The sequence below is a fragment of the Sebastes umbrosus genome, chromosome 13 (assembly GCF_015220745.1).
Source record: "Sebastes umbrosus isolate fSebUmb1 chromosome 13, fSebUmb1.pri, whole genome shotgun sequence".
Lineage (NCBI taxonomy): Eukaryota > Metazoa > Chordata > Actinopteri > Perciformes > Sebastidae > Sebastes > Sebastes umbrosus.
In genome coordinates, this window is record NC_051281.1 from 26384076 (window position 1) to 26528254 (window position 144179).

Genomic DNA, 144179 nt, shown 5'->3' on the forward strand with positions numbered 1-144179 from the left:
GCTTTCAGCTGGAGTTTACATGAAAGGAATATAAAGTGCCAAAACATATGGCTTTGAAGATAGAGAGCAGAGGAAGTCTTACTGCTCTGTGTTTTTGTTCTAGGAATTTGGGGACCTGAATTGTAGTAGCATTCCATCATTCAATTCAGAGACACACATGGTTTTAAAGGCTGATACCCACATTTTTTCTTTTTTTAGACGTGGTTCTTTTAAAGGAGCAGTGTGTAGAATCTGGCGGTATCTAGTGGTGAGGTTGCATATTGCAACCGACTGAAGCCTCAACTGTGTGCCAAACGTGTAGAAGAAACAAAGAACGTATATTGCTAAGAAGTGACAGTCAATTGTTCGTTCCATTGCAACGTCAGCGCCCAGCAGCAAGGCTACTTTTCCGCCATTTTGGACTGAAAGCGACTACTGGACGCCAGTAAAACATCTACCCACAAAGAGCCGTACAAAAGTAAAACTAAATTAGTTCTATTCTATTGTCATATTTAATGTCTCTACCGAAATGACCTGTGTTGAACAAAAAAATATATAAATATGCATACTATTATGACTATTTACTTACTTTCTTATTTATTTATTTATTTATTTAACTTTTTTTGCCTGGCCTCTTCCCAGAGGAGCATAAAGTGAGCGATGGACATAAATGGAAGTCAGAAAATCCAGATTTTGAGAGCAATATCCAAAATCTATGTCCAATAGACCACAGTGCATGGATGTATAAGAGGTTGTGTCCTGTGCTTTTGCCCTGCCTGTTAGTAAATAGCCTACAGCTACATTAGATTATGTTATGTCATGCTACTAGCACTACTAGCTACTGGCCGTTGTTTGGGAACAGAGACGTTAATACATCCACCATGGTACAGGCTTACAGCATACAGCCCATGGGTGTACTATAAGATAATAATGTTGTAAAGTAATAATGTACATAATGTAATAATGTAAAGTAATGAATTACAGCCAATGTATCCATTATTACAGCCGCATACAGCTCGCAGGAAGCTGCCAGAACCGGATATGTTATATGAGCGTACAGGGCGGTGCAGTCCCGTGGGTCTGATGCATGTTCATTATGCCGAGATAAATAATTCTGGATTCAGCTATAAGTTAATTTCACAACTTATAGGACATAGCGATTTAAATGAGGGCTATTTAAGTGTTCGTACTGGGAAGTTGATTTAACTACAAAAAAATTATCCTCTGATTTACAGACGTCTCTTTATACATCCATGGACTCATTGGCATTTTCATTCCTAAATGGCTGCAGAGCTACTGCAGTGCCATCTAGCGAGAAAAAAATCACAAGAGTTCTGCCTCTTTGCTTCTATACTCTTTGGAAAAACTACAGTGTCTGACGCGAAAAGGCGAATGGCCATATCTAGAGCCAGTTTCTGTAAGAGTAGCGTAGGTCATCTGGAGCAGGGCCAGTGCTCAGAGTGTGTGTGTAGGAGAGAAGTGAGTGGTGAAGCAAGAGAGAGAGAGTGGCGGCATCGACTCCAGCCAAAGCAGGAAACTTAACAGTGTTGGTTTGTCTGTTCTGGGCTACTATAGAAACATGGCGGAGTAACATGGTGGACTCCGTGAAGAGGACCCTAAGCTAACGAAAACACAACAGCTCTTATTATCAGGTGATTATACACTAAAGAGAACTTACTTATTAATATTATATTCCATTTCTGCCAATAGATCCCCCTAAATGTTACACACTGATCCTTTAAATGTGACTATTTTCAGGCCAAGAAAAATTAATAAATATATAGATGAGAAAAATAATTTTCCAGACTAGAATTGAATTCCTGGCAGAGGGGAGAAAGATCTTAGGAAAACACCTTTTGGACAATTATGTAGGAATCTTTGATATATAATTCTTTTAAATGAATAAAAACATAAAATAAGGTACCAATACAAATGTCGATGAATAAAAAAAATGGGATAATACAACATTATTTGCTTAGCTAAAACTCAGTGTTTGCTCACACATAATCTGTCACTTGGATTCCTTTGTGGTTGCTCAACAGCTTTGTTGTTAATGGAATTCCATAAATTGGAATCAGCTTCGCTAAATCTGACAAGCAAAACTCTGAAAACACAGGCAGCCAAACATTTACATTCAATAACGTCATGAACACAGTGGGGCCAAGTATAATGGAGATAACTTATCAGTGTCTTTGCTCTCAGTTTGCCTTCCAAGTATTTGTAAACCCTGACACATAAGCATGTGGTTGAAAAGGTCCATTAAGCGTATTTTAAATGCTATAGAGTCCTAATGTAAAGCACGTTCAGTAACTCATTAACTTGGAGAGCTGCAGAAATAAATGTGTAGCTTCAAGTGTTGGCCTAAAGAGAACAATGGAGGATTAATTTACAGTATAATTCCATGTCACTTCACTGGAGTAAACACATTATTCTCTTCACTTGACCTCCTTTTCTCCATTGTATAACACAAAAGCCTGGACTGTAAGCCATATATTTTACATTGCAAGTGTTGGATTGCCTTGACCGCTTTATGTACACACAGGAGACAACAAACTAGAGGCTGGGAAGTGATATTTACAGATCGAAGGTCAGTTTCCCCTGAGACAGAATTCTTGCATGGCTCATAATGTAGGACATGTGAAATGAGATGTACTAATTCTTGTGATTAGCATACAAAAAAAACTATACTACACTGCTGACCCTGAAAATTTGTTTTTAAAATGTACTTTCATAATCTGTGCTTCACTTTTTAGTTTTTTTTAGTTGATTGTATGCCTGCAGTAGTAATCATTATTATAAGGTGAATACAAGAAAACATCATCTTTTTTTCGGTTTTGTCATTTTTAATAGTTATTTACAGAAACCTCTTCAGCTGCCACAGTCTCTTTACTGATTCCACCTTAAATGTCTTTATCCATCGCAGCAGATACAAGCAGAAAAATGAAAGGTGCAAGGATAGGAGGTAGAATGATTCTGCATACTATTAACTCTGAAAATGTCATGTTTATAAACTAAGGGCCCTATTTTAATTATCTATAGTGCATGGTCTAAAGTGCATGGCACAAGTGCATTTAGGGCTTGTCCAACTCCTCTTTTGCTAGTTAAGCGGCGCATAATCTGGACGCAAAGTAAGGCGCAAGGGGGCAAAGGGGTTCTATTTAGTCTCTTAATTAATCATAGGTGTGTTTTGAACATAACAGGAATCAAAGCAATCAAAGTGTCATCTCCCATTCCCTTTAAAAGCCAGGGACGCCTGCACATTTGCAAATTGCTATTTAAAAGGCGGATTCGGCAAATTGGAGAAACGAGACGTTTTCTGCTGAGGAAATGGATGTGCTGATGTATGTGGTGATTGGCCGGTGGACCCTCTGCCTCTGCCGTCTCCCAATCCTCTGACCCATCAACAACTCCATTTGACTGCATATGAGCAAATGCACCAATAACCTATTTAATCGATGCAGGCGGCAAAGGGGAGCAAAATTCATTATATGATAATAAGCACTAGGCTAAATATGATAAACATGTATTATTATGTTATATTCTGAATCATCACCTGCTGCCTGAATTTAGTTTTTTCCTTACCATGAATAAAAACGTTGTTTTTTAGAGAGCTGCTGCGTCCCCGTATGTGTGACACAAGCGTGTTGTGAACCCCCCTTTTAGACGAATCTTACTATCTGAAAGATGCGCCCTTTAAATAGCAGGAAAATACTGCACCAGACTTTAGACCAGGGTTGGTCAAATGCACAATCGCTTTGGGCTGCCTCAAGATAGCAATGCACCAACAAAGCGCCTGACCGCCTCTCATTTTAAGACCAACACGCCCATGGGCGCACAGATGGGGGCAAGCAAAGAGGGCGCTGGGCGTGAGAATGACAACTGCGTCGGTCTGAAACTAGCAATAATAGTTGCGCTGCGCTGTGCGCCACTTTGCGCCGGGTGTAAGATAGGGCCCTTAATATTGAACTTGGGAATTGACAGTGTGCAGAAACCATCTATTATAAATTGGTCAATCCTTCGCACCTTTCAGAAAATGTGACCTCTACTACAACATTCATAGAGAGCTCCCCAATGAAGTATTTTGAGTGGAAATTTGATCAGAGTGGAGTCTAACTCACTGTCCTTTTCGTAAAACCACTTAAATTTCTTCCTCCTCTCCCTAAATAAAAGCATCACACAAATGTGTGCACAGCTTGCTACTGAATAATTAAGTGTCTTATGACATTTTGTGTCATTTCTATGTACAGTAGCTCTAACAACTGGTGTTTCTGTGAGGCAGACGTAAGGTTTCTGATTACAGGTGTCACGACTGAAGGGTTGTTAAAATTCTATAGTGGGCTCGCAATATAGGAGGTGAAAACTGAATCTCTGGGGTATTTCAAAACAACTCTGAACACAGATGGTACATTGTGATTCCAAGCTCACAGTCTTACTGTACAATGCATCATTCATACATCCTGCCAACACTCCGCTGTTCCCCAGCGTTTTTCAGGACTTGTGTGTTTGCTTAGCTCCTATGCTTTTTCCAAGAGTTATTATATTATTCATGACATCTCTGAAAAATGCGCGGGTGGATATAGGCTGAATGTGTCAACCTACACAATGTTCAAAATGTTATACTAACTCTTGTAGCAGTTTGAGCTGTTTTGGAGTTTAAACATCACTGAGAATCTGGCATGGCATTAAGTCCAAAGGTCCACAAAATAAATAGATACAACACAGTAGAAAAATAAGGTTGAGAGCATGTTAGCTATTTACTCATACATCCTAAGGTCACACAATGGGGTCAGTGGACTGGCATGTTGAGCATTAAACATCTAACAAAGTACAGTAACACCCCCTTGAAGCGGCTTGCACAGTCTCTGTAGAGATTTTGGCTTCAAGGGGAGACTACATTTAGAGAGGAGGCTTTGTGCCAGGGAGCTCGGTTGGCAGTGACGAAAGTGAACTTTTGCCCAGTCAAAGTGCTCATTACTAAAAGGCTGTACAGAAAGGAAAAGGACTACTTAACTCCTTGTTTGCACATCATTGCAACCTATAGGCGGTGGCAGTAGTAGAAAGGAAAAAGCAGCTAAACTACACAGGCAGTGTAATTCAGGGCTGTGGGATTTAGAGTCAATTCACCACAACAAGTATGAATTTTTATGAAAATCTGCTTCCTGAATGAAATGAAATGAAAGTAAATTGACCCTATATCCCGCTTTCAGGACACAAATAAGTCTAAATGATCCAGCCCGCTGTAGTCCTATAGAGGTCACCATCAACATTGCACTCATGCCCAGAACCTGCAGAGTAATTAAAGGGAAAGATAGGATAAAAAATTGGATAAAGTGTTCATGTAAGTTAAGTTTTTTTTGCTAGATTTGCACTGTCCACTTTAGGTAGGATGCTCAGAGCTATTTTCTGGCCTCAGGGAGTTTAACACTACACCACCACCACCACCACCACCACAGAGATCTAACATTAGGTGTGCTGGACTGGAATAAACAAAGGTAAGTAGTGATCGTCCACCTATAGCTTTTGGATATTTTACAAACACCATTACGGTAGCTCCTCATGCTTTGTCACCGCTACTCAGAAGCACTGAGGTTTCCGAAGAGGCTCGCTCTGATTGGTCAGAGCTGGAGGGGCGGAGGAATTCCTAGTGGCTGGGTCCAATTTTAAATTTATACAAGCATGTGGATCTCGTTGTACTCATCTCGTCCATCTTCATCAAAGTTGGGAGAGTCCTCGTCGCAATCCAGCTGTGGAAAGACAAATTATCTTAAGTCAGTTTCATTCAAGGCTTCTTGCTCATAGGCCCAAATGAGGCAACTCAGGATGATTGATGCAAGTCAATGGGTTTTTTGAATGGGTTTTCAGTTAGATGCCTGAAATAAGGTCTGTGGTTAACAATTGACGTTTTGTTCTACGACATAAAATACGTCAATAAATATCCCACTCGTAAATTTTGACGCCTTTATGTGTCTTCAAAGAGGCTGTTGCTAACAAGTAGCTAAATGAGACTACTAAACGTCATCCCGCCGACTCGTCCGCCTTTACAGCCTCGTTATGTATACTCGCGCTCATGCAACTGTGGTGTAGTTCGTTTATAGCCTAACGTTAGCTTTTTACTTCTGGCGGTTGCATTTACACTTCAAAAGTCATAAAAGTTGTTTGCCATAGAGCTTATTTTTTGCAATAATCCAAAACCCAATTGTCTTTTTCATGAGGGAACCCAGGGCGATGCTAACTTCCTGTTTGGCCTACAAAAATACGTCATCCCTGGAGCACTCTATTATGAAAGAAATAGTTCGACATTTTGGGAAAACCGCTTATTCGCTTTCTTGCAGAGAGTTGGTTGAATAGGCATAATAACATAATGTTGATTCATATTTGATCAACACTGCTTAGTTTGACCGTTTGGTTCTCATAGACAGCAGCTGGACAGCAGACCTCAGATCAGCTCTTACTGGTTGTTTTCCTCCGGTATGTGAAATCTTGCAGATGCCGTTAGGAGCACCAGAGGACACAGAGGCACATGATTTTTTTCAGGTTACCTGTTTCATGTACTGTCAGGATATAGCAATCATTTTATGAAAATAACTTTTTTTAATCATATTTGCTCCAATCTCGCCTACTTCAGCTTTAAGATCTTTAATGAATACGTTTTATTATATTAGTTTAATCCTTACAAAAACCAAAGCGTAGAAACAATTCACCGTTATACGGGGGGCTATGTGCCGGACTTTTTCCAATCTTTGCGCTAAGCTTCCGTAGCTTCATGTTTAGCATACAGACGTGAGTAGTATCGATCTTCTCATCTAACTCTCGTCAAGAAAGCCCAACTACTTCCTAAAATGTCAGCCTATCCCTTTAATAGAGCAAGCTACAGGTCTTTGTTTTCAAAAAAGTGTGAAGTGTGAACACGAAGTGGACCAGAACTAAAAGGCAACAATGTATCTTTGGTCTGGATTAGATGAAACAAGGTGGGAAAGATTCAGAAATATCTGGTTCAAAATGTGTTTGGTAGAGAGGAACAAAGCGAAGAATAAAAAAAGAAATACATATACTGTGTATAATCTGGTTCATATAAGGGTGAGGGATCTGACATCATGGAGGTCTAATTTTGTTAATTTCCAAGTTTTAACTTCATTTCAAGGTCCTCTGTAGTTTGATTCTACAGTGCCTTGGGTTCATAAGACCTTTGGATGAACACAACACGAACGGTGGTCATGTTAAGAACAAAGCTGTTTATACTAGCTCCTGAAAAAGTTGACATTTTGGAAATGGAAGGTTTTAATCTGACAGTGATGACATGTATGGGTTTAGGGGATCTAACCAAGAAAACATGGAGCCCCGCTTCAGGATGGACCGTGATTCTTTTTGTGGTTAGAAAAAGAAATATTTGCATATCATCTGAAAATATTTGCATAAGAAAGCAGTCGCGGAGCAGAAAAATCATTCATAGTTCATCTGTAGTGATTTCTATAAGAGATGTTGCTGTTAGACAGATGTAAAAACATGCCAACATCCATCTAGTATTAAATTTGCTGTAAAATAAGTATCCAGAGGCTGTATGGGATCAGATTATTTTGGCACAGATTCAAACACATTCCTGGAGCGTCTCCGCTACCCAACCTACCGCCTGGAGCTCACGTTCCTCGAAAATCCTGGAGAGGATGAGGCGGCGCAGTGGCACCGTCATGATGAGGACGAAGGGGAACGCCAGGGAGGCCACGGTAGACTTCACTACCCACAGAGCCACGATGCACGCCAGCTGGATGATGGTGAACATGTTCATACGCCATGTCTTCACCTGAAGCAACACACGTGATGGTTAATGTGTAGAAAACCAATAGACCACAGTAGAGACATACACACACACAGAGGACATATAAAGACACATTAAACACAGTGAATCCAAAACTGTTCCCCAGCATACAGAAAACTCTATGTTTTTGGCTCCATCTACTGGAAAATCCTACTCTGCTTCTACAATGTATTATAAGCCAGCATGTTGGTTGTGCTAGTCTAGTTGTGTCTATGTAATCCTCCCATTTTCCTGCTTTGTTTAATTGAATAGTTGGTTTAGTTTAATGTTTGTTTTTGCTATTTTTTGTGTTGAAGTCCTTGGTTTCATTTATATTCAATGAAAGTTATTACAGTATCATATTTTCATTTATTATGTTAGCCTTGGCCTCCCTGAAGTGGAAGCATTGTATGTTGTTTGCATGATAGGTATATATTCATCATCCCCCCACCCCCCTCACCTCAGCTTAAAGGATAGGTTCACATTTTTTTCCAAATCTTTCTTAAAGGAACAGTGTGTAGGATCTGGCCGGTATCTAGCAGTGAGGTTGCAGATTACATCTTCTCTTGTGTGCCAAGCGTGTAGGATTGCTACGGTGGCTGACGCGACAGAGTTTGGTTTGTCCGTTCTTGGCTACTGTAGGTGCAACATGGCGGATTCCATGGAGAGGGTACCTGCTCCCTATGTAGATATAAATGGCTCATTCTAAGGTAACAAAAACACAATTCTTATTTTCAGATGATTACACACTAAAAGAAAACAACTTATTAATATTATATTCCATTTCTGCCAATAGATTCCCTAAATGTTACTTATTGTTCCTTTAAAACAACAGTAGGTGCCCTTATGAACAATTAAACAGGTTTTGTTTTGGTTTGCTGTGACCATTTCTCCTGTTCATACTGGCATTTAAAAGATCCTTTCAATCATTTCATAATGCCCTTCTAATGTATGGGATGGGGGTCCACTTTGAGGACATTTTGTGTCTCTTTGAAGTTGTTTTTTGTCACTTTGTAGTTTTTTGGTCTTTCCTAGTTATTTTTTGCCTTTGGTTGTTTTGCCCCTTTTTATAGTCATTTTACGTTTCTTTGTAGTCATTTTGTGTCTCTTTTTGGTTGATTTGTGACTCTTTGTAGTCATTTTGTCTCTTCGTAGTTGCTTAGCAACTACCTTGTGTCTCTTTGTAGTTGCTTAGTGCCTCTTTGTAGTCATTTAGTGTCTGTTTCAAGTTGCTTTGTGCCTCGTTAAAGTTGCTTTGTGTCTTTTTGTAGTCATGTTGTCTCATGGTAGTTGCTTTTTGTCTCTTTGTAGAAATGTTGTGTCTCTTTGTGGTTGATTTGTGTCTTTTTGTAGTAATTATGTGCCTCTTTGTAGTTGCTTTGTGTCTCTTTGTAGTAATGTTATCTCTTTGTATTTGCTTAGCATCTCTTTGTAGTCATTTTGTGTCCCTTTGTAGTCATTTTGTGTCCCTTTGTAGTAATTTTGTGTATCTTTGTGGTTGATTTTTGTCTCTTTGTATTCAGTGTGTCTCTTTGTAGTTGCTTAGTGTCTCTTTGTAGTCATTGTGTGTCTCTTTGTAGCTGCTTTGTGTCTTTTTGTAGTCATGTTGTGTCTCTTTGTGTTTTTTTCCCCCCTTTTCATAGTTGTTCTGTGTGTCTTTACAGCTGGTTTGCATCTCTTTGTAGTTCAGGTTTCTGTTAAGAATTTTTGTGTCTCGTTGCTTTTTTGTGTCTCTTTTGGTCAATTTGAGTCTTTTTTTCCTGGTTCTCTCTGAGTGACATTTTGCAAGTGAAGGCCAGGGGCCCAAAGTGCCCCGGTAGGCCCGTTTAGAAAGCCATCCATGTGTATATGAGCGCCTTATCCAGGTTTTTAATCATTCTCTGCTATGTGTGCAGGTGCGTCCTGAGATAGAGTTGCATAGCAGTCAGTCAGTTCAAATATGACGATAAACAATACAATGAGGATCTACATACTGAAATTAAAGTTAACATCTCACACTAGTAATGCAAAGGACACATTAATTGTATTATTCCATTACCGATGATCAGTTGGAGAAGCTAAATCCAACAGTGTGATGAATGCAGCCAGAAAACAAATGTGTTTATCCTCAACTGTTGAGGTAACTCTCTGTTTGGGGTCAAAACTCCAGCAACATTTTCCTTTCTCTATGCATCTTGGAAGTAGATGAAATCCCTACTTTGCTTGTAACTTTCTGTTGGTTAAAGAAATGACAGATTTGTTGGATGTGGAGGAGTCCAAGACTGGCATAGTTGTAAAAAAAAAAAAAAAAACTGGATGCTGTTCATGTATACAGGGATCTGAATAACCAGGTCTCTCTATCAATCCAAGCTAAAAACAAATACTGCAGAAAAAAGGCTGCCTCGACTCGGCTGCAGTTACCACTCTGCTGGGTTTGGCTTCTCCATCTCACCACTAATAATAGAAGACGAGGGCACGTCAACATTCGCATTGCGTGTGTTACCTTGGTGACGTAGATGTGGTCGGGGTGATGCTTGGCGGGCGTGACCATCAGTGTGATGCGTTCATACAGTTGGATGCCTGTGAGAGAGGTGACCCCCATGTACAGGAAGATGCCAAAGAGCACAGCCAGAGGGATGAGGCGGAGCACATCTGTCATCACTATGGACATACCTGATGGGTAAAAAAGGGGTTAAAGGTGAGGTTTAAAAATTATGTTATTGTTTTTGAGACACACATGAACAAGAATCTGCAAACAGCGGAGAGAATTATTCATTCAACGAGGGAACAGCCCTCATGACAAACATACTGTCAATGTTTATTTGAAACATATTCACTGTTCAAGTTGCTTTGGTTGAAACGCTCTTTGGGCTAATCCAAAAAGTCTTATTCCTAAACCCAACAGCATTTCAATCAAACAAAGACTCAACAGTCACGATGAGTCATTACGGTTGTATACTCAAACTGGATCAAACTAATACTTGAGACTACTTTGGGAACCCTACCTTAATTGAAACAAGATATTCTGCTGGCAAAAATAGTACCCGTCGTCAGTGGATGAAAACAGTGTTGCAATGTCAGACATGGCGTTTTGAGCTTAACAATTTTCATTTGGAAAAAATAATGTTTCGGTTCATTTTGAGGACAATTAGTAAACAGAATGTAAAATCGGATGATTCATACTTCACGAATGTCTAGACATGCAGGAGCTGCAGAAGTGCCACCCGTGTTTTCTTTCAAGACAAATAATTGCCTGGAAATTCCTGCACTGTATAATTCTGTACAAAAAAACACACAACCCCCACAGCCAGATAATAAAATAGATTATTACACGGCTTTGTTGAATAATCGATTCTGATCACGGCGTTCTGCTGTCTGTTATTTCTTTATAGCAGACCGTTGCTATGTATAGCAGACCGTTGCTATGTATAACAGACCGTTGCTATGGGCGCAGTTCTGATGTCGGACTCTGGCGATGTTAGTTTTTTGCACTATTTTGTAACAAAAATTCACGAAGGATGGAGACATGGAGACATATTAAATAAACACTTGCGTTGTTGCCATAAATCACCAAGTTGGTCCTCCGTTTCTGAGCTACATCTGACTACTACTTTATGCTTCACATTTTGCATGAGCTCATGCATTAGCAGCGACCGCCATGACGGCGGTGGTTGTCCTTCTGCTTCAGTCAGCTTGGTTCTCAATTGGTTATCGTTCTTTCCCACTTGACTGCTTAATCGTCTGTCCTTGATTCTTGTGTCGTGTGTACTCAGCATAAGCTATGATTGGACAATAGCTGTTACGGGGTGGAGTTTAGTGAATGATTAAGCAGCACCCCACACTCCCATCCTTCCCTTTCCTCTTACCAACAAGGACAGCCACAAGAAGTCCGGTCAGCCTCTGTTCTTTCACCTCCTGGATCATGGGCTTTTCGCCGGGTGCCGTGGCTTTGCTCATGACGGTGAGGGCGTTGACATGAGTGACGGAGCGCACAGTGGCCGCGGTGAGCCACGGCAGGCCGAAAAGAGGACAGATGGCACCCAGAATGACGATGAGCAGAAGATCCAGGTGGAACCCCGAGCCTTTAACCAGGCGACGCTCCTTCTTACTGACTATCAATCTGATAGATTGGAGGGAAAATTAGAGGTAAAACTAGTAAAAAAAAAAGCATACCACACTATTACAAAACATTACCACGGTAGATAATCATACTGTACGTACGAAGTGATCTGAGTTTCCATGAAAATGAGGATGAAGACAAGAATGGCCGGTACAATAGAAGCTCCCATCATCCAGGGGGGAAAGTGTTGCTTGTGACCAAAGGGACTGATGAACCAGCCTCTCTTGTCAGGGGAGGTGACTGAGAAGCCCGACGGCACATTGAGTTTCTGAAAGTAAATAAAAATAATTTAAAGTTCCGAGAAAAGGACCTGATTTGTTGGAACTGTAATAAAAATGCACTTCAACTGTAGAGTTACCTGTGTGTAAGTGTCAGTAATGGAGTAATCCAACAACACTGAAACTAAAATTGAGATGGGGATGCCAAAGTCACCGATGATTCTTCTGGCCTGGGGATATTGAGAAACCAAACACCAATCAAATCAAGTCAACATTCAGCACACTTCTTATTACATACAAATGTACAGGAATGAGTCCTTAACCCCGGAAATGAGTTAGCATTTTTGCACATCCTGTTCTCTTGTCTGGAAGTCAATGTTTTTTTTTAATGGGTTTTTAGTTAGATGCCTGAAATGAGGTCTGTGGTTAACACAAGCTGAAGAGATTTTAACGTTTTGTTTTATGATATATAATATATCAATAAATACCCCAATCGTGAAATTTTGAAGCCTTAATGTGTCTTAAAAAAAGCGGTTGCTAACAAGTGGCTAAAATGAGGCTACTAAACGTCATCACGCTGACTCGTCCGCCGTTACAGCCTCGTTGTCATGCGACCGTGGTGTAGTTTGTTTATAGCCTAACGTTAGCTTTTTGCTTCTGGCTATTGCATTCACGCTTCAAAAAATCCTAAACGTGGTGTTCATTTGTGGAGATTATCTTACGGAACAAAACGTGTAAGTATCATAAATGTTTGTTTGCCACAGAGCTTATTTTCTACAATAATCCAAAACCCATAATTACAGATATCTGCAACGTCATTTCACAGAGTGAAAACTCTAATTCAAGATATCTGTAATTACATTTTGACTAGGCAGAATGTAAGTTAAAGATATCTCCAAATGAGATATCTCTAATCAAAATTAATTTCAAGATATCTATAACTTAATAGTAGATATTTACAATTAAATTATGACTATCCATAGCTCGAGTTTGAGATATCTGCAACATAATTTTGACTAGTCAAAAATCCAATTCAAGATATCTGTAACGTCATTCTGACGAGTTAAAATTAAATTTAAGATATCTAAAAAGGACAATATAGATATCTTCAATTGAGGGAAATTAAAGACAGAATTGGAATTATAACTAGTCAGAATTAAACTGTAGTTATATATATATATAGTCATAATTTAGTTGCAGATATTAGATTCTTGACTAGGCAAAGTGACGTTGCAGATATCTCTAATGAATATCCTGTCTAGCTAATAGATGTTAAAACGGCTTGCAGTACATGACATCCATTGTTTGAATTGAATGTTTTTAAGAGACTCAGTAAAGCAGGGTACCTTGCCACCTAAAAACCGACTGTTTCGGAATTTCCTGAGGAAGAAAGCAACAAAGAAAGTGCCAATCATGAGGACCATAGACAGAAGAGCAGTGTTGGGCTGGCTGAGGAGGGTGTCATCAACTTGTTGATGCCCATAAGCTGGGCTGAAGTCACTGGGGTACATTGACATCAGAGGATGTTCCTTAAACACCTGGAAACAAGAAGAGAGTCTCAGTTTATCCTCTCTTGGTTGTTTGCAGTGGCTTTCTGCAGATATGACAAGGGAAGGATTCAACCTAATAACCTACCAACCTAAATAAGTATTGTGTTATTAGTCATAATAAATGAATCGTTATGGGGAAATATGCATAAAAGCGTGTCTTTTCCTGTCCAAATTCTTATCGAACTCGATGTGCAGTGCGATGTCTGGGGTTGTTACCTTGAAGAGCTTAGAGAAAGTCTCATAGATGAAGATAAGGGAGATGAGGAAAGCAAAAATCTCCTGGGTAAAAGGTGAGATGTAGCGAACCAGGAAGCTGCCCTCCGCTGCCACCATCACCAGGACAATGAAGATGAGCCAGAAACCGATCCACACGCGACCGGTCAGGTACTCCACGTCGTGGGTCTGACAGAACTGAGTGAAGAGACACAGACATGTTAGCTCCATGTTCAGGGAAAACAACGTGTGTGCGATGTGTGCTATAGCATAGATAGAAAACATTGGCTTCGTCCGAAAATCACATACTATGCACTACATACTAAACAGGTGTACTATCGTGCAACATACTTTTGTGTGAATAAACAGTGGTGTGTATCTTTTCGGATGCACTGAGCAGTAATTAACGTCGTCACTTCCTGAGAGCCTCCTTGCCGGTTGGAGACGTGTAACCATGGTAACCCGTGCCAACCTCATGTGACCAAAACTACGGTTTGTGAGAATCAAAGTCTGAATTAATTTAAAATATATATTATGTTAAGCTAAGTGAAATCTTACACTTACAGTTAAATTGAAGCATTATTGACGTTACAGAGCCGTCCGTCAACGTCTGTTATGAACATTGTCATCGCTACCACATTGCATTGTGGGATATTTATGCCGCCGCAGTGTCCAGTGTTCCATACTGTAATATTTCACTGGAAATAACATGCAATTTGCCTAATATTGGTTTCATACTAAGGTGTCAGACATACTACAAAATCTATATATATCACATACTGTTTTATAGCATGTTAGTATGGAATTTCGGACGCAACCGTTAGATGTGACACGTTCTAATGACTTGCTATTCCGGGATGGAACCATATGGCGGCCATCTTACATAGGTCATAGGTGGCAATTGTAAACAATACCCAGGATGGCAGACGATTATCCCATTAGCTATGACGTAATGTCGCATGTATTGTTTTATATCTATGTGTGGCAGTTACTGCATTTACTCTGTTTTTAGTACCTTGTAGTAGGCTTCTTCAAACACCAGTAAGGGTCCTGAGAAGCCGATGATGAGGAGGGGCTGACCACCAAGCAGCGAGAATATAACTCCAAGAGTTGCAGTTGACACAATGAGCTCAGTCACTCCCATCATGCCCTCTGTTTTTTCTCCTGTATGTGAAAAAACAGCCAGAAACACATCTTCAGAGCACAAGGTAGCAAAAATGACATAGAATCCAAATATCTTGTTTCTTGTAGTTTCAGTTTACCCAGCAGGCCTCCAAAGGTAATAGTGGGCGACAGTGCAGCAAAATAGATGAAGATGACGGCGGCGATGCACTGCATGTCCACGGCATCTTTTAAGTCGCTGACATAATGTGGGTAGCGGCGGCGGATGTCGTGGATCAGGCCTCCGAAAGGGATCCCTGAGCGCTTTAACGGGTCCACCTCCTGGTCTCCCTCCTCCTCCTCCTCTGGACTCACCTCTAGGGGGGTGATACAGGCTCCATTACATAAAGAAACCACTACTGATCATCATCATCACACATACACTGTCCTGCTACCCGAAATACTCACTAGAGCAACAAATGTGTATCAATCCGCGGCAGAAAATAGTCCCCAACAAATTTACTCCTGATTAAGTGATATTTCATAAAAACTAGTGCCCAGCAGTTTTAGGAAATTACTGAGCGTTTTTAGAAAATATATTTGTGACTTGTTTTTGTGATATTTACCTCTTTAGTTGGAAGGGTTGGGGCTGACACAGTTGGGAATTTGGAAAGTATTGAGAGATGGACTAATGAATTGTTGGATTATTTCTTTTCATAGGGTTTAAGAAAAATATAGAATAATGCCATCCTTGTGATTGGAAAATGCCTAACTTTGGCACCCCCGAGTGGTTGTATTGAAAAAGAAAAAGAAAAAGAGAATATGAATTTTGTATCTATAATATATCTCAAACACTTTAGTTATTCATGTTATTATTTATATTGATGCACCAAATGTATATGGTAAAAAATACTGATTGGACCTTTAAACAGGTGGACGGCAGCTTTAAAGCATTAATCATATTATTACGAGTTTTAAAAGTTATGTTATTCCTGATAATATACAACCACTGTAAATGTCTTACTTTTGAATGAAAAAGCTAATTATTAATTAACTCATCTCAAGACCCTTTAACTAGGGCTGTCAAAGTTAACATGATAATAATAACAAATTAATGCAAATTCATTTTAACGCCACCAATTTCTTTAACGCGTTAACGCAATCGTTCTTCTGGACGGTGTAGCGTGCTCAGTTTTGAAGCTAGAGTGAAGATACTGCCATCATATGAAATTAGGAATCCTAAGGAATCCATTGGTATAACCAACCGTGTCATACTAGCTCATCGTGAAGAAGGTTAAATAACGCTCCAAACTTGTGCTTAATTTAGGTGAGGAAAAACTGGCATGGCCATTGACCTCTGGCCTCAAGATATGTGAATAAAAATGAGTGAGGGTTTCTGGTTTCTTGTTTTGTGTTGTTAATTGATTTCCAATAATGAATATATACATACATTTGCATAAAGCAAGCATATTTGGCCACTCCCATGTTGATAAGAGTATTAAATATTGGACAAATCTCCCTTTAAGGTACATTTTGAACAGATTAATATGTGCGATTGACTTGTGATTTATCGCGATTAATTATGGGCAATCATGCGATTAAGCGGGATTAAATATTTTCATCCCTAATTTTAACTGATACATAATTTGGATATACAACCAATCTAACCAATAGATCACTAATTTGCAAAACTACTGAAAGGTACAACAGTTTTTCTCTGCTTTTTGTTCTGTTGTTTCGTAGCTGTAAAACGTAACACATCTATGTTCTTAACAATGCAAATGCAGGGAATGGTCTGCACACAATTTAAAAACAGTCTGACTTTCAGGGTCGATCTGTGCTTGCATTGCAGGCCTAACATCGGTTTGTAGAATCAGAGGTGCCTCCCGCGAAACCTAGTAACTGAGGATTTGGCTTGGAAAAGAGGCTCTTGACAGAGTACCTTTGTTGTTCAGCTCTATTCCAGCTATTGATTGATGCCTCTTGAATTCTCTTTCCTTCCTCTTGCGCAGCATCTGCTTCTGGAAGTCAGCCACTGTCTTCAGGAGGTCTTTGCCCTCCACATCTGAGGGTGGAATGACGATGCTGCAGTCCAAGAATTCATTGATACCATTCAGGAGGTCCTGTCTGTCGTCAGCAAAATAGGCCACCTCGTGGAAGTTCTGCAATGAAATACAATTGAATGTCATCACCAGACTGAATTTGATGCAACACAAAGACATCCAAAGGGCTCTTTCATAAATTATTTGGAGGGGGATAATTAGCAGCTTTTTTTGCATGTTTTTCCATTCCTTCTCTCGACTTACTGGCGCCATTTTCTGTCCTCTCTGCAAGAGCTTTGTGATTCAGTGAAAATTGGTAAATAAATAAAAGAAAATAATAAAAAATTAAACAATGATGAGCCTTAGATGTCCACCACATCACTGAATAACAGCACCTACAAACATATGCCCCGGAAGAGCATAATTACTTTTTAATGTCTTCTTATTTTAAAACCATATCCATTCTTAATCAAATTCCTAATGTTTAAGAGTGTATTAATTACATAATTTGTCTGTTTTTTTTGCTTTTTTTGTGCGACTCAATCCTTCAACACTAGTGCATCCCGTTAAAAAAGTAGCTCTGATGTCCTTAGATGACAAAAACATAGTATAAAATACTATATATTAATATTATTTTCCACTTTTACTGAGTTGAATCTTTTAACCAACTTCAGTCCTGATCATAACTACCAATTATTCATTCATTTTCAAAATGCAACCCTTTAAATGCCAGTTTGTTTACATATGGCCATAATACTTTTGTTTTTAATGAAAAAAAGAAAAAAAAAAAAGGGGTTTTTTCCCGTATACTCAGTGCTGGGGTGGATTTTTCCCAGTTTGGTATATGTCAATGATTAGTAACAACATTGATTTTGATGTATTGCATCAAACACTCCAGTGCTCTATACAGCAGCAATGCCCCTAGTGGAAAATGTGCCTCATAGGGCAAACATGAGAAAATGGCTCAATCTGGTGGAAAATAGTAAACACAACATTTTTGAAACCAGGGTTCTACATTGAAAGCCTGATATGACAGAATGCATGGTTTTATGCTGTAATGGTTGTGGTTTTTAATGGGTTTCATGGGGACTTTTTTTTTTCCTTGAGGGTCTGAGTGTCTCTATTTTGGCTACACAGTTTATCACAGACTTGACGTTGGACTTGAAGCTGAAGTTGAACAACCAAAATAATAATAAACATAAAGCCAAAAATGTCCCTAGTGAGGCATAAGGGTTAATCATCAGATTGAAATATGGTTTTACATCTTTAAAGTTGTGTGTATCTACCTTGTCAGACATGAGAGTGGAGAAGGAGCGTCCAATCTCATGATAGTCCACGTTGGACTGACTGGGACCAAGCAGGACGAAAATAAAGCGAACAGGGACGGGGACCTCCAGCACGGACTCCAGAAGGACTGCCTCGTTCAACCTGACAAAAGCCATGGCTGGTTGCTCCAGAAACTCAACACAGCCTGACAGGAAACGACAAGAAACCACAACAAGTTTAGTCATTTCAGACATTTCACACCTCTGAACAAAGCGTGATTTATGCTACGCGGACACGGATGGGCAGAACAATTGGATATCTTAGATGAGCTTTGAGAATGTCTGTTTGCCACGAGGAGACGGACACTTAAGGGGTTACATATTTTGGTAACAGAATCTGTGATTGTTCTTCAGCTATTAGTGCATTCATCACCTGTTTATTCTACAATATCTCAACATAAGTTATGAAATTAATTACACTTATATTAGGCAGACCTTAGGCAACAAATAGACATAACCAATAGACATACACAATATAGAGGAGGAGAAGACACAGATACACCCCCACCCCTCCTTTTTTTTGTATGTATGTATTTGTATGTACAGTATGTGTATGTGTGTGAGTGTTGATGTGTGTAAGATATGTATATATGTATCTATGTTTGCATGTGTATGCATGCATGGACTATGTATGCATATGTGGACATGTGTATGTCAATAGATGTATGTGTGTATATGTGCACGTGTGGAAATGCTTATGTACATGTATGTATGTATGTGAGTATGTACATTATGTATGTATTTTTTTCTCCTTTTTTCATTGTTCTATCTTACTCTGCTGTTCTGTATGCACCACTGGGTGTATAAAATACAAGAAAAAAAGTTGCAAATATATACTGCACATATTGTGGATATATAAATCATAGTAATTTGCAATAAAAGTATAAATATATACTGTATATATACCAATCAGCCATAACATTATGACAGCATGGACACCCTGACCGGTCTGCGGTTACGCAGCCCCATACGCAACAAACTGCGATGCACTGTGTGTTCCGACACCTTTCTAATGGAACCAGCATTAACTTTTTCAGAAATTTGAGCTCCAGTAGCTCTTCTATTGGATCGGACAACACGGGCCAGCCTTCGCTCCCCACGTGCATCAATGAGCCTCGGGTCTGACCCTGTCGCCGGTTCACCGGTTTTCCTTCCTTGGACCACTTTTGGTAGGTCCTTACCACTGCAGACCGGGAACATCCCACAAGAGCTGCAGTTCTGGAGATGCTCTGACCCAGTCGTCTAGCCATCACTATTTGGCCCTTTGTCAAAGTCGCTCACATCCTTACGCATGCCCATTTGTTCTGCTTCCATCACAAAGTTCAAAATTCAAAATGTTCATTTGCTGTCTAATATATCCCCCCCAATGCCAGGTGTCATTGTTACGAGATAATCAATGTTATTTACTTTACCTGTCAGTGGTCTTAATGTTATTGCTGATCGGTGTTTATATATATATATCTATATCTGAACATAAATGGATCTGCAAAATGAGTCTCCTCCTCATTGAAATCTATTTGTAGTGCTAATTTGCTGCTAAATCAAGAAATCATGCAGCTTAACTGCAAAAGCTTTCCAGGTCCTCAGGGGGCGTAGCAAAGCAGCTGCAGAGATGTTGACTTTACATTAACAGCAGTGTAACACTGCAGTACAAACTAAAGACAAAAACTGATGTATGACATGATTATGGTGTTAAACTGATGTAATTTAATTCTTTTATTTTTGTATTTGAAGCGCAGCTTGATGGAGAATTCACGACAAGCCGATTCATCTCTTAGCTGCTTCTAAAAACGGAAGAAAAGAAAAGACATAATTCCTCGAACCGATCTACTTTGTCGGAACTCACGGAGCTTACCAACTAAAACAATGACAGCTTCGGCATCTTTGGGAATCTTGGCGAGGAGTTTCATCGATCTGGCTGCAGCTGGATGGCTCTCAGGAGGCAGAGGGTGGAGAGATTTCTTGGAGGAAGAATAGAACCGAGATTATCCACACTGTTGCGCCGACCAACGTCATGTGACACCATAACATAGCATGGGACCAATAATGTGAACTTATTGTGGGAACAGCAACGTATGTGAGGATAATAATATTCTAATGGCCCTGCAGAATTCGTTTTGAACCGCACAACTGGATGACTGGTTCTTTTTGTTTGAACAAAATGTTTTTAATAGGCTGTCTTAAATTTGCCAACAGTTTAAGCCACGGGGAGCATTAAGTTTTCACAGTTAATGCATCAAGAAGCTTTAACTAGAAGCACCTGTAAGCTGACTAAGAACATAATTCAACACATGTGGCACAGAGAGGCTTGCTTTCTCCAACTTCAAGTACTACCTACTATGACTTCTGACCTCATGGAGGGGCGTTTCAAAGAACAATGCGAGAGCCACGGGCCTCACATCAGGAATTTAGTGTAATCACGCTTAAATCTGTGCTTACTGCCGGTTCTTGGAACGTAACACAAACCATGACCGAGAACAAGACAGCTCAACGTGGCTTTTATCTCCGTCCATTTAGATAGCTGAGTTCAATTATCCTTGTGGATTCTTGTCAAAACTAGTTAATCGCTTACTTTGGCTTTTGTAAATCGTATTTGCTGTGCTGTCTGCCTCACAGTCTATCATAACCCAGATCTCATATCTAACAGATATCTCTGTCACAAAGACTAAAGGTGTGAAGAATAAGGTTTTGCTTTAGGGTGAAGCACAAACAAATGTCGAGTAGAAAAAGATAAAGAAAACTTACAAACAGGCTGACAAACACGTCTTGTTTTGGGTCGTATACCGGCCCTTTGCTATCCAGGTGCTCCTCCTGCTCTTCAGCCACCAGTGGCAGATTGCTGTCCGGGACGTTGTTGTGATTGAAGGCTCCATGAAGACTGCTGGATGATTGGTGGCGGTGAAAACGATGTTTCAGATCACTCGGATGGCTGTGGAAAGAAAGAAAATAAAATAAAAAAAGAAACATGAGTAAGATCTAAATGCTAACATCAGCATACTAATATGCACACAGTGACAATGTTAACACGTTGGTGATTAGCATTGTTTACCAGGTTCGCCATCTTAGTTTTAGTTAGTGGGTTGGCATGCTAACTAGGGTTGTCAAAGTTAACGTGATAATAATGCGTTTTAATAATAATAATGCAATTTCTTTTAACACATTACATGCAATTTTTAATTAATCTCTTAAAAACCACCGCCGGTCTCGGATGCTATTCCATCTTGGATCTGGAGGTTGTAACAAGCTCAGTTGTAAATTGAAGATACTGGCATCATATGAAACCAGAAAAACCTAAGGAATCCATTGTTACCAACCATGTCATACTAGCTTATCGCCAAGGAGACTAAATCACGCTCTAAACTTGCGCTAAATTTTGGCGAGAAAAACTGGCATGGCCATTTTCAAAGGGGTCCCTTGACCTCTGACCTCTAGATATGTGAATGTAAATGGGTTCTATGGGTAACCCCGAGTCTCCCCTTTACAGACATGCCCACTTTATGATAATCACATGCAGTTTGGGGCAAGTCATAGTCAAGTCAGCACACTGACACACTGACAGCTGTTGTTGCCTGTTGGGCTGCAGTTTGCCATGTTATGATTTGAGCATATTTTTTTATGCTAAATGCAGTACCTGTGAGGGTTTCTGGACAATATCTGTCATTGTTTTTTGCTGTTAATTGGTTTCCAATAATAAACATATTAATGTATTTGCATAAGCAAGCATATTTGCCCACTTTCATGTTGATAAGAGTATTAAATAAATGGCAAATCTCCCTTTAAGGTACATATTGAACGGATGAAAAATGTGTGATTAGATAGATGTACTCATTATGATTATAATATGATAGTGCAGTCTTTGCTTGTAAAAAAGGGGGGTCATTATTATGACGTATTTTAATTACGAGGGCTGCAGGATCATTTGGATTCTAATGACAAGCACAGCTGTGATTCTTGTTCACCTAATCTACCCTCTGTTCATTCGACATGTTGTAGAGCTTTGCCTCAATGCAGCTCATAAATTTTGAAAAGTGAACTGCAAAAATCCTTCCAAATCTAAACCACCTTTCAATTAAAGCGAATTAGAAAGCTCGTACGAGAAAATCTGAGTTGTCAAAGGCATTTTTCAAAACGTGATATTTGCATTAGGACATCAACATAATAGCCGGAGACTAATCTGTGTAGCATGTTTCTCTTACAAAGAAGTATTTTGTGTTGTCACACCAGCAAAGATTTTAAACAATGGTTCATTACATCACTGCTCAGTCCAGCGGTGACATCACCTCATTAGTCCCACACGGTCCACTAAGAAGGCGCCCGAATTGGACACAACAGCACCTCAAGACAAAAGAACGAGGTGTGACACTGAAGTGAATTGTGCTTCGGGACGTTTCCAGAGGATCTTTAAAGTGGTCTGAGTAAGTGATGAGCTAAATTTTAGCAGCACTTCGATGGGTTTCTTTCCACGTCATAAATCTCTTTATATATCTGTGATTGGTGTTGACTCTAATGACAGCAGTTCTTTCTCCCTTGTGGAAGCAGCCGGTGACATGTTGGGACATTATGTAGAAAAGGCTGTGAAAGATGGAATGAACCAATGATGGCCTGCTATTAAGAATGTCCCCTGGCCATCTTCATTTGTGAACATCTGTTGTGTCGCGTTGTGTGTGCAAAATCCATCCTGTGCACGTCAGGTTTGGTAAATGGACTTGCGTTTATGAAGCGCTTTTCTAGTCTTCCGACCACTCAAAGCGCTTTACACTACATGTCAGCATTCACCCATTCACACACCCATTCACACACTGATGGTGCCAACTTTGCCCATCAGGATCTAATCTAAATACTCATTCACACACCGATGGCTAAGCCTTCGGGAGCAATTTGGGATTAAGTGTTAAGGACACCTCGACATGTGACCGGAGGAGCCTTCCTCCGACCTTCCAATTGGTGGACGACCTGCTGTACCCTCTGAGCCACAGCCGTTTGGTCACCACAATGTTAGACTTTTGAAGTGCGATCAAACCAATGCATTGTCCATGCAAGATAGCTGATCCACCCCAGGCTGTACCATTCTGGCTTAACAGAAGGGGAGCAGTGACAGAGAACACTGGACCAGTGGCCTAATTGAGCTGTGTACAGAGACATAAAGACAAGATGAGTTCCTTTGAAAACTAAAACAGGTATGAGTGAAAGTTTATTCTTGACCTCGGCAACAGCAGTTGTCGAAACGATCTCACCCCAAGGTCCATTTAGTAGCTGTTCTGGAGCTTTCAATTGTATCACACTAGAAAAGTTGAGAACTTTTAAGCCAACATGGACGAGAAGTCTGAAAAGTGCTCAGAAAAAACATCGACAATTCTATGACAACTGAGATCTCCTAAGGAAGCATGTGTGATACCAATCTCAAAATCAACAGCTATAAAATTAGCTCATAAATAATGATATAATAACAAATAAATGAACCTATTATCAACAGATGTGTGTGTGTGTGTGTGTATATATGACGCATACCTTAATGTGTAATTTAATGTGAGATCACCAAAGTTATTAGGATTCATCGTCTGGCAACTATGCATGTCTGGACCAACTTTTGTGCCAATCCACCTAGTAGATGTTGAAATGTGTCACAGTATATGTGAAAACTTTGATGTCCTTGTGGCGCCAGAGAAAGAGTCAGGGAATCACCAAAATCATTAGGAATCATCTCCTGGGCACCATGAATGCATCTACCACTTTTCATAGTGATCCATCCAATAGTTGTCGAGCCATTTCACTAAAAAACGAAAATGACAACCTTGTGGTGGAGCCAGAGGAAAGGTCAGTGAGCTTCATCTGGGGACCTTGAATGTCTTGCAAATCCATCCGATAGTCAAAGTAATGGGTAACCGGCCGACCAAAAGACACACTTACTGTATAAATGATATGTTTCTGACTATTAGATACTGAATAGCATTTAAAGGGATCCCTCAAGTGACACAAAATACTGTATGAACTGGGGAATGAGCGAGCATGACGACATCACTCGTATTTTTGACCGGCATGGCCTATCTTTCCACTGCTAATTCAATTTGACAGCCGACATTTAGTTCACTTGTTTTTTTGGGTTATGCAACTGTGAAAAAAATCTATAATGCACTATGTGTGTAGCGCACTATTCCATTGGCCATATGTGTGTTAGGTCAGTTTAGCTGACATGTCAATGCAAGTGCCGATCAATAAGTGGGGACCATTTGAGAGAGCTAGAGATGTGGAGATGACATGTCACATGTATGACATCCATATGCTTTATGTGTTTATTTGACAGTGTATGTAGCAGAGTACAGGATGTGATGTAACTATCCCCTCTGGTGTTTGTGAGCACTTATATATGTATAGAAAAATGGTCAGCTGAGAGAATTTGTGTCTTTGAGCTTTTCTAGTGGTCACTAATGCTTTTTTGAATTCAGGTCCTGACACCTGGAAACAAATAGAATTACCACCTTGCAGTTGTATGCCTCCTCCAACCAGTCAAGTTGCAGTTTACATCCACACACAACTCCTGGTACAGGCTCTTGTAATATCACGCATTGACTACTGCAACTCCCTACTGGCAGGCCTCCCTGCATGCACATTCAAACCTGTGCAGATGATCCAGAACGCAGCAGAGTGATTGGTCTTCAACCAACCCGAAACAGCACTCGTCACTCAGCTGTTCATATCCCTCCACTGGCTCCCAGTTGCCACTCGCATCAAATTCAAAACCCTGTTGCTCGCTTACAAAACAGCAACAAAAACGGCTCCCTGAACTCCCTCATCCAGGTCTACATTCCCTCCCACCCACTACGCTGTGCCAATGAAAGGCGCCCGGTACTCCCATCACAACAGGGCCCTAAGTCGCTAGCTAGATTCTTCTCCTCTGTAGTCCCCCGGTGGTGGAATGAGTTACCAAACTCCACTCGATCCGCAGAGTCCCTTTCCACCTTTAGAAAAAGCTACAGACCCAGCTCTTTCATCAACACCTCCGCACCTAATGACATTTTTGCTATTGTTGATGATGATATTGATTAGGATATTCATGTTGATGATGATATTGATGATGTTGTTGATGTTACTAATGATGATGATGACAAAAACAAAAAAACTGCCTCTATCCACCTTGTGCATTGCCTCTGTGCACTGCCTATCGGCAACTGTGTCCGATCAGACTTGAAGCTGTTGTTGGCACTTATTTACATTGTTTCCTCCTATCTGGATCCTTGCTTGTGTTACACGAACTCTCAGACGTACGTCCCTCTGGACAAAAGCGTCTGCTAAATGAAATTCTAAATTGTAGACATCCGTGTCATCTATGTTTTGTGATGTCACAGTGACCTTGACCATTGACCTTTGACCACCAAAATCTAATCAGTTCATTCTCGAGTCCAAGTGGACGTTTTTGCTAAATTTGAAAAAATTCACTCGATGTGTTCCTGAGATATCACAGGATTGGGACAGACGTGAGGTCACAATTACCTTGACCTTTGACCTTTGACCACCAAAATCCAATCACTTCATTCTTGAGTCCAAGTGGACGTTTCTGCCAAATTTGAAGAAATTCCATAGAGGCGTTCCTGAAATGTCACGTTCACAAGAATGGACCGGACGGACGGTCGGACAACCTAAACACATAATGCCTCTGCTGTCGTCAGCACGGAGGCGTAACAAGTTGTGGTGTCCCAGTATAACCATAACCTCTCCAAATCTACTCACATACACTTCTGTTGGTTTAACAACATCACACCCAATAATTTTGGACACCATTGAGCTTGATACCAACATCGGCTGACTGGGCGAGCTGGAAAAAAAAAAACCCTGCTCATGCAGAAACCACAGAGCACCGAAAACCTCAAAGGCTAAAATAACAACTCACCCTGTTGGCGAGAAACCTTTGGAATGAGGACACCTAAATAGCCTGATGGTTAGTCAGTCTCCTCTCATCTTAAATCCTGGGTTTTAAGTCTGTCTCATCTCAAACCAAAACATTTTAGACACATAATGAACCTGGATTAATGAAAGGTAATTGTTAGAAAAGCTGGTTTCAAGCTATATGTGTTCACAAAGCCTCTGTCAGTGTATTTTTCATTCTCTGTGTGTAGTTATGAGCATCAGATTGAAACGCCCTCTCTTTTGTGCATGAAATAGAAGTAAGTCTGACTGAGAAAGAAACCATCTTAACAAAGGCAAAGATCAAAGGGCCAGGATGGCTCACACAATGAAGAATTAAGCTTTTAATGTGAAGGTCTCTGCTGTAAGACCCAGTGCATCCACGGCACGGTCTTAACATGTGTAACTTAGTCAACCCCGGGGAAGTACTGTACACCAGATGATGCGCCAAGTGTTGTTAAATGTCACAATTTGGAAATTCCCTGTTCAGTTCCCCTGAGTTTGCCTTTTTGTAACAACCTCCACTGCAGGATGATGATTAATGAGGAGGAGGAGTAAGAGGGCTAGGATTTTATTCTTCATGCTGCCATACCTACAGTACAACCCATGATCGAAATGTAAACAAAGCTGCATCCACACTACCACACACTGACAGGTCCGTTAATACATGGATAAAGAAACAACTGAAGTCATCTAACTTTGGTATTAAATGGAATGAAATCAAGATATGTTGCCATGGTAACTAAAACCACACACAAGAAACAGAGCTCTCGTTCAGGCTTTCAGGTTAAGCATATAAAAACATGTAAAAGAAGAAAGTGAGTCAAAAATAATGTGTCCACATAAGTGCTTAAAGGATAAGGTGGGGCAATATTATTTAATATTAAAGCGGCAATGGGTACAATTGTAGTAAATATGATTAAAAAAGTTATTTTTATAAAACGGTCACTATATCCTGACATCTAGTAGTGTATGTTTAGCTGTAAAATGAGAAAGTTTGCTCCGGCTGGTGGGCTCTGCTTGGTATTTCCTCAACTGATCTCAACATGGCGGTCGGGTCACAAACGTTCTCATTTTACAGCTAAACAGTACACTACTAGATGTTACTGAAAACATTGGAGGCAAGAAATAAGCATTACAGTAACAAAATATTGATTCATATTTTCTCAGCGCTGCCTAGTTTGACTGTTTGATCGGAGTTTGTGAGTGATTGACAGCTGCTCAGAGACGGCAAGGCTCCAGCTCGGCTCTGATTGGTTGTTTTCCTCCAGTCTGTGAAATCTTGCAGATGCCATTAGGAGCACCGGAGGACACAGAGGCACATGATTTTTTTCAGATTACGTGTCTCGTGCACTACTGTCAGGATATAGTGACCGTTTTATAAACATATTTTTTTTTTATCATATTTGCTCTATTTCTATCCATTGCCGCTTCAAAGGGAGATTTGTCAAGTATTTAATATTCTTATCAACAGAGAGTGGGCAAATATGCTGCTTTATGCAAATGTATGAATATATTTATTATTGGTACTCAGTTAACACTCACAGATGCATTTAGCATAAAACAAAATATGCTCAAATCATAACATGGCAAACTGCAGCCCAACAGGCAACAACAGCTGTCAGTGTGTCAGTGTGCTGATTGACTATGACTTGCCCCAAACTGCATGCGATTATCATAAAGTGGGCAGTAATGGCGACTTGGTTACTGACGGTATTTCCCCGGATTCTCCTATGTTAGTAATGAATAAAAAGTAAAGTTATCAATTGTGCTGAAATTCTTTTACAGCGTTCCTGACACTGATTGGATCAGTGTAGCCTCTTTAACATACTCATGTTCCATTAGTGGAGGCCTGAAGAACCTGATCCCTGCACATACACCTTCATCAATATTCTCAACGACTTTGTATGTAAGCATTTTATAATCCTGCAATACTTCCTAAATAGTCTGCTCTACGACCAGCTTTGTGACCCTGTTTATGAGAATTGTTAGCTTTAGTGAAGAAGAGTGTAAGTCAAAGAGAGCCTAAGTAAGTTGAACTCACTTGATGAGTACTCAGGTACTGTAAAATATTTGTTTAACCGACTCTGTACTGAAACAAATGTTCTCTTCGAGAAAGGTACATTAAATGAGTTGAATATTAAAGTGAGTGTTAGCCTGGTTGCTGCTGACCTGTGTTTGAGAAGCAGAGCCCGGAGAACACTGGGTCTGTCCTCAGCTCTGATCTGATCAGAGATGATCATCGTCTCCACCACCAGATGGGCGATGCCGGGCAGAGAGTTCTGCTCGAGGTCCAGAAGGATGGCACCTACGGAATGAGGGGACATGAAGATAAGGCGACAAATTGGCTGATAATACCAGATCGTTATCCGCATCCAGCGCTCGGCTAAATGTTAACAGTTAGAAAATGTTGCAAGTATACAGATTGTTATTTGAGTCATTTAGCCCAAAAAACCTGGATGAGTTTAGCTTATTTTTGTAAGACTAGTGCTGTGAACATGTGCCTTGCTGCAGGAGCCATTTACCGTGTGTGATGGTACGGCGAAGCTCCAGCAAGCTGCGGAAGGACAGCGAAGCCACATGAGGTTTTCCCCAGCGGTCCGTCTCCTCCTCCACATCCTCCTCAAACTTGATCCAGCGGGCCCGCTCCTTCCAGCGCATTTCATGGTCCTTCACAATCAGCTCGTTCAGCTCCACAAACAACTGAAGATGAAGTAGAGCAGACATATAAGCATTAAAAACTATGAAGATTCCCCCTTTCAGTTTGATCATCTACAGTGCAACTACAATAAGGCTAACACCTATAGGCCTACAGACAATTTTACTTCAGAAAACACAAGCACAACCACAGTTCGGCTGTTCCTATCTTGGATAGTTTTTCTTTTAAACTATAACACAATAAAATACTGATAGGAAAATATATTCAAAGACAGCTAGCATTGGACATTTGATGGGCTGCTTCTAGACACCCGATTGGACGAACGCTTTCCCTCGTGGGCTGCTGCTCCCAGCTTTCAAACCGGAACCAACATGGCGGCTCCTTTGGAAACTTTCTTCTCTTATTTCATAAAAATAGTTCACTGAAATGCGTTTCTGAGAACATTTTATGTGAGAAATAATCCATGCAGTTGCTGAATCTGTTTTCATTTTGGATCGACAACGTTTAGTTTAAAAGTTTCTCTGGAGTTTCCAGAGGAGGGGAGTCGTGTCGGACGCCCGCGATTAGCATAAAGTAACCTAAACCTCAACTTTATGTAAATGAGGAGCGGGCGCCGCCACGCTACCGGAATGCATTGCACGGCTGCTTACATAGACGATGAATGGGAAGCATTAAGTGGTTTGGATCCAGCTTAGAGTGGTTTGGACTGAGAGGATAACCAAATGGTTTGGAGAGACCTTTAGGCACATTTCAAAATAATATTCATTTTTAGCAACACAATATGATACTCATACTGTATGATGTGTTTTTCTGCCATTTTTGCAGTCAAACTGGGGTGAAACATAACATGCAAAATTGTCAGGTCTCAGGTCAATGAGGAGGAATGTGCTTAAACTAAGACTCTACTCCAGGAGTCTTGGACATTATAAGACCTATCTATATATATTTATGGAGTCATACTTATGAACAAGTATGCACTAATCAATATTTCTATATCAACAATGGATCAAGTGACTCTGTGTAGTGAGAGGTGTCGATAAACACAAAAAGGATTATCATCCATCTCTAGTACTCCAAGTGATTTAGCCTCTTTCAGCTCATCGTTTTGGTTTTATGACCCACAACGACTTTTTGGTTAACTCCCACGGCTCTAAGTTTTGTTCTCAGCAGTAGTAGGCAGCTGTTTCAGCACAAAACCATTGACTTACCCTAACGCTACCTGCCTAGCACTACATAGGTTAAACATAGTGGATAGTTTAGCAGCTGAAGAGCCATAAATTTACTCTGAGGCGCTGGCAGAGACCCAATTGACAATCGGTCTGACGACGATTTAGCCTCTGGGGGCATCGGCCAATATTGCAGGGGTTCCGGTGTAGCTAACGGATATCCGGATAACAGACATCCAGGCCACGACTTCCTCTTCCATGCGTCATTGTTTACAGTCCAATTAGCAACTTGAGACGCGAGAAAGGAGTTGGAGTTGAGAGACGTTGTCTACGACCAGATTGTTTCTCTGCATATGAATGAAGATAAATAAAGATAAAAACAATAAAAAGCTAAATCGTTCTCAGATGATAGCCAATTGATAAATTGCATTTCGGCCAATGTGTTCCGCCTCTTTTGCTCTCAACACGATCTGTGTACCTGCATGCAACCAAAGCCTGCTTGAATGTGATTGGTCAATACTACTCAGAACAGAAACCAGAATACTTCAGATAGCAAAATCTTGCTTACTGTTTATGGAGATTAATGGAGACCAAACCAGAGCTACAAGGAGAGTGCATATAGAGTGCTTCAGAGATGACCCATTTTTGTAGGCCAACCAGGAAGTTAGCATCGCCCTGGGTTCCCTCAACAAAAAGCCAATGGGATTTTTCCATTCGGTTTTGGATGTAAGTGTTGTGTTTGTAGATAGTTCCTCTGCCCCCAAGTGGCCAAGAAATGAATACTGCTTCAAAAGATGATGATTAACAATGGAAACTTAATGGTTGTATGGGGGAGTGTGCTGCAAACCTCATGGGTTTTCTTATCTGATGCTCTCTTCTTCTTCTTCTTCAGGCTGTTCAGTGGTGTGGAACTGTTGCTGGCTCGGTTCATCTGACATCGTGACGACTTCTTCACCAGGTGGCGTCTCACCCCGGGGTTGTCCTCAAATCTGTGACCTGAACAGCCACAAGTGTTTTAAGTCAAAATGCAAAAAAGGTCAACATTGCAAAGATATGATGTCTAGATTTTCTGGGGGGTAATTCAGAAACCAACCTAACTAGGTGCATTCTGTAAGCAGGAGTCTGAGATGCTCTTTTTAGGGACTTTGTCCTTTCTAACTCAGAAAATGTGCTCCACGCTGGAAAATCAAAAATCTAATTTGTATGTCTGTTTAAGTTTCCATCTGACAGAAGAACATCCAATAACAGAAGGCGAAAGCTCCATGGGTGAGTGAGAATCTACAGTATGTACGCCATGGGAAACTGTTACAGAGGAGGTGGTTTTGCCCCCAGACATTTGTCAGTTCAAAAAGAGTAATTTCATTTCCAATTTCCTTCACCCACAAATCACATTTTATTGAATTAAGCATAATGAGGAGGTCTTTTCATTACGGTGAGGACCTGGCTATCATTTGCCATGTAAAAACGAGTGGGAAGCTTGTGAGGTCACTTCATTTGGGTAAAGGAACTGGGAAATGACAAGCAAAAAGCTAACCACCTGTGTGGAAATGTGCTTAGAGAGTGGTAAAGGACGTCTTACATGATTTGAGGTAATGATTATAATTTGGCAAAATTGTGTCTAATGAATTATTTTGAGTCCCAGTATGTGTTTTTATACAGAAATGATAAATGGAAGGTATTTGTGTATGACTTGAGAAATACATTTGCGATGGTTAAAGGAAAATACCAGTAGTTGTGTATGTTTTAACTGTAAATCAGGTGTATTTACATTTCTGTCATCTATTCCAAAGCATACCCTGAGTGTTTAGATTGATTTTCCACTTTCCATGCAGCAATTAGGGATTATGGGTAGGTACTGTATTAGGTTATATGGTTAGTTATGACATGGGGTTGGTGTATTAAAGGTCACGGTAAAGATCTGAGGGACAGTTTAGAAACTGACATTTGCACAACTGCTGTCGACCACTCAGACTGGTCAATGGCTGAATATAAGTTCTTACTAAATAAACACTGTCATTTTTAATCTTTTACATGGAGGTAACCAGTGGAGGTGAGAGAGTATTTGTGTGCGTGAAGTGTTCCATTCTGCTGCGTCATGCCTTCCTCGAGGAAACAGAGCGAAATGGAAATCAAGATGAAGTTAGACTCTATTTCGTCTTGTGGAGTCTCCCGAGGGAAAATCTCTAAAGGTTGTCCTTGTATGAACCGCTCCAGCTGATTTGGACAAGTCGATTTTCTCACCACAGGGCAGGGCATGGACGGGGCAAATTAACAATAATATTCAGAGTGAAAAGGACTTAATTTTGTTCCTCTACCTCCTCTTGAGCTGGTGTCTGACCTGGGCTAAGGCCTTCGATCTTAAGCACACAGTGTGTAAGATTTGGTGGCATCTAGTGGTGCGGTTGCAGATTGCAACCAACTGAGTACCCCTCCGCTCACTGGTGGTGGTACCACAATTTCACAAGCGTGTCGGAGAACTACGGTGGCCTTCAGATAACGTAAAAACGTGAAAGTCTCTCTCTAGAGCCAGGGTTTGGTTTGTCCGTTCTGGGCTACTGTAGAAACATGGCGAAGCAACATGGCGGACTCCGTGCCGAGGATCGGCTCCCTATGTAGATATGAAGGACTCATTCTAAGCTAACGAAAAAACAACGATTCTTAGTTTCAGGTGATTATACTATTACAATATTCCATTTCTGCTAATGGATACTAAAGTGTTACACACTGTTCCTTTAAAATACCAAAATACTTGAACCATCTGCAGTAAGTGTGAGCAAGTTTGAGCATTATTGTGAGTCTGTGTGTGTCTCATCATGGCAAAATGTGGTCTTGGAGACCCCTACTGTAGCGGGAACTACCACAGAGATAATTGTAAGTGAGTGATAGCATCACGACTGTGCAGGATGCAGTCACGAAACGTTACAGGTTTGTAGTTGAGATCAAAATAAAGGCCGAGTTCGAAATAGGGTGTGGTCCGAGAAAGGGCACTGGAAGTAGGGGGTTAGGAGGTGGGGAAGGGCCCATTGGGCACCCCGCCCCCACTTTATGTCCCTGGTCTGATTTGCCGTCGTGGCTGGTGTGATCCCATCGCAAGATGGTCTTTAGTTTCCATTATTGCTATAATTCACTAATACCACGAATACTTTTTGAATATCTGAGGAGATTCCTGTGGTATCAACAGCTTTGAACCATTTAGATCAGCATCCCCAGTTCTTGTAGTGCAAGTAAGTTTCATGCATAAATTAGGCAGTTTCCTTATCTCCTTGGCTAACATGCACTTGCTCCAAAATCCACAGCTACACAAATACACTATATAATATGCAAAACTAGATTATCGCAGTTTAAATCTGTGTCTGTCCAATTAGACATTTGTGTGGTATCGTCATAATTAGCGTATGAACTTTTGGCCAAAAACTTGTTTTGTGAGGTCACAGCGACCTTGACCTTTGACCACCGAAATCGAATCAGTTCATGCATGAGTCCAAATTTGAAGAAATTACGGACGGACGACCCGAAAGCATAATAACTCTGTACACATCTGTCGCCGGCGTGGAGGCATAAAAAGAAATTGGAGTGACTTTAGGGAGCTATAATACAGTAGATACAGCCTTTAAAAGGCCACATCAAGTCTGCCCTGAATCCACGCACATTTGTTCTTTAATATTTCTGTCAATAGAGCCTCCTGGCACATTAATAGACTTTGGTTATTATTTTTGATTATTATTTCTTGGAAGACCATTTGGCTTCTCTCTGTGATGGGACTTAACATGTGCAACATGAGAAGACTGGTCTTGACTGTTGACTTGGGTCAATGATAAATTCACACATGTTCTATATTATATTGAGGAAAACAAGTCAGCTTAACTATCCCTGTGTAACCAGCATCTCATTTTGATACTGAATATGATGATCTACGTGCATTTTAGAAATCAAACAAATCCCAGGAATAACCAATTATCTTCAAGACCAAAAATCATAAGGTCATTTATTTATTTGCTTGCCAGGTACGATGCTGTCCACATATCTGATTTTCTTTGTGCTCTTGGCCTCAGTGAAATCCAATTGTTGTACAATACTGATTCGCAACATATTTCTAATCAAATCATCTTAAATCTAGCCTGGGCTGGGATCTGGCTTTACAGAAATGAAAAAGAGACTGAGACACCCAGCTTAGACATTATGTCACAAACTTTTGAATTTAAGGGGTAGTACTTGAAGGAAAGGTTACTATTAGGGCTGTCAATTGATTAAAATATTTAATTGTGATTAATCGCATGATTGTCCATAGTTAATAATGATTTATCGCAAATTAATAAAAAAATTGTATCTGTTCAAAATGTACCTTAAAGGGAGATTTATCAACATGGGAGTGGGCAATTATGCTTGCTTTATGCAAATGTATGTATATATTTATAATTAGAAATCAATTATCAACACAAAGAAATGACACTATTCGTAGCTATTGTCCAGAAACCCTCACAGGTACTGCATTTAGCATACAAAATATGCTCAAATCATAACATGGCAAACTGCAGCCCAACAGGCAACAATAGCTGTCAGTGTGTCAGTGTGCTGACTTGACTATGACTTGCCCCCAAACTGCATGTGATTATCATAAAGTGGGCATGTCTGTAAAGGGGAGACTCGTGGGTACCCATAGAACCCATTTACATTCACATATCTTGAGGTCAGAGGTCAAGAGACCCCTTTGAAAATGGCCATGACAGTTTTTCCTCGCCAAAATTTAGCATAAGTTCAGAACGTTATTTACCATCTTTCGCGTCAAGCTAGTATGACGTGGAACAATGGATTCCTTAGGTTTTTCTTGTTTCATATGATGCCATTATCTTCACTCTGGCTTTAAAACTGAGCCCACTACAACTTAATATCGTAATTTACGTTAATGCGTTAAAGAAGTTAGTGGCATTAAAACAAATTTGCGTTAACGTGTTATTATCTTGTTAACTTTGACAGCCCTCGTGCTACTATAATGCGTAAAGTTGGTGGTTTCCGGGTTGGATTTGGGTGGTTGATTAACGCATATTTTTGCAGGTTGGACGGTGCGGTTTGGCTCTCATAACGGGTCGGGTGGGTACGTGTATGAAAAAGACCCAGACGGAAGTAGCTAACGAGTTAGCCATCTCTCTTCCTTCTCATCTCTGTTCAGAGTTGCACATACGATCGGGGCGACACTGCCAATTGTAAAAAAATCAACGTTTTCTCATGTGACGCAGTTCCAACCATGCTTAGTAGCTTTTCAAAACATCTGCGTATTGACAGTCATAAATAGGGAAGTTCTCTATAATATGAAGACAAAAATATGTCTGTCAACCCTGAAACATGAAAATTAAAAATTAATTAACCTGGTAGAGAGAGATAGAGTGTGGTATTTTTTACTGTTTTTGCCACTTGTTATGGCTCTGTACATTGATAGCTCTTTTTTATTCTGTTTCTGCACTTTGTACAGCCTGGGTCGGATATGTTTTTTTTTTTTTTTAAATGTTAAAATTGAAACAATAAACATTGCTTACTATATTCATTTGCATTTGTTTAAAATTTGTCATTACAGGAAGCTTAAAAAAAAAAAAAAGGTTTTGAATAGGCTGCTGAAAATGTCTGGCTCGTCTACGTTTCAATTGAATTTGTGATTAAATAGTCTTCTGCTAACGTATTTCAGGCTGATCACCTTTTGCATGTGGTGGAACATAGCTTCATCACAGAGCTATGTGCTATGTGTGCCATGTTCAAGACAGGGATAAAAATAGCGGAGCCACACATTGCTGGTCAATGAAATGTCTTTCCGCTCTAGCTGTGGCTCACCCCAAAGCCAAATGGGTGCCACTGGATCAATAGGAAAGCAGGAAACAGCAGCAGTTGAGCACCGTGTCAATTCGTTCGATACCGTGGACCACTTTGCACTGTGTGTTGGCATGAAAGAGCCTTATATTGCCATAAATTAGGCAAGCGGCATGTTGCATAATCAATGGAAATACAGTAAGAGGGCTCCCCGTCCATTGATCATCCATGTAAAAATAGAATAAAATGCTCATTCATGTGAATTTCTCACTGTTATGAATGCATCAGGATTTCTTTCATCGGCGTAACTTTCACTGCTGTCAAATGTGCATGAGTCCATTGAATGGAGATAATTGTAATACTACCCAGCTGGACTTTAGGTGAAGCTTTGCACACAACTTACGGATAGGCTCGGGTGTTGACCCCAGTTGAGTGTGGATTGACTCAAGCAAGTCATAGTCATCAAAATCCAAAACAAACTCTTCAAAGTCGCCTTCCACGTTGGACAGTGAGCTGTAGTGCTCATGTTGGTGCTGCATTGGGATGCCAAAGCCTTTTTGGACACTGCGCCGACGTTCTGGTCCTTGGTGGTCAGTGACAAGCTTCTTTTCAGAGGTCCCATGCCCCTGGTTCTCCTGTCCCTCAGTGTCTGTCATCTCCACGGTCGGTACCTCCTCCTATCCTCCTCTCTCCGAGCGGACACACTGCTCATCCAGGGCTTCCAGCTCTCGAACGCCGTCGCTCGCCCTGGGTCACTGTTCTGATGAGCCTGGGTCTTTGCGGCGACCACTAGCCTACCTCTGTTGTATCGTTCTGGTTGTGCAAAAGAACGTATATGAAACCTTTGCAAACCAGCTCCAAAATCTTTAAAAGACTTGTCGTGTCAGGCAGCCAAGAAGAAAATAGCTTGTGTTCGGCGAGTCGAACTTCTGAAAAGGAAGTTATATGAAGCAAAAAAACGAGCACAAAAAAATATAAAAATCTTGGAAATTTTCAAACAACAACGTGCTAGTCAAAATAATCACCCTTCAGTCCAGAAATAAAAATCACAAGATCCTCAATGTCACTTTTTTTTGCCTTAAATCCAAACAAAATGCTACGTTGGAGCTAAACCCTCAGGCAGAAGCCCCCCCGCTGTATCCACGATGAGAGAGATGCACAAATGGTGACAATGTTCACCTTAGCTGCAACTCCAAAAGGAAGTATTGATAAGGGATGGTCTACTTTGTGAGACCCGCCTGTCAGCTGAATGGTAGTGCCGCCCTTTTTTTAATGATGTCCCCGGCCCATTGATCTCGGTGGCTGTTGGAAAATAAACCATCATAAAGTGGATCGGCGCGGAAGAGTTGGTGCCTTTCGTTTCCATAGCGCCGCCATCACTTTCCAACTATGTGATGTGCAAGAGGGTCAAGTTCCAAAGGTTGCCATCTCCACCCGAATTACATTAAACTGAAAAAGCACACATATATACTCTCTAGAGAGAACTCCCTCAAATACTGCTAGTGTGGAACCTAAATGATGAGAATAACAGAATAACACCTAAGAATCAGCTCCAGGACTCTGCTTAGTGAGATATCATGGTGCTAATTATCAGAGCAAGCTGCACCATTCCTGTCCCTGGGTCTCCATGGAAACCATGCGTTCCCTGAGGTGTCGCGGTCTGACTCGTCTACAACAGGTGCCCCAGTGTGAGCTCAACAGGACCCTCTCTGAGACATGCTCGACATGCTTGGATATTGTGTTTGTATGTGTGGACATATAGTAGGCCTACAAGTGTTAGGATTAGGGCTAATTAATCACGATTAATAGCATTGTTGTCCATAGTGAAACGCAATTAATCGCAAATTAACCGCACATATTTTGTATGTTCAAAATGTAAATTAAAGGAGATTTATCAAGTATTTAATACTCTTATCGACATGGGAGTGGGCAAATATGCTGCTTTTAATCAAATGTGTGTATATATTTATTATTGGAAATCAATTAAGAACACAAAACAATGACAAATATTGTCCAGAAACCCTCACAGGTACTGCATTTAGCATAAATAATATGCTCAAATCATAACATGGCAAACTGCAGCCCAACAGGCAACAACAGCTGTCAGTGTGTCAGTGTGCTGACTTGACTATGACTTGCCCCAAACTGCATGTGATTATCATAAAGTGGGCATGTCTGTAAAGGGGAGACTCGTGGGTACCCATAGAACCCATTTTCATTCACATATCTTGAGGTCAGAGGTCAAGGGACCCCTTTGAAGATGGCCATGACAGTTTTTCCTTGCCAAAATTTAGCATACGTTTAGAACGTTATTTACCATCCTTCGCGACAAGCTAGTATGACATGGACCAATGGATTCCTTAGGTTTTCTAGTTTCATATGATGCCATTATCTTCACTATGGCTTTAAAACTGAGCCCACTACAACTTAAAATTGTTGCGTTACAAAGGGGAGACTCGTGGGTACCCATAGAACCCATTTTCATTCACATATCTTGAGGTCAGAGGTCAAGGGACCCTTTTGAAAATGGCCATGACAGTTTTTCCTCACCAAAATGACACGTTATTATTGCGTTAACTTTGGCATTCCTAGTTTGTATTTTTACTGACTTGTATTTCTTGTCAGTTTATGAAGTAAAATAAAATTATAATGAAATGTTGTATACAAAGTGTGACCATGTTTTCTCTAGACAGAGATTTTTTTATATTCTCAACAAAGCAACAGTCACGACTCATTGGTGAAGCCAGACAAGTTTGCTGAAATGCTTCAAAACAGCTTATAAAACATCCTACTTTAAAAAAATTAATTAAAGGGTTGAACAATTTGTGGAAAATATCTGATTTAGATTTTTCTGAACCTCAGAGGCAAAGTCCTGCCCCTTCCGGTGGACCACCATGGGACCTTATTTCAGAAAAAATAAGGTCAACGTAGTCAACGGCGAGAGACCAATATTTTTTGAATCCTTTTTGAATTGTGCCATAATTTACACATACGATGTTTGTAGTCAAGCACATGGCAGCACGGTTAACGGTGCGTTTCACCCTTTGTGGGATTTTTGAGAAGTACACGTTTCTTTTGGTCTTATTTGTGCAGGTTTAGCCGCCGCGAAGGCAACGCAGTCCCTTCATAAATTCGCCCCAGAGTGTTATTTCTATATTTGACTGAGAGCCCCACTATGACAATGTGATTTTGAAGTTTGAATAAATTCTTCAGTCACAGTTCGTAATAAGACTAAATCCAACTCCCACTTTGACTGGGAACAATGGGAAATCCGATAGCTGGCTTTGACTGACTCTGGGTGCCCCGTTTGCTGTTTGCAGATGGTTCCTAAACAGTCAATGATTACTCTGCTCTGGTAACGCAGGAAAGGCCTGGGGCAGGGTCGCTGCTGAAGGGGAATCGACTGCAGCCTGTGTTGCAGCCATGTTAATTAATGACCTGGACGCTGGGAGTGTTTCTCTGGCAACACAGGCTAATTCCTCCACATCTCTTTCTCTCCTCTTCTCTGGGGTTGCCCTGGATATGTGAGAGATGTGGTACTTTTTTTATAGAGCTGTCAAAAGTTAAAGCCATAAAAACACTAACTATAATTTACTTTATTGAACAATGATTCGGAAGAATAATTGATATTGAAGATTAGTTCTACTAAAATTAAAACAAGGGCTGGCAAAGTTAAGGCAAAATTGTTTTAACGCCCCTAATTTCTTTAACACATTGATTTTTAGATTGTAGCGACCTCAGTTTTAAAGCTAGAGTGAAGATACTGGTATCATAAACTAGAAAAAACCTAAAGGAATCCATTGGTACCAACCATGTCATACTAGCTTGTAGGAAAAACTGGCATGACCTTTTTCAAAGGGGTCCCTTGACCTCTGACCTCTAGATATGTGAATGTAAATGGGTTCTATGGGTACCCACGAGTCTCCCCTTTACAGACATGCCCACTTTATGATAATCACATGCAGTTTGGGGCAAATCATAGTCAAGTCAGCACACTGACACACTGACAGCTGTTGTTGCCTGTTGGGCTGCAGTTTGCCATGTTATGATTTGAGCATATTTTTTATGCTAAATGCAGTACCTGTGAGGGTTTCTGGACAATATTTGTCATTGTTTTGTGTTGTTAATTGACACTCCCATGTTGATAAAAGTATTAAATACTTGAGAAATCTCCCTTTAAATTACATTTCAAACAGATAAAAAAAATGTGCAATTAATTTGCGAATAATTGCGATTAACTATGGTCAATCATGCGATTGATTGCAATTAAATAGATCAAATTGATTGACATCCCCTAATTTTCTAGAGTTACATCTGAAACTTTCATGGTCATTTTCCTCTTTTGGTCACTCTTTTTTTTTACTCTCTTTCTGCTAATTCTAAACATTCAACTCTGTATTTGTTCCCCTGGCAGATCAACAGCTATGGCTTCTCTACCCTGTAATAATATGATTTTTTGGGCAGCCTGTTGGTAACATAAAATAACATGAAATATGCCAGCAATGGCATAATGGCATATTATGTGTGAATCTCTTTTCTTTTGTTTTTTGAAGAGGAGATGAGAATGAGCTGAACGTGTCTGTTATTTTCTGCACTAATTGTGCTACTGATTTCCTCATTGACATCTAACTGCGGTGGCCGTTAGATTGAAATGGGTGGCGATGCATTTGATTTAGGGTCTCATATGTCACGACAATATCTGAATACTCAATGTATACATCAATGTAAAAGAAAATAATAAAAAATCCAGGATTATTCTGCAGTTTTCTCTTTATTATCATGCTGCATACAGTATGTGATTACAGAAACCATGAGTAGATCCTGCAATCTCTCTCATCCTTTGTGTTATTTAGTCGAGAGCTTATTTCTAACAATGTGTGTGTGTGTGTGTGTGTGTGTGTGTGTGTGTGTGTGTGTGTGTGTGTGTGTGTGTGTGTGTGTGTGTGTGCGTGTGTGTGTGTGTGTGTGTGTGTGTGTGTATGTGTGGGTGGGGAGCTGTGTGGGCTGCTTTCATGAGACAGACAGTGTGGGACGCCCACAGTGGAGCCAAGTTACAGGCAGCAGTGAGAAAATGTGTCAGCGGTGAGCACCAGAGCAGCAAGGGAGACAATACAATTGCAACAGGCTTTCCAGGTTGACCACTATTTCAAAAAGGCAGGAATGATAACAACCGCATATTACTGTTCCAATATTGTTTATTTTCATTTTATCATTTTGTTTTGGAGGTTTGCTGCCTGTTTCCCTGCGGCCTGCCTTTTAAACCACTGAATTGTTCCTGCTGCCTCCTCATCTGTGTCTTTGTCTGGGGCCTTCTCCTTCCACCTGCACTCCAAACAGTGACAGCAATTGTGCTGTTTGAAACTGACAACAAATGTCTCCTGCTCTATTAACCCTCATCCTACCAACCTATTTTACATACAAGTACTACCGACCCAAGAATAAACTACTGTAAGAAAAACTATCAGAGCAAAACATTACTTTTTTCTTCTCAAAATATTATTAGGGCTGTCAAAGTTAACATGATAATAACAAATTACGCCACTAATGTCTTTAATGCATTAACACAATCAACCTTCTAGAGGTTATACCGGGCCCAGTTTTAAAGCTAGAGTGAAGATACTGGCATCATATGAAACAAAAAAACCTAAGGATCCATTGGTACCAACCATGTCATAATAGCTTGTTGTGAGGGAGGTTAAATAACGCTAAAATTTTGGCGAGGAAAAACTGTCATGGCCATTTTCAAAGGGGTCCCTTGACCTCTGACCTCAAGATATGTGAATGTAAACGGGTTCTATGGGTACCTATGAGTCTCCCCTTTACGCTGTCCACTTTATGATAATCACATGCAGTTTGGGGCTGTCATAGTCAAGTCAGCACACTGACACACTGACAGCTGTCGTTGCCTGTTGGGCTGCAGTTTGCCATGTTATGATTTGAGCATATTTTTTTATGCTAAATGCAGTACCTGTGAGGGTTTCTGGACAATATTTGTCATTGTTTCGTGTTGTTAATTGATTTCTAATAATACATATATACATACATACATTTGCATAAAGCAGCATATTTGCCCACTCCCATGTTGATAAGAGTATTAAATACTTGATAAATCTCCCTTTAAGGTACATTTTGAACAGATAAAAAAAATGTGCGATTGATTTGCGATTAAATATTTTATTCGATTGACAGCCCAAATATGAACACAATGTCAGGCTGAATAATAATTATCCAGCTATCATGTAGCTTCCTAACAAGTTATGAAGATTCAGGGAAGCCCTCAATTATATCCCCCTTACTTTTCATGTCATCCAGGTCGGCGCTGGCCAACATCTGGGCCTCAGCCTCATCCGTGGGCACCTGCTGGTAGACGGCCGTCTCCAGAGCGGTCATGCTGCCGATGCAGATCCGTTCCCGCAGGTCATAGTTGCTCCGCTGGGCGCCCGTCATACGATGATGGACGGGCTTCCTACGGAACCAGGCGCGGGTCGTGGTTGAACTTGAGGGATCTGATCCTGGAGGAACGCTGACAAAGAACACAGGTAGATTAAAGATTATCAAGTGTTGCTATAATGAGCTCCACATCACATGATATTAGAAAATAATGTTGTACAAAGTGTTGAAATTTAGATGTTAAAATGTTCAAACTGAAATGATTCACACTAAATTCAAATGTTGCTACTGACTGAGATGCTGTGTTGTGTCTCTTGCTTGCATTGCTTCCTCTTCGCCAGTAGAGGGCTTCACAACACAGCAACAGGATCTCCTCACTAACCCTCTGAGTCATCCTCAGCTGTGTTCACTCAAAAAGCAGCAACACAATCTTGCATGGCACAGGCGTGGTGGGGGGTTTCTGTGCTTTTATCCAACCACGCATTAGCAGGAACAAATACCTGAATCACCATTGGGCCCCTGACCTCCAAGCAGCAAAATCCACACATTATTTTATAATTAAAGAAAAAGGAACAATGAATTCTGATGTTTATGCATGTATGATTAATCAGGAGCCATTAGTGAACCATGATAGCCTTAAGAACTCTGTATATGGGTTATTAGTGTTGATTTGTTTGATGCTCACATTCCTACTGAAACATTTACGCTGCTAATGTAAAGTTAACATGTGTATATCTGAGCCTGCACATGCAGTAAGAGCAGAAACAACTCTGTGCTCTTGTGCTGCACCTGCTGTGTTAAACATGTTTAATAGATACATTTGATGCAGGGGGTCAATTTTGAATTCAAACTCTGAATTTTAATTAAATCATCTTCAATCCAGCTTTGGTATCCTACGGTAAAGCAGTCCATCAGGCATATTAAACTGCAGGTAACCATAGCAACGTACTTCTGTGTAATGGACGTTTCATTCTACATAACCAGTACACAGTCCCCAGTGAAATGGACTTACAGTAATGAAAGGATAAACTGACTACACACCTTTTAAAGCTGCATGATTGATATTTCCTTGGGATGTCAATTGATTAAACATATTTAATCGCAATTAATCGCACGATTGTTAATCATGATTAATCCCAAATTAATCACGCAATTTTGATCCTTTCAAAATGTACATTAAATGGAACTTTCAACATGGGAGTTGACAAATATGCTGCTTTATGGAAACGTGTATATATTTATTATTGGAAATCAATTAACAACACAAAACAATGACCGAAATATTGATGTCGTTAATGCGGTAAAGAAATTAGTGGCGTTAAAACGAATTTGCGTTAACGCATTATTATCGCGTAAACTTTGACAGCCCTAATATTTTTTATATCAGCCCATCACAATGGATTGTGTCTAATGTTAAAAGACTTGCTCATAGTGATGAACCCAAAGAGAATTATCACCCAACTCTGCAGTTCACCTCAGCTCGACATGTGTTGTTTAGCATCTTCAAGCTGATTGTTTTAGTTTTATGGCCCACAGCTTCATTTCATCCTCACTGCTCTAGTCAACCTTGTTTTCAGCCACAACAGGCAGCTGTTAACAGCAAAAGAGCTTTGATAAACCCACTCTGCACTATACTGCCCAGCACCAACAGGCAGATACATAAAGTTAACGACTTGCTGATGAACATAAATGGACAGATATTGGCATCTGGCATGGCCATAAGACATGCCCACTTTATGATAATCACATGCAGTTTGGGGCAAGTCATAGTCAAGTCAGCACACGGATAGCTGTTGTTGCCTGTTGGGCTGCAGTTTGCCATGTTATGATTTGAGCATTTCCAATAATAAAGGTATACATACATTTGCATAAAGAAAGCATATTGCTTATATGTTTATAAGAGTATTAAATACTTGACAAATCTCCCTTTAAGGTACATTTTGAACAGATAAAAAATGTTTGATTAAAATGCGATTAATCATGATTAAAGCTGCAGTAGGTAGAAATGGAGCAAATATGGTTAACTAAGCAGCGCTGCTCAAATATGAATTAATATTCTGTTACTGTAATGCCTATTTCTCTCTTCAAATATTTTCAGAATCATCTTGTAGTGTACTGTTGAGCTGTAAAATGAGAAAGTTTGTGGCCTGTCAGCCATGTTGAGATCAGTTGAAGAAATACCAAGCACCGCCCACCAGCCGGAGCACAGCCAATAAGAACGCTCTCTCTCTCTGAAAGGACCTGTGATTGGCCAAAGTCTCCCGTCACAGGCTAGATTGTTTAAAGCCTGAAAACTGATGAGGTGCACAAGTCTAGTTATCTATCAGAACACTTGAATTACAATATGCTGAAAGGTTATTATGGAATTTTTGCCAAATGATGCCAAAAACATTCTGCCTACTGAAGCTTTAATCATGGACATTCATGCGATCAATCGCAATTAAATATTTTCATTGATTGACAGCCCTTGAAAATATTGATAATATAATATCAAAATCCTGTCTTTTAACTGAATCAGTGTCACAGTACCTACATGTAGCACTACTCTAATTATAAGCCCATGCAGGCAACAGTATTCAGTACAAACAAAACAACCTAATAGCCTACCTGTTGCAAGCCGCATCCTCTCCATGCACCTCCTCATTCTGTCCAAGAACAGCAATAACTCCATTATGAATCTCCCCCTTTATCAGAGTGGGTGCGGCTTTCCTCGACAATGGATGCTCTTCGTTTTCCGTGTGGAAGGCAGTGAGCGGTAGGGGTTCCTCCAAGTCCTCTTGGCTCCCCAAACTAAACTGAGAGGAAGAGGAAGATCAGTGAGAGGGGAGGAATATGCCAACATGTGTAACACCTAGTAGCTTGTCACAGAGCTAAGCACTCCTGCACCAGTTACATCTGTTCATGCCTCGGCCATCCCAATAACCGGGATGGGCCTGCATTAATTGTATGAATGTATCTTTCCACCTTTACACTGGAGGTCTCACAGTTCCTCAGTCCTATTTTACCTGTGGTTGGATATCAGGTAGCTCTGTGGGCGTGGCAGCCACCCCCTGTCCGTCCGTCTCAGACTCGGCCTCCTCCTCGTCTACCTCGTGGATGGTGGGTGTGACGTCGGAGGGGGGCAAAGAGGTCTTTTTTTTCTTCCGTTTCTTTTTGCGCCGTCTGTCCGCACTGTGCACCCTCTTGCGTAGACGCTGGGGCAGGGGCAGGTGGGTGGATAAGGGGTGGTGCGTATGGTGAAACGTGTGTCTGTGATCTGTGTTAAACAACATTAAGAATCAAATCAGAAGTACATCATGGTATCAAATGTTGAATCTATTGACATACAGTACAATGTGCCATGCTTTGTCCCCTTGTACTGTATGTGACGTCCAGCTGCACAAAGTATGAGGAAAGAATGTAATTGATTGTTTCTATGAACAGATGGCATATTATTGTTCTATTGAACTTTTAATATGAAACTAAATTGACACTGCAAATGGAAAGTCATTTTCAAATATTGTCACCATTGTCACCGATGCTGTTTGTGATTTTCATGGACAGCATCTCAAGGTGCAGCCGGGGGGAGGCGAGTGTCTGGTTTGGGGCAATTAAATAATTAAAAAAAATAATAAAAATAATAATAATAACAATCCAAATTTAATAATTAATACAATTTAATAATAATAATTTAAAATTATACAGTATATATATATATATATATACAGGGGAGGACACAGCCTGTCATACAATGCTCCTGGACCTATTACTGATTATATTACTGATTCTTCCCCAAACACTGGGAAAAGATGTTTTGCAAGCTGGAATTGAATCTATGCAACAGGAACAAATGCTGATTCCTCAGCCGCCGGCTTTTGATTCAATTACGGAAAAGAAATGGTGCTATTCTCAGAGGAGATGCTCTCTCTCGCCCCCTAATTCCCTATTAAGCACTTGAAAGACACAACACAAACAAAAGCTTTAGACATGTAACTCTGGAGAAATGCACTGTTTAATACACATCAAACGAAAGCAGCTCTATCTAATCTGAGCCACTATTATCTCTAGCCCGAGCATGTGGCATCAATCTGCTAATCTATCTAATCATAATCCGCCAATATACTTACATCCACAGAATCTGTTGCCCTGCTCTAAATCAGATATCTTCATATAATACAAGTCAAACTATGATAGACATGGTCAGGATCAGAATTCATTCATATGTAACACATTTATATTAAACTGGATGACAAAACTATAAACACATAATTAATATGACTAATTTTGGAACAAGACGAAGAGTCTACAGCCATGCCAGCAGAATAAATATCCCACTCGTGAATTCTGAAGCCTTTATGTGTCTTAAAGAGGCGGTTGCAAACAAGTGGCTAAATGAGACTACTAAACGTCTTCATGCTGACTCGTCAGCCGTTACAGGCTCGTTGTGTATACTCACGTTCATGTTACCGTGGTGTAGTTCGTTTATAGCCTAACGTTAGCGTTAATGTTTACTTCTGGAGATTGCATTCACTCTTATACAGCTTATTTTCTACAATAATCCAAAACCCTATGGAAAAATCCCATTGTTTTTTTGTTGAGGGAACCAGGGCGATGCCAACTTCCTGTTTGGCCTATAAAAATACATCTTCCCTCTAGCACTGTGTTCGATGGCAATCCATCCAATAGCTGTGGAGACATTTAATTAAAAAACATAAATGTCAACCTCCTGGTGGTGCTACTGTAGAGGACAACTCAGGGGAGTCAATAGAATTCACCCTTCTGAGACCATGGATATTTTTAGAAAATTCCATGGCCATCCATCTTGTAAATGTAGAGATATTTGACTGGATAAGTGGAAAAGTTGACCTGCTGGTGACACCAGATGAAACTTCAAAAGGACCACAATATTCCTTGAGATTCATCCTCTGGGCACCATGTGTCATTGCACCAAATTACAGGGAATTCCATCGGTGCGGTGTCCGCAGTTATGCGGGCGCTGTACCGGACTGTTGTGGTGAAGAGGGAGCTGAGCCAGAAGGCAAAGCTCTCTATTTACTGGTCCATCTACATTCCAACCCTCACCTATGGTGATGAGCTTTGGGTAGTGACTGAATGAATGAGATCGTGGATACAAGCGGTCAAAATGAGTTTCCTTCGTAGGGTGGCTGGGCTCAGCCTTAGAGATAGGGTGAGGAGCTCAGACATCCGGAGGGAGCTCGGAGTAGAGCCGCTGCTCCTTCGCCTCGAAAGGGGCCAGCTGAGGTGGTTCAGGCATCTGATCATGATGCCTCTTGGACGCCTACCTTTCGAGGTTTTCCGGGCACGGCCAACTGGTAAGACGCCCTGGGGTAGAACCAGAACACGCTGGAGAGATTATATATCTCGTCTTTGACTGGGAACGCCTCGGAGTCCCCAGGGAAGAGCTAGAAAACATAACTGGGGAGACGTCTGGAATTTCCTGCTAAGCCTGCTGACTCCGCAACCCGGCCCCGAATAAGCGGTAGAAAATGGATGGATGGATCCAAGATAAGTTATTCAGATATTTCACTAAAATCCAAAAATGTCAACCTTATGATGGCGCTAGAAGAAAATACAGGGGATCACCAAAGTCAGTAGGATTCATCCTCAAGGGACCATGAATGACGGTAATAAAAGTCATGGCAATCCATCTGATAATTGAGATATCAAATTTCAGTCTGGCCCAAAGTAGTGGGTCGTTCGACATTTCCATCCACTCCACAAGTGACGCTAGATTCTTAATGTAAACCAATGCAGTACTCTGATTAACTTGCTTTCTAACAATAGTGTGGTACGATACTCAGTACTGGATTATGAAACAGTTATTGTGTAATTGCAGGTGTGTGTATATGGTACTTGTACACTGTACATGGTAGCTCTACTTACATTCAAAGTCTTTCTCGGTGTAGTGTCGGCCCATCCTGTCTCCGCTGGTGGAGGCAGAGTCGCTGATGATGTCTCCGAAGCGCTCCACAGACAGTGCTTTCTCCCAGTTCTCTTCCTCCTCTTCTTCCTCCAGTTCCTCCACTGATCCTTCCTCATCTTCCTCCTCCACCTTCACCTGGAGAGGGATGGAGCGAAAGAGAGAACTTTCACTTGAAAAAGAACAGGCAGAAAGGGAACTGTCTCCACACGCTGCATGCAAAGCAGTTCAAATTGTGGATTGTGGATAGCAAATACAACACAACTTTTCATTGTTACTGCTCCAATTTAAGCCAAAACCCACCACCCCAACCCCTGTTTTTGTTTTGTATTTACCATAGGAGAAAGCTAAAATGTGTATTGGAAAATATAATTATGTAGGCACAAAAAAGTACTGCACTGCTGTCAAAAAGTCAAAATAAATTACGTCATAATGTCTTTTCCTAACCACCTTTCCTTGACCTCGATGGAAAACGTCATGAGGTCGAGGAAAGATGTGAAGAAGAATTCATGAGGACTTAGGAAAAGACACCCGTGGTGTTAAGAGGATCCGACTGCACTTACACACTAGGCTCCGTAATTATGATGCGACGGCGGCGGATGTTATTGACGCAGGACTGCCGTGGGGAAACTACATTGTCCCAAAGATGGACTACAAAAGGCGCATGTTCGCCTCGTGCCTTGTTAAATAGCCCTTTCAGTGGCAGGCAGCTTCACCCCGCGGTGTGTGAAGAGTATAGAGCTGTGTATTGGCAAGAATCTGGCGATACGATACGTATCATGATACAGGGGTTACGATACAATATATTGCGATACTGTAAGCATCTAAATTTTGGAAAACTGTCATGATATAAAGAACACCCTGCCATATGCATCAAATCGGAGTAAAACAAGTTCTTTTTATGCAATCAGAAGGGTGGGATCTGCATCAGCATTTATCACAGTCGCTGTAACATCCAACATCATATTACTACTTTGAGAGGGTAAATATACTGAGATGGCGCATCTCTTTGCAAATAAATAAAGTATTGACTGAGTTAATCTTTGCATGTAAACTATTAATTAGGGTTGTAGCCCTGAAAGGGCTATAACCCTATTGAGTTTGTGCTGGTTTATTATTCTTTGTTGTCTTATGCCGCGGCTCAATTTGCCGTGAGCTGGAATGAGCTAGAAAAATGAAACTTGGCACAATAACTGGAAATGATGTGCATGTGCTTCTCAAGAACTATGACCCCAATCGACCACATGGTGGCGCTGTAATTAACGCCCAAACATGCGATTTTGGAAAGGCCACGCCCCGCACACCGTAAGTCCGACAGACTTGAAACTTGACACACATGTGCAGCTCCGTGTGATCTACAATAAAGCCTCTGGGACCACTAAAGTCCGCCTGGCAAAATTTTCCGCCATATTGGATTTTATGAAAAACACATTTTTGACATCTCCTCCTAAACTGTAGGTCTGATTGCTGGCATATTTTCTGCGAATCATTATTGGACCAGGCTCATCAAAAGTTGCATTAAGCTTGTTGATATGTTATTGTGTTGTGAAGATATTGACCAATACATTTTTAAGGGGCGGGCTCAGCACATCAATAGACCTAACTTCACAAGCCTTTGGCCCATCATCTCCAAACTTGCAGCAAATGATCACAAGAGTAGCTGGAACATCTGCTGAAAGTTTCATTCAAATCGACCACTAGGGGGCGCTTTGAGCGGGCGAAAGCTACAACCCGCGTAATGCCGCTTGCGGCTTTAATTAAAAATCAATTTCAATGATTTTGAGAATCGATACAGTATCACGAAACAGAATATGGCGATACTCAATATTTTCGATATTTTCTTACACCCCTTGTGAAGAGAGATATATATCAACATATAATAAAGGATTATCTTACCTAACGTGCATAACCGGTGAAAATATTACTTATTAGGTTGGAATTAAATTAAAAAAGGATAAATATTGAGGTAACTGTTTGAGTTATGGAGAAGGGGTAGGACCATATGTATAGGCTATACTTCTTCCTACTCCTTATCAGACATGTAATATTTATTTATGTTGATCATTTCTTTATTGACAGTTTGCTCTGTGTTTACTGTTCATTTTATTTTTTTATTCTTGTTTTGTTTAATATGTTCGAAATAATTAAATGATTAAAAATAAAGTGAAACTAAATGGTTGTCACTGTCCACTTATATTTATCAACATGAACCCCATTAGTATATGACTGTATCAAGATAATATGCAAGATAAACATATTGTTTGTTTTCATGAACGGCCGAATGGTGCTTTAAATGTTGCGGCCGCAAGGAATTGTGGGATGGCATTATCTCCTTTCCTTTTGGTAAAGGATGCTCCAGTGTATCTAAGGAGATAGTAAAGGAAGCACTGAAGCACCTTTCCTCAACATTTAGAGGATTCAATCAGCTCTCATCACGTCTGCTACTCAGATACTTCCGGGTCATTTCTCTCCGTTAGGAACCTTCCTAAGCAAAAATGACTTTTCGACCACGGCCGTGGTGTCGGCACACCCTCCACTTCATGTGTGGAGGACATTAAATCAATACAACAAAGTGCTAAGCAGCAAAGAACTAATGCACTAGACGGCCCCCGGGGACAGCTGAGGCTGAAGGGAGTGTCCTGCCAGAGCCATTTGGTGCCTCTGATTGGTCAGATCACCGGGACTCTGCCGCTTGCTCCGCCTCAGATTGGTGCTGGCACGGTAAGCACTCTGGCTGCTGCTCTGTGGTCTCCGATTTCTCTGAGCCAGGGCTCCATTACTCCCTAATTACCAGTGGGATGAAGGGACAGGATACGTTTAATGATCTGAGCTACCTATCTACACAAGGCCGAGGCAGATGAGGCCGGACAGAATATAGAAGGGAGAATTTTAAATTGAGTGAGTCTTGTTTTCACTGGACAGCTCCATTGTGCACATTACTTAAGGCGCTCTCTATTCCTGCGACCCAATTCCAGTTTAATTTCAACCTCTACAATCCTCCCCTCCTTACCTTGCTCAAGTGAGCATCGCTCTCTATTTTAGAGGGGTAAGAGTGGGGGACAAGGGATGTTCAGGGGGGGATAAAAAAGTCAGCAGTAGATGTCACATAGACGTGGTGTACATAATCTGAAAGCTGAGGACCTGAATGTTAGTTTGAGATGCAGCTCGTTGTTGTTCTAGTCATAAATGAGAAATAAAATGTAATTAATAAGTGAATTAATCAATTAAAATAAATTATGAAAGTGTATAAGAACATGTTAACATGAGTTTGTGATGGCCATCCCCATGCTCTATTATGTCTCGTAAATTCTTGCAGCAATTTTTGGGTTGATACCATTTGTTACACAGATTTGGTGCTAAATGTAACCATTTTTTACATTACGAGAATTTATAAAAATGATCAATAATCCCTCCAAAATATCACATTAAGACACCAAGACTTTGAAGAACAGCCCAAGAACAAAAGCCATGCTGTGATTTGGTTTCAAAAACGTTTGACATTTGGAGATTTCTGTAAGAATTGCATTATTTGGCGATTGGATGGCGAGCACTTATCTTCTGGAAACTGCTCAGTAACCCCCTTATTGTCAATCTAGCTAGGAAAGCCATCCATCCCCTGAATGCTCTAGGTCTTTAGTTTGTGGCTGTAAAGTTTCATGACGCTGTGATTATCCTAGAGGTCACCACAGGTCATTTTATACAGTGAGGTCAAATTTGGAGAAAAAAAATGGTCTCACTACAATGAAATGGCTCCTATGGGGACTAACATCATCACACATGAATACAGTTGGATCCACAAGAGTCTCAGCTTTACAGTGATACCAAATTTATGCAATTCTAAGACTGTTTAGGGACCTCAGTATGCAGAAATATTCAAATACACCACTTTAGAATAGGTGAAAATAACACATTTATACTGCATAGAAAAACTGCATGTTTTTTGCCCCAAACTGCATGTGATTATCATAAAGTGGGCATGTCTGTAAAGGGGAGACTCCTGGGTACCCATAGAACCCATTTTCATTCACATATCTTGAGGTCAGAGGACAAGAAACCCCTTTAAAAATCACCATGCCAATTTTTCCTCGCAAAAATTTTGCATAACTTTGTAGCGTTATTTAGCCTTCTTTGCGACAAGATAGCATGACGTGATTGGTAGCAATGTATTCATCAGGTTTTCTATGTTATACCAGTATCTTTACTCTAGCCCACAACAACCTTTAAAAGACAGTGGGCCGTCAGAGTATTAAGGAGTTAATGTAATGCATGAGGGAATAATACTCTCAAGCTGTGGCAGATATTACAGTAAAGGGATTTACTGCTTTTGCTCTAGCTCCATTGGTGCAAAATGACTCCAAACTCTTTCATGTCAGCTTTGAAGTGGGTCGGGGTGGAGGGACACAGGAGGAGGGTAACCCTCGGCCAGGTGCTGGAGGCACTATGTGAGTCACATTTGGATGACAGACAATGGAGTACAGTGATTTCAAATATACAGTACGTGTTATTAACAGTAGGCTGCACATGGCGATCAGAGATTGAAGAAGGGGCTCCTATAATTACAATGTTTGGATACACTGAAACTCTGCTTTCATACACAGATGGAGCATTATGATGAGAGATCTGATACAATGGCACCAACAACAACCTAAAGTCACAGTGAAAGGGCGTCTACAGCTGCTGTAATGTAACATATTTGTGGGCGGGATTTAATTATACTAATTTAATTTGTTTAATTTGATCATTTGTGCAAAAATTCAACTGTGCAATACTGTCTTTAATACTGCATTTATACTGTACGTTCAATAAATATTCTTATTTATTTCTTATTTATACCACTCTGGCATTCATATTTATCACACTTAATAGACTTCTCAGCATTTTGTATTTACTTTTTTGCACTGTGGTTATATGCAATATATTGCATGTCTTAATGTAAATATTTGTACATATTTCATATTTTTCTATTGTCATTTTCTTATTATTAATTTTAGTAATTATATTTCTTTACATATATTTTCTGTATATTGTAGCATTATGTACACATTGTAGCATTGTGTACATCATTTTGTTATGTCATGTTACATACACCTTTATTTTTATTTTCTTACATTTCTTATGTTTATACAAGAGCAACTGTAATGCCCCAATTCAGTGCTCTGCTATCTACCCACTAGGTCAGGGGTTCACAAACTTTTTGGGGTCAGGTACCCGTTAAAGGTGAGAATTTTCCAGGGAACCTCATTTTTCTCATTTTACAGCTAAACAATACACTACAAGATGTTTCTGAAAACATTTGAGGTGAGAAATTGGCATTAGTAACAGAATATAAATTCATATTTGATCAGCGCTGCCTAGTTTGCGAGTGACTGACAGCTGCCTCCGTTGAATGAACAGCCAATAGGAACGCTCTCTCTCTTAAATGACCTGTGATTGGCCAAAGTCTCCCGTTGCGAGCTAAATTTTCTAAAGCCTGAAAACAGAGCCAAGACAGGAAGTCTAGTTATCTCTCAGAACAATTAAATTACAATATGCTGAAAGGTTATTATGGAATTTTTGCCCAAAAACATTCTGCCTACTGCAGGTAGGTAGGTTTGGACATATTGACTGCAGTTAGAAAGAAAACTATTTTGTTGTCAAGTTCTTTTCATGTCGCACTATAACAATTAGTTGATTAAGCAATTAGTCGATTGACAGAAAATTAACCTGCAACAATTTTAATAATAGATTAATCGTTAAAAGTCATTTTTAAGCACAATTGCCACAAAGAATCACTGGTTTCAACTTCTCAAACATGAATATTAGCTGGTTTTCTTCATCTGAATGTCTTTGGGTTTTGGACCATTGTTTGGGCAAAACATGGCATTGGATGACACCACCTTGAACTCTTTCTTCTTTTTTTACAGGAACATACAAATAGAGCACAAATGTAAATGACTGTCCCTCCATCTTTTGGTATTATTAGTTAAATACAATTTTCAAAAAGAAGAAAAAAAAGAAAGAAAAGAAAATTATATTAAATAAATAAATAAATAATAAATAAAGTACAGATTGACAGTAATATTAGATTATATGATTAATTCCAAACCACAGATAAACTTTACCTTTAAGTAAAAATGGACATATTAACTGTTAGTGGTCATTTCTGTTTACCTTGGACTCTTTCTGACATCTTGTAATCCAAATGATTAGAGATTAATTGAAGAAAAAAAAAAAAATCAGCAGTCAACACAGTGGATCCTCTGACATATTGTATAAACCCACTGGAGCACAAAGGATTTATATAATCCATTTTCAGTCAGCTGTGTTGCCAACATGGAGATGGAAATCTCCTATTATTAATATTGTTATAATGAATGCTGGAGAAGAGCTCTCGTCTCATCTGGGCCTGTTTACAGTGAGCATTAGCACTGTGGGTCACCGTCTACATCAAACACTATGATATTCTATGCCTAAATACTCAACTACTCTGTGGCTGCTTTGGCCGCTTCTAATCAATTACGAGGACGGGAGGCTTCAATTAAAACAGCGTGATCATCTGAGCCAAGCCACTGTTCACTTTAACCGTTTTACTGCCCAACTTCTACTGCAACATTAATATTTAATATTTAATGGAATGCTGAGCCATAGAGCTGCATTAAAATATTCATCAGCTGCTGACTAATATGGAAGGTGTGTGGGTGTGTGTGTGTGTGTGTGTGTGTGTGTGTGTGTGTGTGTGTGTGTGTGTGTTCTGCACAAATTGATTGGTTGATGCCTTTATTCACAGTGTGAAAGCTCAGAAAAATCAACCTCGTTTCAGAATAAACAGTACGTTGCTTTTTCGCAGCGTAATATTCACGTTCTGTCTGAAAGTACACATGACAAAAACAACTGTTTGAAAAAATATATTGATGTGCGAATTAATTGCAAGAAAAAAACAACAACAAAAAAACGGTGTGTAAAGGCCTTGCAGTATTAAGTAATTAGAAAAATGCCCAGAAAGACAAAGAATTCAACAACAGTGGAACTAGAAGGGCACTGAGAGCGAAGACCTCCACCAAGGCCATTTCCATAAGTGAAAAAAATAGGGCTGTCAATCGATTAAAATATTTAATCGCGATTAATCGTCTGATTGTCCATAGTTAATTGCGATTAAATCAATCACACATTTTTGATCTGTTCAAAATGTACCTTAAAGGGAGATTTGTCAAGTATTTAATTCTCTTATCAACATGGGAGTGGACAAATATGCTTGCTTTATACAAATGTATGTGTATATTTATTATTGGAAATCAATCAACAACACAAAACAATGACAGATATTGTCCAGAAACCCTCACAGGTACTGCATTTAGCATAAAACATATGCTCATATCATAACATGGCAAACTGCAGCCCAACAGGCAACAACAGCTGTCAGTGTGTCAGTGTGCTGACTTGACTATGACTTCTAGTTTCATATGATACCAGTATCTTCACTTTAATTATAAAACTCAGCCCGCTACAACCTAAAAATCGCAAGTTGCATTAATGCGTTAAAGAAATTAGTTGCGTTAAAATAAATTTGCATTAACTAGTTAATTTTGACAGCCCTAAATATGCACTTTTTAATGATACAGCCCAATTTTATAATTTATAGCAAATTATTTTGCAGACGCCCTGACAGAATGCCACGGACCCAACTTTGCGAATCACTGGTAGAGAAGCTCACAACATGTTTGGATACTGTAGAAGTATTTATGAAAAATGGATCAACATAGATTAATAAAATCAAAGGGAGTTGTCTCTATCTTTATGCTGAGCCATATTTCAGTGCCGATGCCTTCAGGCTACTATTGTATGTGGCAATATGTGACTGCATGTCGCTGTATGTTTGTTGTTCTTCAGGCAGATATTGAAGATTTTCGAATAGTACGAGGAGTCAGTTTTTAAAATGTGAAACACTCGCTTATTAAAATTCAGGCTGACAAGAATATGCAATCAGTTTGTTTGCCTCTGCAGATTACGCTGCTTTCTGTTGCTTCCTGCTCTTTTTATTTAGCAGTGTTTAAAACCTCTTCCCACTCCCTTCATCCCTTCATCTCGGGTCTCTTTGATTGAAGGAGCTGGCACACTTCCCAGACAAACAAATCACAACTAAAATAAATAACAGCATCCGTGTTTTGCTTTCCTTTTCAATGCACAGCTGATGTTTATAAGCCATTATTTCAAAATGTTTGCCTTATTAGTAAATGGGATTGTTTTTAAAGTTTTTCCTAAAATATGGTCCAATTAAACACTAAAATATGCCACTACCACAAATATTTTGGTTTCCTCTTCTATTCTTCTAATCTGCCAATATAAAGCAGCAGCAGCAATACAGAGAAGCCACATTCAGCAGAGCAGAGCTTTACAGTTTTCACCATTTAGCTTTAAGGTTGTAAAAATCTTATTCCACATTGTCTGACAGTATTGTATATACCGTATATACTATTGTATATATATTCTACGGCTGTCAAAGTTAACGCGATAATAACACGTAAACGTAATTTTTTTTTAATTTCTAAAAACTAGAGTGAAGATACTGGCATCATATGAAACTAAAAAAACCTAATGAATCCATTGGTACCAACTATGTCATACTAGCTTGTTGTGAAGGACGTTAAATAGGACTTTTTTTGCATATAGCAAGCATATTTGCCCACTCCCATGCTAAAAGTATTAAATACTTGATAAAGCTCCCTTTAGGTACATATCGAACAGATAAAAATTGCGCGATTAATTTGCGATCAATCGCCCTAATAAATTCTATATGTTTGAGCTCTTCATTGAAGCGTGATGTTCACACTCATTAATTAAACACATGTTTATTACAGCTGCATGAATCCATAAAATGAAAATATTGTAGATTTCTTGGCCATCATTTTATACACATTACCCAACATTCATCCTGATATATCTGGTATCTTTGACAACTTTGGGCTCTCCATCCGAATTGAAAATATTAATCTGTGGGTTTGAACAACGTTTGGCTGCACACCAGGAGTTAGTTAAGTGTGTAACAACTGGCCCAGTATTGGATCAGTTAGGCCCTGTTCAGACCTTGTATTAACATGCGTCCTGAGTGATCGGATCACAAGTGGACAGCTTTAAGTACGTCTGATCACACCTGGCATTAGAATCTGTGTCTCCACATACGTCTCCAGTGACCACTTGTGATTCGATCTCACTTCCCTGCTCTATACGCAAATAAACACGTAGTGAACAAATGGCTAATACAGCAGACGTTGTGACGTAAGTGAGCGAGCGGGTGTCAGCTCCGTGCAAAGCACCTGAACAAAAACACCGACAGTTTGATGATAATGCACTCTGCATGCCTAGTCTGATAGTCTGTAGATATATAGCCTATAAATGAGATATATTTTAATAAAATACAGTTGTACCGACAGAATACAGTAGAGCACAGAAGCCGTTCCCATGACGCGAGACAGACAAAAGATTGCATCTGCCTGTCTACCTCTGAATGCGGTCTGAGCGATCAGATCTCAATGCGTCCTCAATGCGTCTTGAGTGCGTTCACACCTGTACTAGAGCTGTCTACTTGATGGGTGATCCGATCACCCAGGACGCATGTTAATACCAGGTCTGAACAGCGCCTTAGGTAGTTTACAGTCAACACGTATTGTTTCAATTAAAGCACATCTTCATCTTAAAACACGCACGTGATGGCCAGAGCCACCAACACCCATGATAGGATCGCTTCAAAAACTGCAGCTGATGTAAGCTGGCAGCAGCTGGTGATGTTTCTGTGGCAACGCACACTCAGCTTGGCCAGATGGGTTTGCTTTAATATCTTCCATACACACATACCCTCACACAAAACCAACTGAAAAGAATAAAAAAAAAGACTATAAGCTGGTCATAGTTCAGAGCGACATCGATCAGCTATAAGACGTAACGGTGCAAAGAAGCTGTTCTGTCTCTCTCTATACATGCTGTGTCTGTGTGTGTTTTAAGTGCACAGGGCACAAGTAATTGAGGGTAGGAAATTGAAGGGTCCACTTATGTAGCCAAGAATTCAGCCTATTATTTCCTTCAAACCGGTGTCACAATATGCTACGCACACTGTGGATGGCACGGTCCCCACTGTGCATAATGACACATCACGTACTTAGTTGGCAGAGATATTTCTCCCTGAGAACACAGGCTAACAGCTACAAAGCATTCAGCTATGCAGGACATGAGCATTTTCCACAGACCCATGTGTGACTCATCCCTGAGTTGAGACGCTGGGGAGAACAATTCAGTCTTGAAGGCATTTCAGTGCTCCTTTCACTCAACATACTCATTATTAGGGGTGTCATGATTCTCCAAATCTAAAATTCTATTAAATTTTCGATTGAAACTAGGGCTGTTAACGCGATAATGTATTCCTTTTCACGCCAATAATTTATTTAATGCATAGAGTGAAGTTACTGGAATCATATGAAAGTAGAAAAATCTAAGGAATCCATTGGTACCAACCATGTTATACTAGCTTGTCGTGAAGGAGGTTAAATAACGCTACAAACTTGCGCTACATTTTGGTGAGGAAAAACTGGCTCGGACATTTTCAAAGGGTTCCCTTGACCTCTGACCTCAAGATATGTGAATGAAAATGGGTTCTATGGGTACCCACGAGTCTCCCCTTTACAGACATGCCCACTTTATGATAATCACATGCAGTTTGGGGCAAGTGATAGTCAAGTCAGCACACTGACACACTGACAGCTGTTGTTGCCTGTTGGGCTGCAGTTTGCCATGTTATGATTTGAGCATTTCCAATAATAAATGTATATATACATTTGCATAAAGCAAGCATATTGCTTATATGTTCATAAGAGTATTAAATACTTGTCAAATCTCCCTTTAAGGTACATTTTGAACAGATAAAAATTGTGTGATTAAAATGCGATTTATTTTTTATGCAAAATGCAGTGTGAGGGGTTCTGGACAATATTTTTCATTCTTTTGTGTTGTTAACTGATTTCCAATAATAAATATTTTGAAAAGAAAATGTGTGATTAATTTGCAATTAATTTGCGATTAATTTGTGACTAATGTTCAATTAACTATGGACTATCATGTGATTTATTACATTAAACCCGATTAAATATTTGAATCGATTGACAGCCATAATTTAAACTTGTTTTTTTTCTGCACTAACGGCTATACCATTGTTAGAGTCTTGAGTCTTGATTCGTAAAGATCAACAGATCATTGGTTTTATGCCCTGACGACTGTCATTAACAAGACATGGTATATCAAGAGTGATATAACCGCCATATATTTTGGGAATGTACCACACTAAGGCCATACGGTCAAATTTTTATGATTAATTTAAAACGTGATAACAATAACATGCCGGTCAATTGGGAACGTACTGTTAAAGGTGCTGAATGTGAGATTGGGAGCATTTCTATTGCCTCCGCACAGCTCTCAACATTTTGACGGCTGAGCCGGTGGCTCGCTGCTAACGGTGCTAACAGCGCTAACAGTGGAAACAACTGCAACAGGGCTGACAGAGCTATCGGTGTTAACCTGAGGGGGTTAAGAAAGAGCGGCGGCCGTGAGCTAGCCAGTGGGGCACGCTCACATGCACTAACATGCACTTGAAGGCAGATTTCTGGCTAAGAAGAAGCTCTCAGACTCTCCAAGAGACACACGGTGGTTCCCCTGGAGATACAAATTACGGCAAGATGCAGTATTTGTAACAAGAAAGTGGCACACAGCAGCAACACACAACCTCTTTAAACATTTAAAAACAACACAAACTGAAAGTTACAAGAAGGCGGAACAAAAACAAGAAGATGAAATACATCCAAGTTTCCTGCACCACCCTCTGTCCAACAAAAGACGTTGCAGGAGAGTTTTTGAGAGAGGTAAAGCATATCCAGGTACAGGTAGCCCCACTATTAGTTTGTTTTTGCCGTGTCTGTCTGTCTACCCTAAATTCCTAAACATCATCATCGCAATCTCATTTCAAATTTGGTTGTTATGTGAGTTTAAAGTTCTTTATAATCATGTGCACAACAATAACAGTGAAGCAAACAATGGTCATTAAATATGCAGGCTATAAAAAAAGGAAAATCATGCAAATGAAAGCAAAATTAGAATCTAAGACATAAAATAATACATAAAAATATAGGGCTAAAATATAAACATGAATAAAATGTAAAATAAAGTAGGGTAATTGACATTTGTGGCAGACAGTAATTGCAAATGAATAAACTGAATGTAAACAGTTACAGGGATGTGGCATGCGATTTGCCTTTAAGTGTAATGATCGGTTTGCTTTTTTTCATAATACCATATACCAATTTAAGAAATAATAAGTATCGGTATGGGTCAAATTGGAACAAAAAGCATCGGTATCATATCGAATTTAAAAAGTCTGGTATCGCCCGTCCCTACCTGCTGCATCAACATGCTTCTAGAACTTATTGCGTGGACTCATTTTGCTGTGGCACTTGCCGTTGCTGGTTTAGCAATATCTGGGAAAACTCAATTTATTATTGTCAATAAATGTCAAGCTAATGTTCAAACATTAGGCAGCGCTTACTTGAGTTCAGACTGTTTTGTTTTTTTTACAGTCAAAAGTGCCATTTGAAAGAACTGAAACAGGCCTTTTCTTTGACATCCATGATACAAACTGTTTCAAAGGGCAGCGCTGGCCTGAGGGTTAGAGAAGAGTTACAGCCAAATGGATAGAGATAGAAATACCAGATCCAGCTGGGAAAATACTGGATCAGGGAAACACGATACGCCACATCTAACAAATATTTTGTTTTTTTCAGCATATACATTCTGGCATTGCTCAATGACCTTTAATAGACGAGCTATTTGGCAGCTGATTGTGTGAAAATGTGGAATTAATGTTTGAGATTTTGCATTTAAGAAATAACACAGGCGCAAAGCATTTTCTCATAGCTATCTGTCAACCGATCTTATTAAGCCTTTTTTTCTCACTCCACTTCTCAATCTCAAGCTTCCAGCCACACTGCCAGCATTAATATCCCTAATAAAAAGGCCACCTACTCCAGCTATAAAGGACTCTTTTTACTGGCTCACTGAGAATCACTCCATTGTACAAGCTGATGTAGGAACGTCGACAGCTGCTACACACTCATTGTCCAGATTTCTCTCCTCAGATTTATTTTTTGTACAGTAGTTTTTCTCCTGCAAAGTCAAACTCTCCTCCACTTCTCAGGAGTCTGCATTTGTATGTCCATTTTTCCATCCTTTAGATGCCAGTCACTTTCCAAAATGAACTATGAACCCTCCATCACTTCCCTTACTTCTATATCCCAAAATGCAAACCAGCAACGCCAGCTAAAAAGGACAAATCATATTATTTTTCTTGCAGTGGTTTTGCATAACCGTAAATGGGAAGTGAATTTTCCATTTAAAAATTCCATCATATTTAACTTTGTGACTCAGGGAGGATGCTGTGACAAGATTTTACACAAAGTTTGCATCCAGCTTTCTTTTCCCATTTGGAATTGTTAACCAACCAGGCTTTGTATTTAGGACTCTCAAGCCAGCCCTCGGAAAACTTGTATTTACCCATTGTGGACGTTCAGTCCAAACTAACTACGTAGAAGGTTGGACGACGTTCCACTGTCAAACATCTTGCACTTGGGGCAGAGCTGTTTTACAGGAGGCGGCTGAATTATGTCTCTACATTGAGTCTAAAGAAAGTCCAATAAAAAATATTTCTTGTTAAATATTTTAAGTAATAGAATCAAATAAAAAAGATTGTAAGAAATTTATCTGATTTATATTATGTTTCATTTTGTAATAAATTCATTTTGGATCAATCATGTGACATGACGTTGTGTCATGCGACGTTAGATACAAGTTCCCTCTCATACAGTGATTCATTTTTACAATTAGGCGATTTCTAAAACGCCCCATTTCATGTAAAGCTTCAACAACTGAGCCCACCAGCCAGCAGCCTACAGAATGTGACGTCACGGACACACAAACAACCACGAGCAACGGAGTAGCAAGCCTAGGTAACCACACAGGAGAGCGGCCGCCGGCACCGGGGCCGTCAGTTAACCCCACAGCAAAGCGACCGCTGGGGCCGTCAGCTAACCCAACAGCAGAGCGACCGCTAGGCCGTCAGTTAACCCCACAGCAGAGCAACCGCTAGGCCGTCAGTTAACCCCACAGCAGAGCAACCGCTGGGGCCGTCAGTTAACCCCACAGCAGAGCAACCGCTAGGCCGTCAGTTAACCCCACAGCAGAGCAACCGCTGGGGCCGTCAGTTAACCCCACAGCAGAGCAACCGCTGGGGCCGTCAGTTAACCCCACAGCAGAGCAACCGCTAGGCCGTCAGTTAACCCCACAGCAGAGCAACCGCTGGGGCCGTCAGTTAACCCCACAGCAGAGCAACCGCTAGGCCGTCAGTTAACCCCACAGCAGAGCAACCGCTGGGGCCGTCAGTTAACCCCACAGCAGAGCGACCGCTAGGCCGTCAGTTAACCCCACAGCAGAGCAACCGCTGGGGCCGTCAGTTAACCCCACTGTCAGTTAATCACTCAGGTGCTTTGGAGAGCTCTCGGGTCTAATTAGGGCAATTCAGATCAAACTGAAAGCTCTTGGCTTTTTCACAAGGTTATGCCATTCAAAGGCCCGGGCTGGATAGGTAACCTCCCGAGAGAGCTGCTGGCCAGAAGGCAACACAATCTCTCCAGCTCAGAACTGACCAGCTCCGGGTTAAACAAAAGAGAAGCTTGAGGTCTGTCTTTGTTTATAACATTTCAGGTTTAAGAAAGTTTGACATTCCAGGTGCACAAGCTTACTTCACATGTTGATGGTTCTCCGAACGGGATGAAGGAATAACTGAGAAAAAGTCATATTTATCACTTCATAACACCAGAGATCAAAGTAATGTACAGTTTTATTTAAAGATGTTTTGGTGTATGTTTAATAAAGTTTCTGTGTTTTAATATCTTCCTCAAAACAAGGTTAAGTTAAAGACACACCTTAAAGTAATTGTTACCTGTTGTAGGTTGATCAACACATCTATCTCTGGGGCATGACCTCCTGTAGCCATGGGGCCCGGCGTGCAGCCAGTGGGTTAAGAATAGCTCTATGACGAGGGCACGGGCCTCCAGAGAAGACGGCTAGTGGGGCTGGAATAAAACTAAAGTGGGTATGGAGTTGCTGTGGAGAGGGGTTGTTACTGGACGAACAGTCCTAAAGGTAAAAGGATGATAAGGGGTGGCAGGGTCAGGTGTGGGTGTGAGAGTCGGGTGGGGTTAGTGCGGTTGGGAGAGGGGAATAAGCCAGAGAGGGAAGGAGGGAAAAGATGGGGTGCAAAGCAGCAGGAACCTGGGGGAGGACGGGGATCAGCCCTTCTCTTTCACGGCTGGGGATCCAGGAAGCCTTTGGGGTGGCATAACCTGCAGGAGAGTGGACAGGAGAGACAAAGTCTGATATTAGGAATTTATGAGCAACTGTTGGACAGTAACCAAGCACACATAATGTACTGCAAACACTGTAAAGGATCACCGCATGCTGAGAAACATACAAAGTGAATCGTTATGTCCCCATAACAAGAGCTGTCAAAGTTAACGAGATAATAACGCGTTAACACAAATCCGTTTTAACACCGCTAATTTCTTTAACGCATTAATGCAATCGATATTTCGGAGGTTGTAGCGGGCTCAAGGTTAAAGCTGGAGTGAAGATCCTGCTATCCTATGAAAATGGAAAACTGAAGGAATCCATTGGTACCATGTCATACTGGCTTGTCACAAAAGAGGCTAAATTATGCTAAATTTTGGCGAGGAAAAACTGGAATGCCCATATTCAAAGGGGTCCCTTGACCTCTGACCTCAAGATATGTGAATGTAAATGGGTTCTATGGGTACCCATGAGTCTCCCCTTTACAGACATGCCCACTTTATGATAATCACATGCAGTTTTTTGTAGTTTTTTCTCCTATTCTAAAAATGGTGTATTTGAATATTTCTGCATACTGGGGTCCCTAAACAGTCTTGGAAGTTGCATGAATTGGGTATCACTGTAAAGCTATGACTCTTTTGGATCCAATGAGCCCAATTGTATTCATGTGTGATGATGTTAGTCCCCATAGTAGCCATTTCATTGTAGTGAGACCATTTTTTGAAATTTGACCTCATTGTATGAAATGACCTGTGATGACCTCTAGGATAATCACAGCCTCATGAAACTTCACAACAACAAATTAGAGACCTAGAGCATATAGAGGATGGAAGGCTTTCCTAGGTAAATTTACAAAAATTTTCATTCACTTATCTTGAGGTCAGAGGTCAAGGGACTCCAGTTAAGAATTTCAGTGTTTCAGATAGCAATTAGCAATTTACTAGCTTCAGATTGACTGATTGTAAAGACGGCTGTTACTGGTGGTGCCCTGAAGATGAAATGAACCTTTCCCTTATCAGATTCCATGTTTGTTTGTTTTTATTTTCAGTAACAGATTGTGCTAGAGGCATTTCTTAACTCCTCTTAATTGTCGCGTATCATTCTAATTTAAGAATCACTGTAGCACACACACACACACATAAACAAACAAGCGAGGGCACCTTGGGGGGGCCGCTTAATTATCCCGATGATTCCAAAATAGACACCGCTGATTATTTGGGTTTTCACATGGAAAACAGGTGCCTCTCATCCATGTAAACGTGCCAGGGATTGTTGGCCTGCAATTATTCAGGGCAGTGTGGGAGAGCCAAGCCAGACCACGGCAGCGTTGCAGTGTTTCCATTCTGCGAGCATTATGCCTCATTTGAATAGGGGATACCAGAATATATTGCTGCACTTATCCTTGATTATAAAGTTAGAACAGTGCATGCAATGACGGGACGAAACAAAAACAACTGAATCAAACAAACATTATGAATATTAGATACTGTGTACGTAAAGAAGTCATGGGAACTGATGGAATACAGCTGATCAATCCATGAATGTGACCCCCTCTGTTTGGAGCTGCTGGTTTTCACAATAAGAGTCTCTACATCTGCCTGCGTTTTATTCAGCTGACTCTTTTGCTCCCTCTGACACATTTACAGCTGGCTCATAGCACACATTACACACAAGGCCCTGCACAAATAGATGTATGAGATCAGTATAGATAATTTAAGGAATTATTGTGCACAATGTGGCATTATTACGCTGAGCTGTATCTCAGAGAACAGCTCAATAAACAGCCTGTACACCCTGCATAGCCATAGACTAATCCGTTCTGAGCAACTCCCACCAGCTCACACCTTCCCCCTAACTACAGTAGTATTTGTGCTGTTTAAAGGTGCTGATTTAAAAAAAACTCAGAGCATATCTATTGCATTCATACCGATCTCAACATGGCGACAGCACTAACAGTGCAAACAACAGCAACAGAGCTGACGGTGCTAATAAACAGAGCGCTATTTTCACCTCAATGTTGTGCTAAATTCCAACCGTCAAACATTCTAAATATTATCCTTTTACTTTGTTATCGTCATCTGTGGTGGTTATTTATATAAAAACACAAAATTCAAATGATTAGGAAATAAATGATTTTATTTTTATTGATAAAAAAATATATTGGAAGAAGTAGTTCTAATGATATATTATAAGCTGTTTAGAAGTAAACAGGTCATATTTCTCTCTCTGTTATCTATGTTATATTGCTGTAAAAACATCTCATTCAAACAACTGGATTTATTAAAGTTTCTCACCAAAAACTACATTTCACAAGATGACATTTAATAATTGTGCAGCCCAAGGTGAGCGCTACGCTTCCGAGGCGATGCCGTTGGTCGGGACGGCGTTATCAGCTGTAACCGCCATATGAGAGCAGTGCAGAGCGGCAGTGAGCTAGCCAGTGGGGCACGCTCACATGCACTAAAAGACACATACAGATTACAACAGAGGGAGACTTCATTCTCTGCTCAGGTAAACATTACTCCTCTATATCTTTACAAAGCAAATACTTGTTTACTGCTAAGCTGATGCTCTGGAGATTGAATAGTAGGGATGCATTGATTGCAAAATTCTGGGCCGATACCGATGTTTTTGTTTATTTAGTTTTTGCTGTTATTGATTTCCCTTTTGTTCCAGGGAAACAAAAACCTCTTCATTGTAAAAAAAAATAACTGAGCTGTTTTAAAGCCATTCAGCATTTCATTACACCGTCTTTGATAGAGAACCTTTAAATATGCTATGGGGAAATACACCCACATACACATGTTCCTTCATACCTTCCATTGTGTGTGAAGGGTCAGTGTGTCATCCTGATTGGCCACCAGGGTGTAGTGACCAGAGCTGACCCAGCTCCTGCCCAACACCACCCAACTCACTGCTACAGTAATATCAAGTGACCCACCCCCCTTCATACCAGTTGGGTAATCAGAGAGCTCTGAATGGATCTCGCTTTGAGTGTGCGAACGGGAGGCCAACATACAGAAGTGACAGACATTGATAGTGTTGTGGTGGGGGGGCAGGGGGGGGCAAGAGCAGCTGAAGAATGCCAACAGACACACAAAAAAAGGGAAAACAAAACCTGGTGAATGACAGGGCTACAATACAAATGAGGAGGCTGACTCAGGACAAACCCCCTTCAAATAATCAGCCACATACTGTATTCCACAGCAGAAAAGAAATACTGTCCCAAATGCTCAGTCATAAGAACGAGAGGGCAGCACACTCACCACCTGATCCACAGTTTCCCACACCAACAAACACTGAACACTAAAGATGTTGCTGATAAAGGCATAGCTATGGCATACAAATATTAAATAAATAATGACTATAAATTTTACTTAAGGAAAAAAATGAGTGAGTGTACAAAAACAAAGAACAAAAATATTACATGTGCAGACACAGTGATTACATAACTGATGGCTAAATAATGTGTTTTTTATTCTTGTGATTATTACACTTGAATGCAACCAGTTTCCAAGAAGTAAGAAAGCCAGAAAGATGTGTTTATGGTCAGACGCCAGACATTTGATCTTATCAGAAACTTATGATAAAATAAAAATAATGAAAAAAGACAGATCTTAGTCGCTTATTCAACTAATTGGATGTTTTGGTCTCAGTTGACTCTGATTTCTTCAGTCAATTAGTAATTTTTGATGTTTCTTTCATGCTGAATGACTATGTGTGGGAAACACTGCTTAGGTTTCTAATTGCTTCACAAAACAATATTTTTTCGGGCTATGTAAGTACTGAAACAAAAGGGGAATAAATAACAGCAAAAACTAAATAAACAAAAACATCTGTATCGGCTATCGGCCTAATTATTACTTTAAACATCGGTATCGGCCCAGAATTTTGCAATCGGTGCATCCCCACTGATTACACGTTTCGGGTTGTTAATCACTAAATGTATTATCTGGGAATTATTGTGGCGCCGAAGAAACCAGAGTGATTAACTTTGATCAAAAACTGAACAAGAATGACTCTTGGCATCGGCGCAGAGACATCTTGCAGAGTTTCACAGTGCATAATGACAAACATGGACAGGACTTCACACTCGGTGAAGAGGGAGAGTGTAAGATCACAAATCGCTGCAGACCACAGTTAAACCACACATATCAGCCTGCAGCACCACTAACAGTACTTAACGTAGCCTTGCATATATGCACAGCTTTTATCAACTAAACAGGCAGCACTGCCAAAAGCGCCATCTGTGCAAACACAATGCAATCATGTTGGCCAGAAAGCCTGAACAGAGGCCACCAGCAACAGTCGTCATCCGCAGGTCTTTGCCCGGTAACAACCACTCCCCCGACTCCAGGCCAGATCAAGCCACTCCAGACACAGCCGGGCCCCTGAGCTATTTCTACGATGTCTAGATCTTTATTGAGAGACAAGAGGGCAGCAAACTCAGAGTCAGTGTGGCATAGTTCTACACTTCAAATTTCATCCATTTAGTAAGACAACAGAGTAGATTTGATGGTACTCAGACCAAAGATTTGTCATTTATCAACTTCAACTCTTTCTAATCAGTCCCACCTTTCTACCACACCCACAACGTTATTCTGTCCCTCCAGGAATTAGCGATGTTACGATTGCAACCAGTCACGCAAATGCAACCAATCCCTGTGATTTTTGCTCGACCTTGCAATTTTGTCCAATCACCACCACTTTTCTGCAAATTTGACAGATCATAGCAGTCCCCCACGCCCACGTCACCAATCTCACTTCCTCCTTCTTTCTGGTTGTGTACACACACGCTAAACACGCGATTTAATAGAGAGCTATCAGGGGTCTAAAGTTAATGTTCACCTGCCCGACATATACAAAGAGTTGCTGTGTGACTGGTTGTACTAATAACAAGACCAGAATCCACGTCTCCAGATTTATCTCAAAGCTGCAGTGGGTAGAAATGGAGCAAATATGATTTTAAAAAAGTTATTTTTATAAAACGGTCACTATATCTTGACAGTAGTACATGAGACAGGTAATATGAAAAAAGTAATGTGCCTCTGTGTCCTCCGGTGCTCCTGACGGCATCTGCAGGATTTCACAAACCGGAGGAAAACAAGCAGTCAGAGCTGATCTGGAGTCAGCCGTCCAGCTGCCGTCTATGAGAGTAGGCTGTCAATCACTCGCAAACTACGATCAAATGGTCAAACTAGGCAGCGCTGATCAAATACGAATCAATATTCTGTTACTGTAATGTCTATTTCTCTCCTCAAATGTTTTCAGAAACATCTTGTAGTGTACTGTTTAGCTGTAACATGAGAAAGTTTGTAACCCCGTAGCCATGTTGAGATCAGTTGAGGATATACCAAGCATCGCCCACCAGCCAGAGCACAGCCAATAGGAACGCTCTCTATCTCTCTCTCTCTGAAATGACCTGTGATTGGATAGATTTTTTAAAGCCTGAAAACAGAGCCATGAGGAGATGCAGAAGTCTAGTTTTCTCTCAGAACACTTGGAATTACAATATACTTTTCAGTATATTGTAATTCCAAGTGTTCCAAGGGTTATTGTGGAATTTTTGCTCAATAATGCAAAAAATATTCTGCCTACTGCCACTTTAATGTGTTTAGGAAATCCTACACACTGTCCCTTTAAGAGCTTGTGTTATGTAAAATGTGTACTATTATTATAGTATGTAGAATGCAGAAAGTTTAAAGATTCTGCATCTTATATAGTTTACCTTTCAGTTTATTCATAATGATAATAACCCTATAGCTGGCAGAGCCTATACTGTAGTTTACTTTTGGAATCCCACTCTCTGCTTCTTCTTCTGACATACAGTAAGTGGTACAATAATCAATACTTGCACTCAATTCTGAGTCTCCTTATTTATAAAACATTGAAGCTGAAAGGTGTCAGGTTACCTACAGCCATCTGAACTAAACTGTTAGAGCTGCTTTAACCACTTCAGTTTGAGCAAATCCAGTGAAGCACCATTATAGTTTCTTCCCCTCCTCAGCAGTTCTGCTGAGTCATTACTATGTGACCTTATACCCACCTCCAGCTGCTGATGGAACTGGAATCTCAGACTAGATCACACACCAGATGATCTATTACAGCTTTTGTTTTAGCAAGAAGACAACGCACTTTCTATAGTAGGCTACAGGAGAAACACTGCAGCACAACACCGACTATACTACTACTGAGCAGTAAGCCACCGCCTCCGGAGCGCACACAATGAGAGAGGACGTCTCACTGCCTCACACAGTGCAGCCCTGCACCTGAAGGCACCACTCCACCTGCAAGGACTATCTCTCCGGCATCGATGCATTATAGGTTGCACATCTAAGTCTGAGCAAAGCACCTCAATTCTACAACGTCAGCCAACAATTGCACACGTGTGTCTTCTTTGTTGCATAGCAGGTAGCCAGCAGGCAGCGACTCAGCATCGTGTTTTGATGTCAGTGGTGCGTGTAGTGTAGTTGCCCACTCACAAGTCGACGCTAACGTTTTGCATTTTGTAACCAGCGTTATGCGTATAGCATCTTACCTGCGGTTTCAGAGGGCAGTCCAGCGGTGGAAAAAAAAGGCTTAGAAGCAGAAAGAGGTGCTGCGGCTAAACACGGCGGAAGCAGTGATACTGGTCCATGATCCGTATAAAAAACAAGAAGCCACTAGTGAAGAAGACACGCCACGCCACGCAGCTTGCTCGATCTGCAGAGGATGCTCAGCATCAGGACCACGTGACTCTCTGGTCTGGAGGACAAGCTGCCAATCTGAAGTCACTGATGGATGGACAACAAGAAACATGCTGTCTCACCAGCTCCTGTCTCACCAGTTCCTGTCTCACCAGTTCCTGTGATGGAAAAAAAAAAAAAAAACATCCTGTAAGTCATTATAATGAGATACTATCTCAAAATAATGACTTAGTATCTCAATTTTTTGACTCACTATCATTATTTTGACTGAGTTTCTCAATATTTCGACTTACTATCTCATTATTTCGACTTATTGTCTCAATATTTTAACTTAGTATCTCAATATTTTAGATTTACTCTCATTATTTTGACTTATAATTTCAATATTTTGACTTAGTATCTCATATTTCGACTTAGTATCCCATTATTTTTTACCTAATATCTCAATATTTTTGATTTAATATCTCATTAGTTTGACTTACTATCATTATTTTTGACTTACTATCTCAATATTACGACTTACTATCTCATTATTTTGACTCACTGTCATTATTTTGACTTACTATCTCATTATTTTGAATTACTATCATTATTTTTGACTTAGTATTTCTATATTTCGACTTACTATCTCAATATTTTGACTAAGTGCCTCAATATTTTGATGTACTATCTCATTATTTTGATTTTGGCCTACCATCACAAGCCCGCTTCCGCAAATATGATGAACGTTTCTCATTATTTTGAGATAGTAAGTCAAAACATTGAGATACAAAGTCAAAATAATGAGATAGTAATTCAAAATATTGAGATACAAAGTCAAAATAATGAGATAGCAATTCAAAAAATTTAGATGCTATGTCAAAAAAAATTGAAAGTAAGTCAAAAATAATTAGATACTAAGTCAAAATAATAAAGTAAATCTTAATATTGAAATACTAAGTCAAAATATTGAGATACTAAGTCAAAATATTGAGATACTAAGTCCAAATAATGATAGTAAGTCAAACTATAAAATGCATTCCTGCTGAAAATGTGTGGGAATGCTGATGGCTGAAATTAATTGCAAAGCATTGCTAAAAAATACGGAACTGAATTGTCAAACTGGCAGAGTTGAAAGCTGAACCGTATGACCCCAAAAAGAGCTGAAATAGGCTACATTGCCAGAAAAGCAGGAAGCTAAACTGTAATATCGTCAATTTTGGAAGTTGAAATTAATCAACTTGTTAGAGTTTTTTGGGTGGAGTGAACCTTTTAAACTGGAAGTTGTGAGACAGAAAGTAGTATTTGGCTAGAATAAACTTTTAGAATTAAGAGTACTTGGATAGAAAGTAGTATTTGGGTGGAACAAACCTTTAAAACTATAAGTGCTTGAACAGAAGGTAGTATTTTGGAAGAATGACCCTTTAAAATATTAAATCGTTGGACAGACAGTAGCGTTTTGGCAGAATGAACAATTTAAAACTATAAGCCGTTAGACAGAAAGTGTTATTTGGTTGGAAAGTAGAAGTAGTAGCAGTAGTAGTAATAGTAGTAGTAGCAGCAGCAGCAGTAGTAGCTAGAACCTTTCAAATTGTAATTGTAAAATTGTAAGTGGTGACATCACTGCGTGATAGATTGTTATGATTTTTCATGGATACATATCTACACCAATGAAGCTGTTTTGCACCCTTAATTTCTGTGTAACTTCTGTGTAAAAGTGTGTGGGTATGTGGCCCATTGTAGTTGGAAATCAGCCCAATTTACTGGGCCAGTACCAGTGTAAAGAATTTTTTGTTGTTTTTAATTGTTTTATTTGAAAGAACCTGTCAAAACATTGTTCATAAACACTTTTCTTTGTTTGTCAGCTCACTTATAATTGCTTTATCATCCTTATTAGAGATGAGTGAAATTTGTTATGTCGTGCTCAATTTCTCTGACATGCTTCATGTAACACTATGACCTGCCCATATTAGCAACCTCAGACCAATCAAAACTATTATTACATGTAAACTAGTGTTGTAGCAACAATGCAAGATCAGTTATTGTGATAGGCTGTAATATTTTTAAGGGCTATGATGCTCCAACCTTATCTGGCCCATTTTACCTGACTCCACCCTACAAGTACAAATGCTATGGTGCGCATGAAGAGTATGTTAATATATACAGACTTACCAGGCTATCCACTTCTTTTTCTACTGCTACTAAGTATACACACACACACACACACACACACACACACACACACACAAACACACAAACAAACACACAAACAAACTAAACAAAAACAGGATTGACATGTGACAGTAAAAAAAAACATACAGAAATAAATGTTTAAATAAATATGGATAATACATTTCTAATTCCAACCAAAGTTCCAGCTTTGGCTGAATTGTGAAAACAATAACACATGAAATGAAAAGCAAGAAAAAAAGGCACAAACTGAAGACTGTGAACTTTAAAAGAGAAAAAAAATGACTTCATCCCACGCAGTATTACAGCATTATTATTCAGGCTTCAGACGAGTGTCCACAGGGTGGCAGTAACGCTTCAGATATGAAGTGCAGAGACAGATAGACACACCAGGCTGGATTATCAACCATGCAAAACCGGAAACCGCTTTGAGGCCCCAGACCCCCAGTGGGGTTATTGTGGTCGTTTGGGTCTACATGAAACCTTCATTATTACCTAATATTATACCTCGAGAGAGGACAGAGGTCTTGTGTCAAATCCAGTTGGGATGTGGTCTCATAGTTAAAGCAGCAGTGGGTAGAATTGGAGCAAATATGATTAATAAAAGTTATTTTAATAAAACGGTCACTATATCCTGATAGTAGTGCATGAGACAGGTAATGTGAAAAAAAATCATGTGTCTGTGTGTCCTCCGGTGCTCCTAATGGCATCTGCAAGATTTCACAGGCCGGAGGAAAACAACCAATCAGAGCTGAGCTGGAGCCTTGCCATCTCTGACTCCGATCAAATGGTCAAACTAGGCAACGCTGATCAAATATGAATCAATATTCTGTTACTGTAATGCCTATATCTCTCCTCAAATGGTTTCAGAAACATGTTTCAGAAGCTGTAAAAATTAGAAAGTTTGTGACTTGGCAGCCATGTTGAGATCAGTTGAAGAAATACCAAGTACCGCCCACCAGCCAGAGCAAACTTTCAAGATGTTTCTGAAAAATTTTACGTGAAAAATAGCATAAAATTGGTAAAACTTATGCTCTAGAATTTCTGTTCTGTTCTGTTCTCACTATACTGAGAGTTCAACAGGCTGCACTTGCAGATGTTGCGGTGAATTCATTAATATCCTGCGGGCCGGCCAGCTTTGGCTGTATCTGTGGCTGAATTTCGTTGCTCCTAAAGGCCAATTCATACTCACCATGATGGTCCGCATGTCTGCGATGGTCTGTGTGACGTAAATGTTGTCATCCTGTGACCACACAGACTATACGCATAGCAAGCGCACCGACTGTGCCTGATCCAGTTGTTCCACACTCCAGTCCAGCTGGAGTAGAGCTGGTTTACCAAGAGGAAGAGGAAGTATAATAATAGGTAGATGACAAAATGCCAAAAAACACAAAGAAGACAATACCAAAATGGATGCTTGCTTTGATGAGAGGTTGTGTGAGGAGATCTGCAGTCTTTCATGTTCTTTTATTAGCATAAGTAAATACTAATATTGTAGAAGTTAAAAGAAAGTAGAGACAAACAATTTGTATCTTTGACTACGCAAAGGCGTGTCTCTTTTATTTCAGCACAGCCAACACACACTGGTACTAACATGGATGTAGAAAGAGAACAAGATACAGCGGGCTCCCGTTCATTCACATGAAAGTTGCTCTGTGGTGCATGAAGCAAAAAAAAAGAAGCTTTTTCTGCATCCATTGGGCCCATAGGGCAGGCGCAGTAGCGTTTCCTTTAACTCCGCCTCCCAGCCATCGCTCCAGCCTCCATCTGGGTCTCATTCACATGAACCGAGGAAGGGAATTAACTCTGGATTCAGTTATTAGCGCATTTTGCAACTTTTAGGACCGAATTATTTAAATAAGGGCTATTCAAGCGGTCATTCTGGGAAGTTGATTCACCTTAAAAAATATTCTCTGCTGATTTAGGACCCATCTCTTTCCCGATGTAAGTCTGTGGGGAAAAGTCTTTTTGGGCCCAATGGCGTCACGTGACAGACACGGTTACACAGTGACGCTTTTAAAGGCCTGTGTGTCAATGTGAAGGAACAACAACACAGAAAAGGCACATAACATAACTGCTTGTGTTGAACCACAGGTTATGGTGAATTATGTCCTTAGAGTTTGCTGGAAAGAGGGACGTCTGGGATACCCTGCTTAGCCTGCTGCCCCCCCGACCCGGCCACAGATAAACCGATGAGAATGGATGGATGGAGCCCGGAAATTAGATTTTTTTTTTTCCAAATATTATCCCCTCCCCCAGCTCCGTCATTATTTTTTTACCGACAGTGGCCCTGATACTCTGCCATAGTTGCAGGAATGTAATAAACCTGTCTACATACCTGCCTGAGCACTCACTGTGCGTCACTGGAGTCATCCACAACCTGCTAGTTTGACAGCTGTGAGTACCAACAGTAGCCATGTTGGTTGTTGTTTGTCTTCATAATGATAATTTGGGGGGAGTGGCTCTGGAGGGAGGCCTGAAAGGACGGCCTGACAGTGTTTGGGTTTTCCCAAGCTTTAAAACCATTATTAATGCAGACTGCTACACAGATACACTCTAATCCTTTCACCCACATTCAGTCCGATTAGAGCGACCTGCCAACCACTCACAGCACGAAGGTTAAGACAGTGGCTGTTGGAGAAAAGGTGAAGGATACGTATGTACAACATATAAAAATCGGAACACTACTTCCTTGTTGGTGCCAAAAAAGTAGGTCACATGAGGATCTGCATCTTGAAAAGCATCTGTAAAGAGAGATATATCAACAGTGAAGAACACACCGTTCCTCCTGGGAAGGTGGAAACATGGAGAGACATCACATCAGATCACTTTTTTCCATTGTGGGAGTCTCACTCATCTTGAGTTTTTTTTAAATAATCCTTTCTCCACACTTTTCTTTGTTATGCTTTCCTCTCGTTTCACAGTTTACAGCTGGAGAAAAGGCACAACGCACATTTTCCTCAAACCTCAGTCTTCCTTAATGTCGTCCTCGCTTCATGCTCCCCTCGATAAAACGTCTTTTTTCGCGTGCATGCCTTCAGACGCACATGTCCACAAGGCAATTGTCTGTGATCAGAAGATGAGTCTTGAGCCCTGGAGCCATGTCCTGCATCTTCACCTGCTCAAAGTCAAAGTGGCCCTGCCCAGAATCTTGGACCCCTGTGGAGGACTGACAGCTGGACTGAAAGCTGGACTGACAGCTGGACTGACAGCTGGACTGACAGCTGGACTGCAGCAGGCTGGAGCCCCCCGTGGAGTACACTCCTGAATCTCCGCTGCCGCCGCTGTCCTGGCGACTGTGTCTAACACTGGAAACATAAAGGGGAAGGTGCACTTATTCATTCACTTGCTGACAAAAAAACGACACTACACGACCACAGATATGTGAACACTGTGAGGTGAAACACTGGCTGAGTCATTGAAAGCCACGTAAAACAGAAAAACCTTGAAAATGCGATGAGTCGTTTCTTATTAAATGCACTTAAGTGCTTTGTAAACATGAACGTACACATTAACATTAACTGACCTGCTGTCTGGCTCCAGGTCTGATGGGGGCGCCAGCAGCGCCTCAGGAGGAAGGATGTGGATTTCCAGGACCGGTGGCTCTGGACAGATGGTCACCGTACCACACAACAACTCGGAGTCTGAATCCGGGGTGAGGAGGCGAGGAATGTCAGACCCAGGTGAGTCAAAAAGATACTGGAGGGAGGACCAGGGTGAGGACGGAGGAAGAGCAGGGAAGAGAGATAGACATGATTAAAATAAACTTTAGTGAGATTCATTTTAAAAATGTTAACGCAACAAAAAATATGCTCACTTGTAAACAACAGTGTGGATAGTCAGTTGCTATATCTATAGACTAGCTCTCTATAGGCTAGCTATATGTTCTTCCACCAACACCAAAAAAGCCTTCCTGTGCTACATTTAATTCAATTGGCCAAATTTACAGTAAAAACCCATGTTCTCAAAAAACTATTTTCCATTTTAAATGTCAGAGATGAAAACAAACTAGATTTACGGTCTGCAAGTAAAACTGTGGCGTGCTGTGGCTGCATACCTGGAAGGGTGTAGGCAGCTGGACGGAGGGGTAGAACGTCGCCTTAATGGTCTTGTAGCACCGGTAGGAGATGAAGAGTGAGAGCAGCACGACCACGAAGCAGATCACCAGAGAGAGCACGAAGTACCCAAAGATCTCATACCACGGAACGATACCTGTTAAAGTGACACACGTACGTAGATTACATCATATTCGAGTATAGTTGCATTTTGTGTCTGTTATCACCTACATCCACTCACACAGGTATATACAAACAGACATGAATGTGTTATGCCCAGTCCACACTACACGACTTCAGCCCTGATGTCCCACTCGCCGACAGTTTTTTGAGCTCCCTGACAAAAAAAACCCAGATCAGGGGGAAAATCCAAGTTGGCTCGGCGCTCGCAAAATCAGCGCTCAAGTGCCATGTGTGAGCTGTTCAAAGACGCAAGCCTAGTTGCCTCTCAGACACATTGTCTGGGGATGTACAGCCAATGAAAGTGCGAGACACGGGTTGAGGTGAAACAGAAATCTGGGGGAGGAGAGGTTGCCCGTAACAATAGGAACTTACTGCATGTGCTGCATTAGTAACATGGACCAAAGTTGTTGTTGCACCTAGGGTGTTGGATGTTCGCATGACTAAACATAACCCATAATTTGATGACTGATCTAGATAGGGGGAAATAGTGACGACGTGTGGAAAGAGGCTATTATGTGAACATGTGTGCCAACGATAATATCAACAAGCACGACTACGCCCGTCACTTCTTGCGTGTTTTCGTGACAAAACGTAGTTTGGAGACCTCATCGGGGAATCCTCCCGGTGAAAGATCTTGTAGTGTGTGACTTCCTGCTGCCGGTCAGTCATGTAATGTGAAAACCAAAACGACTTCAAGACTACCGATTACAGTACAGCGATTTGTGGCTGTCGCTTCATCCTCTTTCTGGTGACTGGAAAGGAAACTTCACTGCCCAGTGACCACAAATGGTTAGAGCTTCACTTTCATTCACAAAACCCTGATTACATACAGAAGCATGTGTTGGTCCTGCTGTAAAGTTGATCCCTGGTACTTTACCCATTACCACTGCTATGATTGTTCAGGGTCCAACAGCCATGTAACGGCAAGAATGCATCACTCTATGATCGCCTAATCTGACACAGTGACCATCTTGAAAGACAAAGATATTGTGTACTCTGATTGGTGAAGGTTGGGGCCTTGTAGAAAAAGAGCAGGTGAGGGTATAGGGCTGGATGGCATGCTGCTATCATTATGATAACATTAACAGGAATATCTTTCTAATATCAATATGTACCACAATATGTACGCACAATTACATACAGTAATCAAACTTATTTATGTATACATGACTCGGTACAGACCAGTCTACTGCAGCCCACCACTTTCTGAGATATTCACAGTCACAGGCAGATTCTTGAGGCAGTTACCTTCGGTCTCCATGCACAGGGGTGAGGTGAAGCTGCTGTTCTTGTGGTAGAAGTCATAGCGTGACTGGACGCTCACACAGTACCAAGTCCAGGCCTTCAGGTTTGGCAAATTCACCGTGTTGGCGTCGGTATTCAACGTCTTAGTTGTTGAGACCTGAAGGACAGATGGGAGAGATGAGAACTTTATTTCATTTCATTTATTCATGAGCCAGCACACTACAGTCAAACCCCAAGTTTGGATCTGTGATGGGATGTCTGTGAGGATGTGGTGGAAATGAAAGCACAGATGTCATTCAACCACAGGGGTGATACGGTAACACAAAATTGACCTTTTGGCACATTTTTGGGACAACAGGGAAAACACAGAAAATGCAGAAAATAACTTTTTCCATTTATTTTGAAAATTATAAACATTGAACAGTTGTTACTTTAACAGTACTCGGCAACTGCACTCAAATACTGGCATTTTGTCAATAAAATACAAACAAATAAAAAAAAATTACAGAAACGTCTCTAATGTTAATGTCTGTTATGTAAATGTATCCCCCCCCGGGGATCAATAAAGTATTTGTAATTCTGTAACGCTCCATCATCAGACTCTGACCAGTTGATCATTCCTGAACTGAAGTGTAGCTTGTGCTCGTTACAGGGCAGGCACAACGGACTGACTGGAATAGACATGTGAAACACTTTGACCGCATGCTTTAATTCGGTATTGTCTACGATCGAGTGCGGTCACATATGCAGCGATAAACACTATCATTAGTGGGAGGCTGCCTGAACGCTGTGGAGTGAAGAACTCGCCGTCCACTCTGTTTTTGTTTCGCTCTGCTAATCGACACATTCGGGTGATGCAGTCATAAATGAAATGTTTCAAGTGTATCCACAGATATACCCAAATTCAGTTGAACAGTGTCGGCATACAGTTTGTACATATTGTTGTCCAATGAGCTTGATTAACCCGGCGAAACGGGCTAAACCACCTAGCAGGACAAAACTTTCCAAGTAAAACTCGCACTCCAGAATTTCTGTTCCGTCTGTGCGTGTAGTAGATATAAACAACTGTTTGGTCACAGGGCGTACCGAAAGGATGTCGCATACCGAACCGGAAGTCCTGTACCAAACGTTTAATACGAATACAGATACTATTACATCCGTATTCAATCACATCATTAAGATTCACTAACTGATGAATAATAATCATTTCTACGCCATTATTAAAGAAAAATTAAGATGGTATGCAGCTCATTGCATTAAATCACCCACTTCTATGCATTCAATTTTCTGTTTTTTTACCCCTAAACAATATATTGACGAGGCTACACTAACTGTCCTAGTCTAGCCGGTGCTTTCCAACACAAACTGACTCATGTCCATTAGAGTCATTTTATAGCTGTGGTGCATTAGTGTGACCACAAATGTGATGACGGCCAGATCTTTTGACAATGATGATAGTTTGCTGAGATTAATGCTTTGTACTTTGAAGCACATTAACAACAGATCAGGATGACAATCAACAATCAGTCAGCTATGCAGACGAGGCAAGACGCACTGAGAGTATGTCAACGGGACTTTGGTTTTCACTTTGATCCTCATTCAAATATCTGTGCCTGTAAAGCCAATAACAGCCAGCAAAGACACCCCAGGCAAAAAAACTGGTCAATTTTGAGATTTTTGACTATTTTGCATCCCTAACATGTCTTCTTTCAGACTAGTGGAAATAAAACATCCAAAATACACATTTAGGTATTTATTTTACTACACTTAGTCTATTTGAGTCTGTAGATTTCTCCTAAATTCACCAAAACTTAATATTAGATAATGCCTCATTTATATATTTAAACATTTCAGAAAACTTGGCAAAGGATTTGGTGGCATCTAGTGGCGTGGTTGCAGATTGCAACCAACTGAATAACCCTCCTCGCACTCCTCCCTTCTCAAGACTGCGGTAATGTGAGCCGCGGAGTCCAAAACTGTGGTAACGCCGATCGCCTTGCTCAGAGGCCATCCGGGCGGTACCACGGTTTGGCACTCTGCGACTCACGCTACCGCAGTTTCACAAGTTTGTCGTAGAACTACGGTGGCCTTCAGGTAACGGAAAACGCAAAAGTCTCTCTCTCCAGAGCCAGTGTTTGGTTTGTCCGTTCTGGGCTACTGTAGAGTTTCAGGTGATTATACACTATAGAAACTAAAGATGCACTAACTCTCTAAAGGCCTTTAAAAATAATCTATACTTTTAAAATATGAAGGAATTTGGGGCTGATGTTTCAAATTAAATGTTTCATAATGCAGAACTAGACATAATTCATAGTTATAATTTAAAGTATGCAGCCATATCCATTTATTCACGCTTAGGAAAAAAACATCCACTTCCAATTTAAAAGATGGAAGAAGTAGTTTCATTATGTTCATCATAATATATATTTAGCATTGTACTTAATTTTTTTTATTTGGCATGACCTTTTCCCCTCTTGTGTTCCCTGTTTATTTCTAAATTAATGATTTTTTTTTATTTTATTTTAACCAGTATTCTTATTTTTGAAGGAATAATGTGTATTTATCTTTATAAAATAAAAAATAAATAAAATAAAAGCTACATGGCATGATGGCTTACTGTGGTAACTCAATGCAAAAACAAAAGGACAGAAATGAGCAGTTTAAGTCTTCAACTGATAACCATTTTTTTTGTTATAATATACTGTGCATTAAACTCTCTGCAGCACATGCAATTTTAAAGCACACAATGTTCTCCAGTAACCTGCGTCTTCCTCAAGGCGTCAAACCAGTTTAAAGCAGACCTGCTGGCTGCTTTATATAAAGGCAGCTGAACGGAAATCATGGTAACAAACAAGAGCTCACATGCTCTTTCTCACGTGAGATTCACCTGCTTTGTAGCACAGACAGGAAACACCTCTGCTAGCTGTATAGGGCACGAGTCGAAACCAATAAACCAACATTCCTCTGAACATGCAGAACAGAAACCAGGTGCTCTGCTAGGGCTGATTGTGAGTATATGGCTTGATTATGTGGCTGCTGCAGTCTCAGGGGTTTAACCAGGTGACTTTAGGGACTGAAGAGAAAATGGGAAGTGTGAACAGAGGAAACTGTTGGGTATTTTCTCTCCGGCTGTAACAAGTCTGTGTGGATCTGTCTATCTGTATGAGCGTTATCACATAACAAAAGGCTTCTAATACGATCAGCAACAGGGGAATAGATGTTAAAGAGGCCTGCTATAAAAAGGCTGCTCAAGCCCACAAGTTGAAATCTGAGGAAAATTTGATTCACATTCTGCATGGAGTATAAAAGTTAGTTCAAAGCTATATAGTACACAAGGGCCTAGTGTTTGTCAGAGGGATGAAGGATGAGTTGTAGGGATGTGTTTCCTACCTGTGTGCCTACAGAGCGTTCCCAGTAGAGGATGCGGTAGTACAGCTCGCGATGATGTTCCTTCATGGAGACGTTGGTGCTGGTCATAGGGTCAGAGATGGTAACCTCCAGCCCACTTCCAGCAGGAGAAAGTTCCACTTTGGTTGGAGGACCCACAGCAGCTAGCAGGAGCAGGAGAGAGGAATGGATAGATTAGGGCCTATTTGAGGACTTTAATTTTGAAACCAAGTATTTAATAATAAAAAAACAAAATTTAAATAAACTGTACTCATGTAAAATCTAACTACAGAAATGCAGTTTCACAACATCATCACATAATCAAGACTACAACTGAAACTAATACTTTACTGACGAATTAATTAGTCGATCCTGAGAAAATGAATGAACTACTATTTTTTGTTAATCGATCAACAGTCTGAGTGAGTCTCCAAGCAAAAATGACAAACATTTGTTGGATCGAGTTTCTCAAATGAGAGATTTGCCGCTTTTCTTTTTCTTATCTGACAGTTAACTGAATATATTTGGGTTTTGAACAGTAGGTCAGACATCAACTCGTTCAAAGTTAGTTCAACTATTGGGGTTAAGTGTCTTGCTCAAGGACACATCGACATGTGACCCCGGAGCAGCCGGGAATGGGACCACCTACCTTCCGATTGGTGGATAACCTGCTCTACCCTCTGAGCCACAGCCGCCCACTGAAATGAGGCAGCGCAAAGCCAGTTATTGGTTTTTGGTGGAAAATTGGTCTCAAAAGTTACACTGAGATCAGATGTCTGATAAAACACGTCTGTTGCTTTTGTCCACAAGAGAAAAAACTAAATACTTGCAGCAAATGTGCAGCGATAATGGAATAACGGTGGAAACATTCCATGTGTTTACAACGGGAACATCAGTAGATTATTGTGTGGTCCTTATCCACAGTTGCTTTATATTGTAGGCTGATAAACCTTCTCGTCCCTGCAGCCATGTGAAGGCAGGACACATATGTTTAAATCTACAGCCTCTGATTGGAGAAGTGCTGCTCCAGAGCACAGTGCCTTTATACACAGCCATCTACTGTGTTTACATTGGTTAAACACACAGACTGGTTGGTTATAACTTGGTATTCTGCCTGGATGACCGTTGGCATCCTTTCCAACGTTTCTGGCAAAAAGTGGTGTTTCATGATTGATTCAGATGCATGGTGCCGTGTGTTAACATCCTGCTGCTCTGCACCATCAGGACAAGAATAGGAGTTCCTGGTGAAGCCTTTCACCATGTATTGTTTGTTTTTGTCATGCTTCACTGCGATTGGCTAAGTTGTTTCACAGCCATGAGACCAGTGATGGGACCAGCTTAGAGTCTATTAATAAATCACCATACCTTCTGATCTATATTCCACTTCACCAAGCCCTTTTGCACGTAGCACCTTTGCACCTACATGATCCAAAACAATAGGGGAATTTGGAGACGCCCACATAGTATGTTCGCCCAAGATCTACTATTGTGTGGGTTGCTGCATTGTGCACATTAAAAAATTAAATATATTTAGAATCAATTTTGAGAATAAATCTATCCAAGCTTCTCTATAGCAGTGTACTGTGAGCAGTATGAGGTTTAACCTGTTCCTCCAGCTGTGTCTGCCTTTGTGATTTTCTAAACTGTGTTCAATCATGTTGGAATTGTTTACTTCTGCTTCTGCTTCTGCTTCTGCTTCTGGCAAGACCTTGACTGTACTCTACACAGTGGTTTTGATAGTTCAGAGCTGCATTACTCGAAAACAAAACGCAAAGGTTACTTTTCCTAACAGCGTCGCTCACAGCTCCATCAACGTCATTTTGCGGTTGAACACTCTTTTGTTCAGTTGACTGTCAAAGCGCGTTTGTCTTGTTTTTGATGGTTTGTGGTCCCCACCTGAGATCACATGCGTTGTAGACGGCAGCTGCTCACAGGCTATGATATAATGCTATTGGAGCAACCTGGCACCATCATTTACGTCAACTAAAGGTGCTGGTTTTTGCCATGACAGGATCTGATTGTTATTAGAAGTGTGTAACACCATGGAAAGAGTCTCTCTCAAGGAGAAGTCTGGTTGTGAAATCTGGCGAGGTGAAGTGTTGCTGGTAGACAACGGTGGAATACATCCATGATGTATACGTGAGTGTCTGTTGTTTTGGAGGACAGAGAGCGTAGCTTAGAGTTATACAAAAGATTTTCAATGTGAAGGCAGACTTCTCCTTGAGAGGGACTTGGACACAATAACAAACAGACCAAATCAAGAGAAAGTTCCAAAAAACCTTGTATTTCTCTGTACGGTTCTTTCCATAATGCTGTCAGACTCGTATACTAACAATTTGAGCCTGTCAGTGGCAAAAACAAGAACTTTTAGTAACGTAACGTTACATTGATGCTGCTCACTGCCCTCGCAGTTTGTTTCGTGGTTGCTGGTTACAGCGCTCTCCCTAAATACTGGACCAGTTTTAAAAGTTGCATTAGTCACTCTGACATAAACACATGGGAAAATAAAGTCCAGGTTGAAAAAAACTGAAGTGACCCTTTAAGTAACTGCCAAAACATTTAGACAGAGGGATTCTCTCCCTCATCCGCATCCCCCTCTTGCCCTCCCTCCACTCCTCTTCCATCTCATCCATCTCTCTCTCACCCTCTTTATCAGGGCAGAATTCCTTGTGCGCCCAGTCGGAGAGACGCCTGTTCACGTTGGCTTGTACACGAATCACGTAGATGCCCAGGAAGTACAGGTTCAGCCCTGTAAGGTCACATGACCTATGTGACGTCTTCTCACACACCGTTTGCCAGATTGGAGTCCTTTTCGTAAACTTCAGCTTGTACTTCCTGAGGGGACGAGAAACAAAAAATGTAAGTCATTAATCATCGTAACTGACAATACTGATCGTCTTGAACTGGAAAAAAAAAGAAGGAAATATGAAGTAGTTTAAGAAATCTGGAGCCGTTTGAGTTAGCCTGGGATGTAGGGATGTCACAGTGAAGACATTTTCCCACCGGTTAATAAACTGTATGTAAGTTTTTATATGTAGAAACGCTTTTGAATTGTTTTTTATTGCACACACACACACACACTCACCGACTGTGACAGATCTGTCCTCCATATTGCAATTGCCTCATTAACTTTATGGTTCCCCTATAGCCTTGGGTTTAAATTTGAAATATTGCTAAATAGGCATTTTGCTTTTTGCTTTGACATCAAATCCTCCGCCATCATCTTGTCTGTCAACTCTCTCTCATCCCGTGTGTGAAATCTGACTCCTGCTACTCTGTGCTGGGACTTCCTACGGAGCAGACACTTTCACATTTAATTTTCTGCATCCGTCGTCCGACTATGTATTGATAACACGGCGCTGATACGCTAAAATTAACTAAATGGGTTTTATTTCAATAAAAAAAAAGTGAAACGGTGGGGGCGCTGGGCAAGTAATGTAATCTGTGTATGCCTGACCATATTTATGTCTGAAACATTGCACAAGAGAAAGACACCTCATTTGGTCATCACATCTGAACAAATTTTGAAATTGCACACTCATCCACACTGCAGTTTGTACTTCAGTTTGTTATGCTCAACTCCCCAAGCATGAGGAACTGCTGGCTGTAATCCAACTTTATCTCTTTTTTGCCAGTAAAGACTTGCAGTTGTTTCCTGTTGATTTGAATTGAAATTTCCCTACAAACAAACCACTTTGCTCTTCTCCCGGAGGACAGCTGGGACTCTCAATGCATTAACTTCCACCACCAACGCTCGCTTAAAAGAGGTTTTGTTTCTCACCGGACAGAGATGGACTGTCTTCAACAAACAGAACTCAAGAAAATCAAGTTAAGAGTTTACAATACTGTGTCTGTGAGGCTGTGATGCTCATTGTAAAGAAAATCAAACTGTAAGATGGCTAAATGTCAGAGTGCCTTGTATGGGTTTATTGTATTGGGAGCATTACAGTGTTCAGAGATGTGTAGTTTTACGTACTTTTTTGTTGCAGGCTGAAGGTTTAAAGTGTAAAGAGGTTTTACGTTGTCATTCCAAAAGTTATTACAATCCCCCCTGTGGGAAACACAAATGTCTGTACCAAAGTTCATGGCTTTCCATCCAACAGTTGTTGAAATATTTCACTCTGGACCAAAGTGGTGGACCAGCCGACACAGCTGTTTCTTAAGCCACATCGCTATTGTGGCAAAAATCTCTCCAGGACCTAAATAAACCCTTTCAAAACCTCGTGTTTGTTTTGTAATCTATCATCTTGGTCATAATGGAGAATATAATAAGGAGAATATGTTGAACTCGAACTTTACAGGAAAATCACTTAACTCCAGATTCAAACGTCATCTTGTCGTAACAAATGTGTTGCTGGTTTCTCTTCCTCATGCATGATGTATGTCTGTGTGAGTGAGACTTACGCCAGATATTGTGTGGTGAAGTTGACAGCTTGACTCTCTGCCGAACTCTGGTCCCAATCCCAGCTCAGCATGTAATCGGTGTTCAACGTGATCATGGTCAAGTTGACTGGGGGCGCCAGCTCTGCTCCGACTGAAACAAACAAGGGGAGAACCCACATGACGACACAGGCTATGCAGCAGGCATTGTTATAACGATGTTTAATAATTAAATCCAATAACATTCTAATAATTAATAACATGAATATAGGCTGCAATTACCAATTATTTCCCTTATCTATTTGTCAGCTGATCATTAATTGACCCAAATGTAGCCTACTCAATTTATTATCGTATATGACGAAAAAAAATTCTCACATTTGAGAAGCTTGTTTCAACTCTACATTAATATAACAATGTGGACCTAAAGTGTATTTTTATTTTTTAATCAATTACTAGTATTTGTGTTTAATTAGATTAAACAGAAGGTTGTTATTTTCAAAATTAATGTTAACACTTCATGCTTACGTCGAGAAGTCATTCTTTTTTCTAACTTACTACCTTAACCAAATATGTAAGTTAAATAAGTTTCATTTGAATTAAAAAAAAGAAAAGCATTGGCATTTGAATAGGTTATCATGTTGAAGGCTAAAGCCGGCATTAATCTATGTTTCTTGTTGTCAACAAATCCCATGAAAAGAATGTATCTCTCAATACTTTCTGACTTCCCTACTCTGTCTGTGGCACTCAACCCCAAGCCCTTTGGTTCTTCCTGAAGATAGAAATCAAATATATAGTTTCATTTTTAAGAAAAGGCTCAATAATTTCCTAAAATAGCTGGTCACTGTAGTTTTTAGTAAAGGTTATTCAAACAGGAGGAAATACTGCATTTGATAGGGGTTGTTGTTGTGGGATTAATCCATAATTGGTGCTTGTATTTGGTATTTTGGTATTTGTGGCAGCAGGACAGTGTATGTGGGGTTGAGTCAAAATAAATGACATTGTGTGTGTGTGTGTGTGTGTGTGTGTGTGTGTGTGTGTGTGTGTGTGTGTTCATGGTAATGAAGGAACATGTCACCCAGTGCAACAGTGTGGCTCATTGATGTGTTTTATTAGTTTTTGGACTCTGTCCACCAGCTATCTGTCATTTACACTCGACAAATACCGAGCTACCAGCTAGTTATCTGTCTGAATCTGGCCTGAGGCAGCCATCTAAATCATTTATCTAGACACAGCCAACATAGAAAATGACAGTGGTGTGTCTTCTTTGACAAAACCATCTCAGATTGTGTGTAAATAGTTCAGACATAGTTGAGACAGCGGCATGCAGAGAGCATATTATTAAGGCTTGAGCACCGACCAGGGGAGCAGCGAGGCCCTATTGAAATTGATAGGATTATTCTTCTTCTCCACAATGAAACACATTTTTGAGGAGACGTACAAAAAAAAGCCCCTGGAGGTATATCGTAAACCCAACAGGAAGTCAACCATTTTGAACTGAATGTGCTATTTTTCTGCAATTTTTGTCATTTCCAGGCTCTGTACTTTAACGAATTCCTCCTAGGAATTTCAACAGATTGCCTTCAAATTTGGTCAGTAAAATCTCAAAACCTTTTGCGAGGCTAAATTGCGAAGCTATTCAGTTTTCGTGGAACAATGGCCCTGTTCAGACCTGGTACCGACAGGATACAGTAGAGCACAGAGGCCGTTTCCATGCTGACAAGCGCTTTGATCTGCCCGTCTATCCACATGAGGAGCGCAGAGACCCCGGGTGCAGGCCATCAGTTGAGTAGGCGGTCCTTAATGTGGCCCAGGACACATTCGCATACACACTGCTAAAAGAATGTGGTCATATGTGGTCCAGACCACCTCTGAATGTGGTCTGAAAGATCCAACCTCAATGCGTCCTCAATGCGCCTTGAGTGCGTTCACACCTGTACTTAAGGCTGTCCACTTGTGAGCCGATCACTGAGGATGCATGTTAATACCAGGTCTGAACTGGGCCAATGTTGCGGTGGTGTGGCAGTGAAAAAGGAAGTTGTTGTAACCTTGGCGTACATTGTCCAATCTGCTCCAAAATTCTCATGTGTGACAAGAGTCCCGGCCGGAGGACATCTACATGCCAATTTTGACTCAGTCATAGCGCCACCTACTGGCAACAGAAAGTTACAGGTTGCGTACTTTTATGACCTCCTCCTCACAGATTAATCAGATCCATCTCAAATTTTTCAGAAAAGCCTTAAGACCTTGATGATGCTTTAATGGGAATCTTGTGAGTTTTTGTTGAACAGCGACGCAGCAAATTTCGATGTTTCGCAATGAAAAAAGAAACTGTTTTAACTCGACTTCAGAATCCTGGCCTGAAGACATTTATAACTGCACCACCTACTACAACAGGAAGTAGGCCTTGTGTAACAAACAACATTCGATTTTCATGACTAAATAGCATTAGAAAATTCTCAAAAACTCAGTCTTTCACACCGGCAGATACAGATTCGATAGCACTGAGTGCCATTGGACCTCAGGTTATCAAAGTGTGGCACACACAGTGAAACATAAACCCAGTCAAACTGAAATGAAACAATGACTCTGCTTAAGATAAATCAGGTGATGAGGGGAGAGTAGCTGTACGACTAACAGCTCTATTTCATGGCATAAGGTGATTTCACTGAGATCTTTTGCAACAGAGAACAGCAGTACAAGCACCAAATATAGTTTAACCACACATAAACTTTGATTATATATGTTATGTTAGATATGTTTTTAAAGATACAGCACACTCTCTAGTTTCCCTGAGATACTATTAAAAGGACTGTTTGTAAGAATCAGAAATGCTTGTTAACAGCGACACCAGTGGCCGTTAAGTCAAAGAAAGTCGGCGTCGTGCTCGCGCTTGCTCGCTCTAAATAGACAGGAACGAGCATCGCTCAAAACAGTGAGGCGACACACGTCAGCTAGAACCACAATATCACTCTATATTTCCTATGCTTGGCAGTAATGTTAGCTGGCCAGACGAAGGTCTCTCCGTGAATCAATGCTGATCCTAGTGTTGGCTTTTCCTGCTTCAGCCTCCCGACCGCGGTCGGAGGGAACAGGGAAGACACCGGCACCCGGTCAGAGACGATAACGTTTCTCTCTGCGCGGGCCCGTCACTTCACAAGACACGGGAAACCTCTGTTGGTCTGGAGGAGCTGCAGTATTTATTTCTGCAGAAACGTCCACTGTACATTCACTAGATATTCTCAGAGCTACGAAGTCTTCTGCAGTGTGTAGTGTGCGCGCATGAACGTGAGGTGGAGCGAGCTGAGTGAAGGCAAGCAGGCAGACGAGCAGAGTACAGCAGAGACTCCGGCCCTGGAGACCAAAGCTACGGTCTCCCCCGCGTCCTCCGACCGCGGCCAACACTGTTTGCAAGACGGGCTTCACTAGATACAACTTTGCGGTTTTGGTGCTTCCGTGTAGTTTGTGTTGGAGTCTGAGTCTGAACAGCGTAGCCACGCGCGCGCATACGCGATACGCGATACGCGAGCGCGCATGGGACACCGACCCGGGTGATTTATATGTGTAAGAAGTTATAAACAGGCCCTTTAATTCAAGGAGAAGAGAGCCTTTTCTCTCGTAAAAGTGAATTATAGGATGATGCCATTAAAACATAATGTTTGTTTAGTGTCTATCAGTCACATACTCACACACACTCTCCTGTCAGGCTCTTGAAAGCGGTCAAAATAATATTTCTCCTCAATTAATATCTTTCGGACTGTCTTTTTGAGCTCCTCATCTGTGAGAGCGGTAATTCTTGGCTGCCTGACAGATGATTCAGTCTAGGATGTGTTTCTGCAGTAAAGATGTCGGGAGACGCTTTGACCTTGTATTCACTTGTCAAGAATTTATTTCCTCTGTGACAGCAACACTAGTTACTTCAGGAACTTCTGTAGGTTGCTTAAAAGAACCATTAAAGCAGTAGTTTTTCTGTCTGAACGCAAAAAAAACTACTGAACTAATAAAAACTCTGATACAAAAATGAACAATGTTGAATGTCTATTCAACATTGTTCATTTTTGTATCAGAAAAGTCCTGGAAGTGATGGAAAAAGTAAGAATGGCTCGCTTTAGCCGGCCTACACCCTGTTCAAAACACAGAAACATGCACAACTGAAAATTTATTTTTACACTATGGACAGGAAGCAAACAGAAGCTTGGCCGGAGTTTAAAACTCTATACTTTAAAAAAGGAGAAGAAAGCTTTGGGTGGCTCAATCACAGGATACTGAATAGGGGAAATGGAACAAGCTTCAAAACATGCCTTTCATTGCCAGGTGATCACATTTTCTCTCTACAATAGACTGAACAGCCTTGCTAACTCTTAAAATACATTTGCATTTATTGCGAACACTTTATAAAACAAAATTTAAGGCCCCAATATTTATTTTCTTATCATGACTTATCACAAGCATAGGTCTCTTGGAAGTATAGGTCTGTCAGATGATTGCTGCTGGTTAGCTGGTGCAGGCAGTGTGTTATGATTGAGAGGGATTGTTTTATTCTACTGCACCGGATTACATGGTATGCCATTTTTACCCTGTTTACCCCGTTCTGTCATTCTATTTCCTTCTATAAAGGAAAAGCACAAATGTCACATTATTTCCCCATTCACAACATCTCATACTAAAAGGCAGGACAAGGGTATTCAATATAGGCTCTATACACCTACACAAATATACTATAAACTGTGCTTATCATTGACCTGTTAAAATCTATTATTGCTTGGTATTTTTTCCTCATTCGCCCACCAAGAATGGAGTTGTAACAGTGGTGGTGATAATCTTGCACGCGCGCAAAGCAATTGTTTTGTGTCCCTGCCGGGAGGTTTCTATGTCTGACGGCACCAGAAGGGCTCCTGAGGACTAAGTAGTCTCCATATCTACAGTACATTTGTGCACAGTAATCAGCAGGAATATGTCTGTCTGGCCAACATATGAGGTGCCTCAACATTTAGGAAAATACACTTTTATTGAACATAATAAATGAACATGCATCACTCTGTTGTATCATCAAATAGTGTCAATTTACTTAAATGTAATGACATTTTCAATGATAAAATAACTTATATATATGACATTTCTTTAAGGGAATCCTATCCAAATAATATGTAACGATAATATCTCTGAGGGAATCTGTCCAAATTGTCTTAGAGATGGACAGCTTTTGTGCGTCATGGTGACTGTCGAGCATAAGGCCCGCCTCCAGGAAGAAGAAAACAATCCGTGCATGTGAAATATGTGGAATACTTAATATCTTTGTACTTTATACGTCTTTATACTTTGTGCGTCATGGTGACTGTCGAGCATAAGGCCCGCCTCCAGGAAGAAGAAAACAATCCGTGCATGTGAAATATGTGGAATACTTAATATCTTTGTACTTTATACGTCTACACACGCACACACGATGAGGAGAGGAAAGGTAACATAACCTGCTTAGAGCTAGTGTTAGGAAGTTAAACAGGTCATAATTACCTCTCTATTATCTATTAATAGTGCTCTGAAAACATCTTCAAACAATCGCCCAATACTAATTTGGTGGTGGTGGTGATCACAATAGCTAAAAGTATAAAGGATAAATGGCTGAGCACACAGAGGCGTGTGTGCACTGTCCACATAAGGCGTAAAAACAGCACTTGTTGACTCAGCATGACACATTTTGTTTGAAAAAAACACGTGGGGAAAGATTCTGAACGTGCGACAGAGGAATTGTGCTGCTTAAATGACACAAGTCTGTGCTGCCTAACCGAGTTTAAATAAAGCGCTCCTCCAGTTTCGACGGTCCCGTTCGAATATTCGCTGTTGATTAATAGCCCTAGTATGCTGTCTGTAACGTTACTGTGCGACACTCATGTGACATTACAGGACTATTTTCACTTTGGCTAATGATAATCCTGATAATCCAAAAATGTTTTATTTACTTTGAATGTACAGTTATTTTGCACTAACCACATAACGGTTGTCTGTGTTTGCATTAGGTACATTCTTGAAATGCAATTTGCAATGTGCAAATACTCTTGGCACTTTATTCTATTCTAATTATTTATTTATTCCTTTATTCTTTTATCTCGTCTTGTTTTTATTCTTGTATTCATTGTTTTTATTGCGAATATTTTTAATTTTTAATCTCGTACTTTTATTGTTCTGCACCCCCCCATATGCCACCTACTGTGTTCCCTCTGTCAATGATGATTGTGCAGTATGAATGTGTGTATATGTCTCGGTGGACTGCAGAAACTGAATTGCCCCTCGGGGATAAATAAAGCTCTCTGTATCTGTATCTGTATCTGAATCTGTGATCAGCATCGCTTTCTTCATTGTTGACATCTACCCAGTGCTTGTTGTTCTAATCGTTATGCTGACAGTAACAGGTAAGTATCTCGTTTATATGTTTCACTGACAGGTGTGTGAATTGACATGGACATGAAGCGTGCATGGCACAAAATAAAATTAGGTTATTTTCGAAAGAGATAAGACGGAGCCCTCTCCTCTCCTCAAGTCATTTATTTATTTGTATAAGCTCTCATAAAAAAAGAAATCATTCTGAGTTGGACTACCGGCATTGACAAATAACTGGTGCCAAAATGTCAAAGTGATCAAATTTTGTTTCCACACTCAATATGCAAAAGAACATGTGTGATTCCTGTGCAGCTTAGGAAGCAACTGTCATATCATGCTGTATGGGTATTTCAGCAGCTGGATACCTACCAAGACAAACTAACACATGGATGGATGGATAGAAACGTGTAAGGGAAGAGTTTAATTGCTGTTATTATTACACTGTTGTTATTACTTTTAGCTACGTTTTTTGAAATGTTAACAGCACATTCATCTTGTACATGATCCATAGAAGTTTTTTTTAGTTTTTTTATCTGTACTGTTTGAGTGAACATGCTTTTACTGCTCATATTGTCTAACCCAGTGGTCCTCAAACTTTTTTCACCAAGTACCACCTCAGAAAATATTTGGCTCTCCAAGTACCACCATTATGACCGATGTTAAAATACAGTAGCGTAGGCCTACCCTATTCAGCAATGCACAGTTCATGCAAGAGGCAAATTTATTCCTAATAGGAATATTACTTATTGTTGACCTTTGTCAAAGGGGTAGCACTAGAACTGGCACTTAAACTCTTCCACACAACTCTCATACTACTTTAGGGTCAGCCTCTCACACTAGGCCTGCAGGTTATGAGGAACATCTGCGATGTGCACTAACATTGTTCAATATTGCCATGACGATTTGACTTGCGATAGAGAAACAAATATTGACTAATGGCTAAATGTTGATTCTAGAGCAGCAACAGTAATGTTTACAACAGCAAAGTCACCATATAAACTCCTTAATATCTCACTGGAAACAAATCTAACATGTTAATAAAATAAATCATATTCCTGACGTGAAAAAACTGAGTGAAGTTTATAAAGACTGAAGAACATGAAAAATAGGATTTATGGGTCAGCCCTATTTCTTAATAATTGTTAAAACATATTACAGAGATTCCTCCGCGTACCACTACAGAGAGTTTGAGAACCACTGCTCTAAAATATTCCATTGTAAACCTTTGTCTCTATTAGTAGACATGATAAATATCAATGCGACAGGAGGCACAGATTGAGTACTTTCTGTTTCTCTGAGCATATCAGACCATAAAGAACTTCAACCTTGGCCCTCTGTGTGTTGTATACATGTCAACATGTGTTGTTAGCAGCTAGGTTACTGCTCCGCGGTCTAGCTCAGTTAAACGTATGTATCAACGTGTAGCAGTTACACATCACGTGCTGGATGCGTGATGTCGACAGACAGATAATAACGCAACCAACCCAACTATATGAGACCAGGGGGGCTTTCCTTAATACATTAACATCTACAGTACATTGGCAGAGCAGCTATTACCGTGATGTTAGACCTGTAGCAGCCAGCGGTAGACGTAGTTACCGTTACCGTGGTGGTGGTAGTTAACGCTGATAGCTAACGTTAACAGTGAGAGTCCATACTGAGCAGCGTTAGCGTGCTAGCAGGAGAATAACTCACCGTTGTTGGTTTGGAGGCAGCAGAGGAGAAGGCCGAGGCACAGAGCAGCGGACATGGTGGATATTCTTCGAGGTACTGGCAGTTGTTGATGTTAACGCGTCGTCTCCGTCCTGGCTCGGCTCAGCTCAGCTCCGGTCTCCACACCGGATGTGCAAAGCTACCGGTAAGCTGAGTGTGAAGTAGTGTTTCCGGTTGGACTTTCAAAATAATAGACTAGAACAGAATAGAATAGAATAGAAAGCTTTATTGTCATCTTATTAAATACAACGAGATTCACAGTTGCTTTAAAACTTGACAGGACTAAACGAGGCAGATGAAACATATAACAGGTAAAACACACACAGTTATAAAGCAAATAAAACATGTAAAGTAGATGTAATAAATAAATCTAAACAGAAGTGTTACACTAGAGCAGGGGTGCCCAAACATTTCCCTTGGAGGGCCAAAACTGGAACTCAATGGAGGGCCACGGGCCAAAATTAAACACTTATTGTATTGTATTATTAAGATGCAAAATAGTACTAGGATCCCAAGTTCCCTCAATTGAATATGTTTAACATACAGTAGTTAGCCCCTTATATCCCTTGTGCTGAATACAATTGGGCTCATTTATGCAATTTATGCATTTCCAAGACTGTTTAGGGACCCCAGTATGTAGAAATATTAAAATACACCATTTTTATAATAGGAAAAAATAACACATGTATACTGCATTCAAAGAACTGCTTGTTTTCCCTAAAACTGCATAGGATTATAATAAAGTAGGCACGTCTGTAAAGGAAGACTCGTGGGTACCCATAGAACCCATTTACATTCACATATCTTGAGGTCAAAGGTCAAGGGACCCCTTGACAAATGGCCATGCTAGTTTTTCCTCACCAAAATTTAGCCCAACTTTAGAGCCTCCTTCCTGACAAGCTAATATGACATGATATGGTACTAATGGAGTCCTTAGGTTTTCTAGTTTCATATGATGCCACTATCTTTTAACCATAAACCCGAGCCTGGTACGGCCTCCAAAAGACAGTAAAGTCGGTTGGGTCTTTTAATTAAAAAAAAGAATTTGCTAACATCTGGCGGGCCAAATCAAACCTGATGGCGGGCCAACTTTGGCCCGTGGGCCCCACTTTGGACAGCCCTGCACTAGAGGTATAAAATCTAAAAATAGATGTAATGTAAACAGAGGTAGTTGCACTTGTAAAATAGGTAAGGTAGATGTAATAAATAAAATGTAACCAAAGGTAGTTGCACTTGAGGTGTATATTGCATCAAAGGATATATAACAAATGTATTTCACATTCAGTGTTTTCATATTGCACAGATTTATTGTTTGTTAAATCTGTGCACTATTAATACACTGCCAGGTCGAACCAACATGTTGAGCATCTGAAGACTTGGTTTTAAATATTTGTCTTATCTTTTTTTCTTTTGGGGTTATTTGAGACTAAATAAGCAAGAATCAAAGTGAAAGTAAAAGAAAAAAAAATCCTTTGAAGAATACTTGTATCCAACATGCACACGTACCAATGGTGTGCCACACCTTGATAACCTGAGGTACACTCAGTGCTATGGAATCTGTTTCTGTGGGGGCGGAAGGAGGCTTAATCTAGACTGAGTCACTGAGCATTTTCTAATGCTACGAAGGTGAACAGTCAGGGTTTTTAGTAAGTTTTTCGTCTTCAGTACTAACCAGAATTTTTTCTAATGCCACCACCAACTGCTAAACTTGGCATCAGACTCCATTAGGTGCATTCAGATAGAATGTGAGTTATATTCATCACACTTAATTTGTGTGAATCTGGCCACCGTAGTGTTTTCTAGGGGTTATTTTGCCATGGCACTACAGGATGTTGCTCTGTCTTTGTGACAGTGTGTCTGTGTATACTGTACATGTATGACTGTGAAATATAGAGTTGAATTGTCAATAGTTTGTATTTCAGGTCAAAATCAACATTTGAAAAAGTTCAATTTTGAAATATACAATTATTATAACAGTTATAATTAATGGTGTCTTAACAAACTGTAGGAGGTGAAAGGTTTGGTTGGCAAATGTTGATTTCACCAGCTGAATAGACAACTGTGGCTATAGCAAATTCACTCAATTCTGTGAGTTTGCCAATCAACAAAAAAAAACCTCCTAGCTGTTAATACTATGCTCTCTGCATGCCAGTGTCTGGACTATTTACACACAATCTGAGATGGTTTTGTCCAAGAAGTCATTTTTATGTGGGCGGGTGGGTGAGGAGTGGGTCTTGTTCTAGATAAATGATGTATGGCTACCTCAGGTCAGTTTCAGACAGGTAGCTAGCTGGTACCTTGGTATTTGTTGAGTGTAAATGACAGACTAGTGGACATTGTTGTCAGAATCCTCCATTAGGGTTTGATTTAGCATGGAATGAAATATGTGTGATTTAAATTGCACTGTGGCTGACACATTGGTATGAGATGGACAGAAAACAAAGAATTTCACAAGAAAACCAGTGATAGGAACTGAGTCAGTGAGAAAAACATTGTGTAACATCATCAGCCACAATTCCCATAAGTCCTAACAAGTTCAGACACACACACAAACACACACAGGCAGCATTGAGAAGAGCCTCCTCCCCGAAACTCCCTTCATTCCTCCCTCAAATATTATCCGTTTTTGTCTTTCAGGGTCAGTGCTGGCTCAGTCATGCGGTAGACCGAAACATCTTTCATCTATTTTATAGTAATAATTATAATTTTTCCCCCTTTTTGAACCTGCAGATGTTGGTTTGCTTGAGTTTACGATGTTTCTTCAGTACAGTTGGTGAAACTCTAAACACAGGTGTCTTGAAGAGACAGAATTATTCATAGTGATTCTTTGTCTTTTGAGTTGTTCCTCTTTCTTGTGGTCAAAGTGTTAAGTTCCAGAATTATTGCTTGACTTTCCAGCATGCTTCTTCTTTGCTCAAGTTTTAGAGAAAATGATCACACTTCCCCTCGATTTCGTTCCCCTTTTCATTTTCCTAATGACGTAATAAATGTAAATCATGAAATCTTTCTGTGTTTGTCTTTATTGAGTGCAATCACTAGTTTCTGAGCATCAATCGCAGTTTGCAAAATGTGGGTCTTCTTATTGTTTCCAAATGTTTTTTCTACAAAATAAATAAAGAAAAAGAACCACCAGTAACATCCAACAACATGAATGTGTAACTTCCTTTTGTTTAAAAAAAGCACTTCAAACGCACGAGTTATATTTCCATTGCTTTGAAACTACATAACATGTCTTTAAATCAGCTCTGACTGTTTGTTTTCCTCCCGTCTGTGAAATCTTGCAGATGCTATCATGGAGCACCTGAGGACACAGAGGGACATGATTTTTTTCAGATTACCTGTCTCATGCACTAGTTTTATAAAAATAAAAAAAATTTAATCATATAATTATTATTATATTATATATGCTTGTATACAAAATGCATATAAGCACACACACACACACACACAGAATGAAATGTGTAAACAGTAAGACAATAGTGCAATGATGCAGAGTGCTTAGGGAGCTGAAATAAATATGGAATGACTAATGTAACTGGTTGCTTTAGATACATGAGGTCGGTAGATAAGATAGTATAAACAGAGATGCTTATATCTATATTGGTAGTGATTATATTAACATGTTAAAGAACAGTGAGTATTTAAAATATGAAATATACAATTTACTGGTAAAGCGGATGTTTGGTGTTACAAAGTTAGTGAAAACTTTGACTTTCTACCAAAGAACGAATAACAAATAACATTTTAGAAATGTAAAAAGACACATCACTGCTTAGCTTTTCAAATGATTTACTGATGTGAGCACCATTGACTAAATTCCACTCACCTCCATAGGCCTTTCTCACAGCAGACATTTTGACTCATCGTGGTAGGAAAAGCACAGGTGTTATACTAATAACACTAACTATGGCTCTGTTCTATTCAAGTGTCCCAGTGAGAGTGAGAGTGAGAGTAACAGCACACACAATACCAACACCCTGAAACTGAAGCAGCTAAACGGAATTTAACCGTCATTCATTTATTTACACCTGTACTCGTCAACACGTTTTATGCGTGTTTTATATTTATATTTTTATGTTGTATTGCGGTGGAGGCAGAAATCTCAGAGAATCTCAGAGAATCTCAAAACCAGGACCAGTAAAGCCAAAACTACTGTATTTGCATGGTTAGCAAGGGGTGAGTACAAAAATAAGTCTTTTGTGATTTGGGTGAACTGACTTTTTAATAAAAAATATTTTTGTGTTGTTTTTACGTGGTCCCATCACCAGTCTTGGCAGGCATAGAACATTCAGTTATGAGGATGCAATGAGCCATGTCGCCTCACATATAGAGGAAAGATCGTGTTCACTCACTTGTCACCTGCGTTTTACAGTTGAAAGAATGAGCAGCAGATTTCCCTGCCAACTGCAGGCATGATGACTCACTGCACTGTACCGTACTGGTGCCCTTTAATGTAGGTCATAATGAAAGTGAAATGGAAAGCACAAGAATGGAAGCCATGCTTAATGAGGGACATAAAAAGAAAATGAAAACTGGGTGGACAGGTTCTATCTGTCTTCCTGGGTGGTTGTCCACTGGAGGGAAATCACATTAACAAGTGAGATGATGATCCACATGCATTATGGGACAGTGAACGGACAGAATCTGAGCGATTGGCAAGGGTCAAAGTGGACATCAGTCTGGTGGTTTCACATTTAAATTTCAGGTTTTCCTCTGTGACCATCCAGTGTTTTGGAGGAGAAGTTTCAATCCACTCTGCCGTCAAATCACTTCACACACAACCACAATCACGTGTTCGTAGCTGTAGCAGAGTGTAACAGGAAACGACAGATCTTGACGGTGTGTATAAATACAATAACTTTGTATTTTATGTTATGCTGCGTTTAAATAACATGTTGTTTCTGGTTTGGTATTCTAGATTTAATAAGGAATTGTGACTCCTAGTAGGCTAATTGTTGTATGTAACTAATAAGCCACACAGATATCAAAGAGGGTGTCTGCCTTCCGGACTGAAATTGGGAGCTGGTTCCACAGAAGAGGTAAGATATGATCTTTAAGATATGATGGTGCCTGGTCGTTTAGGGCTTTGTAGGCGAGGAGGAGAGAAATGTTGGACTGTAAACAGCTCTCAGGAAACACAAGTCCTCTGAGCTGAACTGCCTCAGTAGATTCTACTAATGATAAATGTTGCCCTCTGCTGTCAAACTGTGGTCTACACTTTTTTTTCTATTTCCTGTCATGTTTTCTTTTTTTAGTAGATTAGTTTCTTTCCACTCCAGGATCCAGGATAAATAACATGCCTGTTCGTAGTGATAGCCAATAATCCTGAAATAAGTGGATTGAAGTGAAATAAGGATTATCAGTAAATGTTTGAGGCCATTAAAGCCATAAAAATCAATAGAATTTAAGTCCCCCCTAAGGCCTAAACCCTGAACCCTTACCAATTTAAAGTGGCAGTAGGCAGTATATTTTGGCATCATTGGGCAAAAATCCCATAATAACCTTTCAGCATATTGTAATTCAAGTGTTCTGAGAGAAAACTAGACTCCTGCACCTCCTCATGACTCTGTTTTCAGGCTTTAAATAATCTAGCCTGTGACGGGAGACTTTGACCAATCACAGATCATTTCATTGAGAGAGCGTTCCTATTGGCTGTGCTCCGGTACTTGGCGTTCCTTCACCAGATTTCACAATGGCGGCGGCGTCACAAACTCTCTCATTTTACAGCTAAACCGTGCACTACGAGATGTTTCTAAAAACATTCGATGAGAGAAATAGGCATTAACGTAATATAATATTGATTCATATTTGATCAGCGCAGCCTAGTTTGACCGTTTGGTCGGAGTTCGCGAGTGATTGACAGCCGGCTCTCATAGACGGCAGCTGAACAGCGGACCTCAGATCAGCTCTGACTGCTTGTTTTCCACCAGTATGTGAAATCTTGCAGATGCCGTTAGGAGCACCGGAGGACACAGAGGCACAAGATTTTTTTCAGGTTACCTGTTTCATGTATACTGTCACAATATAGCGACCGTTTTATAAAAATAACTTTTTTTAATCATATTTGCTCCAATCTCGCCTACTTCAGCTTTAACTGGTCAGTGCTTCAGTGGGACAGGCTGCAAGGGCTCAAAATGGTATAAATAGGAATGGGACAGCACTTAATTGTGACATAACATGTTACCTTGATGACGGGTTTGGGACTTTTTATTTTACATGTTTTACTTTCTTAAAATACATTATTATCATAAAAATATTAAGAAAATCAATATACTTTCCCATCATAGAGATAATGTGATTAATCTGATTGGACCAATGATTTCATTGTCATGACCTGATCTACTGGTATCCCATCAAAGGACAAAAAATCTGATTTTACCAAAAATAATTTTGTTTCAGCAACTTATGTTCATTTTCACTGGTTGGGTAATATGAAGGCTAGCTCACCATGTAGGTTCTCTCATTAACTGTCCTCCTCTGCGTGAGAGTAAATGTGACACTTAAATGAACATACTGAAAACACACAGAAGATGTAATGGCTGCAGCTACACAACTAACCCCATAAACACCTTCCTACAGCAGGCAGTTGTACAAGGCTGATCTGGGCTAACTGTCTTCAGGGCTGATTAGAACGCAGTCCCCATGATCCTCCATATCATGATGAAGACTTGTCATGGTTCTCCTAGTGTAGACTGGAAACAATGTCACTCTTTCTACAGGAGATATTTGAATGAGGATGATGGTTTTGGTAATTTTCTCGATGATGTCATAAGACATGTGACAATATGCCATTTTAGGCACTTTTACAGGGATTTTTTCGAAACTCCTCCTAGAGGATTCAACCTTGGTCAAATTTGGTCAGCAAAATCTCAAGACATTCACGATGCCAAATTGTGAAGCTTTTGTGTTTTCGTGAAACGCTGTTGCAATAGGGAGGCAGGCAAATTACATGTTTCGCAATGACACAGGAAGCTGTTGTAACTTGACTTTACATTGCCCAATCTGCCCCAAATTTCCGGCCTTGAGACTCATAGTCATAGCCCCACCTACTGACCACAGGAAGTCAGCCTTATGTGACGAAGATCATCCAATTTAAATGGTGTGAGCTACACATGATATACAGCCACATGACGTATGATTAGTGTGTGTGCTCTCTAACGCCACACAGTGACACAATCACACAAAATTTGCAATCCATAATTTCCAGTGCAGCGCACTCCACACAGGAAATAACAGCTAAGTCGTGCGTGCAGGGTCCAACGGTCGCAGAAATGCACAGCTGTGTCGACCGGCTTTCCACCAGTGACCTTGAAGTGCACAGATGTGCGAAGGCCTGTTCATTGCTGCTTGCAGCTTTAATTTAAAACTACTTTGATACTGATGAAAACATGTTTTCTCAGAAACTCTCATGAATGAGTCTCTCATTACGACTCTCATTCAAAACAAGTCTGATTAAAAATGTAGCTTGTGGCAATTATTTTTAATAATTGTTTTTGACATCACAACTATGAAATATCTCATTCAAAGTGTAACAAAGATTTTAAATGTGCTGGTGTCACAAACACTAAGCGGGATGACACTGCCAGGTGAAGGAAATTAATTTTACAATTTAAGTCAAATTTGTGCTGCCGGTGGGAATAATTTACCAGTGGCTGCTGTTTCACTGCTATACATTATATTTTATTTTATTTTATTTTATTTTATTTTATCTTAATTTTAATTAGCAACACCATTATACCTGATAACAGAAATAAGTTTTGTGTTTTGAGGGGAATTGTCACACTGACTGTATAGTCGTACACCACACACCAGTGTTCTATTACGCTTAGATGGTCACTAAATTAGGTACCTGTACCTGTGAACGCAAATATCTAATCAGCCAATCATGTGGAAGAAACTCAATTAATAATGGCATGCAGACATGGTCAAGAAGTTTAGTAGTTGTTCAGACCAAACACCACGAATGTGATCTAGATGTCAGAGTTTGGTGTAAACAACATTAATCCATGGAGCCATCCTGCCTTGTCTCAACAGTTACTGCTGCTGCTGCTGTAATGACAGTGGCGTGGGGGATGTTTTGTTGGCACACATTAGGCCTCTTAATACTAGTTGAACATGGTTTAAATATCACAGTCTACTTGTTGCTGGCCATGTTCATCAGTTCATAGCCACAGTCTCTAGAATCAATCAAATGACAGCAGACAACAACAATATTTTATATTATTATTATTATTATTATTATTATTATTATTACGACTATTATAGTTAGTAGTAGTAGTATTGTTTTTATTATTGTGGTTATTATTAGTGGTAGTAGTAGTATTGTGTTATTATTGTGGTTATTATTATTATTATCATTATTACGACTATTATTATTAGTACTAGTAGTATTGTTTTTATTATTGTGGTTATTATTATTATTATTACGACTATTATTATTAGTACTAGTAGTATTGTTTTTATTATTATTATTATCATTAATATTATTATTATTATTACGACTATTATTATTAGTACTAGTAGTATTGTTTTTATTATTATTATTATCATTAATATTATTATTATTATTACGACTATTATTAGTAGTACTAGTAGTATTGTTTTTATTATTGTGGTTATTATTATTATTATTATTATTTCATAGATGTATGTATGGTGGTGTTTCCTTTAAGGGGCGTTTCAGGAAGTCAGCTGGTGCCAGAAACCACACAGTTACCGTCATCTCCCGTCAATCCCAGATTGAGGAAGTATCTCTTTGGTTGTGTGTGTGCTCCAGGTCCAGTTGTTCTCCAGACAGATGTTGGCCTTTTATGAAGACCCGTGTGTTGGGGGATTCGTCGCACTGTGGGAGATGAAATGACGTCACCATGCTCTTCAATGTCCTCTGCTTTCTAGTCGTCCTCGTCGTCCAAGGTAATTATTATTAGTGAGCAATCGTTAACCGTTAAGAGTAGGGGATTTTCTGTCGCTAGGTGTGAAGCAATATCCTTTCTTTGTGTGTGTGCGTGTGTCTGTGTGCGCATGTGTGTAAATGAATGTCCTACTTTAACCTCTATAGGCCCCTACCATTAGATAGACCAGGGATGTATTAAGAGAATATATATGAATATATAAATCTATAGATATAGACCCAAACAAAGCCGTCCTCTACTATAGGACGGGCTGTTATTAAACTACGAAGCCAGACTTCATGTCATGATGTCGGTAGAAGGTGAGTTGACCGTCACGTAGACCAATTTCAGCAAACATCCAGGTAGGATTTAATGCAAAACAAATGAAGGTATCAAAAACACATTACTACTTTATAGTTAAATACTCAACAATTATTTTATTCCAACAGGAGCAGTAAAGAAAGCTTAGAAAAACACAACAGTAGAACATGTACTCAGTGGTGGAAAGTAACTAAGTACATTTACTCAAGTACTGTACTTAAGTATAATTTTGAGGTACTTGTACTTTACTTGAGTATTTCCATGTTCTGATACTCCACTACATCTCAGAGGGAAATATTGTACTTTTTACTCCACTACATTGATTTAATAACTTTAGTTACTTTACAGATTCAGATTATTAATACAAAATATAATCAACTAATAAATTATGTATTATTATAGATTAAACTACCCAGCAGTATATAATAATAAATGATAATGTATTATTATAGATTAAACTACCCAGCAGTATATAATAATAATAAATGATGATGTATTATTATAGATTAAACTACCCAGTAATATATAATAATAAATTAAGTATTATTATAGATTAAACTACCCAGTAGTATATCATAATAAATTATGTATTATTATAGATTAAACTACCCAGCAGTATATAATAATAAATGATGTATTATTATAGATTAAACTACCCAGCAGTATATAATAATAAATGATGTATTATTATAGATTAAACTACCCAGCAGTATATAATAATAAATGATGTATTATTATAGATTAAACTACCCAGCAGTATAATGAGCTCCACCATAACCAGCTGCAACATTAAAGTGATGAACACATTAATGCATCAATAAGTATAATCCAATAATATACATTATTCTGCATAATGTGTACTTTTATGTATGGTACTTTAAGTATATTCATTTATATTCATATTATGTTATTTATATTATATTCAATGTGAATTCTTTAGTAAAACTTTACTAGTTATTAACGCTATGCCTGCTAGCTAACTTATATCTTTATCAACACCGACGACCCTCTACTGTGACTGGTCACTAAGTTAACCAACGGTGGTCTGTGTAGGCCTAACTACATCTGAGGTTAATGCTTTGAATTAATAAAACATTCACTTATTAAAACTAATTGGAGTCATGTCTCACAATGCTCCAAACTACACCAAAGTAAAGGTATAATATTAGAAATGTCGCTCCTAACTGGCAGCTTCTTGTGCTCCTAAAGGCATCATCTTTTTATTTGTAGTTTGACAAATCACACACATATATTTTTTATGTGTAATTTAGTTAAACAAAACGCTTTTTTGTTGTGTCTCATGAGGGCAAAAAAGTTCAAACTCACACAATAAAAGCTCATTAAGGAGTTAAAAATGATATATTTGTATAGCTTTAGTGTTAGATGGTGATGATTGTTGAAAAGAGAAAAAGCTTATTCGCTGCTCTGTCCATGTCCATTCCCATCCGTCCCAGGACTGTCTGAGGCGCCACCAGCACCGCCACAGGACATCCATGTTGATAAGTGGCTGCTGACATGGAATCCTGCCACTGAGGAGGGAGATGTCACCTACACGGTTCAGTACAGCAGGTGAGGTCTGATTCTGTTGCAGTGTGTGAATCTACGACCTGCATGAGAAGAAATCTGAACGCTTCTTAATTTCCTGTCTTGTCTGGATATATATACATCAGGCAATTATTGCATTATCTTTCCCTTCTGTAGACTTTATAATCTACGCTTATATTAGATTATTATTGGGAGTATCAGTTGACTGGACCATAGAACTTCTAGCTGGTGTGCACATTTAAACACCAGGATCCAAGAGCCATTCAACCATTTTTTTATTCAGTGAGGATAATGGATAACGATGTTGATGATTTTTCTGTACAAAAAAACAAATGAAATCAATATATTGCCATGCCATTTCCACAATTAGAAATAATAAACAAGCAGTACATACGTTATCTTACATTATTAATGCATCAACTTCTTAAGGGATGAAATACTTTCACATTCTCCACCCGGATCCTAATTATAACAAACACAAGTCTATACCAATTAACAAAATATACAACCGCTTTCTTCTAAAATGAACAGATTGCATTACTTACTGGGTTTGACTTTAGCTCACAGGTTAAGTGGCTTATATCACACAGTTCCAGAACAATACCGCGATCTGTTAAGGAGTTGGATACACACATTAAAATTAGGATAGAGAACATGTAGAAATAACTCAAAGAATATAAACCGTATGTTGTCTAAAAAACAAATGATCCGAATCATTGTGAACAAACTTCCTGGGGTGGCAGCATGGTCTCAAACAGAACACACCCAGCCTCTATACAACCTCCCCTTCAATTTTCATTTTCACTTACAGTCAAACATACTGCATTTCCATTTTAATGGATGAAATGTGTTCTTGTGTGCACTTGTCCTCAGCTTTGACAGCGGTGTGTGGACGAATGTACCAGCCTGCATCCGCATATCTTCAAATTCCTGTAATGTCATTTCCACCAAATCCAAACACGAGCAAGGCTGCATTCTGCTGCGTGTGCGAGCAGAGAGACGTGGGCTGCGCTCGACACCAGTCAGAGCCTGTAGCAGACACGGTAAGAAGAAACCACAACCTGCCATGTCAGCGGGGCAGTGTGCAGTGCATAACGGTCTCATAACGGTGTGCTCTCACTGGTAGCAGTTTAGTTGGTGCATTCTTTGTGTGAGAAGCTCTGAATGTATGCAATGTTTGATGCTGGTCTTTGATAATATCCTAAATGTAGCTCGAAGCAGAAAACACACATAAGACTCTCATATTGCCACAGTTGTTAAAAATCAAGCGTATTACACGGTTGTGAGTGGTCCAACTGGGCTAATACTCAGACAGGAAATGACACCAGATAACGTCTGCTGTCTGTTTAGTGTGGTTTTCCATAGTTTGTGCATACTAAGTGCAGACCTCTACAATTTCAAGTCGAGGTGAAATGCGAGTTGTGGTGTGCCTTTCTGTTATGTAGTGTGAATGTAGGTGTTAACCAACTTAACCATGGCGTGAACCACATGGTGTGAAGTGTGTGGGGGTGGATCTGTCCTGATTTTGTCAACATTCAATGTTGTTCTGCTCTTCCAGGTGACTCCTGTACTCCTGACTTCAGTCTGACTGCAGGGCGTGGCATCCTGACTGTACAACTGAGTAGGAACCAGAGTTTTGCTCATGAACATGCATACAAAGCAAAATTCAGGGTTTACTATGGCAAGGAAGGAGAGCCCCTGAAGGTGAGAAAAACCTTGTCAGCTTAGCAAGGTACACATGCTGTTGCTTCCTGTTGTATGCATGCTGATGTCCACACTAAGCTAAGAGCTCCCTGCACACTAAACAAAAGGCTAAATGTCGTCTTCTTCCTGTCATTTTGGTCAGCAAACAACAAAACTGTTGACGACAGCTACCGTGAGCAGCAGAGGGAAGGACAGAGTCTGCTGAGTCTCAGCTGGTTAAACCTCCGTCCAGTCCCCTCCTGCTCTCTACTCTATGTATACTGTGTTTTAATAATGCAACCAAATCACAGTGTAGTTCAGATTCAAATAGATTTTTATTCCCGTTGACAGACAACCAAATGATAATTAGTGTTTTGATAGTGGCTCATGATGCTACCTGTTTACCAGGCATTCCTGTGCTGACAAATCACTACTTTATAATTGTGAAGTGGTCTGACAAACTAAAAATTACAAATTAATGTCAACAACTGTAATGACTGATCGGTTATATTGAAAAATGAGCGATCACAGAGAGAGAGAGAAAGTTAGAGACAACAGGAAGTTGTGTTCTTTTTTTTAAAGTTTTTTGGAAGTCTTATGCCTTTAAAGGGACTGTTTGTAACTTTTTAAGTGTATAAATGTACCGGGTCGGGATCCCATGCGCGCTCGCGTATGCGCGCTCGCGTATGCGCGCTCGCGTATGCGCGCTCGCGTATGCGCGCTCGCATATGCGCGCTCGCATATGCGCGCTCGCGTGTGGCCGCAGACACTGCTTCTCTGCCTGCCTTCACTCACACACACACCGCGCATTCTCGCTGTCTCGCTCCACCTCTAGACGAGCGTGCGCGCTCACTACACACTGCAGAAGAGTTAGTTTAGCTCTGAGAATATCTAGTGAATGTACAGTGGACGTTTGTGCTGAAATAACTGCTGCAGCTCCTCCAGACCACAGAGGTTTTCCGTGTCTTGTGAAGTGACGGAGCTCCGCAGCGAAAAACGTTATCGCCTCTGTACTCTCTGGTCTAGCTCAGCTAAAAACACAAAATCACTGAATCCGTCACCATGTTAGCGTGTCGTTCACTACTGAGTAACCGGTAATCGTAACCGATACAGACAACGTTATCTTCACTTCACCTCTCTGCTCCACTGCGTGTGTGCGTGGAGAGGTGTTTCACCAGAGGATACTAATAATGATTACGTGAAATTTTATCAGCAACGCTCATTTTTAATGAATATAGGGGAAACTGTGTTAAATATTGGCCTTGTGTCTGTAATATGTGTTAATGTCTCTTCAACAGCAGTATAAAGATAGTGTCGCCACGGTGACCATACCTGATCTGCAGGAGGGACAGCGGTACTGTACAGAGGTGCAGTATCTTTACTACGAAGACCCCGTCGGACTGCCCACCTGTAGCCAGTGTGCGGTCATCCTTGAGTCAAGTAAGACCATGTTTGTAGTTGCTGCTGCTGCTATGAAAGTTTTTTCAGCCCAAAAATTGTGTTGAGACATTAAACAATCAAATTGGCTGTGTTGCTTGTTTTGACCTCGACAGATTTCCAAAATATACAATAAGTTTCTACTGTGATTCCCTGTCCTCCTGACAGCTAATGGTTTCAGTTCTAGTGCAGTTTCAGTTAACCCATCAGTAAACATTCATTACTTTGTTGCATGGAGATGCAGCTGTAAGCAGGGACCATTTAACAAAGTCTGCCACGATGCCGTATTTAACGAAGCAATCTCATCCAACATTTGAGAGTTGGCTGCAAAAAAGCATTAAAGTAAATGCTCTGATTTCAGGACATCAAACGTTAGCATAATAATGATTCGACTTGACTTGGTCATTTCTTGCATATATAGTAGGTTGTGGCAGTCGACTTTTAAGTCTTGAATATCAGAGCGTCCTTGAACGCACCAGGAAGTAAGAGTTGTAACAATTCTTGCAGATGTTGCTAGGATGTGCATTATTACCACACTGCATCGATGCAGAGTCGTCCACATCCAGTGCACCTTAGAATCAAGAAATTTCCACACATCTAGTTACGACATGAACAACCAGCAGTACGGCCCTTTTAAAAATCCAAACCAAGTGTAGAATCTTATTCTTTGTGTAATCTATTTTAAAGGTTTCTAGCTTTATATGTTTTAAAGTACATTAATCCTCTGAAGTCAGAACATAATAAGAGTTGTAATGGAGAGTGTGTGTGTGTGTGTGTTTCGTCCATTTCCCAGAAAAAGACTACAAACAAACAGAGATAATAGTAGCTGTGGTCGTCATCCTGCTCTGTCTGATTCCTGTGGTAGCATACTTCCTCATCTTCCAAAGTGGGAAAATCAAAGAGTTGCTGCAACCTCCATACCACATCCCAGAAGACGTGAGCACCAACACTGACACGTTCACCACACAACCACTAGGTCACACCGTGTATACACTGTGTATATCAGACTGTACGTTAGGTCAATGGGATCTATTTTTTAGACAGGAATATTTCATTGAATTTTGATCTGGAATATCCAGGCGGTCAGTGTTTCATTAGCGGATTGTATCGATGAAGCTGAAGAAGGGCGATAAATAAATAGTGGTTTTCTTCACAGTGATTTACTGGAGTTACGCAGAAGGATACAGTTAGACTAGGTTGGTTGTGCAGAATAAAAGTTTCAGATGGAGCTGTTGTTTTCAGTTTCATTTCAGGTTTTGTCTCTTAACTTGCGGTCACTATTGCTGACTTTAATAAAAACATTAAAAAGGAAGTTAAATAATGGTGTCGGAGAACTTTCTTGTTGCTAAGGTCAATGCAAACGCAGGAAATCGACCAACGGTCTGCTGACAACTTAAAGTGCAGATGACGTATTCACAACAATTCACATGTAGTTATTAACAGTGTGCAACATTCAAGGTAACTGTTTTATTCAAATAAAGTTGACTGTTTTTTTTTTGTCTTCTCTCCTCTAGTTCTTCCTCGAACCACTTCCTGCGCATCACCGTCCCATCTCCACCACTGAGGAGCACTTGGATGTCATTACTTGCATTTCCCCAGAGTGCAGAGACTGAAAGCAGCTGCCCTCCACCTGCTTCTGCACTACACCTCCTCTTTGTGGCCTTCTTATTACGCTGTTCTTGGGATCAGACCTGAGGAATTGAACTATTTGGAGACAAAGTCTGTCCCCACATTTATACCCGGTCTGCTCCTCCCTGAAGCCAGACTTTCTGCTGAGATGAATGTGGACTCGTGGAAAAGTGACGTTTTGATTTCAAGTTGCCTGGGAAGAGGAACTCTTAATTTGACCTAGATTCAGTTGTCACTCCATGAGGGAAACCACTTGAGTTAATAGGGCTCCACACCGTGTTGTTATCCCCACTCTCATTCGGTTTAATATGGCTGCAAGAGTTCAAGGAAATTATAAGCAAAATGTAACATTAACACTGAGGTCCCAAGTTAAGAGAGATTTTCTAAATTTACATGAAAGTGTGCAAAAACACCTAGATAAGGACTGTGCTTGGTAGCATTTCTGCACCTTTTTATGAGCCTCCATATGTAAAATACTTCTAAATTCTAGGAGAAGAACTTGTTTGTGCCTACGCCGCTAAAGAAAAAGTGCACTTTGCCCTGTCGACCCATGGAGAGCCACAGTCGACATAAATCAGCTCATTAGAAACAGTTAAACCCACAGCAGTGACAGGATCAGTGCCATGTGTACATCTCCTTGACACTAGTTTTAAGGAAGATCACCACAGCTCCTTCCTTTTGAGCTGCTGATTTCTGAAAACGAAATGGTGTGGGCGGCACGGTGGTGCAGTGGTTAGCACTGTCGCCTCACAGCAAGAATGCCGCTTTAGGCCCTTCTGTGTGGAGTTTCTCCCCCGTGTTAGTGTGGGTTTTTCTCCGGTTTCTCCCACAGTCCAAACACATGCAAGTTAGGTTCATTGTTGACTCTAAATGTCCCATAGGTGTGAATGTGAGCGTGAATGTTTGTCTGTCTCTATGTGTCAGCCCTGTGATAGTCTGGAGACCTGTCCAAGGTGTACCCCGCCTTCGCCCAATGTCAGCTGGGATCGGCTCCAGCCCCCTCCCCCACCCCCTGCGACCCTGAATGGGATAAGCGGTTACAGATAATGGATGGATGAATGAATGAATGAAATAGTGTACAGTTATAATGTTTTGATGTGGTATTTGATCTTATTATAAAGCGTATCACTTCCATTTCTATGCACTTTTTAATAACAATCACAACATTTTATCTTAATAGGCATTAAAAGAACCAGATTATCATAGCATTAACTAAGTTTTGTTTTTTTTTGTCATAAAACAACTCACACACACACAGATACAATCCAACTCGAGCTTGTTTCACAACTCCAAAACACCTGGTCAAATAGTCTTTTTTTTTCTCTTAGGAAGGTTCCTCATAGAGTGAAATGACCCAGAAGTATCTCAGCAGCAGCAGCCATGATAAGAGCTGTTTGAATCCTCTAAATTTTTCACCGGGTTGTCCACGTTAAAGATAAAATAATCCTTATTAATCCCACGGTGGGGACATTTGCAGCAAAGGGGATAAGTGCAGTAACAAGAGGCATCTGGTAAAAAAAAAGCAAGATAGGCCTGTAATAAATAGTTAAACAGTAAAAAAAAAAAAAAAAGCAAAATATAGTAAGTAGACAGACTGAAGGGTGAAATATTGATCTATTTAATTAATAATGCACACGAGTGAAGAGTTAGTTTTGGTGTGTGCGGTCTACTGGAGCAGTGTAAAGGGTAAAGTGTGAGAGTAGCAGGAAGGAAGGGTGTGAGAGTAGCAGGAAGGAGCTGAGGAATCTCCTTCACACCGTGGATGAAGAACGCACGGGGCGAAGCTTTTTGTACGCCATCTTCAGAACATTGTAGTTTCATCACCCTGGCAGACCCATGTGTCATCCACCGCCACCGCCATCACAATTACAGAGCCTCTAGTGTATAAGTGCAGTCGGATTCTCTGAGCATCACGGCTGTCTTTTCCTAAATCCTTATGAACTCTCCTTCACATCTTTCCTTGACCTCATGACGTCTTCCATCGAGGTCAAGGAAAAGTGGTTAGGAAAAGACTTAAACATTTTTTTTTTTTTACTTTTCCACTGCAGTCCCGGTCTTTCATCTGTGTCTCATCATTTGAGCTCACTACGGGGGACTGATCTTCAGTCAGTCTTAAAGGGGACGCATCGTTTTCATTTTCAGGTTCATACTTGTATTTTGGGTTTCTACTAGAACATGTCTACATGCTCTAATGTTCATAAAACACATCATCATCCTGTCTGTCTGAATGTACCTGTATTCACCCTCTGTCTGAAACGCTTCATTTTAGCTCCTGTCTCTTTAAGATCTCCTCCTGAAAAAGCTCTGCTCTGATTGGCTAGAGAGAAAAATATGGTGCACCTTTACAAAGGTAGTTCTCTCTGCTGTGGGCGTTATATTTTAATGAGCTTACAAAAAACTGACTGGGTGCTATTATTTCAGTTTGTGGGTTGGCACTCCAGATACCCAAATGGATGTGCACAAGCACTGAAATTATATTCTTTTCATGAGATGTCCCATTGAAATCAGTTAAGACAAAAAAAGGCACTTTTTTTTAGAACCAAAGTCATTGGCACATTGTGATTATTATATTTCTTAAAATCAGAAAAAGCAGAACACTACATCTTCAGGGTTCATCTTTATTCTGGAATCATACCGAAACCTATTCTGGCACCTGTTGGACTGTTTTTCAATCATGATCTTGCTTTTGTCTGGCTCTGCCATTATTGCCCATTGCCATGGTTTTTCTCTACCCATCTCAACAGTGCCAAGAGTGTTTTGTACTTCTTTGAACATAATGTAATGGTCTTCCACTTTCCGAGGTGATGAGTTCAATCATGTGTATCAGTTTGTTGGATGGTGCAGAGTTTGGTCCACGACGCCTAGAGTCTGACACTGACTCACAATAAATGTTTACTACTGTAAAGACTGAAAGCTTTGTGATTTGAGCTTATAAACAAGGATGTGTCATTTCATTGCAGACCAGCTGGCTGGGTCACTCAGTCATCTAGTTGTGTCCTTTATGGAAATGTATAAATGGTTAGTTCACCTAAATCACAAGCGTTACTGGCCGGCTCTCTAGCCAGCGATCCCCGCAGGCGTGTCTATGAGACCAGTCTCTAGAGAGAGCTCCAGCCATCGCAGGGTAATGTGAGCGTGCCTGGCCAAGTGTCTGGCAGACAACCCCTGCAGGGGCTCGCTGTCACGCCAGTTTGTGGAGCTTCTCAACTCCAAAAATGTCAATCAATTTTCGTAAAACTACCGATATTCGAAATCTACACAGTTGATTTCTCGCCTCAGTCTCAGAAGTGAATTTAATGATGAAACAAAATACTGGGCCTTAGACAGAAAGTCTTATTTTGGCGGAATGAACCTTTAAAACAATAATTTGTTAGGCAGATAGTATTTTGGCAGAATGAACCTTGAAAATTGTAAATCGTTAGACAGAAAGTAGTATTTGGGTGGAATGAACCCAATGAATGGGTTTTCCATTCATACTAGTATTTTCCATTCATACTAGTGTTTTCCATTCATACTAGTATTTTCCATTTATACTAGTGTTTTCCATTAATACTAGTATTTTAGACTCCTGCTAATGTTTTACATTCATACTGGTGTTTTACATTCATACTGGTGTTTTACATTCATACTGGTGTTTTCCTTTCATACTGGTGTTTTACATTGACCACACCAGTGTTCAATTGGTCCTTAGAAATTTCTATTCAAATGATGGTGTGTGTCATTTTGAGAAGACATAGCATTGTTTTGAAAGCAGAAAGAGTTTAATTTTGCAGGAGATTTGTGGAGTTTTGCCTTTTGTGTGTGTGTGTGTGTTTTTGGATTTGTGTGTAGAGTTCTGAGAATATGAGGTATGCTTTCAGAAAATGTGTGTAAACAATTGAGAAAAACTGTAATACATGAAACAAACAGGAAGGCTGTATTTCCACCACGGTTTCAACATCTGTTGTGCTTGTTTAAAGTTTTAATGGCACTCTATTATGTCATCTCATTGCGCTCTTCTTCTGCAATAGTTAGCGCCAATAGAATTAACACTGCCAGCTGTTTATCTCCATGAAGCAACTCTTAATATTCACATAACAGTAGCTGGTGGAAGTGCACATTAATTTGCATTGATTTATTATTATTTTTTTTATTTTTTTTTAGACATTTCATGTTGTAAATTGTAATAATGGTGATCTATTGATCAAACTGACACACTTCTCCACTGTGAACAAGCTACGGTCTGAAACCTGCTTAGAATTAGTGTGTCGTTTGGAACTGGGACAGCTGTATTTATGACATACATGATTAACAGGCTTGGGAGATATACAATGTTAACTGTGGACTTGCGTCACTAAAAAAAGTATCTTGTTGTTAATAAGTAAAGCCATTTTGAATAGATGCAGATAAAACTGAGGCTGAGTCACCATTTCCTCATTATAGATGGCCAGAGGTAATTATAAAAATTAAATAATGTCCCACAGCATTCACACTTGCTCTCTCCCAGCTGCACTACAACAAAGAAAGAACACTCTGCTGACCTTTTGCAGCTAAATGGATGGTTACTGATGATAATCTACAGCACTCTCCAATAAAACATTTTCTTTATTTTTCACCTTTTAAGTTCTTGACAAGTCAGACAAAATGATTAAAAAGCTGTAGGGAAGATGGGAAATAACCCCAAATCCACAGCGTATTTTTTACTCCATGCAAGTCAAAGCTTTTGAGTAAAAGTACATCTTATTACATACAAAAATTGTCTGTTGCACGTGTCTATATGTGATAGCAAGGAGTGTAAAGTACAAGTCCTTTAATAATGCCACTACAGCAGTCTAATCGACAGCTTCACAAGATTTGTTCTATACTTAAATACTTTAAATGGCTACCCAAAAGAAATGTGAAATATCTAAAAACTTTCATTTTCAGTTTACAGGACATTTTCTGGTAGAAACAAGAGCTCAATAAAGACGAAGTACAAGAGGACAAGACAGACTATGTAAAAAAACACACTTCCTCCTGAGGCAGAACGACAGTGACTAATCTGTCAACAGGAAACTGACCCCAATAGGAATCAGACCTGTGAAAAACAAAACACTTATCTAAAATACAATATCATCCAGTGCATGACATGAAGTCACATACAAGCATACAATATGAGCAGCTGAAGTAGAGACAGCAGAAAGGGCTTTTTCTTCTCCCTTGTGTTTACCGTCACGTCCACTTCGCAATGTATTTACAACAATAAATTAGTATTATATTAATACTGTTTTCCCTTTCTGATTCACTACAGTGAAATTAAACTGTGACCACTCGACATGTTGAACAAATGACGACATGAATTGACACTTGAGATGCATTTGAGATACAATAAAAAGGAAATGAAACTCCGTTCTCAATAACAAGGTCTCATTTAAAATACAAACATTTGGAATAAATTCATTTCTGAAGAACAGCGCAGATAGAGTGTGAACAAAACGAGGAGTATGCAAATGTATCTCAACAAAATGACAGAACTATATTCACATCAGGGAAGACGTGAAAAGGGATCCAGAGCTGGTAAAAATATCTACAACACCATATGGCTGTCGACTCAGTCAGAGAGAGTGTGTGCGTGTGCGTGACCCTCTAACCCCATAAATCTTCGGTCCGGCCAAACTTGTAGATCAGAGTGCTGCAGAGAGAGGGGGGGAGGGGGGACACACGACATCAGGACACAATGATTTCTGCAGCACAAACAACAGCTACATTATTATTATTATATTATTTTTTACCATCAGGGATAAAGAGCTTCAATGACAAATCCACCCTTTGATATTTTTACACCATATACAGCATGTCATCATCTGCCTAACTGTTGTTGTTGCACACCTAGCAGTGACATCACACCTATCTTTGGAGGAGTGATAGAGCAACACAACATGCTGGAAGCTATCAGTACGTTTGGACAGGAAAAGAGGTTACTATAGTAACTGCATTACCCTATTAACTATAATTACAACATTATCATTAGGTAGGCAGACAGTCCGTCCCTTCAGGCCTCCCTTCAAAGACACTCCCCAAACATTATCATTATGAACGTAAACAATGAACATGGCTATTGTTATACACATATACTGTATTTACACAGTATATATATATATACTGTATATACATCATAATCCATAGTCTGTGTGTATTACATATAGTAACTTAGATGGCGGTCGGCATGCTCCCAGTTTGGAGAAGCAGACAGGAGTACCCGGTATGGAAGCTAAGCAATGTACTGCTGTGGATGCAACGCTGGTTTGGATCCAAAAGTCACACGATAAAACCTGATGTTCACTGTGCTGAAACTATCCTATAACACTCCGTTTGTGACATCGCACCATGTACATTTGGCCAGTAATCTGAACAAGACACACCTCAAACAACAAAATGGACCCAGGGTTGCAAAATATCAACAGCTATTTTTAAGGTGGGACTATTTTATAGAGAGCAGTATCATAGGGTGGATTAGTGATTCGTGTCCAGTATTAACATACTTCATTAAGTTGCTCTTTTAATAAATATCGAGTAATGCTAGTTTACAGACAGGTGATGTCTTTATATTTGACTTACTTACAAAGTGGATTTTAGTCCACTTTCATGTTCTACTCACCTAAAAAAGATGAAGGCATTCTGAAAGAACACAGCCAGCCCGGGTGCCACTTCTTTATCTAAAAAAATGTAACAAAACAAAATCACAGTGTTATTGACACAACGGTAAGTAAAGGGATATCGAAACAGATGCTTATGTGTCTCTAAACGGAGTTCTTTAAGGCAAAGAGAAAATGAAACTGTTCTGTATGCATGACTGAGCCATAATCAACAGTCTGTGAACCAGCTGAGTTTAGCTCCTGCTCAATACGTCCTGTGGGGGAAAAGTAAATCAGTTGATAACCAAACGGAACATAAGCATTGGCATTGCTGTTGAGCACCTTTGACAAGTCAAACTACTGCAGCGGGTGAGGACTGAAAGTCTCACCCAAAAGTATACAGTAATGCTATGCACTGTAACAAATGGGGGACATAATTGTAACAGCAAATGTTTTTTGATATGTATTTGAAATCAAAGAATAAAGACATTTCCCTCACAAATTAGTGGTATTTAATTTTTAATCTATAAGGGACATGTAATGTTTTATACTTCTGGTGAATATAATCCAATCAATCTTATTTCCTTATATGTATTTTGTATATACAGTTCCCTTTGTTAACATCTTATTTTGAAAACCGGACGTAGTCACACGTATGTACTTCCTCTAACTTCTCCAAGGTGGTCTCTAGCTCTCCCGTCAGCTCCGTTCTCTTTATACATCCATGGTCAGCTCCTTCGGGGCCGTTTGAATGCATTTAACATAAATGTCAGTGGATGCTCTACAGTTGTAGCGTCGGCCCATTTGACCACAAAGAGGAGAGTGACGGCCGGCTTGACTGCACATTACCGCAATACGATAACGTTTCCTGTCCGTGACAGAGTTAGCCAGCAGCTTTAGCCGTGATGTCTAGCTCTGCTTTTCCTGTCAATGTATGAAACCCAAAGTGTTTCCATACTGCTACATATTAAGCTCTTGGTAGGCCTGCTATATAACTATGTATCACGTTGTCTTTCTGCTCCCTTGCGGACTGAATTGGTTTTTTTTAAATAGTCATTTGTCAAGTCATTGTCTTTCACTCTGTGCATGTCTGTGTCAGAGTTAGTTTTGTTCTGATACATCACAAAATTGTTCATAATGACAAACACATACAGAACTTCCACCGGCCTGAGTAAATGCCATGCATCTCTAAGCTTAGACTCATTTTCGGTTATTTGTCTGAATCACAGCCAAAACCAGGGGATGAATAATAAAACGCTTCCCAGGGCAGTACCTTTTCAGGCTATTACCAAAGCATCTGCCATGGACTTTGGACTTTTATCAGCTCTATTCCCTTCAGAGATTCTCTCAGAGCATTTTCACACTTCACAGGAAAGCAGCAGTTTATTCAGTCTAGACTGTTGGCTGGAACTTGTATTAGAGAGATTATTTGCTTGCTTTACATTAAAGAATTAAAGAAAAATTCTCTGCAGGGTGACAGTAAGGACTCCTCCTGGGTGAGGAGGAGAGGACCAATTTTGAATAGAAGCATCTGCTTTTTTTATGTCTTCGTCACTTCATTCACTAAGTTCTTTCCTTTCATTTCTTACCCCTCTGTACGTACTGATCACTGATTTGAATTTGTGAACCTGGTAATTAACTTGTACATCATTCGTGATGTTGGAAGACCTGTTGGAATGAAGTGATGGCTCAAATACCTTTCACTCTTTCTGTATGTTAATGACCTGACAGTGCTGCAGTGCCTCATATTGGACATCTGTACTTTCGTTATGATTCTTTTCTTTTCTTTTCATCAACTTTCCATTACATTGAGCCATTCCGCTGCCTTGCCGTAAAGCGCCCTCACACCAAAAGGAACACGTACCACTGCTGTGTGAGGAAAAGCAGATAATGACAATAACAAAGAAGTCCCTGCCTCAAGGCTGAGCGAGGAAATGGGATTTTCCAAACTAGCGACTGAAGGTGAAAGCTGTCTTTTGCCCAGGTCAGACAGAATATATCATTTTGTCTCAATAAAGCGCAATAAAAGAAAGGTCATCCGACTAGACAGAGTGGCGCGCACAGGCCTCATTTCTCAGCATAAAGATAGAAAGAAGATTAAAAGAAACCCGATGCTCCACTAAAAAAAAAACAGGACTGATTTCCAGTATTAATTGGAAATATTTACAAAGGACACTGAAATAAGATATTTCAAAGCTTTAGCTGCTGAATTCTTATATGATGCTTGCAAATATAGATCTCCTATGCATGTTAGGAGTGTGAAGCAGATTAACTGATGCAAATCAGAAAACCAATACAAGAGTTGGAGATAGAGCCCAACAAGATTCTGTGTCAAATTCATCAAGCATCAACCCTGCTGTCATGAACTGACCAACCCTTCTTCTGCTAGATACTACACTCCCCAATCGCATGCCTACTTTCATATATTCACCTCCTGAATAAAACATTGTGGAAATCCCTTTTCTAAAGTGAAGGAAATCTGCCGTATCCAACGCTGCCTTATATTTTTACACCGCATTAGCAGTCTGCAACACGTCCGGGGGATCAATAAAACATACCAGTGGTACTACAAAAACCATCATTAAAGAAGGCGGCTTGGCCACTGAAGTTACTGAAATTTCCTCTTTGAGATACTGATCCCACTGCGGCTCAACTGTTGAAGCCTCGTATCAGCTTTAGATATAAAGTTTTCAATGCATTTTTGCACAGAACGAGGACAGGAGGAACGATTACAGTGCTTCAGTGTTCATATGGGCAGCTGACTATTGTTTTAACTGTTCTTTAAAGCTGAAGTTGGTAACTTTGATATATATATAAATATAAATAAAATAAGTAAGTGATAACGTACAGCGAGCCGGTCATTGTTGCGAAAGAATCCCCGACAGGGCGATGCTGCACTCTCTCATCGCCCTGATTCTTTCACAACAATGACCCGCTGGCTGTACGTTATCCCGCTTATTACACGGCCACTTACTGAAGAAATCAATATTTTGACACAAAAACGGTCCGCCAGAGTCCGACATCAAAACTGCGCCCATAGCAACGGTCTGTTATACATAGCAACGGTCTGTTATACATAGCAACGGTCTGTTATAGAGAAATTACAGATCGCAGAACGCCGTGATTGACCAAATCCCAATCGAGTATTCAACACAGCCGTGTTATAAATATTAATATGATACAATAAAGTTATTTTTATAAGATGGTCACTATATCCTGACGGTAGTGCATGAGACAGGTAATTGGGGGGCGGCTGTAGCTCAGTGAGTTGAGCGGGTCGTCCTTTAACCACAAGGTTGGTGCTTCAATCCCCGGCTTCTCCTGTCCGCCTTGTCGAAGTGTCCTTGTGCGAGACACTGAACCCCAAGTTGCTCCCCGTGTGTGTGTGTGTGTGTGTGTGTGTGTATATATATAAAATAAATGGGCGTTATTTAACCACCTTCCTGACAAGCTTGCATGACATGGTTGGTACCTAGCTTTAAAAATGAGCCCACTACAACCTCCGAAAGATCGATTGCGTTAATGCGTTATCTTTAATCTAACTTTGACAGCCTTAATATTTATTTATGTATTTATTTATATATTACATATATATAAATATATATACACATACATACATACATACATGTCTGATATTGATGGAATCATCCAGAAAGATTCACTTTGTATCAATAGAAGAACAAAAAGAAAAGCAGGGAGACAAGGAAGTGGTGTACAAGGAATAATGAGACAGAGAGGAAATGTGATGTGCAGGGGGACACTTACTTGGCGCCACATAGCCACCGAACAGGATCCAGATGGAGGCGATGAGCGAGCCAAACATCATCATGAAGCCGATAAACAGCCAGAGACGGGCTCCTGCAAGGACACACACATGCTCATCACTTTCATTAGCTCACAAGTTTCGTCGTCACACCCTGACGGCTCAGCACACCCACTGTATAACCTTTCGGATCATAAACCAATCAAATTAAAGCAGAGCAACAGTGATCAATACGAACAGTATTTTAAGAGTCCAAGGTATGAAATCAGGACCAATGTTTTGTGTGCATTAAACAATCAACTAACATGATCTATTAATACATCGTGCTAGTTGTCTAGTAGTAGTTTATGAGCAGCAGGGCCTTTAAATGGTTGACAAAAATACAAGAAGTGTTTCCACTCGAAACACTGACTGTTTCATCAGATGCTGGCAGACATTTTGATTGGCGGAGTCTAAAAATTACAAAAGAGTACCCTCCCTCCCAGCTGTGCTGTGTGCACACATCTCTACATGCATGTGCACACACGCAAACAAACATTTTTGTCTGCACAAAAGTGCTTTTTAATGATGTATTGGAAAGAACTGCATGTATGTTCCAATTATAGGATAGATTATTATACTATGCATGCTATAATGTTAGACTACCGTAGCCTCTGTTAACCTGTACATGAATATTACATAACCTTGCCATACATATATTATTGTTTTAGCAATTGCATTTGTATGCATGATAATTTATAAAAGATATAAATATATATATATATATATATATATATATATATATATATATATATATTTATATCTTCCACTGCTTTGAGGTCAGAGCCTTCAAGCTGATGTTTGAAAAGACATTTACATGCAAGCAGCCATTAAGTTCATTGTGCTTAAAGAAGCTGCAGCGCAAATTTATTGGTATACATGAACACAAACACACACATAGAGAAACACACCTGTCCTGCCAAGGCAGCCCTCTCCATATGTGTCTCCTCTCACCTGGCCATTAGAAACAGCATTTATCCTGAAAATAAAGAGCCAAACAGTTACAGAAAAGAGGAATCAGTCCTACACTACGGATTCAGTTCAATTTAGTTCTTCCTATTGTCGAAACTGCAGAAAAACAAGACGCTATTATGTCAAGAGATATTTTCCATGCTGCTCAAGTCAATCACAAATAAAGGCTTTTCAGCATTTTAATGCCACTTTTCTGCTCTGATAGCACTAAGCTACATTTTGTATTTGATCTCTTTGTAGATTTGACATTTTACTGCACCTCAGTAAGCACATTTTCACTTTCTGTAGGTTGAATAATGAGCCAGTGACCAAAGAGGAAATGTCTTAAATACTGTCACGGGTACCTGAAGACAGAAAATGAAACTCAACTTCTGCTGGAAGGGACACTGTAATGGATGCAGTTTAGATGTACACCATTGACTGATTACAGGTTATTCATCATTGACATTTCAATTCAATCAAAATGAACAAACTAATGTTTAATCCATGTGCAGTGCCCACGTTCCATGCCATCTGGGGATCCAGCTCTACTCATCATGAATGGCTCTTACACATCATCTGCATGAAAACATTTTGTAGCCTGATATTCAGAATAAATTGTCATTTCATTTCCCTATTTGAATCACTGAACAGCTCTGAGATGAGGGAGGTGATTGAAAGGACTGGAACCAGTGAAAATAACACCTAGTGACAGACAGCAGTAGAGAGTATGGTAGAAACTTAAAAGATCCAGATACGGTCACTTTAAACGGAGCCGCCCGCTCAGCACCACAACACAAGACTAAACAGCAGAAATGAACTTTCCAGAGCCTCCTGCTTAATGATGTATTTTTCCTCACTTTCACCACCGGTTTTATCCAGTACAGCATGCTTGAAGCAGCCAATTAAATACGTATTATGTAGGCCTTTAAGATTTGTTTTATGAGTGTACAGCACTAATCTGGCCAATCAGTTCTAACATCAATTTTTCATAACTTTTAACTTCATAACCTTTTTAAATCAATTACTGATATTTTTATTGTGCCGACATTACAATATCAACTAATACTTCCTCACATATAAGCCTTCCTCTGGCAAGAAGAATGCATACTATAATTGCAGTTCCAATAGTTGTCTTTAATATTATTCAAAATGCTGAAGCAGAGAACACTTTCTTCTGCGCTTCATTGCTTTCCAGACATGCACAAATCCCGTCTTAATAAACACCACAGCATCACATCTTATATAACTTCACCACCTCATACAAGTCAGATGAACAACAGCCGGGCTCATGTACAGTAGCCTACATCTGTAGCCTTCGTACCCGACTAAAATGGGAAATAGACCTTTTTCACTATAGGCTTTTTGGCTTATAGCAGGAGAAGCACAGTTGTAATTGATAACATGCAATTTTTTTCCCTATATACATCCAAAGCAAATCCTGTGTGTGTGTGTGTGTGTGTGTGTGTGTGTGTGTGTGTGTGTGGTGCACTTTGCACCCACTTTCTCGCTCTGTGATTATTCCTACAGACAAACACATCTATCACCTATAGTGTGCAGCACTTACATGAAGAATGCTATGGTGGAGAAGACGCCACATGTGTGGAATGCGTGGCTCATCTCCTCCTGGGTTGGATACGTCACTGCTGCATCGATCATGATCCACCAGCCTGTGAAGAACTGGGACAAGAGAAACCTGGGTTGAGGTATCTGAATATATGAGATGCAGTTCCATTACATGACTCTCTTATATTGTAATGTTGGGGAAAGCTAGTGGAAAAGAGAGAATACTGTACAACGAGGTAGAGGATTACAAATAGCACAGTCCTAACAGCTCATCAATATGAGACGTAGAGGAAGAAACTGAGACAATATTAAAGAGACAACGTTGCTTCTGGAATAGCAGTCAAGAAAAACATCTCGACCCCATGATTCTGACAATCTTGCCCTTTGCATACACTTACACAAAGACAGTCATAATCTAATACTTTTGCTTAACACTTTTCTTTTTCTGTTCCTGTCAGTCATTCATTCAGCCATTCTCTCTCTCTAGAGCCACTGACCAGAACTCCAGAGGCAATAGAAGCTATTGTGTTCCTCCTCTCCCCCCAGTCGATGCATTCGCACTCTGGCCAGCGGAAGTTATCCAGAAAGCCAGCCATCTGCAGCCCTCTTCGTGTCCTCCCCTTCTTTTTCTGGATCCTTCTCTGCACACAGGTGATGAACCAGTCCTCCTCCTGACTCCGTATGTGTCAACACCTGCTTCACCTGCTGTTCTTCACAGGCTGCAGGCTGCTCTGCTTCTGGCTGAGATCAGTGACTGTGTTGCCTGTAGAGGATGCACATATTCATGTCTTATTAACAACTTCTTTCTATACACAAACCTTTGGCCTGATGTGTAACAGTTTCTCAGATATGGAAATCGATCTAAGTCTGCTCAGTTTGAGACGGGTTTCTCAAGCCCAAAATGTGGCCTTCTTATAAGGACTGTTGTTCATTTAAAGGGACTGTTTGTAACTTTTTACACGTATAAATCTACCGTGTCAGGATCCCATGCGCACTCGCATATGGCGCTCGCATATGCGCGCTTGCGTGTGGCCGGAGTCTCTGCTCTTCTGCCTGCTTGCCTTCACTCGCACACTGCACGCGTTCTCGCTCTTTCGCTCCACTCTTACGTGCATGTGCGCTCACTACACACTGCAGAAGAGTTAGTAGCTCTGAGAATATCTAGTGAATGTACAGTGAACGTTTGTGCAGAAATAAACTGCTGCAGCTCCTCCAGACCAACAGAGGTTTCCCGTGTCTTGTGAAGTGACGGGGCTCCACAGCGAGAAACGTTATCGTCTCTGACCGGGTGCCGGTGTCTCCCTGCGGGCGCAGTCGGGAGACGATAACGTTTCTCTTCCTGCTTCAGCCCCGGCACCGACCCGCTTTCCGGGGCTGAAGCAGGAAAAGCCAACGCTATGATCAGCAGTGATTCATGGAGAGACCTTCGTCTGGTCAGCTAACATTACTGCCAAGCAGCTGAAATATAGAGCGATATTGTGCTTTTAGCTGACGTGTGTCGCCTCACTGTTTTGAGCGATGCTCGTTCATGTCTATTTAGAGCAAGCAAGCGCGAGCCCGACGCTGACTTTGGTTGACTTAAGGCCACAGGTGTCGCTGTTAACAAGCAATTCTGAAAGTTACAAACAGTCTGTTTAATCATTTGGTGATTGTTGTGGTTGTTGTCTCACCACTTATATTTGTTTCAGACAGCATGGCCTTTAACCCTTTTCTTACTTTTCAGTTCGGCATTAAGTCAGTCTAACAAACAGCTCTTATTCAGATACATTTACACATCTCATTGGTTGATTTTGACAAATGTCTTCCACCAAATCAAGCCATTGTGTAAGGCACATCTACACCTGAAACGGTTTTAAAGGTCTTAATGAAGTGAAATATAAACTGTAAAGTATGCCGAATTAAAGAATCAATGCTACTCAAACAATGTTAGATTAAAGTCTTACCAGGTGCCTACCTACAAATAAGTATGTTGCTATAACGTCTTAAATGCCATCTTCCTGAAGGGAGTCTTGATTACTGCCAACCTTTAACAGTGAACACACCAGACTCACATGAACAGCTAGAGTAGGCTAGCTCTAACGTTAGCACAGGAATACTACTCCTAACGTTAGAGTAACGATACGCTTCATCCATATCACTGCTATTTAGTCAACAGAGTCGAGTGTCTGTTCTTTCGGTTGCACCATTAATGGATTGATAAAGTCAACACAAGTCGTCCCTGGGTTGTGTCAAAGCTCTAGAGATGTTGGGGAGATAACGGGAGCTAACATAACATCACTCGTCCAGCTCAAGGCCTATAGAAAGGAGGCTAGGTCAACTCGTCATATCTACGGGGGTATTGCACATGCGCAGTAGAATCTGTCCTGCCCTCTTCTAAATTGAGCCAATCGAAACGCAGCTTGAGTTACACTGCGCATGCGTCATACCCCATACCCCAAGACCCGTGTACCTACCTTCTTCTATAGGCCTTGGTCCAGCTGAGGTTGCAGCTCTCTTGTTTACAGCGACAGCGTGAGAACTCCGCTTCCTACCGGTTAACAGATTATTAACTATGAACGCATTGAGTTTAAACCCTATTAACCTCAGCCACCTTAGTTATAAGCCATAGTTAAATGTTCTGTATCAAGGGTTACATGCAGTTGCCCACCTTGTCAAGAGCCCGAGCGACATTACTTTCAGTTTCATTGAACAGATAGCATTAGCTACTTCTGCTTCTTCTTCTTCTTCTTCTTCTTGATGTTTACTGGAGGTTGGCAAACCAGCTTATAGGTGCATTACCGCCACCTACTGGACTGGAGTGTGGCGCAGTAGATTGGCAGGAAAAAATAAATAATAAATTATTATTATTGTTATTATTATTATTATTAATAATAATAACAATAATAATAACTTACTAAAATAAAATAATAATACTACTATTAATAGTTAATTTCTCTCCATTATTCCTGTTGCCCTTAAGTAATTAATTAGAAGATTGTGTACTTTCTTAGATGTCTTTCCTAGCAGATTCCCCATTGTAATATTTCCATCATCTACTCCTGATAGCAATTCCCTTCTTTCTTCGTCATATTTGTTGCACTCTATAAGAACATGCTTGACAGTTTCAGGTTTATTACAGTGCATGCATTAGTCCAGTTGGGTGCTTGCCTATTCTATGGAGTGTTTGGTTTAATCCTTTATGTCCTATTTTCAGAAAGGAAAGACCATCTCTTCCCTTGGGATCCCGCTCCGTATTCCACCAGCTCCAGCAGGCTTATCTATCTCTTGAATTATAATTTATTTTAATTACTCCTAAGGAGACAGAATGAAATCTCAACTCATCACATTTGGAAAAGTGAAGCTTGATTACAAAAACCACAATGTGATTACACCATAAACACTTACAGACACACTAACCAGACTTGTTAGACACATACAAATGCTTAGAATGATAATTTGTGTGATATAGTTTTACACAAAAAAAGAACAATTGCCTAGATAACAAATCTTAAAATGCCGTTAATGGAGAATCTTTGAAAATGCAAATGTTGTTTATTTCAAACGTTCACTGAAAAGTTTCACATTATAATTGTGTAAGTTGCAGCTGGACCGCCACTGCAGAATCTCTCATACCTACATGTGTATAACTGTTATTTAAGGTGAGCACAGAGAAAGTGTTTTTTATTTCCCTCCTTCAGTAGATGATTGTGAAAACAGCCTTTGAGTGTCAGACATCATTCTGCACAGTGAAATATAGTAGTCTACAGCAAAACACATTTTTGAGTGCTCTCATCCTTCTCCATTCGTCTTTGAATTCCATAAAACTTCTTTTCATCACACTACCTTTGGGATATTTGGAAACTCTTCCTGATAACGTTTTTGAATACAAACTTTTTATTAATGTCTTACTCATTAAACAACTGTCATTTAAAACCAACTTTACTTAGTTTAAAGGTATAATATGTAACTGTTGTCTTCAAAGTTGGCTCAGCTGGAGCGAGAGCGAGCTATAGAGTGACTGAAGAGAGGGAGCGGCGTTAGTGAGAACAAAGCAGCAAATCTGACAAATAAAACGTTATTTTCTGATTGTTTCACGGCGGTTACGTTCTAAAATACAAATAAACACACAACTAACTCCGCACAACTCAGCACAACTCTGCGGGAAGGTGCCGAGTTGCCAGATTTTGAATGAATGCAGGCTTCCTGTCTGCTGGCTGTGACTCAGCGCTACTCTCTTTAAGCTACAGACACACACTGATCATAGCTGCACTCACAGCACCGAGAGGAGCAGGGGATCACTGGAACAAATGCACATAACACAACCCGTTCCCATTTGAGAAATACGGTCACTTTGTATCTAACAGAGTAGAGGGGGACTTGTGCCTCAGTATCAGACACCGCGGGGCGTGACAAAGCGGCGGCATTTGACCACCTGAACTGGCAGCACACACTGCGTGTTGTTATTGGCTGGAGGGTTACACCCCAACGTGGGGCCCAAAGGCTCTTTGCTGACTCCCAGAAACGTCCCAAACACAGAAAAATAAGAGGAAAAGAGAAAATCCAGGCAGAGGGCTGCAGGGTCTCTGCAGAAACAGACATCACCACACACTTCTAGTGGGGCATAGTGATGATTGAGAGGGATTATTTTTGTGTCAGTCCATACATTGTTTTTTCGTTAATTCTTTCATATTATACCTTTAAAGGTATACCCTGTGGAGTTCTCCACCACTTGTAGTGCTATATGCCAATGTTTTTATTAGTGCTTACCTTTCTATATCTCATGCGTGAGGATACAAGTGCACATGCTGATGCTACTGATAAGATAACGCAATAACATGATAATAAATTTAGCAATACACCACCAAAAGGCAGAGGAGGAGGACTGCTAACTAGCAGGCAGATATTAAAAATACAGGTTTCAAAATATAAAAAAAAAAAAAAAATGTTTTATCAGGATGGAAATGCAATATAAAGTTACATAACAAGATCACAGAAAATTTGTTTAATTTAAAAAGTGAAAAAGATTTGTAATGAGCGGGACATTTTACAGTTGAACAACAATACACCTGTCAGTGCTCTGTGGTGGACAAACTAAGTACTGTAAATGCTGTGCTGGGAGAGATGTTTTCTTTGAAAAAATAAATAACATATAGCCTGAGTTCATCCATCTCCCCGATCCTCAGAAAATACCATACAGTATTTATGTGGGGAGAAAAATCAATGTGCAATATTAGCTGAAAAATATGTTGACTGTTGCCATACAATAAGAGGTGCTACAAGCTCTGAACAAGTTTCTGATTGACTACGTCTGTAAAAGAATGTATATTTAAATTGTATTTGGCATATTCTGATTGTGATTATTTTGTGATTAATTCTTGTGAAATGTAATTATTCATTAATATGTAATTTAGCTTTGGCAATAATGTAACCTGAACATTCATGCCAATAAAGCTTATTTGAATTTGAATTAAATGCTTCTCTCTGCTTTAAGCTAAAACCAGCTTATTGATTCCTATAGCTCTCCTGAACCAACTCTGATTTGATTTAGTATCAATGTCAAACAAAACATTAGTCTTTCATTCATCATTTTCCCATCAACTTCCACAAATGGGAGGTTAAAGCTATTCACTTAATACTTTACGACATAGAATTTAAACCACTGGATTTGCACTTGGCATATCATTTATTCAACCTCCCTATTCTATTTTGAAGGCAATAAAAGCCTGAAGGGATTCTTGCCTTCCTCCATGTCTTGAGAGGCATGCTAAATCAAGGATGGTACAACTTTATTCCCAATGCTGACAGGATTTGTCCTTTGATTCTGACTGCAGTACTGTCATTATATTGATTCAATGACCCAATATCGCAGTCCTCATCACTTTCATGTAAAGTCACCATGGCTCCCATATTAGCACACCTCTGTTGCTGAATTAAATTAAACTGAACTGAGATGGATAACAGTCAGCAACACTGTGCACGTCGTGACAAATGATAGAGTCTCTATTTAGAGATGAGTGAATTCTACAAACTTGTTATGTCACTGCGGGTTGAACTTGATACAGCTGCCATAAACTTTGAATTGCTGGTATAGGTGCATATGAGTCCAATTAATCCTTGTAATTTAAAATGTGATTGGCTGCCCATAGGGTCACTTTCCTGCATATTGAGGACACAACTGTATAATCATTTCACTGCTAAAAGCAGGGGAAAAGAAAAAGCTAATCATTTTACAGCATCCACAAAGCAATTTGTGAGCAGGAAAATAAGGTTTTAGGGGTTAAATCAGATTTTTCTAGCAGTTCTGAACCACAGAATATATGTTTAAGTCAAACCTTAATTTTCTTTAAGGTCAAGAATGAACTTTCAAGCTCAGATTACGGAGACACTTTGTGACATATATATATTAGCACTGTTACAGGATAATGAGAAATCAGACAAGCAATAGCAAAACATACAGCAACAGAAAAGCAGAGAACAGATTAAACAAATAAATAGAAACATCAATGATTAACATACAGCAATTATCAAGATAAAAATAAAGGGCTCTCTGTTGAATAAAGGTCTTGAATTTGCTGAATTTGCTAGGTCAGCAGGCAGGCTGCTCCATGCATCAAGTGCATAAAGGTTCAATTTGGATTCAGTGAAAGCTGTAGGGAAATGAAGAGGTGCCTTGTGACCTGAGCGGTCTGATGGTTGGTGGATGGTTGATCCAGGCAACTGAGAGCTTAATACACCAGGAGTGAGCCCTTAATTCTGGCAGTAAAAAGGTACTGTAGCCTGTGGAGCTTTGAAGACGGACAGCTACTTTTTGAATTAGCTTCACCCAGTGAGTTGTCTTAACAACAGGACCAAGAAGATGGAGTCGCAGGAACCCAGCTGATTCATAACAAAGGCATGTAAGAGATGTTTCAGTCTGACTGGAATAGAAAGATGATTTTTTTTAAATATTTCTTAGAAGGAAAAAAAAGGCACTCATATGATAGTACTGATGTAGTTGTGAAAGGTCAGGATACCAAAATGACTCACATTCTTTAATTGGGTCACTTTGAAATCTGTGAGACTCATGGCTGTCTCACAGGAACCAGCTTCATGATACAGGAAGTAGGACAGTAGATTTTCCATTAGCGACTGTACAAACATTGTTGTTTCAAGGCCCTCCCTAGTGCTGTTATTCTTTGGACCTTCATAGAAAAAAACTACAACACCCTCCTCCCCAATATCACAAAATAATATAACAACTCATTTAACCAAATAACTCAAGGATGAAAAGCATAAAGAATTTAAAATGATGTACCCCAAATTAACCGTATTTTTCAGCAATACCTACAGCAGCAGCAGAGTGAAATTAATTGCCAAATTTATGGCAAACAAATAATGCGTCCCGTCGTACTCTTTGAACCAACAGCTAAATGAACAGATACCAACGGGGCAGAGGCACAAGCTCTGGCTTCTGAGCAGCTTGAGCTAACTTTTTTTAATCATATTCACTCCAATCTCGCCTATTTCAGCTTTAACTGTACAGAGTTGCTCTTGTCCACAAATATTAACTGAGCTACTGCCTACGGCATGAATAACAGATTGCAGTGATTGATAAGAACAGGCAAGATGGCTCCTGGTAAATTCCCTGTGTGCAGGACGACTCCCCGGCCCTGGTGACGTCTCAGAGCAGAAGGGCAGAAGGGGTGTGTCAGGTTTGTCAGATGAGGACTCAGCTTGTTATTGAGGACGAGATCCAGTTGCAGATGACAGCTGAGTGCAAACTGAGACAGACAAGAACAGCTCTGCTCCTGATTCACCGCTGAGGCCACAGATCTACAACCCTGAGAGTGAAATGGTGTGATTGATCATCAATGGTGAGTCCTTACTGTTTTCAAATAGAAAGTTTTGTGTGTTTATAAGTTAAAATTCATTGCACTGGGACTTTATACTGAGAGTTTACAGCACAACACTGTTGAGTTGTATGCTGCTGCCTCTGAGACACATCAATTATCAACCCAAACCAAACAGTCTTTTTATTTTTATTTTAAATTCATGGGTTCTTTTGCTCTGTGAAGTATATCTGTGAAGTATATCTGTGAAGTACAGAGTAGACGCAAAGAGAGCAGTGCTTTTGTTGGCTGTCAGAGTGACTCAGCAGTTTTCTGTCAGGAAGTACAGGACTCTTCTCCTGGGTAGCAACAGGCCTTAGGGTGAGTCACGAACAAAGTTAATAGTGTGTGGGTGTGTGTGTGTGTGTGTGTGTGTGCGTGTGTGTGTGTGTGTTGTAAGTTTCAGAAGGCCATTGTCTCAGATAATTTCAACTTTCAAATTAAAATACAAGGAAGGTGTTTTTTTTCTTCTCCAGTGTTCGAGGGATTGTGAAAGCCAATAACAAAAAATTTGAAAACTCAATATTTCATTACAACTTTAAAACGTGTTTTAGAGTTTTTTAACCCCTTAATAATGTATATGGCACTGGAACAAGTCCCCCCTGGTTTTCCTCTTCTGTTTTCCCTGGAAAAAGTAGTAAAGTAGCAGTAGTAAAAAAGTAATACTCTTTGTGACTGACACAATTAGTATTTGTGTTTATTAACCACAAATACTAATTGTGCATCAACTTGTTCCAGCTCCATATTGTTTCAGTGATTCAGATTCAGATTACTTTATTGCTCATTAGATTTGCATAAAATGTAAATTTTTCTTTGGGCACTGACATATAAAACAACACACACCATACACAACAATACACAACATACACTCACAACAATACACGACAAGTATGCATCTTAAAATCCTAAAGGGACCAAGTGGCAGTAATAATAATAATAAAAGTGCTGAGTGTGGATTGTTCTTCCACTAGAATGTAATCCATTAAAACATCTCAACAGAGCGTGATACTCAGCAGTGTTAACAATAAATAAACAAGTAGTGTACGTTAAAAGAAGTGATGTTGGTTGCAGAATGTCCTAGAGGCTGTCTTGGTCTTTGGGATTGGGTTTAGGGGGAAAGGTAAAGATAAAGTGTGTGTGCCTGTGAGTAAAAAGATAAGATAAAGGATTTCTTGATGTGCTGGGTTGAGGGGGGGAGGTTGCCTTTTTGGTTGTGGATTGAGAGATAAATCCTGGTAAATCCTGGTGGTTGAGTTGTTTGTCTCCCATGAGCTGTCCTAAAAGTTCTTCTTTTTAAAGGCAGGATTGGACAAGATTTTAGAAACCTTTTTGTTATATGAGTTGAAATTCTCATTACATCCCGACAGCGACCAATAAATCAAACGCTCTGACAAAAAACAAGAGAAAAATCTGATATCTGTGGCTGTCGCAGGACTGTAATAAGCCCGTCCAATCAATTCCTACATACATACATACTTGAGAGGCAAGAGGGAGATGGAAAAAAAAGAGTAAATTGTCAGTCATTACCAAATCTCAGTATCATTTATAAAATGGTTTTTTTTTCAAATCCTGATTGATGATCCTGTGTGTGTGAAGTGGTTGTGGCATTGTGGGGTGTGTATATATGTGTATGTATATATATATATATATACAGTATATATATATATATATATATATATATATATAATTATCATTTGGCAGAGATGTGTGATGATGACTGGGATATACTATAATGAAACAGGGTGATGTATTAATCATTAGCTGCAGCAAATGTATAATTTGGCTATTGGTTTTGCACAGCCGTATTTCATTTACAAAAACTACCACTTAGTGACAGGTTCATTCAGCCTTTAATAACTCACACACACTGTTTTGGGCTGAGGTCATGGCTATTTTCCTGACTACAGTTAGCCTACAGTATAATGCAAAAAATCTGAAATGTGAAAACAAATGATTTCTTCCCTACAGGATGGTCAGTGCTGGACTGAGTTTCCTATTGTTCTTTTTCTAGCCTGCAGGTACGTGGTGCTGAAGATCCGGGCTGCAGTGAGGGGCGAGTCGCAGCCAGAGAAATCTTCATCATCATGTAACCAGGCAAAAGGTGAGTTTGGTACAAATGATTCAAGAGCCCAAATCAATGAGCCCTGCTGAGGCTGTTACTGGATGGCTTACAAAGAGACTACTGCCTTTAACTTAGAGGGATAGTTCGGGTGTTTTGAAGTGGGGTTGTGTGATGTACTTATCCATAGTAGATGTACTACTACAGTAGATGACGGTCGGCGCGCCCCCAGCTTGGAGAAACAGACAGGAGCACTGACACCGGAGTAAAGCAATACAGTGTGTGGACTAGGACGGCCTTCTAAAAGAAAGGTTCACCTAAAAAAATCAATATCTGTTTCAGTGTACACTATATTTAGAATATATATTCACCACTTTACAGACAGCCCTTTCACCCTCCTTTCAGACAGGGAACTGAAAGTGAAACGTATCTATGCTCTCTCCAAAGCCAGCAGGCTCAGATGACAAAAACAGAAAATATTCTAAATGTAGCGTAAACTTAAACGGATATCGATTTCTTTCCTGACCGTCATCTACTGTAAGCAATCCACCTACTATAGATAATACCTTATACAACCCCACTTCAAAACACCTGAACTATCCGTTTAAGAATTTATTCACAAAACCATGAACCCGTTATCAATCAAAAATCAATAAAACATTGAAAGAAGACTGTTTTCACTCTGTTTTCCTGTAGCTGTGGTCAGACAGGAGCCTGTATGTGCAACACTTCTCTTGCTCTCTAATGAACAAAACTATAACATTTTGTTCTTTGATAAATAATCACTGTACAGTATGACATCTTTCACATTGCACAAAACATTTGTGTTCACATATTGAGTAGTGCATTTTTAAACTATGCTTCGTAGAAACCCGATTTACGCATTCATCCATTAAATAAATCATTTTCAACAATGAGTTCAACAATGTATGAATTTACTACAGCTCTGATAACCAGACTCCTGTTTCTCTATGTTGAGGAAAATTGAGGATATAATTACAAAACCAAAAATAAAATGGGGAAAAATACAATTTCCAACACCAATCTAAGTTTTTAACTTATGAAACATAAACTTTAAAATTTGGCACCAGTGCATCCAGTACCATAAATACTAGAATACGTGTTGTATCTTGTATTAGTCAGCTACAACATTAGAATAGATTAAAAGGTAATATAAAAGAAAAGTCATGACATAGAGTTTTAATGAATACGGTCCTAACTAGGAGGGAAGTATTTTGTTGGTGGTATTATATTCATGCTTTGAAATGACAGACATTTCCAAAGCCCTTCGGTCAATGCTCCCTCCTTATAATCCCCTTACCCACGGATCAAACCAGCCACTATGTTGTGAGGGCTTCGCTGTCTTCCCAGAAGACACAACTGTGACTCACTGAAGTTGCCTCAGATCTGACAGTGGATTAAATTTGAGGGCTCATCTGCGCTGACATGGTCACGAGGACACAGTTTATGCACTGTTGGACTACTCCCACCAGGAGGGTTATCGATCAGTCAGAGAGTGTTTCTCCTACATGACCAAGAGTGCCAACGGTGAGCACAGTCCTGCTCAGACCTGCAGCACTCTGAAAAATGCCAGTTCAAGTGTTTATGTGTGTAGTTGAACCTGTTCACATTTACTTATGTAAGCTGTGTGTTTGTGTGTGTGTGCTTTTCTTATAATGGATTTAAACCCAGAAGCTATAGCCTGTGTAAATCATTCACCGTAAGTTGGTCAGCATGAAATTTGTCTGCTGGATTCTGACACGAACCCCCACAAATCCCCTCTGGAATTATTTGAGGTGCAGAAGTCTAGTTTTCTCTCAGAACACTTGAATTACAATATGCTGAAAGGTTATTATGGATGTTTTTTGCACAATGATGCTAAAGATATTCTGCCTGCTGCAGATTTAATATTTTTTCGAATATAAGGTAAATATAAGCCATATATTAAACAGTGTGCTCGTCTGCTTTAACTTAAAGGTGACATATCATGAGGAACTCACTCAGTGCTTGTGTACATCCATCTGGGTATCTGGAGTTCCTACCAACCCACAAACTGTGAAATCAGACAACCAGATCAGTTGTTTGTGGGCTGTCCAGATCAGATAACATGTGATTCAACAAGCCAATCAGATGTGGCTCCCCTTCTTATGTCACATGCAGCTCATTAGAATATACCGCCCACAGCTGGAGAACTACCTTTGTAAAGGTGCAGCATATTTTTCTCTCAAGCCAATCAGAGCAGACTGGGCTTTTTCAGGAGGAGGTCTTAAAGAGACAGGCGCTAAAACGGAGTGTTTCAGACAGAGTTAAAACGAATGAGTTTGAAACTGGAGACAGAGTTTTCATCAAACACACAGTGTTGTTAGTATGAGTTAACATTACTGTAGCTAGAGCTGACAGTTAGAGCTAGTTGTAATTTCAGCCAGTAAGATCGATAGTTGCTGGCTAAAAATGAGGAGCCTGCTTTTATCAACCACAGTCTGAAATAAAGGAGGTACTGTTTCCAAACTTACTATGGATTTGGTAAATCGGCCACTATTATCATGTGCTAGACTGGTGTTGCTGCAGTCACTAAGGAGCGCAGGGCCTAGTGAACGCTCAATTCATTGTTGGTTTTGGTCTTTTCATGGGATTTGTTGACAAGAAAGAATGTATAGACTATCACCACACATGGTAACAGCATGTATAAAAATGAAACCCATGTTATATTGTCTGTTTCTCTGCCTCTGTTTCTCTCTACAGGACAAATGGACGGCAGGATGAATGCCGATGGGTCATCCTTGATTCCCCAACCCACACAGACAGTCGATGTCCTGCAGAAGGAAGAGTGTGGATCCTGAAAGTAAACCGAGAGCCGGAGGGTAGTGTGGAAGGTCTATCTGTAACATCATACACACATGAGATTCATGGGTTAATTCATTAACTAATGCAAATGGGTCTGTCTGTGTTCCCGCCACAATCTCACCACGCAAACACAGACACTTCCATTCATTAAAAACCCAGACAAATCAACTCTGAACTGAGATGGACTCCCGCCTGCTTCCAGCTCTCGGTTTTCTTTTTTCCCTGCTCGTCCTTCATCCAGTGGAGAGGGCAGTCCGAGTTGGCAGAGAGAATGAAAGGCTGATCACCAATTCCCCCTACAGAGGAACGGATCAGTCTGGATAAAGACTCTGCTGATAAAGCTGCGCCAAGTCATAATTATATTCATGTATTCACAGGCCTGTTGTTTTTCTCGGTCACTGTAATAGTTTTCAGTAAAAAAACAAGAGCATAAATCTTGTGTTCTGTGTGTTCCTGACTCTCTCTCTATATATATACTGTGTGTGTGTGTGTGTGTGTGTGTGTGTGTGCGTGTGTTTGTGTGTGTGTGTGTGTGTGTGTGTGGTAAAAGTGTCTTAAACATGCACTTGATGGCTGGATACGTGAGTTTGTGTTAAAAAACTGAGGCTAAAGCGGCAAGTCCCAGGCAGAAAGTCAGCATCCTCACCAGTTGATGATCCATGTGAAAGACATTTAAATAAAGGCCTCCCTAAAGGGGACAGACTGTGGACCCACTGCATACAACACAAGGTGAAAACTGTGCTGCACTATTTAACTACCTGCCTACTGTAGAAAAGGGTTCCATAGTTCTCTTCTTTTTGAACTACTGGTATTTTTAAAGGTTGTGATGTTGCTGGAGGAGAAGTACAGGGCGGTTTAACACATACACACATACAGAGACAGAAATGTCAGGCGCAGCAGGGCGGCCACGGAAAAATGTTAAGTTGCACTTGACTGATTTTTGAAATGGTCGCAATGCATTATCATGTGAAGCATGGTACCTTTGGTCATGGATATTCAGTACTCTGTCTTCATTTGGTTGGTTTACAGTGTACCCACACATTGGAAGATATAAGAGAATATACCTACTTCCTCCTCAGTAACCCACCCACCTCTACATAGTAGTACACCCACCTTATCAACGACCACTACACTACTGCTGCCATGGCATAGTTGTATCACAGACCCAAGTCCCAGCTATTCACGGTCAGACACACTGGTGAAATACAGTCTGGTTCACAGGGAAAAACACCAGGAGAAGACTTTACTCTTAGGTAAGGTAGGCAACCTGGGCCTGGGGCCCCCAACTAAAAGGGCCCCAACAGCTATAGAATTATTATGATGTTTACATATGAAAAGTGTTGAATGATGTTACTATTCTAATTCATTGTACCCCCAAATAACTTACAAAAGACCCCCAAAGCACACTCAACTGTATACTACTTACTGTGTACTTCTACTTCAGAGGAAAACATTGTAGTACTACATTAACCTGACAGAGAAATGTTACTGGTTACGTTGCAGATTCAGATTTGACTCACAAAATATAACAATTCAAATATGATGCATTATTATTTATTAAACTATCCAGCATCATATTAGAACTGAAAGCGCCACCTTGAACAGACTTTAGGTAAATTTAAATATATTGTGCTGATAAAACCTCTCTGTCACTCTTCACTTGAAGTAAGCATTTTAATGCAGGACTTTCACTGTGCACTATTAATAGTTTTACTATTAATAGCTTTACTATTGTTTACATTGTTCTTGGTGCATTTGACCCGTGTTTGAGAGACTGCTTACTAATATGCAGAGTTCCATTCAGCTCACTGTTTGTATAGCGTGGACAGTGTTACATACAGTATGTCATTTCCAAAGATAAATAGGCTGAATTTAGACTGAAAATGTTAATGTATGTGCATTTGCTTCATGTTTATCATTTGGTTTCATTAGATAATTTTTACATTAAGTAAAGTACTCCTGGAGTAAAGGGTAGATACAGTTAATAACTAAGTCAATTTAACACATTTATTTTGATCCAGCATTGTTCATGCTGGATCACTGGACCATGAAACTAAAGAAGCTAAATGGAATTCAGCAATCCGTAATTTTATTCCACCTGTGCTTTTCCTTCTGTCAACATGTCTGCTGTGAAAAAGACCTATTGATGAGATTGTACGCATGTGTTTGCTGAACACCCCAGTCAGCGCTGACGTGAGTCAGACCAGACATTTTACAATCTCACTCGATCACACGACAGTCTATAAAACATCCAAATGCAAAGAAAATTGGCTTTCTCATCCCAGTACATATCCAACACACTTACTGACACACACACACACACACATGCACACACAGTGCATGGTGAGAAAATTCATTTCAGACAGAGTAAAATAAAACAAGATCAAATCCGTGATGCTCAGCATCTCCAGGCAATATTAGAGGACGGGGTAGAACAATTACCTCTAACTAAAACCTTCTGGCTCACACACATACACACACTGTGGCAACCCAGGGGACTTAGAGGCAAGATTCACAGTAAAATAATAGTCTCTGAGACAGTTGACATCAAACATAAAGTGTCCTTTAATTTAGAATTCAGGGGGAAAGGGTAGGGGTCAAGGTTCCAGGTGTGTCCAAAACAATGTACACCCGTTCCCCACCACCCCCCAACGAGTCTAGGGATCCGCTCCCTGCGCCGGATTGGCTTGGTCGTTTCCCCTGTTTTGCCACACTACCTCTAGCTCAAGAGGCCTGTACTACGAAGCAAGTTCAACATACCCATGGTATCTTCTCGATATCTGGTTTAACTAACCCTAACAAACGAGATCACACTAAACATTCCTACGACGCTGGTTATCAACTCGGTTAATCAACTCAGTCTGGCTATGAGCGCGTTCACATGAACGGGGAGGTGTTTGCAGCATACGACCAATCACAGACATGGACAAGTCCACAGACTTGCAGACAGACAGGCAGAGCGGCACATTTAACAAGGGAAGAGCAAACTATTATAGACAAATACGAAGAAGTTAAACACATAATCCAGACTAAAAGTAACACAGTTGAAGCTGCCAAATGCAGGAAGGACAGCTGGCAAAAGAAAAAACTTTCGAATGCGTAAATTAACAGATTTATTCATTTAACAAAATACTCAAAAGTCAGACACAGTCGTCTAGATATAAATAGCTTTTAGAAGTGTAACGGATGAACGGATTACACTTCATTATGCCCTTTAATAAACAGGTGGCGTGTATGCAAATTGCAAATTTCCCCACTGTGGGACTAATAAAGGAATATCTTATGACTATTTCAGCCTTCTTTCAGCTGCGTCTCCTTCTCCGGCGGTGTGAAACAGACTCAAGAGCAAGTAAAAAAATATATATATAAAAATATAATTCAAAGCGGTACCCACAGCATACAGCCAGCTGTCCTTCATGCATAAGGCCTTCTGAAGAGTGGTGGACGCTTCCACCGCTTCGGCACTCCAGAGGACATGATGTGGGTGGCACTTTTTCATCATCTCGTGTAGAGGGGCTGCATTGGTAGCAAAGTGAAGAATAAAACACTAATAATAGCACACCAGTCCCAGAAAAGTTTTTTATTTTTCTCGATTAAAAATTGTGTCCAAATTCAACTCAAGATAACATTCCCATTTATCATCAAGGTTATTTTCGCAGACTTGGCAAATCTCCTCCAGAGCCACAGAGGACATTATACAACTGTTTTCACAGGTCATTTGACATCAGTGATGTTCCCCTAAAAGCATATAAACACAGAGATAACCAGACATGGTACATTTTTAGTTTTTTTTCATATTTGGTGGCATGGCCTCACGTGTATTATGCACAAAACAACATGGCCACCACAGCCTGTTACACACAATGGAGATGAGCACACAACAGTGTATGAGACACACATTCAAAGTAATATCCAATACGTAGTTCTGAGCCGAGTGTGTGGTACACGCGGACGGCTCCATGTCCACAGACCAAGACGTCCACTGCTTGTGTGTGGATGCCCAACAGCATTATATTCTCAAAGTATGAAAATCAACCCTGTAAAAAAAAAAAAAAAGCATCAGCAAACAAAAGCTGTTCATCAGTCAAGTCTTGGAAACTGCAGGTTCCCACAGCACTAAAGGCACTACAACGAAGCTGACACAGTACCACACCACAAGTCTCAGCTATACTGTAAGCACTCAGAGCAGTCTGCAGCGACGTTCTCCACCAGATGGGACAGAGGAGCACCAACAAAACGCTGTATGGTGCTTTAACACTGATAACATGAATGAATTGTTCTGAGCTGAGCAGCACCGGAGGAAGGAGCTAACTCAGAGCTGATGAGAATAAATATGTACCATCAGCATTTACCATTACTTCTCAAACACTGCCAAGCCTTTATTTGTAACGACAGGCTTTTATTAATATTTTCCCTTGATAATGCAAACTCAACACTTCCTCAAAGCCTACATGTTGTCTTGATATATTTAGTATAATGTCCATTTTTCTTCTCTAATAAAAATACTAATACTAATTTCAGTTGTTCCACCTATTGCTATTTTTTTTCCAATTGATGTTAAGATACTCTCAATGAAACCCAACACTCCCTGAAGACTTTCTATAATAATTAATTAATCGATTAATAGCTTAAAATTGTTTTAGAAAAGCACCAAACTGAGAGTCTCTGACCTCTGTAGCCTCACGACTATCATCTAACTCTGGAAACCTTCTTTTACCAGCTCTAAGCAATACTGCTGCACATACTCAGTTTTCAGTTTTTTTTATTGCTTCAGTTTCTTCCTCTTTTTCATACCTCAACCTCTCGAACTGTAGTTGCTGCTTGAATTGCAACTCTAACAATTCCCTTTGTGCTTCAAAAATTTAATAAAAACGTTCCTGTATTAGACACCAACCTGGAAACTGCTGCTAGCAGCAGGCTCCAAACAAGTACGTCCAGCCTCAATCAAATGATGTTTTAGGAAGGTTTTCACATTCTCTTTTAACTTTTTATATGGATAATAAATAATGCTGTGCAATCTTCAGAAGCTGCTCTTTAGTTCACTGCTCTCGTAAAGACTTTCTGAATGTATCTCTCTACAGAGAAGGTAGAGGTCCGCTGTCCAGCTGCCGTCTATGAGAGCCGGCTGTCAATCCCGAACTCCGACCAAACGGTTAAACTATGCAGCGCTGATCAAATATGAATCAATATTATGTTACGTTAATGTCTATTTCTCGCCTCAAATGTTTGCACGGTGTAGTGCACGGTTTAGCTGTAAAATGAGAAAGTTTGTGACGCCGCCGCCATTGTGAAGTCTGGTGAAGGAACGCCAGGTTCTGGTCGCATGAGCAGAGCACAGCCAATAGGAACGCTCTCTCAATGAAATGACCTGTACTTGGTTAAAGTCTCCTGTCACAGGCTAGATTTTCTAAAGCCTGAAAACAGAGCCATGAGGAGGTGCAGAAGTCTAGTTTTCTCTCAGAACACTTGAATTACAATATGCTGGAAGGTTAGTATGGAATTTTTTGATGCCAAAAATATACTGCCTACTGCCACTTTAACTAAAATGTAAACCCATCCGCGGCAGCAGTAAGCGCTCTGAGAAAGTGCACCGGGAGTTCAGTGACGTAATTTAAAGAGCAAAAGTGATACACAGGGTGGGCAGGAGGGGAGGTGAATGGGTCCAACAAACACAAGGCTTTCATTCAGGAGACCACCAGTCATGTCCAGTACATCACGTTACAATCAGCTGTTCAATCATGTCCCGTGTTCACAACGTTCAGCGTCATTTTCACTGTACAAACGTAGTAGTTTTAAGCCCAACCATGTTGTTCTTTCCTAAACCACCTAACTATGGTGGTTTTGTTGCCTAATCCTAAAGTGACACCAAGGGTAACTATAGTCAAACGCCAAACATGCCAGACAAAGCAGCGGTGTGTGATGAGTTGGGATGAGAATGTGTTGGTTAACTACAACAACTGAGGCTTACTAGCTCATCCCTAGTCTTGGTTAGTTGTGGGGGGTACTTCTGCATGTGAAACTAGTGGGGTAATACAAGCAACCAGGAACCTGGCGACCCTCTCACAACCACTGAGATACTCCCGAGGTAAAAGGTCAACCCACATTTGCTTCCTAAATTAGATCACCATGAGTCCCATTAGGGAGCCTCTGAAAACCCAAAACTAGCACACAAAAGAACAAAGAGGACCATATGCTACTCTCCCCTACAAACTAGGGGAAGTAAGGGAAGTAACAAACAAACAAACAAACTGACATTTCCCCTCACAAAATGGTTGGTGAATAACTACAAAATAGCTGTTCTGACAGCTGTGTCAAAAAAACAATCGAACCGATCTAAACTCCTACAAGACAAAGCAAATCAGTTGCCACTATGTCTGTCACAGGAGGTAGCAACACACCAACCTGATCCAGGCCAAATTACCAGAAAGGCTTCAAGACAAAGACTAATTTTCTCCTAACAAAATGCTTTTATCCCAGACTCAACCCATGGGACAGTGAGAGATTGTGGAGGCCTCAACAAGTGTTGTGTTTACATTAAACCTGCAGTAGGCAGAATATGTCTGGCATCATTGGGCAAAAATTCCATAATAACCTTTCAGCATATTGTAATTCAAGTGTTCTGAGAGAGAACTAGACTTCTGCACCTCCTCATGGCTCTGTTTTCAGGCTCCCGTGACGGGAGAGAGAGCGTTCCTATTGGCTGTTAATTCAACGGAGGCAGCTGTCAATCACTCGCGAACTCCGATCAAACGGTCATCTCCGACTGGTGGGCGAGAAAAATAGGCATTACAGTAACAGAATATTGATTCATATTTGATCAGCGCTGCCTAGACGGTTTGATCGGAGTTAGCGAGTGATTGACAGCTGCTCAGAGACGGCAGACTCCAGATCAGCTCTGATTGGTTGTTTTCCTCCGGTCAGTGAAAGCCTGCAGATGCCGTTAGGAGCACCAGAGGACACAGAGGCACATGATTTTTTTCAGACTACCAGTCTCATGCTCTACTGCCAGGATAGTGATCGCTTTATAAAAATAACTTTTTTAAATCATATTTGATCCATTTCTACCCACTGCTGCTTTAATAAGGGAAATGAGGATATTAGGAATAAAAGCCTGTCTTTAATATAAGCCTGTTCCAAATGAAGGCCTGGCCTGAGAGGTTGGCATAGAATTAGTTGCTGTGGAAACGAACATAATACTAAATTTACCATGTGAGTCATAATAATACAGTTAATTCCATCCCCTCTTATGTTTTTACCCAAACTTTATTAGCGACTGGCCTTTATTTGTTTGTGCTGGCCACTGGCTATTAGTTGAGTTTGCCATTATTTGAAAAACAGTTTTTATATGTGAAAGGTTTTCCAACATACTGGGCTAAGCACAAATAAATCAGTAGTACAATGGACAAGCAAATATATTCAGACTGCGCTGTGTTGACACATGCTGATGATCTTGTGTTAAGTGTCCACAAGATGATGGTCGACTCATATGGCTGGTTCAAGACCTATCAGCGAGGTTAATATAGGGCGTTGCAGCTCCTGAGGTTTGGCGAACCCCTGTTAAATTAATCTGAGACATCCTGATTGTCTCTGACCAACAGGCATGAAATTTTTTCTCTGGGTTCCCCAAAAGGATCTGGCTGCACAAGCCAAATTGTACCCCAGGGCCAATGTCAAGACAGAAATCCTCTGATGAAACAATGTCTGGCAGGTATTGCAATGAACTGCTACTTTCTAAAGTCACGACAGAGATGTCTGGTATTCAGGTTCACAGATCTGCTCACAATTCTGGTCCCTGTGGTTTAAGGCTGGCTGAGTCCTTGATTCAGTAGTTTCAGCTATACAGGAAACCATGAAAAAACATATAGATGGGTTTCAAAAGAAAAGAAAAAACGGTTGAAAATAGCTGTGATGACCCTGCGTCTGCTGAGTTCTCTGCCAGAAAGGGAGCCGCTGATTGACGGATCGATTCCATTTAGCATCCTCGGCTGGTACTTTGACATGATGAGAATTGCACCAATCCAATGGAAAGCATTGCTAGTCCATAACTGAAGCCATTCTGTGAAAGTTTTTCTCCATTCTCCAGGTCTTTGTCTGTCTGTGCCACTTCTCAGTCTCTTCACCTCGCTACACTTGTTCTTCGACCTTGTTGGGGTCCACGTCCACAGTAGGGGCCACCTGCATGGGCTTGCAGCAGCCGGCACAGACGTACTTGAGGAAGCAGAGGTAGGCACTGCCAGACACGATGACCGTGATGATGATGATGATGGTGGCACCAAAGGCTGGCGACACTGCATCTTCTAGGACGGACTTGAGGCCTCCCGTGCTGATCCCAGCAGAACCCCCGCTTAGTAGGCTCTCGTCAGGCTCACTGGTAGCTTGACCTGAAAGAGAGAGAGGGGGTCAAAGGTCAGAGATCAAGTAATTGTCCTCATCAAGGCCGTTTTTAGGCATATAGTTCCATCTGGAAAGGTGTCAAAGAGTCAAATTCAGTTTTTGTAATTTATTTCAGATGCTCAATCTATTTTAAAGGGACTGTATGTAACTTTTTACACATATAAATTGTTTTTTATTGCCTATGTGTGAACAGGTTGTGATTTAACCTAAAAAATGAAACCTTCCGCCACTATAAAAACACAGATATGAGGCGTCACTGCTTAATATGTCAGACGGTGAACAGCAGTAGCAATCAAGGGACTATGAAACAATTCTACTAAAGGTTCAGCAGCCTTTTAATTAGTCCCAAAAAGATTTTTTTAAAAATCCAACATGGCAACCAGACGAGTCATATTTTTTGTAAAACTCAGTTTGCTTAGTCCAGACTTTGTCTCAAATCTCATTTTTAGCACTCCCATGATGACACAGCAGTCATTTCAACAGAGCTAAGTGGGGAAATGATGCCAACAAGGGAGTAAATTTAGGACATACTGTGAACAAATCAATATTTCATTGCTGCGTAACCAATTACTACCTGTCGACCAGGTTGCTGCTGGGCGCTAAATGATGTCAGACAGACAGGTGCACTTGTTTGAGTCCTTTTTGCTGCTGTTTCACACAGTTTGCCTCTGTTTTCTTAACATTTTAAATGTGTCCTGGAGATTGTTAAAGCCTATATTCTTTTAGAAGAATAACTTCTGCTATGGGAACTCTTTCAGGGAATAACTCACAAATATCATCAATGGAAAAACAGAATATCAAAAGGTTCTTAAGGTGGCTCTTGTCTTTGTTCATTCCACAGTGTGCCTTACTTGTGCAGGT

At 40.2% G+C, this 144179-nt stretch overlaps 4 protein-coding genes and 1 long non-coding RNA gene across 13 annotated transcripts; 2 read left to right on the plus strand and 3 right to left on the minus strand.

Moving 5' to 3' along the window:
• Window positions 1–4720: 4720 nt before the first annotated feature.
• Window positions 4721–70930, minus strand: slc4a3 (solute carrier family 4 member 3). Of its 3 annotated transcripts, XM_037790825.1 has the most exons (24): window positions 70102–70930; window positions 63489–63559; window positions 63157–63353; window positions 48113–48287; window positions 45235–45485; window positions 44837–45024; window positions 42136–42362; window positions 30891–31039; window positions 28744–28921; window positions 28391–28526; window positions 21065–21248; window positions 20175–20280; window positions 18281–18465; window positions 16895–17114; window positions 15114–15329; window positions 14867–15015; window positions 13855–14049; window positions 13435–13626; window positions 12229–12318; window positions 11972–12138; window positions 11617–11870; window positions 10254–10423; window positions 7604–7777; window positions 4721–5723 (listed from the first exon to the last, which is right to left on the minus strand). In XM_037790825.1, exons 3-24 carry the CDS (start codon window positions 63208–63210, stop codon window positions 5646–5648), a joined length of 3738 nt encoding a protein of 1245 aa, XP_037646753.1. In that variant the 5' UTR covers window positions 63211–63353; window positions 63489–63559; window positions 70102–70930; the 3' UTR covers window positions 4721–5645. The 3 variants fall into 3 exon arrangements, with proteins under 3 accessions (XP_037646753.1, XP_037646751.1, XP_037646754.1); XM_037790823.1 differs by having other exon boundaries at window positions 63157–63559; XM_037790826.1 differs by lacking the exons at window positions 42136–42362; window positions 44837–45024; window positions 45235–45485; ... (2 more) ...; window positions 63489–63559; window positions 70102–70930 and adding an exon at window positions 36243–37244.
• Window positions 70931–73943: 3013 nt separating this feature from the next.
• il10rb (interleukin 10 receptor, beta) lies at window positions 73944–93916 on the minus strand. Its single transcript, XM_037790839.1, has 8 exons — window positions 93739–93916; window positions 85693–85822; window positions 83933–84123; window positions 81292–81452; window positions 77905–78058; window positions 76476–76630; window positions 75945–76117; window positions 73944–75726 (listed from the first exon to the last, which is right to left on the minus strand). The coding sequence occupies exons 1-8, from the start codon at window positions 93791–93793 to the stop codon at window positions 75456–75458; spliced, it is 1290 nt and encodes a 429-aa protein (XP_037646767.1). The 5' UTR covers window positions 93794–93916; the 3' UTR covers window positions 73944–75455.
• Window positions 93917–98363: 4447 nt separating this feature from the next.
• Window positions 98364–110095, plus strand: ifngr2 (interferon gamma receptor 2). 3 transcript variants are annotated; one of them, XM_037790845.1, is made up of 9 exons: window positions 98364–98595; window positions 98730–98795; window positions 102533–102669; window positions 104423–104537; window positions 105387–105556; window positions 106072–106217; window positions 107495–107636; window positions 108427–108569; window positions 109148–110095. In XM_037790845.1, the coding sequence occupies exons 3-9, from the start codon at window positions 102624–102626 to the stop codon at window positions 109244–109246; spliced, it is 861 nt and encodes a 286-aa protein (XP_037646773.1). In that variant the 5' UTR covers window positions 98364–98595; window positions 98730–98795; window positions 102533–102623; the 3' UTR covers window positions 109247–110095. The 3 variants fall into 3 exon arrangements, with proteins under 3 accessions (XP_037646773.1, XP_037646774.1, XP_037646775.1); XM_037790846.1 differs by lacking the exon at window positions 98730–98795; XM_037790847.1 differs by lacking the exons at window positions 98364–98595; window positions 98730–98795 and having other exon boundaries at window positions 102470–102669; window positions 105396–105556.
• A 3733-nt stretch (window positions 110096–113828) lies between these two features.
• LOC119500869 (transmembrane protein 50B) lies at window positions 113829–124964 on the minus strand. Of its 5 annotated transcripts, XM_037790857.1 has the most exons (8): window positions 124822–124894; window positions 124628–124701; window positions 122672–122937; window positions 122176–122288; window positions 120569–120636; window positions 119621–119713; window positions 115879–115936; window positions 113829–114912 (listed from the first exon to the last, which is right to left on the minus strand). In XM_037790857.1, exons 3-8 carry the CDS (start codon window positions 122768–122770, stop codon window positions 114867–114869), a joined length of 477 nt encoding a protein of 158 aa, XP_037646785.1. In that variant the 5' UTR covers window positions 122771–122937; window positions 124628–124701; window positions 124822–124894; the 3' UTR covers window positions 113829–114866. The 5 variants fall into 5 exon arrangements, with proteins under 5 accessions (XP_037646785.1, XP_037646786.1, XP_037646784.1 ...); XM_037790858.1 differs by lacking the exon at window positions 124628–124701 and having other exon boundaries at window positions 124822–124964; XM_037790856.1 differs by lacking the exon at window positions 124822–124894 and having other exon boundaries at window positions 124628–124815.
• A 4885-nt stretch (window positions 124965–129849) lies between these two features.
• LOC119500872 lies at window positions 129850–135363 on the plus strand. The gene is made up of 3 exons (XR_005209699.1): window positions 129850–130006; window positions 132033–132122; window positions 134823–135363. It is a non-coding gene; the product is annotated as an uncharacterized LOC119500872 (long non-coding RNA).
• Window positions 135364–144179: the final 8816 nt, after the last annotated feature.

Excerpts from the sequence above, each read along its gene's own strand:
- slc4a3 (XM_037790825.1), bottom strand. The coding sequence starts at position 63,210 with ATGGCTACAGGAGGTCATGCCCCAGAGATAGATGTGTTGATCAACCTA. Across the intron at positions 31,040-42,135 it reads CGACCTGGATGACATGAAAA|GTCACAGATTTGAGGACAAC; the intron begins GTAAGGGGGATA and ends GTGGCTGTTCAG. Across the intron at positions 28,527-28,743 it reads TCGCCGTACCATCACACACG|GTGCCATCCTTCTGGACCTC; the intron begins GTAAATGGCTCC and ends CTCATTCCGTAG.
- il10rb (XM_037790839.1), bottom strand. The coding sequence starts at position 93,793 with ATGTCCGCTGCTCTGTGCCTCGGCCTTCTCCTCTGCTGCCTCCAAACC. Across the intron at positions 85,823-93,738 it reads CTGCCTCCAAACCAACAACG|TCGGAGCAGAGCTGGCGCCC; the intron begins GTGAGTTATTCT and ends TGTTTGTTTCAG. Across the intron at positions 84,124-85,692 it reads TTCACCACACAATATCTGGC|GAAGTACAAGCTGAAGTTTA; the intron begins GTAAGTCTCACT and ends TCGTCCCCTCAG.
- ifngr2 (XM_037790845.1), top strand. The coding sequence starts at position 102,624 with ATGCTCTTCAATGTCCTCTGCTTTCTAGTCGTCCTCGTCGTCCAAG. Across the intron at positions 105,557-106,071 it reads CAGAGCCTGTAGCAGACACG|GTGACTCCTGTACTCCTGAC; the intron begins GTAAGAAGAAAC and ends CTGCTCTTCCAG. Across the intron at positions 107,637-108,426 it reads TGCGGTCATCCTTGAGTCAA|AAAAAGACTACAAACAAACA; the intron begins GTAAGACCATGT and ends TCCATTTCCCAG.
- LOC119500869 (XM_037790858.1), bottom strand. The coding sequence starts at position 122,770 with ATGGCTGGCTTTCTGGATAACTTCCGCTGGCCAGAGTGCGAATGCATC. Across the intron at positions 122,289-122,671 it reads CTATTGCCTCTGGAGTTCTG|TTCTTCACAGGCTGGTGGAT; the intron begins GTCAGTGGCTCT and ends CTCTTGTCCCAG. Across the intron at positions 120,637-122,175 it reads TCCACCATAGCATTCTTCAT|GATAAATGCTGTTTCTAATG; the intron begins GTAAGTGCTGCA and ends CTTTATTTTCAG.